This window comes from Rhinoderma darwinii, chromosome 1, assembly GCF_050947455.1.
Source record: "Rhinoderma darwinii isolate aRhiDar2 chromosome 1, aRhiDar2.hap1, whole genome shotgun sequence".
NCBI classification, from domain to species: domain Eukaryota; kingdom Metazoa; phylum Chordata; class Amphibia; order Anura; family Rhinodermatidae; genus Rhinoderma; species Rhinoderma darwinii.
In genome coordinates this window covers 416844667-416988845 of record NC_134687.1, presented here as the reverse complement: position 1 = coordinate 416988845, position 144179 = coordinate 416844667, and the positions used below count along the sequence as shown (strand labels likewise).

The window sequence follows — 144179 nt, the reverse complement described above, 5'->3', positions numbered from 1 at the left end:
TGAAAGATTGCAGTTGCATACATGATCTTGAGTTGTTGTTGAAGATGTGTAAATCTTGAATTGTTGATATGAAAGACATGAGAGAATTTTTGCTGGCAATTACATTGTTAACCAGAAAAAGTTGTCAGAACTGATGACCTCCCCCTTTGGAATGCGGTGACGTAGCGCGTGAGGTTGAGAGAAGTTGTAACTTACAAGTGAAGTTTTTGAAATTAAAGGATTGCAGCTTGGACAGTGAAAAAAAAAACAACTTGTGCTGCTCTGTTGTAGTGTGACATTTGTTATTTAGTTGTGTAAAATTGTTAAGGATCAATAGTTATCCTGTTACCCGTTTGCTCTGAGATAATGGTTGGGAGGTACCCACTGTTTGTAGGTGACAGAAAAATTGGATATTTGTGAGTAATATCCTGTAGTACCACAAGGGCTTCTATGGTTAAGTCCTGATAATGGAGAACTCAGTGCAATAGGGAAAATTTGAATGTTGTTTTGAATAACCATTTGACACGCTACTAGCTTGTAATACTGTGTATAAGGGTCCTTAACCCCTTCCCGACATTTGACGTATCCATAAGCCAAAGTCGTGTAGGGGAAGTATGGAGTGAGCTGGCTCCATACGATGACGGTGTCGGCTGTATGTTACAGCCGACACTTCAGAGTAACTAGCGGCATCGCGCTTGAGTGCAATCCCGCTAGTTTAACTTGTTAAATGCTTCGGTCAATACTGAAATTTAAATCGTCAGAAAGAGGGGGGACGACCCCTTCTAACAGCTCATCGCGCCCCCCGCAACGCAATCGTGGGGGGGCGATGGTTGCTATGGCTGCCTGGAGGCTTAATGAACGCCCCCAGGTCCGCCATCTTTGTACACCTATTAAGCCTTGCCTCCGGCAGGGATTAATAGGTGCCTGTCAGAATCACGATATACTGCAATACATTAGTATTGCAGTATATCGTACAAGCGATCTAATGATCGCTGGTTGAAGTCCCCTAGGGGGACTAATAAAAAAAGTAAAAATGAGTTAAATAAAGTTTTTTTTGGTGTAAAAAAAAGTTAAAAAAACCCCCATTTTCCCATTTTCCCCCTAGAGCATAGTAAAGAAATAAAATAAACATAATTGGTATTGCCGCTTCCACAAAAGTCTGAACTATTACAATATATCATTATTTAACCCGCACGGTGAACACTGTAAAAAAAAAAAATTGTAAACGCCAGAATGTCTATTTTTTGGTCACCTAATCTCCCACAAAAAATGAAATAAAAAGTGATCAAACCGTCGCATGTACACCAAAATGGTATTATTAAAAACTACAGCTTATGCCACAAATAATAAGCCCTCATACCACTTAATCAACGGAAAAATAAAAAAATTGTGGCTCTCGGAATTTGGCGGCGCAGAATAAATTTTCTTTTTTACACTTAGGTTTTTACATGTAAAAGTAGTAAAATATAGAAAAAACTATATATATTTGGTATCGCCGTAATCGCATTGACCCACAGAATAAAGTTAACACGTTGTTTTAATTGCACAGTGAATTCTGTAAAAACAACGCGCAAAAAAACATGGAGGAATCGCTGTTTTTTTTCATTTTCTACCCCACAAATAATTTTTTTCCCGTTTCCTAGTACATTATACGGAAAAATAAATGGTGCTACGAAAAACTACAACTCGTCCCGCAAAAATCAAGCCCTCATAGTACTATATTGACGGAAAAATAAAGACGTTATGGCTTCTGGAATGTGGGGAGGAAAAAACGAAAATGAAAATCTGAAAGTTGTTTACGACGGGAAGGGGTTAAAAAACCATCAGTTGTATGCATTGTCTGACTGGCATAAGGTAGGAATCAGTAGAGACTGATTTCTATCACGCATTTGATAATCCGGCATGGACTTTTGATGTAGCATAACATCCAAAGTAAGTCTGTAGTAGTATAACATCAGACTGCCGGATTGAATACCGTTGTAAAATAACCTGTGTTCAATGGAGACCTATCTGTGTCGTAGTAGTATAACTGCCTACACAAATTACAGTGAAGAACATTGGTATTGGCGCACACCCAGGGCCCCTAAAGAAATTATCACGAAAAAACACATCACTGGCTGTATGAACCAAAAGCTATACCCCAGCAGCGAGGGGTTTGAAATTAATGTGACTAACTCCTGCTTGATTCAATGGAGGTTCACGAATGTCGATTGTGTTGAAGAATTTGCTCTTGCAATTTGTTAATTGGCAGCATTTTTTCTGTTCTTGATGTTCAAAACAGTGAGGGATCAGAGAAAAGGATACCCCACTGCTAGAACGTCTGGAGGAACGACTTTTGATATCATATTGGTAAGACAGTCTAGTCTGAAACTAGGTAGATAGACTGGTCTGAGATATCTGTCGGCAGACGAGGCCAGTTTGCCTGGAGGTGGGGGATTTACCGGAGATCACCCTACTGTTTTCCGACCATGGGGTCAGGAAAAGTGAGACAAAAATGAGGGACAGTCTTGGGGCATGGGTCCTGGACATCATTTTAGTAGAATGAGCAAAAGGAGCTGAGGCTGTAATTGGAAAGAATGATAAAGAGTGATGGGAATTGGATCATGTGACGTTGGAAGAATGTGAAGACAAAATAACACACTGTAAAAATCATTGTTGAAAAGGCTGGCAGCAGTAAGATGGTTCTTTGCATGTGATAAATAGAATGGGAGCTCCGGAACAACGGCACGTCAGGGGAGGAGTGTCTTGACCATGTGGGGGACGTAGCGTCTGACGTCATGGGGCGGAGTTTGGCAGAAGTGGCAAACGAGCTGAAGAAGGAGGACGTGTTTGCTGTAGGCTTGCGCTTTTCCAAGATGGAGGAACTTTTAAACAGTGCTCGGGCCTTAGCCACGGATAGGGAGCGGCCTGGTTGGCGGAACAGGTGTCAGAGATGCAGTCGGTGGCAGAGTGAGGTGCGCGGCCGGTGCCCATTTCTAGGCCACCAGCTCGACTAAGCCCCAGTCCGGCGCGGCCTGGTCGGAGACGGAGGGGTCCAAGCCCCGTTCGTCGAGTGAGTGGGCGGAAGAGGGGAGCACTCAACCGAGACAGGAGGAGGACGCAGAACCGCTCAAAGGTGTCGGATGGAGAGAGGATGGAACCGGGATCAGCGCCTGGCAGGCAAGTCGAGGGTAACACTGGGATGAATGCCTCAGAGCTGCTTATGGTGCTTCCTGGTGTGGGTCGGCTTGCAGGAGTATCGGGGGAGTGCAGCCTCCCAGATGGTGCCTTGTGACACGAGTCTGGTCAGAGAGTTGGGCCCCTGAAGCTACAGCCGGGGCCCCCATAGGGGGGTTAGCGGTGGAAGAGAGGAGTATGCAGTTAGTTCCTGTGGACTGCGTTCGTTTGGTTGATGTGGTGTCCTTTTCTCACAGGATCCGAGGACGGTGATAGCCGTCGCGTCACATTGCTGCCGGTGGGAAGTGGTTTCAGGGGGTCCAGGACACGGACTCTGAGTCGGGATCGGAGGCCAGTTCTTGATGTAAGACATGGGTCCGGATTTCAAGAGAATACAATCTCGGAATGCTGCCGCGACACCAAGGTATACCGTGTTCATTTGGCAGACGAGGAGCGGTTAGGAGAGACCTGGAGGTCTTGTCACCTGTGTGGAGTGCGGGACGATCCTCATGAATGGAAGGGGCAACTGGGGTTTCGCCCTTGAACCGGGGTGCAGTGGAGCAAGCCGAGGAGGCCCGCCCAATTTTGCAGAGGAGCAGTGCCGCAGCCGGGTCGTCTTCAAGATGGGGAGGTGAATCTGTTTTTTCTGCGGGTGATTTGTTACGGGTCTTGGTAGATGTTAAGAAGTTGTCTGCAAAGGTGGGCCGTGAGGTGGATCCGGTCGATGTCGGGGTAGCGGGGGCTTGGGGGGAAGTTCGGAAGTCAGTAGGTTCTTCCCCTCTGGGGAGTATGGCTGGAGTGGAAGAAGCAACGGGTTCAGCGTTAGGCGGCTGCCAGGTGGGGATTCAGGAGCCCCATGTTGCGGGTTTGGGACCCGTGCTGGATATGGCTCACAGGGGCTCTTATTTAGCCTTTTCGGGCCCTCTGGGTGCGCATTTGAAGGAGGAGGCTCGGCACAAAATTGAGAATGGTGAGGATGTGGACGATTTTTCCCTGCTGCCGCTTGAAGATTTTCCTGAAATGAAGGAAATGGAATCGGACGAGAAGTTGAAGAAACGGGAAGAGGAAGAACGCACACGTAGGTACAGGAGGATTCAGAAGACATTTGGGAATTGGTTAAGGGCTTTTTGTATTTATGCGAGCATTTGGGGGACGAAATTCCCGGAACGTTGTGCATCTTTGTTTTGTTACATTGAGGGTATTTGGGATGCATGTAAGACCTATGGCGGTCTGGTGTGGTGGCGTTATGACGAGCAGTTTTTCGTCAGCGCCTGGCGGTGTGCCCTGTTATGCGGTGGGATCAATAGGACCTGCCATTGTGGATGAGGCTGATGATGTGTCAGCGACCTGCGCCCTTTTTACGGCGGGGCAGGGGAGCAAGTTCCTTAATAATAGAAACGGTGTGTGTCGGCCCTTTAATGAGGGACAATGCACAGCGGGTCTGTCGTGTAAATTCCGGCATGAGTGCTCGGGGTGTTTGGGGTTCACACCTCTATTCCCGCTTTTTCAAACGTCTTGGAAAACGCCCAGGGGATGCCACTGGCAAAGACCCCAGTTAAGCTAGGCGCGATGCTGCCATGGCTCGATCGTTATGCCAATAAGGCTCACGCGAGCTTATTGAGGGACTGTTTTGGGAACGGTTTTCCTATTCCGGTTTCCTTTTGTAGGGGTAGTTCCGGTGTCCCGACGAATTTGAAATCAGCGATTCAATTATCGGATGTGGTTCGGGTTAAACTTGTGGCGCAGGGCCGGATTTCGGGCCCTTTTTCGTTCCCACCCCTTTCGGACTTTCATGTTTCTCCGTTCGGGGTGGTTCCAAAGAAGGAGCCAGGAATGTTTCAGATGATCCATCATCTGTTCTTTCCGAAAGGATTCTCGGTGAATGATAGTATAGACAAGGAACTTTTTTCTGTGTCGTATGCTTCTGTCGATAGGGGGGGGTGGAACTAGTGAGAGAGGTGGGTCCGGGGGCCTTGTTGGCAAAAGCGGATGTGGACCCAGCTTTCAAGCTGCTTCCTATTCACCCAGATAGTCATCATCTTCTCGGCTGCTTCTTTGTTTACCCATGGGTTTGTCTCTGTCATGTTCTTACTTTGAGGCTTTTAGCTGTTTTGTGGAGTGGGTAGTTAGGTAGTCGTCTGTCTTTGGTAGTATCATCCACTACCTGGACGACTTCCTGTGCATGGGCCCGGCTGGGTCTCCTGTTTGCCGGCAAATACTGAAGACTTTGTTGAACGTGGCGAAGGAGTTTGGTATTCCTATGGCAACAGACAAAACGGTGGTTTAGAAATTGACTCAAGTAAGGGGATCTGTCGCTTACCAGCAGAGAAGTTGGAAGACCTGCAGTCGGCGATTGGTCGCCTCGGAAGTTTGAAGAAAGTCAGACTTCAGGATTTGCAATAAGTATTAGGGAAGTTAAATATTGCATGCAGGGTTATTCCTATGGGGAGGATCTTCAGCAGGCGCCTGTGCAGTGCCATGGCAGGTATTTCCAAACCTCACCATGGGATAGCTCCTCGTTATTGCGGAATTTGACGTTTCAAGAGTTGTTCCCCATATTAGTGGCAGTTCACATTTGGGGGGAGGAGTTTTGCAACCGGAGGGTGGTTTTTCTGTCGAATATGGGAGTGGTCCACGCGATTAACAAGTTGTCTGCTGGGTCGGATCCTGTAGTCCGGCTTCTGAGGGTGTTGGTGCTGCAATGTCTTCACTTGATTCTGCTGTTTCGGGCAGCACATGTACCCGGGGTATCGAATGTTGCTGTTGATGCTCTCTGCCATTTTCAGTGAGCGCGGTTTCGGAAGGAGGCTCCGGAAGCCATGGATATGGTGGGTGCCTGCCCAGCTCATCTGTGGACCATTGTCAACCCGTGATAAGTAATTTGGTCCGGAGGTCGTTGGCCCCGTCTACTTTGAAGTGCTATGAAAAGACTTGGCGAGAGTTTGAGGCGATGTCTACTGAAGGGAGGCCTACATATTCCGGCCTGAGTCATTTGTCGGGCTGCTCGAGGCCTATGTTGTTCAATTGGTGGACCTTGGATTGTCGGCAGCAGTCGTTGGAAAGCGGCTGGCTGCTTTGGCCTTTTATTTTAAGTTGTCCGGGAGGCCGGATGTGTCCAAGGACTTTAGAATATGGCAGGCCCTGAAAGGGTTGAAACGCCGGAAGAGGTCAGTGCATTCCAGACGGCCGATACAGTGGCGCTGCTTACGAATTTGTTGGTGGTGTTGGACGAGGTCTGTTCGTCCAGTTATGAATCGTTGATGTTTTATTAGTTTTTTTCTTTGGACTTCTTCGGGGCTTTTAGGGTGGGGGAATTGGTGAGCTTGAGTAAGATTTGGCCTGGGGGTGTGTTGTTTGAGGATGTGAATTGGGATTCTGTTTCTGTGAACATTTGGCTCCGGGTATCCAAGACGGATCAAGAGGGGAAGAGAGTGTCAGTTTCGTTTTCCGCCATTGTGGATAAACGGATCTGTCCAGTTTTTCTTTTTCATTCCTTTCGTAAGGCCAGGATTCCTGTTGGTTTGGGCCCAGTTTTTGTTGATTCTGATGGGTCCATTCTGTCCCGCTTTAAATTTTTGCCAATTCTTCGGAAGGCCATTAGTCTTCTAGGAGGTGCGGCGGGGGAGTACGGCACCCATTCATTTTGAGTGTGTGCCGCCACCGAAGCATCCCATTTTGGTTTGGGTGCGGATAAAGTGAAGGAAATTGGTCGTGGAAGTCGGGTGCCTATAAGAGGTATGTACGCCCAGGGCGAGTGTGGGAGCCTGAAGTGTGAATGGGATCTGTGCCTGATGGTGTGTAGGGAGTATAGGGTGTTCTGTGGGGCTGATGGTTTGGTGTTGGTACATCTCTCCACAGCCTCATGTCCTGTAGTGGCATGGATCGTTGGACACTCGTACATATCCTGGGCACATCGGAGGGCTGGAGTGAGGAGGAATGGCGAACGGCTCGGTTTCTCAAGGGACCAGTTGGAGCTGCGGTGGTTCGGCTACAGAGGTCTTCGGTGGGACACTCTGGTATCGGAAGTGGTCCGCATGTCCCGGTTGGTTGGAGCCCGAAGATACTGGTGCTGCACGTGGGAGGTAACGACCTCAGAAAATGGTCTCAGGGAGACGGTTGGTCTGGTCGGAGATGGTGCCGAGGTTGTTCTGGCTACACGCCGCGGACGCGTTGGCATAGGTCCCGGGGCAAAGTCAACAAGGAAATGGCGGCCTGTATTTGTCTCGGTGGTGCGTCACCACCTGTTGGAAGGCGTGGTGACCGGTTTGTTACGTCCAGATGGGGTTCATCTGACAGAAATTGGGTTGGATATTTTCAATGTAGGACTGCAAGACGGCCTGGAAGAGGCCTTGGCTGTCGGTGGGGTAGCGCAGTCGGCATGAGGTGTCATACGACTGGCTCTTGGCGGGGGTAGTCAGCCTGGGGGGTGCTTTTAGACTGGAAATGGGGGGAGTCTGAGCGCATGCTCACTCGGTTGGTAAAAACTGGATGGGGCATGATGACGAACACCTTTCGGTATGTTATTAATTTACATGTTTATTTATGTTAACAAATGTTATACGCAGGTACAATTGGTTTACAATTAATAAATAGCCTTGGCCAAAGTTTTATACCACATTCAGGTGTCTGTGTATTATTAATAAAGTGGTTATTAGATGTTATGTATTGAGCAAGGTATTACGTACATTGGTCATGGTTTGTGGAGAGTTGACTAAGAGGTGGTGGATGGCCAGGAGTTAACTCTGTTAAATAGGTATAATTTAAAATGACAAAGTAAGTGATTACAGGTGGCTACAAGTAAGTTGATGTGAGAAAGAACAATTTGAATACATGTGTAAATTTTGAGTGAAGAATACGGAGCAGCCAGGTACATTGCAGTGAATAATGCTGGTCAGAACGGGGGGGAGTGTAATGTGAACGGGTGTAATGTCACATGTGTGAAGTTTGAAACTAGTGGCCACAAAATAGCAGATCTTTATTGTATGCTCTTATTTTTAACAGCGGGGTTAAATAATTAGAGTTATAAATGTAATAAGTTCCTCTCACCTGTGTAAGGCCGGATTCACACGAGTGTGTTTGGTCCGTGATATACGGTCCGTATGTCGGCCGCATTTCCCGGACCGAACACACTGCAGGGAGCCGGGCTCCTAGCATCATAGTTATCTATGACGCCAGGTGTCACTGCCTCTTCGCGGAACTACTGTCCTGTACTGAATAAATGATTACAGTACGGGACAGTTGTCCCGCAGCGATGCAGTGACACCCATCGTCATAGATAACTATGATGCTAGGAGCCCGGCTCCCTGCAGTGTGTTCGGTCCGGGAAATGCGGCCGACATATGGACCGTATGTCACGGACCAAACACGCTCGTGTGTGGGAGGCCTAGAGGAATGTTTCTTATCTCTGCCCATGCGCTGTTGTTCCTAAGTACACAGAGTGAGTTAATTATTACAGCAAGCTGAATTTGTCTGCATAAAAGATAAAAGCTATGTTGCATATTTATGTGTTATAATATGATAAGATTTAACCCCTTCAGGACTGAGCCTGTTTTAGCCTTGAGGACAAAGACGATTTTTTCAAATCTGACGTGTCACTTTATGTGGTAATAACTCTGGAATGCTTTAACCTATCCAAGTAATTCTGAGATTGTTTTCTTGTGACATATTGTACTTTATGTTACTGAAAAAATGTGGTCGATAAATTCAATATTTACTTGTCCAAAACACCCAAATTTTGAGAAAATTTGCAAAAATTTGCATTTTTCTAAATTTAAATGTATCTGCTTGTAAAACAGATAGTAATACCACACAAAATAGTTACTATTTGTCATGGTCTGTGGGTATGTGGACCCACTAGACCGCACCGCCGTAGCGGGGATGCAGCTGGCCAAACAACAGAGTACCCCAGCAATACAACGTCCCGCACTAGGGTACCTGAATAGTTCAGACAGTGGCCGAGGCTTTGGCACAGATGGAGATGGCTGCAGCAGGTTACGCCAGATGTGGTGGATGACAGCAGGTGCAGCAGGTTGCGCCAGACGTGGCAGATCACACTGGACGTGGCAAACGGCACTGGACGTGGCAGGCGACAGCAGGTGCTGAGGGACACGACTCCAATACTAACAGGCTCTGGAACAAGGACACAGCACAGGATACAGGGCACGGGTAACAACAGGAACAGGATGACACTAAGGGACCATTTGCAAGACTGACATGGGAACACTAACAATGCTCAGGCAAGGATCAGAAGGGCAGCGCCCTTTTTAAAGTCCAGGGAATGATGGGCAGTTGATGAATCTACGGGACACAATGGACCAGAGCGGAAATGAGGAGGCCGGGGGGGTGAGTAAAGCCGGGGGGTGAGTAAACCCGGCGGTCCGCGGCCATGGATGCTACACTATTTCACATATCCCATATGTCTACTTTATGTTTGCATAATTTTTTGAATGTCCTTTTATTTTTCTACGACGTTACAAGGCTTAGAACTTTCACAGCAATTTCTCAAATTTTCAATAAAATTTCAAAACGTTATTTTTTCAGGACCAGTTCAGTTGTGAAGTGGCTTTGAGGGCCTTATATATTAGAAAGTTCCCATAAATCACCCCATTTTGAAAACTGCACCCCTCAAAGTATTCAAAACAGCATTCAGAAAGTGTTTTAACCCTTTAGGCGTTCCACAAGAATTAAAGCAATGTAGAGCTGAAATGTACAAATTTAAAGTTTTTTTGCCAAAATGAATTTGTAATAAAAAAACATTCTGTAACACAGAAGGTTTTACCCGAGAAATGCAACTCAATATTTATTGCTCAGATTCTGCAGTTTTCAAAAATATCCCACATGTGGCCCTATTGTGCTAAGAGACTGAAGCACCGACCTCAGAAGCAAAGGAGCACCTAGTTGTTTTTTCGGCCTCCTTTTTTTTAGAATATATTATAGGCACCATGTCAGGTTTGAAGAGGTCTTGTGGTGCCAAAACAGGGGAAAACCCTCAAAAGTGACCCCATTTTGCAAACTACACCCCTCAAAGAATTTACTAAGGGGTATAGTTAGCATTTTGACCCCACAGTTTATTTGCTGAATTCATTGGAATTAGTCTGTGAAGATGAAAATCTACTTTTTTTCTCAGAAAAAAACATAAAAAAGTAGTTCATTTTACTAGGAGTAAAGGAGAAAAAACAACCCAAAATTTGTAAAGCAATTTCTCCCGATTACGGCAATACCCCTTATGTAGTAATAAACTGCTGTTTGGACCCACAGCAGGGCTCAGAAGCGTAATTTGGATTTTGGAGCGCTGATTTTTCTGGAATAGTTTTCAGTGCCATATCGCATTTGCAATGCACTGGAGGGACAAAAACAGTGGAAACCCCCCAAAAGTGACCCCATTTTGGAAACTACACCCCTCAAGGAATTTTTCTAGGGGTAAAGTTAACATTTTGACTATGCCATATGTGGTAATAAACTGCTGTTTGGACCCACAGCGGGGCTTAGAAGAGAAGGATTTGGCTTTTGGAGCTCAAATTTAGCTGGAATAGTTTTCGGGTGTCATGTTGCATTTGCAAAGCCCCTGAGAGACCAAAACAGTGGAAACCCCCCAAAAAGTGACCCCATTTAGGAAAGTACACCACTTAAGGAATCTATCTAGAGGTATAGTGAGCATTTAGACCCCACAGGTCTTTTACAGAATTTATTAGAATTAGGCCGTGAAAATGAATATCAACATTATTCCCACTAAAATGTTGAATTTTTTCATTTTCACAAAGGAGAAAAAGCACCCCAACATTTGTAAAGCAATTTCTCCCGAGTACGGCTATACCCCACATTTGGTTGAAATGTTTCTTATTAGAAATTAATTAACCCTTTTCGGACTGATTCATTTTTTGCTTTTGCTTTTTCGTTTTTCCCTCCCCGCTTTCCAAGATCCATAACTTTTTTAAGAAAGAGTATAGATTGGTGTGAGGGCTTATTTCTTGCGGGACTAGTTGTAGTTTCTATTGACACCAAACTTTCGCAAAAAAAAACCAAAACTGCTATTATGTCCCTCTATGTGAATACATGACTCGTAGCAATTTTTTTCACTTCAAAGTACCTTTTTTGCAGCTTTTTTTCTTGTGAAACCGTCCACATCTATTTTCTCACACTTCCTGATTCTGGCCGGTTGCTAGGGGCGTGTCTTACTGTGTGTGATGTTACGATCTGTCTGTATCTTTCATGGGCAGTGAACTGTGAGGTATAACTAAAGTACTGTGAGCGTGCACTGAGCTATGTACAGCAGAAAGCATTATATACAGAGATGGAAATATAATAGAAAGAATGCAATCAGAGTTTTTCACTTTCCCTGGCAAGTGCAGGGAAGATAAGACAGGACGTCAGGTTGCTTGGAGGGGAGGGCGGGGGACGGACGGAGCAGTCCTAGTCTTATCTGATGCTAATTAGCAGTTCAGATTACAGTGTCCTGAGACAGGGGGAGAATCACAGAGACCAGTGCACACAGTCTCTTCCATGAACTGTGTAGTGTATAGAGGCCGAGAGACCTTCCTGACGTCACAATGGGGGCATGCACATCTGACGTCAGGATGGAGCCACCACCCACGCGTACTCCTAGGCAGCAGAATCCGAACACTGATACATTCAAACGGTGTACGGATTTCTGCTAGCAACAGGAGAAATACAAGAAATAAAATGTAGTAGAAAAGTGTCAGAGTGGCCATTTAAAACACATATAACACAAAAAGGATCCCAAATTCATTAATAAAGTATATTACAAAATATATTTATATTACACATGCTGCTAGAAAATAAAAACTTGATTGAACGTTTAGTTACGCTAGTACCATTTAATATACTGGGAATCTGAAAATGAAATTCTGACTTCCGGTTCCGGCGCTGCCAAGTGAGGAGGGAGAAAAGAGCTCTCCAGACCTACGCTGCAAAATAACACCGACTAACATAGCCAGCAATCCCTAAAATCACACCGAGAGCGTCAATAGTGACACTACACCGCGCGGCAGGCAGACAAACGAAATTCTGAAATTCCGACATCAACAGACGACTCCCCGCGTTTACCGGAGGTTGTAGTTGCCGAGGGGCCCGAGAAGCTTTAGACCGGACTACGGGGAAGCCGAGAAGTGCCGCCCTTAAGACACCGGGCAGAGAAAAGACAAGGCAATCGACTGCACAGGTATAGTGCAACTGATATATACGACCACATATTAAAACGGGGAGCACATTTTGGCGCCAAACACCACAGCCGCATATCAGGAGATAAGGAGAGCCATCTTCCACTGAGCTCAGAGATAGTCCCATGCTGGATCAGTCTCGGCCCCTTGCAACACACATATCCTGACAAAAATAAGACTTATCCCTAAAGAAAGCAACCACAAACTTGAAAAAGGGCACGATGCCACCGGTCACCCGGAAAGAGAAACAGGAGATGAGCCGTCCATCCTCAGATCAGGAGGACATAATGTCAGACGAAGAAGAGGGGGAGGGGACCTCGGCAAAGATAAACTACAAGAAGCTGGCCATTGAAGTAGCCAAACGTATTACACCTGACATCCAAGACACCCTGGCTAATACTGTATCAGACTCATTGAAAACACTACAAAACGAAGTGTCACAACATGGCACACGTTTAGATGAAATCGAACAGAGAGTATCTCTGCTAGAAGATGATGCAGCAGACGCACATGGCACACTACAGGAACTATTGGCGGAGAAGCAAAAGATGCTATCCAAGATTGATGACCTAGAAAACAGGTCAAGGCGAAATAATATTCGGATAGTGGGAATACCGGAAACAATACCTGCCACACACCTAAAACGCCTCTGCGAATACGACCTACCGAGAACGCTAAACATGGAGGGGCCATGCAAAGTCGAAAGAGCACATAGAGTGGGCCCCGACAGACAAAATTTGCCGCAGCATCTCAGCCAGATGAAGAGAGCGCGACAAGTTATAGTGCGCTATTTAGATTACTCCGATAAAGAAACGCTGCTCCGCTTGTACAAATCCAGACAAGGACCGACGAAAATAAATGGTGGCACGGTCATGCTGTTTGGCGACTATTCCGCGGAAGTCTCAAAAAAAAGGAAATTATTCAGCAAAATCTGCACAGCATTCCATAACCAGGGAATGAAGTTCCAGCTACAATACCCGGCGACACTAAAAGTCACAACTCCAAGCGGTACCATGCAAACATACACGGATCACCAGGAGGCGGAAGCAGTGTATAAAGATTTACTTAAAGACTCTGAAACGTCGACAGCAGAAAACAAAGTTCCCAGAGGACGCTCACAGCAGAGAACATCGCATTCACAGGGACCACCGCCAAAAGAAAAAAGACCGCCGCAGACCCCAAGGCACGGGTAGCAGACACCCAGAATTACAAGCGAGTCGGCTCCTAGGTTGACGGGAGTCGTGAGTACCAGAGACTAATGAAATTGGAAATAATTAGTCTGTTATTTGATATATATGATATATATAACACTAGTCGAGGCTAAATGATATGGGATAATAGTGAGATAAAGTTAAATCAGAAAAATGCATAACCATATTGATGACAGATGTATTGTAAATTGTGGATTGTTGATTAGGCCACAAATAGATGTAGGTTAGAGAACATCACATGTCAGAAAAAAGAGAAGTCCTGAGAAGAAATGAGGGGGGGAGTTGGGAATCTCCGAAGAACGTGGAGAAAGTTGAATTGTTATCTAATAGTTGTGTTCTATGGTTAATTGGTGGTCACATTAATTCAATTGAGTTATACTACACCAAATTCAAAACTCTCAGCCACTCCTTATTGACATGTAACAATCACTATATGTCACAGACACAGGGTCAGACAACAAAATCACTAAATAGAAATACCCTCTATGAAAGTAGTGACATGGAATGTTAAGGGGCTCTTATCCCCACACAAAAGATCGATGATAATACGCCATCTTGGTAAAATGAAAGCTGACTTAGCCTTGCTCCAGGAAACACACCTGGAAGAAAAATATTTTTTTAGAATGCGTAAATTTTGGGTGGGAACGGTATACGGATCCCCAGCAATTCAAAAAAAAAATGGGGTGATGATCTTAATACACAAGAACTTTGCCGCCACTTTGCGAGCGAAAAATGTAGACACCGAAGGACGAGTACTGCAAGTACTGCTAGACACACCACTGGGAGAAATTAGCGTATACAATATATATGCACCTAACACAAACAATCGGGCCTACATTCAGAACCTCCAAACATTGATTATAGCTGACACGTGTACGATGAAGTTGATAGGGGGAGATTTTAATTCAGTACTATGCGCGGATGAGGATAGGAGACGAAATAACCACGCACCGGCGTTAGCCACAGATGGCATATTGCCTGACTTTACACACGATACACAACTAACTGATAGCTGGAGATATAGTCATCCGGATGACAGGGAATACACCTACTTCTCTTCATACCACAAATCCTGGCCTAGAATAGATTACATTTTTTTAAGCCATCAGCTACTACAACGCGTAAAACAGGTAGACATCACTGAGATGATTATATCAGACCACGCACCAGTACGGCTAGTGCTGGCAGACACACACCCCAGGGGGGATTTTATCCCATGGAGATTCCCTTCAAATCTAGCAGAAGATGGAGACTTTCAACAGCGGATAAGGGGATGGTGGTTGGAATATGCCAGTGATAATGCGGAACATGCTACTGATCAGGCGCTATTCTGGGAGACGGCTAAAGCGGTATTACGAGGGAGGCTCATATCATACATCATATTCAGGAAAAAACAGACACAACAGAAATACAGAGAAAGTAGTGACAGTCTGAGAGCGGCATACTCCTCCTTCCTAGCTGATCCTAAACCTGAAAAAAAACATAAATGGATAGAGGCTAGAAGACAGTTTGAAATATGGCTAGATAAAAAGGAGAAGTTTGGGAGGTCAATCTACGAAGCCAAGCTTTTTAGATTTGGCAACAAGGCAGGTAAGATGCTGGCGGGATTGTCTAGAGGCTTCCGTCCACACACACATATTACCAAACTGAAAGATAGTGAAGGCCATATTCGAGCTAAGCCCAGAGAAATGAACGACATATTTCATGCCTTTTATCAACAGCTTTACGCGACCTCTGACGAGCCCGGAGATAAACGGGGTAGTCAGTTCTTATCCAAGCTGACCCTGCCTACTCTGGATCAGGGACAGTTGGATGATCTGAATGCACCAATAACAGTAGAAGAATTACAGCTAACGATAAAATCATTACCAAATGGGAAAGCCCCGGGACCTGATGGGTACCCGGCTGAATTCTACAAAATCCTTCAGGAACAAATCACCCCGACGCTACTGTCCTATTGTAACTCCCTGATGAGGGGTGGATCCATCCCGACTGCAGCGAACATGGCCCATATTAGGGTACTACCCAAACCGGGAAAAGACTTGTTATTACCGAGCTCATACAGGCCCATATCATTAATAAACCAAGATCTCAAGCTGGTATCCAAGATTATGGCAGCCAGGCTAGCTCACTTAATGCCTCTCTTGATAGGTCCATTGCAAGTGGGTTTTATAAAGGGTAGATCAGCAGTCACTAACATCAGGAAAGTGTTGGGAGTCATGGATGGGACGATGGCTTGGCCAGCGTCGCACAACCAATCGGCACTTGTGTTACTAGATGCTGAGAAGGCATTTGATAATGTTGAGTGGCGGTGGCTGGACATGGTCCTGGACAAATTTAACATACAAGGGGAATTTAGAGTCTATTTAAAAGCATTATACAATAATCCCACAGCGGCGGTTTGTACACCAGGATTTAGGTCAGCAGTGTTTAGATTACACAAAGGAACACGGCAGGGCTGTCCCTTATCACCGCTTTTATTTGACCTGGCATTGGAACCATTGATACAGGTCTTAGAACATGGGCAGATATATTCTGGCATACAAGTGGGCAAGGCAGAAGTCAAATCTGCAGTATTTGCAGATGATATTCTGCTGTTTCTTTCTCAACCATCTAAACATCTGCCAAAAATTTTTGAGGTGATACGGGAATACGGGTCATTTGCAGGTTTCAAAATAAACCCAACCAAAAGCGAGCTTTTAGGATTAACAACACACAATCATACTACAGATACCAACCTCCAACACCTGGGGATTAAGATTGCGAAAGCGCAGATAACATATTTGGGGATCCGGATTGGGCGAACCCCAGGAACCTTATACCACCTGAATTATGAACATATCTTCCGAAAAATAAAGCTAGAACTGCAAAAGTGGAATGCAATGCCGCTCTCCACTTTTGGCAGATGTCATCTGGTCAAGATGATATAATTTTCTAGACTATTGTATCCACTGCAAACATTACCTATTCTACTGAAACATAAGGATGTTAAAGACTTTAACTCTGTTATAACAAAATTTATATGGTCAAATAAGCGACCCAGAATAGCGCTAGTTAAATTACAGGGATATCATTGGCAGGGGGGAGTTAACATTCCAAATCTGAGAGGTTATAATATTGCTAGCCTTTTCCGTCATGTTCTAGACTGGATACACAAAACGAACCACTATTCCAACCAAAGACTGGAGTCAGCACTAGCAGGAGAGTGTGACCTCCGAGCTTTACTACACACAAAACTTGGGAGCCTCCCACAACATGTTAAATCTTCCGTCATATTACGAGACACAATAATGTGCTGGAAGGAGGTGAGGAAGAAGCAGGGATTATCTTTCCAATTGTCAAAGTATTTGCCTTTATGGTCGCACATACAGTTCCCGGCCGGGAGGACCAGTAGTTTGTTTACCACCTGGAAGCAAAAGGGGATAAACACAGTAAAACACATACTACATGCAACAGAACCAAGACTAAAGAAGTTGCCAGAACTAGTGAGTGAATTTGGGATCCAGCCAAAACACACTTTCTTCAATACATGCAAGTTAGATCCTTCTGTACGCAAATAGTAGATAACTTGGAGAGAGAAATTGTAGAAAACAAATTCGATGAACTAATAGGTGAAGAACCACATAGGAAATCCCTATCAGATTTATATAGGGCAATGAAAGATATTTATGTACAAATAGAACCAAGAAATCAATTCCCTTACTGGAGTCGCATTTTCAAAACAGCAGATGTTAATGCGCAGATACTAGAGGGATGGAAAGCAGTGAGGAAGCATGTTATTAATGAAGTGTGGAGGGAGACGCAGTTTAAATTGATGCATGCGGCCATATACGCTTTTAACATTCCGCCTAGTAGTGGAGATCTAGACCGAAAACATGCATGCCCGAAATGTGCTCAACCACATACTGATTTATATCATGGCATTTGGTTATGCCCAGTGACACAAAGATACTGGACAGAGATACTAGCATATGTTACGAAAATATGGGACAGATCCATGCCACTGACACCAACACTTCTTATATTTCAATCCACAGCGTCAATGCACGCTGATGAGGAAGGGATCTTTACACAGATACCCCCACTAGTACACATAATACTACTTGTTGCAAAAAGATGTATACTGAAAAACTGGCTGGAAGCTACCGCACCGACACTAGATCAACTGGTTCAGCAACTGAAAATATGTCTACACTCAGACAGGATTGAAGCATTAACACATAAAGAAAGAAAAACTGCAAGCTTTTTCAAAAAATGGAAACCGTTCTTGTTACAAATGTGTGATCTAGATATTGCGGCAGTGATGGAAGGGTTTCAACAAACAAAATGGTATCTCACAGAGGACCTTAAAGGGACCTTGGGTAAGCTGAAGGTCAGAGTAACAAGACACTAGGTAGAAAGACATAGGAAGTGGAGAATCACGATATGACAGGAAGGGAGAACAATGAGAAGTTGAAAAACCCCCAAAAAAATTAATAAATAAAAATAAAATAAGGACTGCCAATGTTTTTTATGTTAATTGTTAACAAAGTTTATTGGAAAACATGCGAAACATCAGAAACTAGTATGTAAAAGTCATTGTACCGGGATGATATTTCAACAAATACAAAGTTATGTATATCATTGTACTTCCACCAAGATATGGGCAATGTCATACTTGGTTTCCTGTAACTGTAAAGGAAAGAAAAAAATTAACAAAACTCAATAAAAACTGTTTTAAAATAAAAAAAGAAAATTACATTCTTTGCAGGCTGAAATTGGAAAAAACTGCAATTCCTCCATGCTTTTTTTGTTTCGTTTTTATGGCTTTCCCCATGCAGTAAAAAAAATTTCTGTGACTCAAAACAATTATGGTGATACCAAATTTATATGTTTTTTTTATATATTTTACTACTTTTACAAAGTTAAAAACTAGGTGTTGAAAAAAAAAATTGTTTTGTTTCACCATGCGCCGAGAGGCGTAACTTTTATTTATTTTTTGGTCGATTGACAGATGTGAGGGCTTATTTTTTGGGGGATGAGCTGTAGTTTTTATTGGAACCAATGTTTGGTACACAACTTTTTGAGCACTTTTTATTATTTTTTTTTCGAGAGCTGACCAAAAAACAGCGATTTTGGCGTTTTACATTTTTTATTTTTTACGCCGTTCACCATGCGAGTTAAATAATTTTATATTGTTATAGTTCGGACTTTTACAGATGCAGCGATACCAATTTTGTATATTTTTTTTATTTTACATGACTTTAGAGAAAAAATGGGAAAAGGTTTTTTTTTTTTTACTTGAAATATTTATAATTTTTTTTTCACTAATAATAACTTTATTTAAACATTTTTTTACACATTTTATTTGTCCCCCTCTGGGACTTGAACCAGCGATCTTTAGATCGCTGGTAAAATATACTGCAATGCTAATGTGTTTCAGTATATTGTAATTTTTATAGGCTCCTGTAACAGCACGATTGCTGTTCCTGTCCGTGTCAGCTGTAATACACAGCTGACACCCGAAGCCTATGCCGTGGGCTCAGTGCGTGAGCCCACTCCATACGTCACCCCTTGCATCACGACATGCTATTAAGTTGTGGTGCGCCAAGGGGTTAATGCGCAGCGGATGGTTCGGAGTGAAAATTTACATTTTAAACTGGTATGCCATTTTAGTGCACAATATGTTGTGCCCAGTTTGTGCCACTAATGACAAATACCTCATAAAATCTTAATCGGGTTCTCCCGGGCATGGCAATGCCGTATCTGTGGACGTAAACTGCTGTTTGGGCACGCTGTAGGGATCAGAATAAAGGGAGTGTCATTTGGCTTTTGGAGCGCAGATTTTGCTTGGTAGGATTTCTGTTTGGGATTTTGCTGGTATTTCATTTTATAATGTGGGGGCATATGTAAGCTGTGCGGAGTATATCAGGGCATAATAAGAGGGTATAATAATGGGGTAAATAAATAATAATTCATAGATATGTGGCCAGTGTCGCACTGATAAATGGTGCCCAATCTTATCCGCTTTTGGAACACCCTGCACATTTTGCGTCACCATATTCTGAGAGCCAGAACTTTTCTATTTTTTCTCCAACAGAGCTGTGTGAGGGTTTATTTGTTGCGGGACAATCTGTAGTTTTCATTGATACCATTTACAGGTGCATGCGATTTTTTGGTCAGTTTTTATTCAAGTTTTTGGCAAGTAAAGTGACCAAAAACCATAAATTCTGACCATGTTTTTTCTTCTTGTTTTTTATGGCGTTCACACTGGGCTATAAAATTTTACTTTATTCTGCGGGTAGATACGATTACGGCGATACCATATGTATATAGTTTTTTTACATTTTGCAGCGTTTGCGCAATAAAATCAATTTTTTATAAAATAAAATATTTTTTGTGTCACCATATTCTAAAAGACATAACTTTTTTTATTTTTTAGTCAAAAAAGCTGTGTAAGGGCTAGTTTTTTGCACGACGGGTTGTAGTTTTTATTGGTACTATTTTGGGGCACATGAAACTTTTTGATCACTTTTTATTTTATATTTTGGGAAGGGTGGTGACCAAAAAGATAGCGATTCCGGCATTGTTTATTACTTTTTTTTTTTTGCGGTCACTAGGGGACTTGAGGACTTGCAGCTCTGATCGCTGCTGGAATACATTACACTACCTATGTAGTGTAATGTATTCCAACTGTCATTGTGACGTGACAGTCACTCTGACAGGAAGCATATGAGGACAAGCCTTCGGCAGGTTCGCATAGGCTTCTGTACATGGCAGTCCGGAGGCCATCGTCTGGCCTCCGGTTGCTATAACAGTCATCAGCAGCCCCCGAAATTGCATGTGGGGGCTGCCGATCTGCTCTAAACCCCTTAAATGCCGCAATCGCAGTCGAACGCCGCATCTAAGTGGTTAATTGCCAAAAACAGCGGCACCCAGCAGACACCCGCACAGTTAACCGCCGCTGCGGTGTAGCACCGCGCGGCAGTTAACTGTTAATGCGCGGACGTAAATGCACGCCCATGTGCGCAAAGATCCTGCTCACCTGGACGTGCATGTATGCCAAGGTGCGCGAAAGGGTTAATGTTGTAATGCTTTGAGGTTAATTCAAATGAATTAAAATACAGATATTGTGAGACATGAGGTCTTGAAAATGTATGTACCCCTATTTTTCCCTACTCCCACCTACAGTTTATTAGTTTGCAGTAATTAATATTAGCAGATATATCATTTTCTGTTTTATTGGATAAGGAATTATAATTGTTGTTTTTGTTTTTACATATGCAGGCAAGTGGTATAGTGCTGCCTAAATGTTTTTTTTGAAAATGTATGATGTTCTAGAATTAAATGGTTGCAAGTTATCTAAAGATAAAATGTAGTTTTGTCAAGAGAAAGTCACTTTTTTTCTGGGCTGTTGTATATTACCGGCGGGGGGGGGGGGGGGCAAACCAGCGCCCCCAGTTAGAGTGCCCAACCAAAATATGTTGAGATATGTAGTGTTGAACCCTGCTACATTACTTCCGCAGAGTCCAAAGAGGGGGAGTAGTGATAAGACTGATCAGGTACAATTTTGTTTTGTTTTGAATTAATGAATTTGGTTCTAGGAGGTCTACAAAATGTGTATGAGACCCCAATGAGTAATCCAGATTAAATGTGTATGAGACCCCAATGAGTAATCCAGATTAAATGTGTATGAGACCCCAATGAGTAATCCAGATTAAATGTATATGAGACCCCAATGAGTAATCCAGATTAAATGTGTATGAGACCCCAATGAGTAATCCAGATTAAATGTGTATGAGAGTAACCCAGATTTTGAGTTTTTCTGTGTAGATGGTTCCAGGTTTTTCCAGAACGGTAAATATGGCACCGGGTATGCTGTGCTGTAGTCTCCACCCAATATGAGGTATTGTCTAACAGACCATCCCCCGCAAGAAAATCTGCACAGGAGGCCGAGGTGACGTCACTCACAGATGAGTCTTTACAGATTTAGTAGGGAAGGAGGTGGAAATTGATTGAACATTATTATTTTTCTGCCAGATTTTAGTAAAAATTATTTTTGTTTGTTTTTGTATTAATCAGGTATTTACAGGACCTGGTGGGGTGGGATTTACAAGTGTTCTGGATCATCAGATGAATGTGGAAAAATAAAACTCCACCCTTTTGAAATAGTTTATCTATACGCAACATGGGTTTCCAATGTAAATTTGTAATGTATAAATACTTCATCATATACAGTATGTACAAGACAAGATACCACTCCCACCTTCTTGTTCATCTCAAGAAGCGGATCTGGAGGTGCTCGCTGAGGCTTGTACCCTGGTAAAAGGTTACATTTTCACTGGCTCTAGGTACGCCTTTGGCATCGCCAACTATTATGGGCACATTGGTAGTAGGACCTTTGTTGGATCATTGTGTAAGCCAGTTGGATCATTGTGTAAGCAAGAGATGACAGACCTGGCAAGAAGAGTATGTGCAGCCAGGTAACAGAAAATTGGCTTGTCCCTGGATTCAATAATGCCACCACTAGGTTTGTAGCAGCCGGCATGATATGCGCACGGCATGATATAGGTAAAACAGCAAAGGTACCGAAAAGTGCAGCCCGGTCAGATTACACGTTCCAGCGACTGCAAAACATACGACTACCCGAGGTACAGGTAGGTCCAGATTTATTTGGACAGTGACACAATCTTCATGATTTGGGCTCTGCATGCCACCACATTGGATTTGAAAGGAAACAACTGAGATGCAATTGAAGTGTAGACTTCCAGGTTTAATTCAAGGGATTGAACAAATATATTCTGTAAAACGTTTAGGAATTGCAAAATTGCAACAATTTTTCTACACAGCCTCCTTATTTCAGGGGCTCAAAAGTAATTGGACAAATTAACATTACCATAAATACATTTTTTTAATACTTTGTAGAGATTCCTTTGCAGGCAATGACTGCCTGAAGTCCGGAACCCATGGACATCACCAAACACTGGGTTTCCCCCTTTGTGATGCTTTGCCAGGCCTTTACTGCAGCGGTTTTCAGTTGTTGCTTGTTTGTGGGTCTTTCTGCCTTAAGTTTTGTCTTTTGTTATTCCCAAGTTAATAAATGTAGCTAGGAAGCTCCCCCATGGAAAGTTAGTATTTTTTCTAATTACCTGTCTAATTACCCCTCTTTGTATCTTGCGCGTTGTTTAGGTTCCCGGCCACCGCTATTTACCTTTAGCGGTGGCCGCGCATGCGTAATGACATCCTCTCCGTCCTGAGCAGAGGATGTCATTGATCGCGTGAACGCGCCCCTCGGCGCATATCGGCGCATGCGCAGTAGATGCAGGGCGAGGCAGCAGTCGCGAGGAGAAACTGTATATATATATATATATATATATATATATATATATATATATGTTTGTGTATGTGTGTGTTTCTGTATATATGTGTGTTTGGGTATGTGTTGTTTTGTTTTTAAATGTGTGTTTGTGTATATGTGTGTATATGTATGTGTGTTTATGTGTGTGTTTGTTTGTGTATATATGGGTGTCTTTGTGTATAGGTTTGTGTATGTTTGTAAAGTGTGTGTGTGTGTGTGTGCATTTGTGTATATATGGGTGTGTTTGTGTATATGTGTTTGTGTGTATATGTTTGTTTGTGTGTGTGTGTAAAGGATCTGCCAGACACAGCTTCTGTGTCGACGCCCGTGGGTAATCAGTCTGCACCTGCTCCTAAGTCTGAGAGAGTGACACGATCTTCTACCAGTCAGGCTTGGAGGCTGAGGAGTGGGAGAGCCTATCACAGCCTGGCCAGACGGAGCTAGCTCCCGCCCTCTGTCTATTTATACCTGCATTTCCTGCTCCTCCTTTGCCTGTGATTCTTTTCTGTTTCCTGGCTCTGGTGCTCCTGCTATGATTATTGACCTTGCTTCATTTTTTACCCTGGCTTTACTGACTACGCTCCTGCTCTGCGATTTGTACCTCGTGCACTCCTTGTTTGACTCGGCTCGTTCACTACTCTTGTTGCTCACTGTGTTGCCGTGGGCAACTGCCCCATTTCCCTTAGCTTCTGTGTACCCTTGTCTGTTTGTCTGTTGTGCACTTATTGAGCGTAGGGACCGTCACCCAGTTGTACGCCGTCGCCTAGGACGGGCCGTTGCAAGTAGGCAGGGACTGAGTGGCGGGTAGATTAGGGCTCACCTGTCTGTCTCCCTACACCATTACAGTGTGTTTGTGTAACTGTGTGTATATGTGTGTTTGTGTGCGTTTGTGTATATATGGGTATGTTTGTGTGTATATGTTTGTGTGTGTTTGTGTATATGTGTGTATATGTGTGTGTGTTTATGTGTGCCTTTGTGTATATATGGGTGTGTTTGTGTATATGTGTTTGTGTATATGTGTTTGTGTATATGTTTCTGTGTGTGTTTGTGTATATGTGTGTGTGTTTATGTGTGCCTTTGTGTATATATGGGTGTGTTTGTGTATATGTGTTTGTGTGTATATGTTTGTTTGTGTGTGTGTGTAAAGGATCTGCCAGACACAGCTTCTGTGTCGACGCCCGTGGGTAATCAGTCTGCACCTGCTCCTAAGTCTGAAAGAGTGACACGATCTTCTACCAGTCAGGCTTGGAGGCTGAGGAGTGGGAGAGCCTATCACAGCCTGGCCAGACGGAGCTAGCTCCCGCCCTCTGTCTATTTATACCTGCATTTCCTGCTCCTCCTTTGCCTGTGATTCTTTTCTGTTTCCTGGCTCTGGTGCTTCTGCTATGATTATTGACCTTGCTTCATTTTTTACCCTGGCTTTACTGACTACGCTCCTGCTCTGCGATTTGTACCTCGTGCACTCCTGGTTTGACTCGGCTCGTTCACTACTCTTGTTGCTCACTGTGTTGCCGTGGGCAACTGCCCCATTTCCCTTAGCTTCTGTGTACCCTTGTCTGTTTGTCTGTTGTGCACTTATTGAGCGTAGGGACCGTCACCCAGTTGTACGCCGTCGCCTAGGACGGGCCGTTGCAAGTAGGCAGGGACTGAGTGGCGGGTAGATTAGGGCTCACCTGTCTGTCTCCCTACACCATTACAGTGTGTTTGTGTAACTGTGTGTATATGTGTGTTTGTGTGCGTTTGTGTATATATGGGTATGTTTGTGTGTATATGTTTGTGTATATGTGTGTATATGTGTGTGTGTTTATGTGTGCCTTTGTGTATATATGGGTGTGTTTGTGTATATGTGTTTGTGTATATGTTTCTGTGTGTGTTTGTGTATATGTGTGTGTGTTTATGTGTGCCTTTGTGTATATATGGGTGTGTTTGTGTATATGTGTTTGTGTATATGTTTCTGTGTGTGTTTGTGTATATATGGGTGTATATATCTTTGTGCGTGTGTGTTTTTGTGTATGGGAGTGTGTGTTTATGTGTGTGTGTTTGTGTATATATGGGTGTGTTTGTGTATATGTGTTTGTGTATATGTTTGTGTATTTGTGTGTTTTTCTGTATATGTGTGTTTGTGTGTTTATGTGTGTTCGTTTGTGTATATATGGGTGTGTATATGTGTTTGTGTATGTTTGTGTGTGTATGTGTGTGTTTGAGTATGTGTTTGTGTGTTTATGTGTGTGTATGTGTATATTTGGTTGTTTTTGTGCATATGTGTATGTGTATATGTTTGTGTGTATATTTTTGTGTGTGTCTGTTTGTGTGTGTGTTTGTGTATATGTGTGTGCGTTTGTGTATATATATATATATGTGTTTGTGTGTTTGTGTATATATGTGTGTAGCTGAGTATAAGTATTGGGATTGTTCACATGGATAACTTATTTTTGATTTTGTTGCAGATTTTGCTGTACCTACCGATTGAAGAAGTCTGCGGTCCACTGAAGGTACTACCTGCAATAGTGTATATATTATGTGTAAAGATTACAGACAGTGGACATTTTGAGAAACATCATCTGTTCAGTGTATGTAATCATAAAAAATTTCATGCTTAGATACAATTGCCAATGTCTGAAATATTATCAAGGCAATTGTCTCTAAGTATGAAAACTTATTTGCTTGCATACTCACCGTTTGTTTTTTTTTTGTTTTTTTCACTGTGTGTGTGTGTGTGTGTGTGTGTGTGTAAGTGTGTTTGTGTTTATCTGTGTGTTTCAGTGTATGTGTTTGTGTGTATATGTATGTGTGTGTGTGTGTGTGTGTGTGTGTGTGTGTGTGTGTGTGTGTGTGTGTGTGTGTGTGTGTGTTTGTGTGTTTATGTGTGTTTGTGTAAATTTGTGTCTGTGGGGGATTGTTTGTGTGTTTGTGTATATATGTGTGTAGCTGCGTATAAGTTTTGGGATTGTTCACATTGTGTTAGCCGTTGCAGAGGCTAGCACTAACCACCCTTTATTACCCCGGTACCCACCACCACCAGGGGTGCCGGGAAGAGCTGGGTACGATCCAGTACCCGACCATCTGTTGTGATGGTCGGGCACTGGGGTGGCCGCAGGCTGGTATAATGAGGCTGGGAAGGGCCAAAAACAGTGGACCTTCCCACCCTTGTAATGCTAGGCTGCTGCTGCTGTGTTGTATCTGGCTGGTTATAAAAATACAACACAGCCAGATACAGTCCCCCCTGTAGATAACGCCACACAGTCTCCCCTGTAGGGAACGCCACACAGTCCCCCTTGTAGATAACACCATACAGTCCCCTCTGTAGATAACGCCACACAGTCCCCCCTGTAGATAACGCCACACAGTCCCCCCCTGTGGATAACGCCACACAGTCCCCCCCCTGTGGATAACGCCACACAGTCCCCCCTGTGGATAACGCCACACAGTCCCCCCTGTAGATAACGCCACACAGTCCCCCCTGTAGATAACGCCACACAGTCCCCCCTGTAGATAACGCCTCACAGTCCCCCCTGTAGATAACGCCACACAGTCCCCCCTGTAGATAACGCCACACAGTCCCCCCTGTAGATAACGCCACACAGTCCCCCCTGTAGATAACGCCACAGTCCCCCCTGTAGATAACGCCACACAGTCCCCCCTGTAGATAATGCCACACAGTCCCCCCTGTAGATAACGCCACACAGTCCCCCTCTGTAGATAACGCCACACAGTCCCCCTCTGTAGATAACGCCATACAGTCCCCCCTGTAGATAACGCCATACAGTCCCCTTCTGTAGATAACGCCATACAGTCTACAGGGGGGGCTGTATGGCGTTATCTACAGGGGGGGCTGTATGGCGTTATCTACAGGGGGGGCGCTGTATGGCGTTATCTACAGGGGGGACTGTATGGCGTTATCTACAGGGGGGGGGGGCTGTAAAAAGGCACTATCTACAAGGGGGAGAGGGTTGTGTGACACCCAGGGGAGGGGGGGCCCCAGTCAAAAGTTTGCTATGGGGCCCAGTCTTTCCTAGTTACGCCCCTGATGCCAACATACATGCAAACATACATACATACATACATGACAACATACATACATACATGACAACATACATACATGCAAACATACATACAGGCAAACATACATGCACATATACACATACATACATGACAACATACATGCAAACATACATGCACATATACACATACAGTGAAGGAAATAAGTATTTGATCCCTTGCTGATTTTGTAAGTTTGACCACTGTCAAAGATATGAACAGTCTAGAATTTTTAGGCTAGGTTAATTTTACCAGTGAGAGATAGATTATATTAAAAAAAGAAAAGAAAATCACATTGTCAAAATTATATATATTTATTTGCATTGTGCACAGAGAAATAAGTATTTGATCCCCTACCAACCATTAAGAGTTCAGCCTCCTCCAGACCAGTTACACGCTCCAAATCAACTTGGTGCCTGTATTAAAGACAGCTGTCTTACATGGTCACCTGTATAAAAGATTCCTGTCCACAGACTCAATTAATCAGTCTGACTCTAACCTCTACAACATGGGCAAGACCAAAGAGCTTTCTAAGGATGTCAGGGACAAGATCATAGACCTGCACAAGGCTGGAATGGGCTACAAAACCATAAGTAAGACGCTGGGTGAGAAGGAGACAACTGTTGGTGCAATAGTAAGAAAATGGAAGACATACAAAATGACTGTCAATCGACATCGATCTGGGGCTCCATGCAAAATCTCACCTCGTGGGGTATCCTTGATCCTGAGGAAGGTGAGAGCTCAGCCGAAAACTACACGGGGGGAACTTGTTAATGATCTCAAGGCAGCTGGGACCACAGTCACCAAGAAAACCATTGGTAACACATTACGCAGTAATGGATTAAAATCCTGCAGTGCCCGCAAGGTCCCTCTGCTCAAGAAGGCACATGTACAGGCCCGTCTGAAGTTTGCAAATGAACATCTGGATGATTCTGAGAGTGATTGGGAGAAGGTGCTGTGTGCAGATGAGAGTAAAATTGAGCTCTTTGGCATTAACTCAACTCGCCGTTTTTGGAGGAAGAGAAATGCTGCCTATGACCCAAAGAACACCGTCCCCACTGTCAAGCATGGAGGTGGAAACATTATGTTTTGGGGGTGTTTCTCTGCTAAGGGCACAGGACTACTTCACCGCATCAATGGGAGAATGGATGGAGCCATGTACCGTCAAATCCTGAGTGACAACCTCCTTCCCTCCACCAGGACATTAAAAATGGCTCGTGGCTGGGTCTTCCAGCACGACAATGACCCGAACCATACAGCTAAGGCAACAAAGGAGTGGCTCAAAAAGAAGCACATTAAGGTCATGGAGTGGCCTAGCCAGTCTCCAGACCTTAATCCCATCGAAAACTTATGGAGGGAGCTGAAGATCCGAGTTGCCAAGCGACAGCCTCGAAATCTTAATGATTTACATATGATCTGCAAAGAGGAGTGGGCCAAAATTCCATCTAACATGTGTGCAAACCTCATCATCAACTACAAAAAACGTCTGACTGCTGTGCTTGCCAACAAGGGTTTTGGCACCAAGTATTAAGTCTTGTTTGCCAAAGGGATCAAATACTTATTTCCTTCACTGTACATACATGACAACATACATACATGCAAACATACATACATAAATAAACTCACCTAAGACGTTCCCACGAAGAGCTGAACGGTCCCGTCACGTTTCTTCTTACTGCTCCCATTCACAATAACAGAGCGGTGGGCGCAGATGACGTAATCAAGTGGGCCTGATATGATTACGTCATCTGCGCCACAACGCATTGTAACTATGAATGCGAGCGGCGCCAAGTAGAAGGAAGATGGCAAGTGATGGGACCGTTCAGAGCTCCGTAGGAACGTCTTAGGTGAGTTTATTTTTTTAATATATTTTTAGTTGTTCGCCGGGTGCTGATGCAGCACCGGTGCGGCGGCTACAAAAATTACATGTAGTGACAGGGTGGAGGAGGGAAAAGTTGGTTACCGAAACGGGGTGAATGTAGTGTAGTGTAGTGTAGTGTAGTGTAGTGTTGACATTCACGGTAAGTTCGTCTGAACCGGGCTTACCATGCCCGCTTGAGACGAACATTCTCCCGATGTTGCTAGAACTACAGTAAAAAAAAGGTACTTAGGGAATTAATTTTTAAGACATTTTAACAGCAAATGTTTTAAAATCAATTTCCTGCTTAGAATGTCTAAAAAAAAACAACTTTTGAGTCAACTTGGGAATAACCCTTTAAGCAAGTGAAATCATGCTCGATCGGGTGAGATCTGGTGATTGACTTGGCCATTGCAGAATATTCCACTTCTTTGCCTTAAAAAAACTCCTGGGTTGCTTTCGCAGTATGTTTTGGGTCATTGTCCATCTGTACTGTGAAGTGACGTCAAATCAACCGTGCTGCATTTGGTTGAATCTGAGCAGAAAGTATATCCCTGAACACTTCAGAATTCATCCGACTGCTTCTGTCTTCAGTCACATCATCAATAAACACTAGTGACCCAGTGCCGTTGGCAGCCATGCATGTCCATGCCATCACACTGCCTCCACCATGTCTTACAGAGGATGTGGTGTGCTTTGGATCATGAGCCGTTCCAAGCCTTCTCCATACTTTCTTCCTCCCATCATTCTGGTACAGGTTGATCTTAGTTTCATGCTGTTCCAGAACTGGGCTGGCTTCTTTAGATGTTGTTTGGCAAAGTCTAATCTGGCCTTTCTATTCTTGAGGCTGATTAATGGTTTGCACCTTGTGGTGAACCCTCTGTATTTGCTCTCATGAAGTCTTCTCTTTATGGTAGACTTAGATACTGATACATCTACTTCCAGGAAAGTGTTCATCACTTGGGTAGTTGTTGTGAAGGGGTTTTTCTTCACCATGGAAAGGATTCTGTGATCATCCACCGCTGTTGTCTTCCGTGGACGTCCAGGCCTTTTGGAGTTCACAAGATCACCAGTGCGCTCTTTTTAAAAAAAATAAAAATGTACTAAACTATTGATTTGGCCACTCCTAAGATTTGTGCTATCTCTCTGATGGATTTCTTCATTTTTTTCCGAATAACGATGCTCTGTTTCACTTGCATTGACAGCTCCTTCGACCTCATGTTGTGGGTTCACAGCAACAGCTTTCAAATGCAAATGTCACACCTGGAATCAACTCCAGACCTTTTACCTGTTTAATTGATGATGGATTAATGAGGGAATAGCCCATGCAGCCCATTAAATAGCTTTTGAGATAATTGTCCAATTATTTTTGGTCCCTTGAAAAAAAAGGCAGCTACATATTAAAGAGCTGTAATTCCTAAACCCTTCCTCAAATTAGGATGTGAATACCCTCAAATTAAAGCCGAGAGTCTGCACTTTAAGCCCATATTGATTATACAACTGTATATTCAATATGTTTTGGTAAACAGCTAAAATGCCAAAACTTGTGTCACTGTCCAAATAATTCTGGACCTAACTGTAGGTGTGTATGAAAATGTGCTCGTATGTGTAGACCTGTTCTCAGGGTGGCCTGAAGCCTGGCCAGTATTTTCCCCACTGCAGAAGTTGTGTATAGTGACAGGGGAACAGTTTTTATCCCAAGTATTGAACTGGTATTTGTACAATGAGGCCTTATTTACACAAACGTGTGCGTTTTGCGCGCGCAAAAAACGCTGCGTTTTTTGCGCGTTGCAGTTCAGTGTTTGGTACGTGGATGCATGATTTTCGCGCATATGGCATCCTTATGACACGCGGTTTTGATGTTTAGAAAATGAAATGAAGGAGGTGGTTTTATTTTTCCCTTCATTTCGTGAACTGTTGCGCAAATCACGCGCAGCACACGGAAGTGCATCCGTGTGCTGCGCGTGATGCGCAAAAAACGGTGAAGTATAGGACATGCAGTGAGTTTCACGCAGCTGACACACCTCCCTGCTCTGTCATAGTGTTCAATAGCATTGAATGTGGCGTTGCTACCGCTGTAGGCCTCATGCACACATCCGTTGCTCGTCGTACGGTCGCTAATGACGGATCCGTGAAACACGGGCGCCACACGGATGGCTTCCGTATGCAGTCCAATGTTTCAAAAGACCAAATGAATGGAATGGCCGAGACTGTTCCGCAAAAAAACAACAGGAAAAGGACCTGCATACCAAAAATGGGTGCTTGCATAAAAAGAGCGTAGTATGTACTAAGGGCTCGTTTTCTCATTGATGTAAGTGGGAAGCTTAGTCAAACGTTTGACGCTTTATTCGCGTATTTTTTTTAAGCATTTTGTGCGCGCTTTTTGTTAGTTTTTTGGTGCATAATTAGGACTCCCATTGACTATGGGAAAATTTGGCGCGTTTTATGTGCCAAAGAATTGACCTAACACTTCTTTATTTACGCAACGCGTTTTTTAAAAAAGGGCGTTGTATGCACTAACGGTGTGCTGTCACATTTATGTAAATAAAAAGTGTAATCAAGCGTTTTTTTACGCGTTTTTCGGCATGTAAAATGTGCCATAAAACGCGTCAAATATACGCCGAGTGAACCTGTCAACTGAAAAATCATTCACCACAGAGTCTCCCTCTTGACTTTCATCAGTCCTAGGGCTTGTCCACACGTAGCGGAATTGCTGCGTATTTTCTGTCTGGAATTGCGCATCCACACGCTGTGTAAAAATTCCGACCAGAAATTCACCTGCAGTGCGTATTATTCGGACTGCAGCATGTCAATTCCTGCTGCAGAAAGTGGACTGAATTGCTTTTCAGAGGAGATGTCACCATCTCCCAGCATTGAGAAAAACGCAGCAAAATCCGCAAGTCTGCTACTTTCAACGGAATTGCTGCAGAAATCTTCTGCAGCAATTCCGTTATGTGCCTTTTCATGTGTCCAATAGCTTCTTCCAGCTACCATTTGTACAATCTCTTCAAAAATGGAGTTTGACAATGCTTAGCAATTTGAAGACACTTTTTACTGGCTTGTAGCCAAAAATAGGGAGGGGGTGAGTCTCCCTCCCACATTTACAGCAGCTGTAAGTCGGGTTACTTTGCCTTATTCACCTTGCTGTAATTCTTGGAAGTGCTCCCTCTGGTGGCCAACATAGGAAAACCATGCCAAATTATCATTTCGTTTTGAATATTTCCTACATTGTGGAAGAAGAAAAAATACACAAAAAAACCTGAAAAAATATAATAAAAATAAGTAACTCACTTTAAAAAAAAAAATCATTTGCGACACATTCCCTTTAAGTTCCGTTGCTGGTACTGGCTTAAAAAAATACATGCAAAATTCCCACATAGCGATGTGTTGCGGATTTTTAAGCCAAAGCGAAAAGTGGATCCAGGAGGAAGGAGAATGGGGGCATTATACTGTGTGATGAGCACTATGGGGGTGTTATATTGTGTGGGGAGGCACTATGGGGGACCTATACTGTGTGGGGGAGCCAATATGTGGGCATTATACTGTGTAATGGGCACGATGGGGGCATTATACTGTGTGATGAGCACTATGTGGGCATTATGTTGTGTGATGAGCACTATGGGGACATTATACTGTGCAATGGGCACTATGGGGGCATTATACTATGTGGAGACAGCTATGGGAGCATTATACTGTATGATGGGCACTATGGGGGCATTATACTGTGTGGGAAGCACTATTGGGCATTATACTGTGTGATGGGCACTATGGGGCATTGTACTGTGTGTGTGTGTAAGGCACTATAGGGGCATAAAGCATTGTTCACACGGCGCTAAAAAAAACGACGCGTAAACGTGTAAAAAATGCTAGCGTTTTCGTAAAGCGCTTTTTAAAATACAGCCGTTTTTTACCTGTTTTCGTCATGTGTTTTGTACGTGCTTTCTGTGCTTTTTTGGCGCGTAATTAGGACTCCCATTGACTATGCTAATTAAGAGCGTTTTCGCCATGTTTTACGTGCCAAAGAATTACCCTGATACTTTTTTTTTATACAATGCGCTTTTTCAGTACGTTTGCGTAAAAAAACGAGTAGTATGCACTTACGGCGTGCTTTCCCATTGATTTCAATATGAAGCTTAAATCATGCATTTTTGACGGTTTTCTTCGGCCGGTTAAACACGCCAAAAAACGCGTCAAATACACGCCGTGTGAACAGGGCCTTATGACGTGTGGAGGCACTATGGGGAAAAATACTGCGTGTGGGAAGCACTTTGGGGGTATAATACTGTGTGTGTGAGGCACTCTGGGGCATTATACTGTGTGGAAGGCACTATAGGGCCATTAAAGAGGCTCTGTCACCACATTATAAGTGGCCTATCTCCTACATAATGTGATCGGCGCTGTAATGTAGATGACAGCAGTGCTTTTTATTTAGAAAAACAATCTATTTTTACCACTTTATGAGCGATTTTTTGCTTTAAGCTAATTAATTTCTTAATGCCCAAGTGGGCGTGTTTTTACTTTATACCAAGTGGGCGTTGGTCAGCGTCATACACTTCTCTCCATTCATTTACACTGCCCTAGCGATGTAGTTATATCGCTATGTGCAGCCACATACACAAACCCTAACATTACTACAGTGTCCTGATAATGAATATACATTACCTCCAGCCAGGACATGATGTTTATTCAGAATCCTGACACTTCTGAATCTTTTCTGTGAGATTCCAGCAAGGCACGCGTAATCTCGTTTTAAATGACAGGTTACATCGTAATCTCGCAAGATTACGCTTGCCTTGCTGGAATCTCACAGAAAAGATTCAGAAGTGTCAGGATTCTGAATAAACATCATGTCCTGGCTGGAGGTAATGTATATTCATTATCAGGACACTGTAGTAATGTTAAAGTTTGTGTATGTGGCTGCACATAACGATATAACTATATCACTAGTGCAGTGTAAATGAATGGAGAGAAGTGTATGACGCTGATTGGTCACTGATTGGTCAGCGTCATATACTCCTCTGTACAACGCCCACTTGGTCTAAAGTAAAACACGCCCACTTGGGCATTAAGAAACTCATTAGATTAAAGCTAAAAATCGCTCATAAAGTGGTAAAAATAGATTGTTTTTCTAAATAAAAAGCATTACTGTCACCTACATTATAGCGCCGATCACATTATGTAGGAGACAGGGCACTTATAATGTGGTGACAGAGTCCCTTTAAACTGTTTGGAGGCAGCTATGGGGGCAATATACTGTGTGGAGGCCACTATGGAGGCATTATACTGTGTGGGATGAACTGAGTGTGTATGGGTGGGGTTAGAGGCGTGGCTTAACGGATCAAAATAAATTGACGTAACTTCAAGCTTTGCATCACTTGTCCTTCTTTACAATACTTGAAAGATTCAAGGTATAAATCTGCAACAAAATCTGCAACAAATTGCAAAGTGTGAACATAGTTTAGGGGTGCAGTGACATGCAGCAGATTTTGTTGCAGAAATTTTCTGCAACTGAAAATCCGTTCCATTCATCAAAAACAAAACGTTCATACCCCCTCCCTCTTGTCTGCACGTAGTCCAGACTCCCTGGATGACATTGCAGGCCATGTGACGCTGCATCCTGTAATTGGCTGTAGCAGTCACATGGGATAAAACGTCATCCCAGAAGGCCGGACTGCAGGAAGAAGGAGGGCGTTCTGGGTAAGCATGATTTTTCTTTTTTTCTGAGTTACGATTTTTGTGGCGGAATTGCTGCGATTCCGCCGCAAAAGTCGCAATACTGGCTTTCTCTTGCGGATTTTGCACCTCCATTGATTTCAATGGGGAAAACCAGCAACAGAAAAGCAACAAAAACGTGGCATAAATTGACCTGCTGTGGAATTAAATTCCGCACCGCAGGTCAATTTATTAACGTTTACGTAGTGGAGTTTCTTCCGCGGTGTGGTCATGGGAATTTTAAATCTTATCCACTTTGCTGCTACTGTAAATGCTGCGGAATTTCCACACAGAATTCTGTTGCAGAAATTCTGCAGCGATTACGCTATGTGGGAACCCGGCCTATAGGTAGGTACACACTAGGCACAAAACAATGCAGATTTTTGCAGATTTCATTGCGGAAAATCCGCAGCGAATTACAATAGCATCAGTGTGGGTGAGATTTCAACAAATCTCATCCTAAGGCCCCATGCACACGAACGTAAAAACGCCCGTAATTACGGCACGTTTTTACGTGCCCATAGACTTCTATTGGCCACGCGTACCTCCCCGTATGCTTACGGGAAGGTGCCCGTGCCGTTGAAAAATATAGAACATGTCCTATTTCAGGCCGTAATTACAGCACGGGCAGGCCCATAGAAGTCTATGGGGCTCCCATAATTACGGGTGACTACGTGTGTGCACCCGTAATTACGGGAGCGTTGCTAGGCGAAGTCAGTAAATAGTCACTGTCCAGAGTGCTGAAAGAGTTAAACGATCGGCAGTATCTGTTTCAGCACCCTGGACAGTGACTACCGATCACAATATAGATCAACCTGTAAAAAAAAAAAATAAGTTCATACTTACCCAGAACTCCCTGCTTCTTCCTCCAGTCCGGCCTCCTGGGATGACGTTTCAGCCCATGTGACCGCTGCAGCCAATCACAGGCCAATCACAGGCTGCAGCGGTCACATGGACTGCCGCGTCATCCAGGGAGCTCGGACTGGATGTCCAGAGAGGGACGCGTCCCCAAGACAACGGCCGGGTAAGTATGAATTTCTTTTGCTTTTATTACGGAAAGGGCTGCCCCTTCTCTCTATCCTGCACTGATAGAGAGAAGGGGCTGCTGATTAGTGCAGTGTAATTTTGCAGCGAAAACGTGCCCGTAAATACGGGTGGAATACGGGTGACAATCATGTCCAAACCCTTTAAAAGGGTCACATGATCGCTCAGACGCCATTTTCTCTGCTTCTCTTTATTCAATAATTGAAATCCGCAGCATGTGTATTTATGCTGTGTTTTCGTTGCTTTTCTGTTGCGGGTTTTGCATCCCCATTGAATTCAATAGAGAAAACCCGTAACAGAAAAGCAACGAAAACACAGCATAAATTGACGTGCTGCGGATTTCAATTCCGCACCGCAGGTCAATTTATGAACGTTTTCACTGTGGCTTTTTTCCGCAGCGTGGGCAGGAGATTTTCTTAATCTCATCTATTTTGTTGCTACTGTAAATGCTGAGGAATCTCCGCACAGAATTCCGTTGCGGAAATTCTGGAGCGTTTACGCTACGTGGGAACCCGGCCTGAATGCAGTGAGTTTCCCCAGGTGGCAGCTGCAACATCCAGCATTTGGAGACATAGAGCTCTATTCCAGCGAAAGGAATTTAGGCCAGGGCTACGCTGCGGCTCTGGTCGCGCAACAAAATAAATTTGTGTGATTTGTCTGCAACTTGCTGTCGCGCAACTATTTTAGATTTGCGATTTGGCTGTACAAAAAAAACAATTAAATCGAGAGACAGATTACAAGTTAGACCTGATTTACAGTGAGGTCTATGAGGGCAAAGCCGCGTGCAACCTGCGACCCAAAATCCAGCAGATTTGGATTTTTTGTGACTGACGGTCGCACTATGCCGCAATGTGACCAAATTGACAATCGTTAGTTGTGCTGTTGCAATGTCTCACAAAGACAACCCTCTTTTTGAAAAGAAGTGATACATGGATACAGCGTGTCAGAATGAGTGGAGGACATCCTCTGTGGTACATATGCCCTAGGGCATACATACAGAGGTTGTTACTTTGAGACAACCCCTTTAAAGAGGCTCTGTCACCAGATTTTGCAGCCCCTATCTGCTATTGCAGCAGATCGGCGCTGCAATGTAGATTACAGTAACGTTTTTATTTTTAAAAAACGAGCATTTTTGGCCAAGTTATGACCATTTTTGTATTTATGCAAATGAGGCTTGCAAAAGTCCAAGTGAGCGTGTTTAACTCCTTAATGACCGGGCATGTTTGTACCTTAATGACCAAGCCAGATTTGTCAAATCTGGTATGTCTGACTTTATCAGAGAATAACTCTGTGAAAGTTTTGAATATCCAAGTAATTCTGACATTGTTTTTTCGTCACATGTTGTACTTTATTTTAGTGGTAAAAGTAGACTGATACGATTTGCGGAAATTAATTAAAAAATAGAGAAATTGAAGAAATTTTGTAAAAATTATCATTTTTCCCTATTTTTAACTGCAATATGTCACATATGTACATACATACTGCACAATTTTTTTAATTAAATATATATTTCCATCTCTTTACTCTATTTTGGCAGCACTTTTGAAAAAAAAAATTTTTTTTTTCAGCAATTTGGAAGACTTACAAGTTTAGTAATCATTTTATACATTTTGAAGTACATTTTGTTTTCCTGCACCAAGCCAGGTTTTCAGAGGCTCATAGGTGTCAGAATGGTGGAAACCCCCACAAGTGACCCCATTTTGAAAACTACACCCCTTAAGGTATTTATTAAGGGGTGTTGTAAGTATTTTGACCCCACAGTTTTTTTGTAAGAATTCATGCAAAGCAGGCGTAAAAAAATATAATTTCACTTTTTTCATAAAAGTATCACTTTGAAGACCGATTTCTGTGTAAAGTGACCATGAGAATGAAGAAACACACCCCAAAATATATCACCCTGTTTCTCCTGTTTTCAAAAATGCCCCCATTGTGACCCTAATGCATTGCTTGGACACACGACAGGGCCTGAAAGGGAGGGAGCACCCGGAGGCTTTCAGGACTGATATTTTGCTTGAAAATGTTTTAGGCCCTACTGTATATTTGGAGAGGTTTTGAGCTACCAGAGCGATAGAAACTCCCCATAAACGACCCCATTTAGAAAACTACACCCTTTAAGGTATTTATCTAGGGGTGTAGTGCGTACTTTGACCCCACAGTTTTTTGCTAAATTTAATGCATAGCAGGTGAAAAAAAAAAACACTTTTTTCATAAAAGTATCACTTTGAAGACCGATTTCTGTGTAAAGCGACCATGAGAATGAAGAAACACACCCCAAAATATATCACCCTGTTTCTCCTGTTTTCAAAAATGCCCCCATTGTGACCCTAATGCATTGCTTGGACACACGACAGGGCCCGAAAGGAAGGGAGCACCCGGAGGCTTTCAGGACTCATATTTTGCTTGAAAATGTTTTAGGCCCCACTGTACATTTGGAGAGGCTTTGAGCTGCCAGAACGATAGAAACTCCCCATAAACGACCCCATTTAGAAAACTAGACCCCATAACGTAATTATTTAGGTATATAGTAATTATTTTGACCCCACAGTTCTTTGCTAAATTTAATGCATATCAGGTGAAAAAAAAAAGAATTTCACTTTTTTCATAAAAGTATTTGTTTGAAGACCGATTTCTTTGTAAAGCGAACATGAAAATGAAGAAACACACCCCAAAATCTATCACCCTCTTTCTCCTGTTTTCAAAAATACCCACATTGTGGCCCTAATGCGTTGTTTGGACACACGGCAGGGCCCCAAAGGAAGGGAGCACCCGGAGGCTTTCAGGACTCATATTTTGCTTGAAAATGTTTTAGGCCCCACTGTACATTTGGAGAAGCTTTGAGCTGCCAGAACGATAGAAACTGCCCATAAACGACCCCATTTCGAAAACTAGACCCCTTAAGGTATTTATCTAGGGGTATAGTTAGCATTTTGACCACACAGGTTTTTCGCTAAATATATTGGAATTACTCTGTAAAAATTAAAATGTACTTTTTTTCTGAAACAACATAGAAATTTTTATTATTTACAAGGAATAACGAAGAAAATGCACCCCAACATTTGTAAAGCAATGTCTCCCGATTACGACAATACCCCATATGTGGTAATAAACTGCTGTTTGGACCCACAGCAGGGCTCAGCAGGGAAGGAGCGCCATTTGGATTTATGATTTTGCTGGAATGGTTTTCGGTGCCATGTCGCATTTGCAATGCACTGGAGGGACCAAAACAGTGGAAACTCCCCCAAAAGTGACCCCATTTTGGAAAAACCTTCAAGGAATTTTTCTAGGGGTATAGTTAGCATTTACACCCCACGGGTCTTTTGCAGAGTTTATTAGAATTAGGGCGCGAAAATTAATATCAAAATTTTTTCCACTAAAATGTTGCATTTTCTCATTTTCACAAGGGATAAAGGAGGAAAAAAACAACCATTTTTTATAAAGCAATTTCTCCCGAGTACGGAAATACCGCACATGTGGTCATACGTTTTTTCATTAGAAATGAATTAACCCTTTCAGGACTGATCCATTTTTTGCTTTCATATTTTAGATTTTCACTCCCCGCTTTCCAAGAGCCATAACTTTTTTATTTTTCCATCAATAGAGTGGTGTGGGGCTTATTTGTTGCGGGAGGAGCTGCAGTTTTTATTGGTACCATTTTGGGGTACATGCGATTTATTTTTTTTTATCACTTTTTGTTCCATTTTTTTGCAATCCTGAGCAAAAAACAGGAATTCTGACACTGTTTTTTAGGTTTTCTTTTTGCGGCGCTCACCGTACGCTATAAATTACATTTTTACTTTATTCTGCGGGTTGGTACGATTACGGCGATACCATATATTTATAGGTTTGGTCCTTTTTTTTAGCGTTTGCACAATAAAATGACTTATTTATAAACAAAAAAAATTCTGTGTCACCATATTCTGAGAGCCATAATTTTTTTATTTTTTAGTCAAAAAAGCTGTGTAAGGGCTTGTTTTTTGCGGGACGGATAGAAGTTTTTATCGGTACTATTTTTGGGAACATCCGACTTTTTGATCACTTTTTATTCTTTATTTTGGGAGGGGTGGTGACCAAAAAAATTGTGATACTGTCGTCGTTTTTTATTGATTTTTTTGGGGGTGTTCATCGTGCGGGGAAAATAATATTATAGTTTTATAGTTGGGGTCGTTACGAACGCGGTGATACCAGATATGTGTACTTTTTTAACGTGTTCATTTTTTTTCTATAATAAAAGTTTTATTATAGGAAAAAAAGCATGTTCATGTTTATATCACTTCTAACTTTTATTTTTACACTTTTTTTAAAACATTTTTATTACTTTTTTTTACTTTTTTAACTTGTCCCACTAGGGGACACTTAGTCTTGCAGCTTTGATCGCTGCTAGAGTACATTACACTACACACGTAGTGTGATGTACTCTAACTGTCATTGTGACGTGACTGTCACACTGACAGGAAGCAGAGGAGGAACGGCCGGAGGCTGTTCCTCCGAGGCTTCCGTACATGGCAACCCGGAGGTCATTATCTGACCTCCGATTGCCGTGACAAGCATCGGTAGCCCCCACGATCACTTTGTGGGGGCTGCCGATGTGCTTCAAACCACTTAAATGCGGCGACGGCAATCCGTCGCCGCACTTAAGGGGTTAACTGCCGAAAGCAGCGGCGATGGTCCGCTGTCCGGCGAGACTGATGTCTCAGCTGTCTAGGACAGCTGTCAGCACGCGTCTGTCACTCTGTGTTTACACAGAGTGACAGTTTGAAATGCGGACGAAAATGCACGTCCTGGTGCGGGAACTAGCAGCCGACCAGGACGTGCATTTTCGTCCTTGGTCGTGAAAGGGTTAAAGTAAAAGTCCAAGTGGGCGTGTATTATGTGCGTACATCGGGGCGTTTTTACTACTTTTACTAGCTGGGCGCTCTGACGAGAAGTATCATCCACTTCTCTTCACAACGCCCAGCTTCTGGCAGTGCAGATCACGCTGTGACGTCACTCACTTCCTGCCCCAGGTCCTGCATCGTGTCAGACGAGCGAGGACACATCGGCACCAGAGGCTACAGATGATTCTGCAGCAGCATCGGCGTTTGCAGGTAAGTCGATGTAGCTACTTACCTGCAAACGCTGATGCTGCTGCAGAATCAACTGTAGCCTCTGGTGCCGATGTGGCGACACGATGCAGGACCTGTGAGTGACGTCACAGCGTGATCTCTCGAGAACACGGCTGTGTCTGCACTGCCAGAAGCTGGGCGTTCTGAAGAGAAGTCCCTGCTCTGCCGGGTGAGATCGATATTAGTATCGATCTCACCCGTTTAACCCTTCAGATGCGGTGCACAATAGCGTGCACCGCATCTGAGTGGTTTTGGAGAGAGGGAGGGAGCTCCCTCTCATCCCACCGACACCCGGCGATAAAATCGCCGAGTGTCCGTGTCTTCTATGGCAGTCGGGGGTCTAATAAAGTCCCCCAGGTCTGCCTGGAGCGAATGCCTGCTAGATCATGCCGCAGGCATGACCTAGCAGATGCCTGTCCGTTTTAAACGGACAGGCAGTAATACACTGCAATACAAAAGTATTGCAGTGTATTATAATAGCGATCGGAGGATAGTGAAGTCCCCTAGTGGGACTAGTATAAAAGTAAAAAAAGTTTAATAAAGTTAATTTAAAAAAAAAGTGAAAAAATAAATAAATGAAAAACCCACTTTTTCCCCTTACAAAATGCTTTACTATTAAAAAAAAACTACAATAAAGCAAATAAGTTACACATATTTGGTATCGCCGCGTCCGTAACGACCCCGACTATAAAGCTGTTACATTATTTAACCCGCACTGTAAACGCCGTAAAAAATAAAATAAAAAACAATGGAAAAATTGCTGTTTTCTGTTAATCCTGACTTTAAAAAAATGTGATAAAAAGTGATCAAAAAGTCGCATCTACTCTCAAATGGTACCAATAAAAACTACAAGTCGTCCCGCAAAAAACAAGACCTTATACAGCTATGCCGACGCAAAAATAAAAAAGTTACAGCTCTTCGAATGTGACAATGGAAAAATTTAAAAAATGGCTTGGACATTAGGGCCCAGAATGCAAGCAGGGGGAAGGGGTTAAAAACAAAATAAAAGAATTTATAAAAAAATAAAAATAAAATACGGCTGGAAATATGGAGCTGTTTTCAAGAGAAAACAGCTCCTGATTTTCAGCCGCTTTTTAATCAAACTAACGTTTTTCACAACGTTTTTAACGGCCGTTTTTGGAGCTGTTTTTCTATTGAGTCAATGAAAAACGGCTCCAAAAATGGCTCAAGTAGTGACATGCACTTCTTTTTACGAGGGCATCTTTTTATGCGCCGTTTTTTAAAATGAGGTGTAAAAAAACGCCCCGTCGGAACAGAAAACTGTATTTCCCATTGAAATCAACGAGCAGATGTTTGTAGGCGTTCTGCTTCCGATTTACAGCCCGAAATACGGCTGAAAATAGGTGGTGTGAACATACCCTAAGGGTATGTTCACACGGCCAAATTTCAGACGTATACGTATTATGCCTCGTTTTACGTCTGAAAATACGGCTCCAATACGTCGGCAAACATCTGCCCATTCATTTGAATGGGTTTGCCGACGTACTGTGCAGACGACCTGTTATTTACGCGTCGTCGTTTGACAGCTGTCAAACGACGACGCGTAAAAATACAGCCTCGTCAAAAGAAGTGCAGGACACTTCTTTGGACGTTTTTGGAGCTGTTTTCTCATAGACTCCAATGAAAACAGCTCCAAAAACGGACGTAAAAAACGCAGCGAAAACGGCGCGAAAAACGCAGCGAAAAATGCGAGTTGGTAAAAAACGTCTGAAAAGCAGGGTCTGTTTTCCCTTGAAAACAGCTCTGGATTTTCAGACGTTTTTGTTGACTATGTGTGAACATACCCTAAGGGTATGTTCACACGGCCAAATTTCAGACGTATACGAGGCGTATTTTGCCTCGTTTTACGTATGGAAATACGTCTCAAATACGTCGTCAAACATCTGCCCATTACTATCTATGGGTATAACGCTGTATTGTCCACACGACGCGTAATTTTACGCGTCGTACGGCAATTACGACGCGTAAAATTACGCCTCGTAAAAAGAAGTGCAGGACACTTCTTTGGACGTTTTTGGAGCTGTTTTCTCATAGACTCCAATGTAAACAGCTCCAAAAACGGACGTAAAAAACGCTGCGAAAACGGCGTGAAAACGCCGCGAAAAATGCGAGTTGGTAAAAAAACGTCTGAAAAGCAGGGTCTGTTTTCCCTTGAAAACAGCTCTGGATTTTCAGACGTTTTTGTTGACTACGTGTGAACATACCCTAAGGCCTTATTCACACGAGCGTATTTCACGTTCATGTTACGCGCGTTAAAACAACGGACGTCACACAGAACAATGCAATTCAATGGGGCCATTCAGTGTTTCTCACGCAGCGTGTGTCCGCTGCGTGAAACTCACTGCATGTCCTATACTTGTGCGTTTTTTGAGCATCACGCACCCATTTAAGTCAATGGGTGCGTGAACAAAACGGACAGCACACGGACGTCATCCGTGTCTGTCCGTGTTTTTCACGCACCAGTTGCTAAAGAAGTGATGAGGAAAAAATAAAACAGCTCTTTGTTTTTTTTTGCTGATGTATAAAACGCGTGACATACGGATGACATACGCACGTAAAAAAACGCGTGACATGTGGATGACATACGCACGTAAAAAAAACGCAGACATGCACTGTACACGGATACCACACGGAGCTGCAACGCAGGAAAAACGCTGCATTTTCCGCTCGTGTGAATTAGGCCTGTCTAGTAGTGGGGGTGGCTGTCCTCCCCATTGCTGCCCTCAAACTGGGCCAAAGTTGGAGAAGGCTGGCATTTCTGCCACACACATACACTTTCCGTATTGCCCATAAACTTGTAAGGACCAGTTGACCACCACGAACGTTACCATTAACCCCTTCACCTCTATTTCTGTAGGTGCTATATTGCCTTTATTACTTGGTGTGCATATAAATAAAACCACAACCACTTTGTAATGACCATAATAGACAGTGTCAAGACATCTCTGTTCCTACCATGCAGTCCTTCTCCCTAAAATAATTTATTAAAAGTAGAGAAGTATGATGAAAGATTGTTCTGATAATGTGGTTATAGCCAACTAAAGGCATCAATCTATGTACAAATGCCACTGTTCTATGCTACATGCTAACCTCCGGTGACATTTATTTTACACAGTGCACCTGGAGATCCCTCATCCCTCCCTTATGGCACACAGCATAATACATCTACGCTAAGAACCATTGATCCGATTACACATAAGGACACGACACTTTAGATTAGATCCCCGAGACCTGCCGGAACAGGGATAATCATGCACGGGCTTCAGCAAAATGGCTGCCGCGGCAGCTCTGAGGCCAACGCGTTCCACCTAGTGTTAGGAGCGTCACTTACAAACGATTGGACGGTTTCCAGACGTCACTAACAAGCGTCTTCCGACACGGTTGCTACCCGCGGAAAACACTCACGGTAATGAACCGGATATTGTTACACGATGAAACGAGATGTATTGTAACTTGTTGTGTAGCTGCACTTGTTAATCTTCTATGATGATAGCTGTTTGTTTTTTTAACCTTATGGTCGTTATTCTTTTAAGTGATCGTTATATTTTGTACTTATTTAGGCGATTTTTGGTAAGGAAAAAGTGTGCCACCCGTGCAAACCCATAACAGGATCCAGAGTGTGCCACCCGTGCAAACCCATAACAGGATCCAGAGTGTGCCACCCGTGCAAACCCATAACAGGATCCAGAGTGTGCCACCCGTGCAAACCCATAACAGGATCCAGAGTGTGCCACCCGTGCAAACCCATAACAGGATCCAGTGTGCCACCTGTGCCAACCCATAACAGGATCCAGTGTGTGCCACCTGTGCCAACCCATAACAGGATCCAGAGTGTGCCACCCGTGCCAACCCATAACAGGATCCAGAGTGTGCTACCCGTGCCAACCCATAACAGGATCCAGAGTGTGCCACCCGTGCAAACCCATAACAGGATCCAGAGTGTGCCACCCGTGCAAACCCATAACAGGATCCAGAGTGTGCCACCCGAGCAAACCCATAACAGGATCCAGAGTGTGCCACCCGAGCAAACCCATAACAGGATCCAGAGTGTGCCACCCGTGCAAACCCATAACAGGATCCAGAGTGTGCCACCCGTGCAAACCCATAACAGGATCCAGAGTGTGCCACCCGTTCAAACCCATAACAGGATCCAGAGTGTGCCACCCGTGCCAACCCATAACAGGATCCAGTGTGCCACCCGTGCCAACCCATAACAGGATCCAGTGTGTGCCACCCGTGCAAACCCATAACAGGATCCAGAGTGTGCCACCCGTACAAACCCATAACAGGATCCAGAGTGTGCCACCCGTGCAAACCCATAACAGGATCCAGAGTGTGCCACCCGTGCAAACCCATAACAGGATCCAGAGTGTGCCACCCGTGCAAACCCATAACAGGATCCAGTGTGTGCCACCTGTGCCAACCCATAACAGGATCCAGAGTGTGCCACCCGTGCCAACCCATAACAGGATCCAGAGTGTGCTACCCGTGCAAACCCATAACAGGATCCAGAGTGTGCCACCCGTGCAAACCCATAACAGGATCCAGAGTGTGCCACCCGAGCAAACCTATAACAGGATCCAGAGTGTGCCACCCGAGCAAACCCATAACAGGATCCAGAGTGTGCCACCCGTGCAAACCCATAACAGGATCCAGAGTGTGCCACCCGTGCCAACCCATAACAGGATCCAGTGTGCCACCCGTGCCAACCCATAACAGGATCCAGTGTGTGCCACCCGTGCCAACCCATAACAGGATCCAGAGTGTGCCACCCGTGCCAACCCATAACAGGATCCAGAGTGTGCTACCCGTGCAAACCCATAACAGGATCCAGAGTGTGCCACCCGTGCCAACCCATAACAGGATCCAGAGTGTGCTACCCGTGCAAACCCATAACAGGATCCAGAGTGTGCCACCCGTGCAAACCCATAACAGGATCCAGAGTGTGCCACCCGTGCAAACCCATAACAGGATCCAGAGTGTGCCACCCGTGCCAACCCATAACAGGATCCAGAGTGTGCCACCCGTGCCAACCCATAACAGGATCCAGAGTGTGCCACCCGTGCCAACCCATAACAGGATCCAGAGTGTGCCACCCGTGCAAACCCATAACAGGATCCAGAGTGTGCCACCCGTGCAAACCCATAACAGGATCCAGAGTGTGCCACCCGTGCAAGCCCATAACAAGATCCAGAGTGTGCCACCCGTGCAAACCCATAACAGGATCCAGTGTGCCACCTGTGCCAACCCATAACAGGATCCAGTGTGTGCCACCTGTGCCAACCCATAACAGGATCCAGAGTGTGCCACCCGTGCCAACCCATAACAGGATCCAGAGTGTGCTACCCGTGCAAACCCATAACAGGATCCAGAGTGTGCCACCCGTGCAAACCCATAACAGGATCCAGAGTGTGCCACCCGAGCAAACCCATAACAGGATCCAGAGTGTGCCACCCGAGCAAACCCATAACAGGATCCAGAGTGTGCCACCCGTGCCAACCCATAACAGGATCCAGAGTGTGCCACCCGTGCCAACCCATAACAGGATCCAGAGTGTGCCACCCGTGCCAACCCATAACAGGATCCAGAGTGTGCCACCCGTGCCAACCCATAACAGGATCCAGAGTGTGCCACCCGTGCCAACCCATAACAGGATCCAGAGTGTGCCACCCGTGCAAACCCATAACAAGATCCAGAGTGTGCCACCCGTGCAAACCCATAACAGGATCCAGAGTGTGCCACCCGTGCAAACCCATAACAAGATCCAGAGTGTGCCACCCGTGCCAACCCATAACAGGATCCAGTGTGCCACCTGTGCCAACCCATAACAGGATCCAGTGTGTGCCACCTGTGCCAACCCATAACAGGATCCAGAGTGTGCCACCCGTGCCAACCCATAACAGGATCCAGAGTGTGCTACCCGTGCAAACCCATAACAGGATGCAGAGTGTGCCACCCGTGCAAACCCATAACAGGATCCAGAGTGTGCCACCCGAGCAAACCTATAACAGGATCCAGAGTGTGCCACCCGAGCAAACCCATAACAGGATCCAGAGTGTGCCACCCGTGCAAACCCATTACAGGATCCAGAGTGTGCCACCCGTGCCAACCCATAACAGGATCCAGTGTGCCACCCGTGCCAACCCATAACAGGATCCAGTGTGTGCCACCCGTGCCAACCCATAACAGGATCCAGTGTGTGCCACCCGTGCCAACCCATAACAGGATCCAGAGTGTGCTACCCGTGCCAACCCATAACAGGATCCAGAGTGTGCCACCTGTGCCAACCCATAACAGGATCCAGAGTGTGCTACCCGTGCAAACCCATAACAGGATCCAGAGTGTGCCACCCGTGCAAACCCATAACAGGATCCAGAGTGTGCCACCCGAGCAAACCCATAACAGGATCCAGAGTGTGCCACCCGAGCAAACCCATAACAGGATCCAGAGTGTGCCACCCGTGCCAACCCATAACAGGATCCAGAGTGTGCCACCCGTGCCAACCCATAACAGGATCCAGAGTGTGCCACCCGTGCCAACCCATAACAGGATCCAGAGTGTGCCACCCGTGCCAACCCATAACAGGATCCAGAGTGTGCCACCCGTGCCAACCCATAACAGGATCCAGAGTGTGCCACCCGTGCAAACCCATAACAAGATCCAGAGTGTGCCACCCGTGCAAACCCATAACAGGATCCAGAGTGTGCCACCCGTGCAAACCCATAACAAGATCCAGAGTGTGCCACCTGTGCCAACCCATAACAGGATCGAGTGTGTGCCACCTGTGCCAACCCATAACAGGATCGAGTGTGTGCCACCTGTGCCAACCCATAACAGGATCCAGAGTGTGCTACCCGTGCAAACCCATAACAGGATCCAGAGTGTGCCACCCGTGCAAACCCATAACAGGATCCAGAGTGTGCCACCCGAGCAAACCCATAACAGGATCCAGAGTGTGCCACCCGTGCAAACCCATAACAGGATCCAGAGTGTGCCACCCGTGCAAACCCATAACAGGATCCAGAGTGTGCCACCCGTTCAAACCCATAACAGGATCCAGAGTGTGCCACCCGTGCCAACCCATAACAGGATCCAGGGATAAGAGCACCTAAAATCCTACTGTGAACATGTCCTTAAAGGGGTTTTCACACAATGATGTTGCCCTCCTGTCCGCTGGGTCAGTGATCAATGTTAAGCTGGCCATACACATTAGACGTATGGCAGCCAAACCAAGCTGATTTCGGCTGGGCCAACTATTAAATGTCCATGGCGGCACCCCAACTCTGCCATGACTGCAGATGCTTGGGGGGGGGGGGTCAAGCATGTTGAATTTCATTATTCTTTTGTTAGATAAGCTGCTGCCAGTGGAGTCTGGCAGCGGCTTTCTCCCTGAGGACTGGTGCACACGTGGACGAGCGTGCCTGTGTATGTGGAGTTGGAAGGAATTGCTGTCGGCTGAACGAGCGTTTGACTTGACGCCATCTAAAATGTATGGGCAGCTTTAGATGGCTGGGACCCTCACTGGTCACTTGTATGGGGTCCCCGGTTCCTCCTAACTAGCACTACTGAGTTTGTATGGAGCAGCGGTTGAGCATGCACATTGCCAATTCATCATCTCTACCCGTGTTAGGGAAGCGGACAAGTGAGAGCATCACTGGACCTCATTCACATGGCAGGATTTGTAATCCAAAACTAGAAGTGTAATTTCCACAGAGAAAAGGTATAATGGAAAGATTTGTACCTCTTCCGTGTTATGGATCCACTCCTGGTTTTGCTTTAGAAATACTGCCGTGTGAATGAGGTGAAATTGAACATGGGGCCTCCACCACAGCACTTTACCAGCAGGACAACTGCTTCACATTCAAATTTACCCCCAAAAAACTCCTGACATGTCATCATTTTTATTGGTGGGGGTCTGCGTGCTGAGATATCCACTGATGGCTGGAATGAATGTGCTGTGCCCTTTTTCTGTCTCTCTTTGAAAAGCTGTGCATGGTCTACAGCCCACACACGGGTTACTCGGCCTAACCCAGGATAGGCACAAAAAGCCGCCTATGTGTATGTTTAGACATGTTACATGCTGATTTGCTGTGACTTTCACCGTTTGTGTTGTAAATCAGCAATAGGGCACACTAGTCCTTCTCAACTAATTAGAATACCATCAAAAAGTACGTTTATTTCACTAATTCAAAAAGTGAAACTCATATTACATAGATTCTTTGCACACAGAGCGATCTATTTCCAGCGTTTTTTTCTTCTAATGTTGATGATTATGACTAAGGTCCTATTCACACGACAGGGATTCTCGGACGTTCTTTGAACAGCTGTCACACGGTCGCAGTAGGAACAATAGACCCCAAATGGGGCTATTCACACGTGCGATTTTTGTTTTGACTGGCGGTCAAAAAATGGGACATCTCCTATTTTGGGCTGTTCTCCCGGCCGCACGGCTCCCATAGAAGTCTATGGGGCTGTGTACAGCACGACTGTCACTTGGATGTGATCCGAGTGACGGCCGTGCATTCTGCCGCTCGCTCGCTCGCTCGCTCTCTTCTCCTCACAGTGCGAAGTGCATGTGAGGAGGAGGGTATTTTGTTGCTCCCTGTAGGAGCTGAATCCCTGATCTGGGGATTCCGCTCCAGGAGAAGTCCCTGACTTCACTGTCCATATGTGGACAGTGAAGTCAGGGACTTCTCCTGGAGCTGTCCACTAAAGGAAGGTAGGGGGGGGGGGGTGACTGTAGAAGGGTGCTGTGTAACACTACCTACGAGGTGGTCTCTGGCATTATCTACAGAGGGCAGTGTGTGGCATTATCTACAGAGGGCAGTGTGTGGCATTATCTACAGAGGGCAGTGTGTGGCATTATCTACAGAGGGCAGTGTGTGGCAAATAATTTACAAATGAAATTCATCAGTTTTTAAAACGGACAGGGAAATAAACTGATGCAAAACGGGTCAAAATCAGCCGTTAAAAAACAAAAACACGGAAAGGATGCAAAACGGCCGAGAAAAACTGCCGTTTTTATCGGCCGCCACTCAGGCTCTATTCACACGACAGGGTCCAACAGTTAATGAAAACCCAAAATTTAGTCTTTGAGAAAATTAGAATATTATATAAGCCGAATTTCAAAAATGATTTTTAATACGGAAATGTCGTCCTACTGAAAAGTATGTACAGTATATGCCCTCAATACTTGGTCGGGGCTCCTTTTGCATGAATTACTTCATCAGTGCGGCGTGGCATGGAGGCGATCAGCCTGTGGCACTGCTGAGGTGTTATCAATGTGGCGTGGCATGGAGGCGATCAGCCTGTGGCACTGTGAGGTGTTATCAATGTGGCGTGGCATGGAGGTGATCAGCCTGTGGCACTGCTGAGGTGTTATCAATGTGGCGTGGCATGGAGGCGATCAGCCTGTGGCACTGCTGAGGTGTTATGGAAGCTCAGGTTGCTTTGATAGCGGCCTTCAGCTCATCTGCATTGTTGGGTCTGGTGTCTCATCTTCCTCTTGACAATACCCTATAGATTCTCTATGGGGTTTAGGTCAGGTGAGTTTGCCGGCCAATCAAGCGCAGTGATACTGTGGTTATTACACCAGGTATTGGTACTTTTGGCAGTGTGGGCAGGTGCCAAGTCCTGCTGGAAAATTAGATCAGCATCTCCATTAAGCTTGTCAGCAGAGGGAAGCATGAAGTGCTGGGAAATGTCCTGCTAGACGGCTGCGTTGATTCTGGACTTCATGTAACACCGTGATTTTCATTAACTGTTAGGGTATGTGCACACACACTAATTACGTCCGTAATTGACGGACGTATTTCGGCCGCAAGTAGTGGACCGAACACACTGCAGGGAGCCGGGCTCCTAGCATCATACTTATGTACGATGCTAGGAGTCCCTGCCTCTCCGTGGAACTGCTGTCCCGTACTGAAAACATGATTACAGTACGGGATAGTTGTCCTGCAGAGAGGCAGGGACTCCTAGCGTCGTACATAACTATGATGCTAGGAGCCAGGCTCCCTGCACTGAGTTCGGTCCGGTACTTGCGGCCGAAATACGTCCGTCCATTACGGACGTAAATAGTGTGTGTGCACATACCCTTAGGGTATGTTCATACGCTTAACCAAAAACGTCTGAAAATACGGAGCTGTTTTCAAGGGAAAACAGCTCCTGCTTTTCAGAAGTTTCTTTAAGCCACTCTTTGCTTTTCGCTGTGTTTTTTAAGGCCGTTTTTGGAGCTGTTGTTCAATAGAGTCAATGAAAAACGGCTCCAAAAACGTCCCAAGAAGTGACATGCACTTATTTTTCGCAGCTGTTTTTTTACGCTGCCGTTTTTAAAAAAAACGGCCCAACAAATGGCCGAAAATAAGCCGTGTGAACATACCCTAAGGGTATGTTCACACGGCCTATTTACGGACGTAATTCAGGCGTTTTTGCCCAAAATTACGTCCGAAAATTGCGCCTCAATAGCGCTGACAAACATCTGCCCATTGAAAGCAATGGGCAGACGTTTGTCTGTTCACACGAGGCATAATTTACGCGCCGCTGTCAAAAGACGGCGCGTAAATAGACGCCCGCGTCAAAGAAGTGACCTGTCACTTCTTTGGCCGTTATTCATTGACTCCAATGAATAGCAGCGCCAATTACGCCCGTAATTGACGTGACGTTCAAGCGCCTGCACATGCCGTTACGGCTGATATTACGGGGATGTTTTCAGGCTGAAACATCCCCGTAATTTCAGCCGTAACGGACGCCCTCGTGTGAACATACCCTAAGTCATAATCATCAACATTAAAAGAAACAAATGCTGGGAATAGATCGCTCTGTGTGTAATGAATCTATATAATATGTGAGTTTCACTTTTTGAGTTGAATTACTGAAATCAATGAACTCTGTGATGATATTGTAATTCATTGAGAAGGACTAGTAATGCAGCCGCATGTCCAATCCCCTCTGCTCTACTTGAGAAATGACAGGCCAGCCTTCTTGGCTGTGCTGAATGGCTGCGGGCACAGATGGAATGCTTCACCACATCTTGGATTTATAATGTTCTGATTGAGACAAATATAATTTCTTTTCTCTTCAGGTTACAGCAATGGCAGCTCCATCAAATTTGGTTGCAAAAAGTGGACGGCGCTTTAAATGGGCCATTGAGTTTAGTACTGGTGGAACCAGGTACGTTTCATCTTATTTTATAAATGGTGATATACTTAAGAACACAGCAAACCTAGAGGATATTATTATTATTTCTATTCCGTGTAAGCTGCCATTTCAGGCTGTGGAGAGGCTGACTGTAGGGCCCCTATGATCACTACTTTATCTCACGTATCTGTTCTGATAACCTAAAGAAACTACAACACCCTTTCAAAATAAAGCCGCCCCAGAAATCAGCTGACCGGGGCCACAATATAGGAAATGTATAGTTGCATGGCGGCAATATAAGACTGGTCAACTGCGCAATACATGCTGTTGTTGAATCCGTTCTCATTCTAGCAGCTCTTTGCTTTAGCTCACATAGGGTGTCTTAAGTGGAGGACCCCTGTCTAGTAAGTCCATATTCCAGAACAGGGCATATGGAAAGCAGTTGTTCAAATAGGACGACTCTGAAGTGCAATAAACTGTGGTTGCGTGGCATGCGGCTTGGTTATTTTAGTTTTTTTTTTCACCTGAAAAATGGCAAAAACCTTATAAAATAGAGGTCTGCAAAGATGTCCTCTTTTACGGCACCTAGATGTTTTCTTGGAGGCCTACCCCTAGCCTTTCCTTTCTGTTGACATCGGTTGCAATGGCTGCTGTGGACACTGCCACTCCCCCTAACTCAGCTGTCCCACCATCTCTGCAACCTTGCTCTTCTACAGTACTCACAAGAGAATGCACAACTTCAAAGAATGGAAGGCTCGGTTCTTCTTCCCTTAAAGAGGCTCTGTCACCACATTATAAGTGCCCTGTCTCCTACATAAGGAGATGGGCGCTATAATGTAGGTGACAGCAGTGCTTTTTATTTAATAAAACTATCTATTTTCACCACTTTATTAGAGATTTTAGATTTATGCTGATGAGTTGCTTAACCCCTTCCCTCTTTGGCCACTTTTGACCTTCCTGACAGAGCCTCATTTATCAAATCTGACATGTTTCACTTTTATGTGGTAATAACTCCGGAATGCTTTTACCTATCCAAGTGATTCTGAGATTGTTTTCTCGTGACACATTGGACTTTATGTTACTGGCAAAATTTGCCCGATACATTCAGTATTTAATTGCGAAAAACACCAAAATTTAGCGAAAAATTGCAAAAATGTGCATTTTCCTCAATTTAAATGTATGTGCTTGTAAGACAGGCAGTTATACCACACAAAAATGTTGCTAACTAACATCCCCCATATGTCTACTTTAGATTGGCATCGTTTTTTGAACATCATTTTATTTTTCTAGGACGTTACAAGGCTTAGAACTTTAGCAGCAATTTCTCACATTTTCAAGAAAATTTAAAAATGCTATTTTTACAGGGGCCAGTTTGGTTGTGAAGTGGCTTTGAGGTCCTTAGATATTAGAAACCCCCAATAAGTCACCCCATTTTAAAAACTGCACCCCTCAAAGTATTCAAAACAGCATTTAGAAAGTTTCTTAACCCTTTAGACAATGCGCAGGAATTAAGGCAAAGTAGAGGTGAAATTTTCAAAGTTCATTTTTTTTTTCCAGAAATTCATTTCGAATCCATTTTTTTTGTACCACAGAATGTTTTACCCAAGAAATGCAACTCAATATTTATTGCCCAGGTTCTGCAGTTTTAGGAAATATCCCACATGTGGCCCTAGTGTGCTACTGGACTGAAGCACCGGCCTCAGAAGCAAAGGAGCACCTGGTGGATTTTGGGTCTCCTTTTTATTAGAATATATTTTAGGCACCATGTCAGATTTGAACAGGTCTTGTGGAACTAAAACAGTGGAAACCCCCCAAAAGTGACCCCATTTGGGAAACTACACCCCTCGAGGAATTTATCTAGGGTTGTAGCAAGCATTTTGACCGGCCAGTTGTTTTGCAAAAATTTTTGGAACTAGGCCATGAAATTGAAAGTCTACATTTTTTCAAAGAAAATGTAGGTTTAGCTAATTTTTTTTCATTTCCACAAGGACTAAAGGAGAAAAAGCACCATAAAATTTGTAAAGAAATTTCTCCCGAGTAAAACAATACCCCACATGTGGTAATAAACGGTTGTTTGGACACACGGCAGGGCTTAGAAGGGAAAGAGCGCCATTTGGCTCTTGGAGCTCAAATTTAGCAGGAATGGTTTGCGGAGGCCATGTCACATTTGCAAAGCCCCTAAGGTGACAAAACAGTGGAAACCCCCAACAAGTTACCCCATTTTGGAAACGATACCCCTTGAGGAAATTATCTAGGGGTATAGTGAGCATTTTGACCCCACAGGTTTTTTGCAGAAATTTTTGGAAGTAGGCTGTGAAAATTAAAATCTACATTTTTTTCAAATAAAATGTAGGTTTAGGTATTTTTTTTTCATTTCCACAAGGACTGAAGGAGAAAAAGCATCATAAAATTAGTAAAGCAACTTCTCCCGAGTAAAACAATACCCCACATGTGGTCACAAACATCTGTTTGGACACACGGTAGGGCTCAGAATGGAACTAGCACCATTTGGATTTTTGATAGTGTCTGGGCGCCATGTCACATTTGCTGAGCCCCTGTAGTACTAGTACAGTGGAAACACCCCAAAATTGACTCCATTTGGGAAACTGCACCCCCTGAGGAATCATCTAGGGGTATAGTGAAAATTTTGATCCCAAAGGTTTTTTGCTGAATTAATTAGAATTAAGCTATGAAAATGAAAAATAATTTTTTTTTCCAACAAGATGTAGTTTTAGATCAACATTTTTCATTTTTACAAGGAATAGAGAAGAAAAAGCACCCCAACATTTGTAAAGTAATTTCTCCCGAGTACGGTAACACCCCATATGTGGTTATAATCAGCTGTTTACATATATGGGAGCATTCAGAAGAAAAGGAGCGGTATTTATCTTCTTGAGCGTAGATTTTTCTGGAATGTTTTGCGGACGCCATGTTGCATTTGCAAAACCCCTGATGTACCAAACAAAAGTGACCCCATTTTAGAAACTACACCCCTAAAGGCATTTATCAAGGGGTGTAGTGAGAATTTAGACTCCACATGTGTTTTTCAGAAATGAATACGCAGTGGATTGTGCAAAGTGAAAATTGCAATTTTTCCACTGATCTGCCTATGCATCGCACAATATTTTGTGCCCCTAGAGAATCTTACCCCATAAATTGTTAAGCGGGTTCTCCCGGGTATGGTAATGCCTTACTTGTGGCCATAAATTACTGTTTGGGCACACTGTAGGGCTAAGAAGGAATAGACCGCCATTTTGAGCATGGATTTTGCTTGGTAGTTTTGTTTGAGTTTTGCTGGTATTTCAGTTTATAATGTGGTGGCATAAGTAATCTGTGCGGAGTACATCAGGGCATAATAAGAGGGTATAATAATGGGGTAAATAATACAATTATCCATAGATGTGTGCTACGCTGTGAAGCGATCCGTTATGCGCAGGCCGGTGTCACACTGATAAACGGTTTTCTTTCTTATCCCCCTTCTGTAACGCTCTGCACCTTTTGGGGACTTTTTCTCCTTCGTAGTTTGGGAAATATTGCTGGGAAAGTTTTGCGCTGGTATAATAAAGGTGCCCTCGCTTCCAGCGGATGTGCTGTGTCCATTCCCTTTCCTAGTTCCTAAATACTAGGGCCCTGAAACTGAAGGAATGTGCCCCTCCGGCCTGCGCATTGAGATGTTTTTTCATCACCGCATTACTAGTGCCATAACTTTTTTATTTTTCAGTTGATTGAGCGGTGTGCGGGCTTGTTTTTTGCGAGACGGGCTGTAGATTTTATTGGTACCATTTTAGAACACATACGACTTTTTGATCACTTTTTATTTCATTTTTTGGTAAAGGAAATTACCAAAAACAAGCAATTCTGGAATAGTTTTTTTATTGGTTTTTTTATCGGCATCCACAGTGTGCCCTAAATTACATGTTAGCTTTATTCTGCGGGTCGATACGATTACGGCGATACCAAATTTATATAGTTTTTTTTATGTATTGCGGCTTTTGCACAATAAAATCACTTTTTTTATAAAATCATTTGTTTTCTGTCGCCATATTCTAAGACCCATAACTTTATTATTTTTGCGTGTACAAAGCGGTGTCAGGGATTATTTTTTGCGGGACGGATTGCCGTTTTTATTCGTACTATTTTGGAGTAAATGTGACTTTTTGATCACTTTTTATAGCATTTTTTGGAAGGAGATGTGACCTAAAAACAAATATTCTGGCGTTGTTTTTCATGTTTTTTTTTTTTTACGGCGTTCACCGTGCGGGATAAATTACATAATTGTTTTGTAGTTTGGGTCGTTACGGACGCGGCGATACCAATTATGTATAGTTTTTTTTAATTTTTACGGTGTTTCCCATAATAAAAGACTTACTTTGGGAAAAAAGTCAGTTTAGCTTTATTTTTATTTGAAATGTGTGTGTTTTTATTGTTTTACCACATTTTTATTATCTTTTTTTAACTTTTCTGACTTGTCCCACTAGGTGACATGAGGGCCTGATGCCCCGATCGCTACTCTAATACACTGCACTACATACGTAGTGCAGTGTATTAGCGCTGTCAGTTATTCACTGACAGCAAGCCTATGAGGACACGCCGCAGGCGGGTCCTCATCGGCTCCCGTACAAGGCAGACTCGGACGCCATTTTCTGGCGTCCGATTACCACAGCAACCCAGCGATTGCATCACTGGGTTGCCGGTAGGGTGAAAACCTATCAGATGCTGCGCTCTATTGAGCGCAGCATCTGAGGGGTTAATCTGCCGGATCGGAGAGTAGCTCCGGTCCTGGCAGTTACAGGAGGGTGCCAGCTGTATAATACAGCTGTCACCCCGCGGTGATGGTGCCGGCTCTGCTTCTGAGCCCGCACCATCACTGCGCCGTACATATACGGCGCTTTGCGGGAAGCACCTCCCGACAGCGCCGTACATGTACGGCGCATGTCGGGAAGGGGTTAATGCCCAAGTGGGTGTATTTTTACTTTAGACCAAGTGGGCGTTGTACAGAGGAGTGTATGACGCTGACCAATCAGCATCATGCACTCCTCTCCATTCATTTCCTCAGCTCATAAGGATCCTTTTAGATCCTTATGTGCTGTCTTATACTAACACATTAACGATACTGAAGTGTTTAGACAGTGAATAGACATTCCACAGGATGTCTATTCACAATCTCTGCACTTCGTTACTCTGTCTGTGGTAGTTACAGCAGAGCAAGCATAATCTCGCGAGATTACGCGGTTACAACGAGATTACGTTTCCTCAGCTGTAACTACCACAGACAGAGTAACGAAGTGCAGAGATTGTGAATAGACATCCCGTGGAATGTCTATTCACTGTCTAAACACTTCAGTATTGTTAATGTGTTAGTATAAGACTGCACATACTGATCTAAAAGGATCCCTATGCGCTGAGGAAATGAATGGAGAGGAGTGCATGATGCTGATTGGCCAGCGTCATACACTCCTCTGTACAACGCCCACTTGGTCTAAAGTAAAAATACGCCCACTTGGGCATTAACCCCTTGAGTACCCAGCTCATTTTGGCCTTGAGGACCAGACCCATTTTTTCAAATCTGACATGTCACTTTATGTGGTAATAACTCCGGAATGCTTTTACCTATCCAAGCGATTCTGAGATTGTTTTCTCGTGACATATTGTACTTTAGGTTAGTGCAAAAATTTGGTCGATAAATTCATTGCTTATTTGTGAAAAACACCAACATTTAGCGAAAATATGAACAAATTATGATTTTTCCAATTTTAAATGTATCTGCTTGTAAAACAGATAGTAATACCACACAAAATAGTTACCAATTAACATCTCCCATATGTCTACTTTATGTTTGCATCGTTTTTTGAACATCCTTTTATTTTTCTATGACCTCACAAGGCTTAGAACTTGAGCAGCAATTTCTCATATTTTTAAGTAAATTTCAAAAAGCGATTTTTTCAGGGACGAGTTCAGTTCTGAAGTGGTTTTGAGTGCCCTATATATTAGAAACCCCCATAAAACACCCCATTTTGAAAACTGCACCCCTCAAAGTATCCAAAACAGCATTCAGAAAGTGTTTCAACCCTTTAGGCGTTTTACAGGAATTGAAGGAAAGTAGAGCTGAAATTTTCAAATTTCATTTTTTTTTACAAAATTCATATGTAATACATTTTCTTCTGTACCACAGAAGGTTTTACCTGAGAAACGCAACTCAATATTTATTGCCCAGATTCTGCAGTTTTTATAAATATCCCACATGTGGCCCTAGTGCGTTAATGGACTGAAACACAGACCTCAGAAGCAAAGGAGCACCTAGTGGATTTTGGGGCCTCCTTTTTTCAGAATATATTTTAGGCACCATGTCAGGTTTGAAGAGGTCTTGTGGTGCCAAAACAGTGGAAACCCCCAAAAGTGACCCCCATTTTTTAAACTACACCCCTCAGGGAATTTATCTAGGGGTATAGTTAGCATTTTGACCACACAGGTATTTTGCTATATTTTCTGGAGTTAGTCTGTGAAAATGAAAATCTACTTTTTTTCTGGAAAAACGTAAAAATTTCTAATTTTTGCGAGAAATAAAGGAGAGAAAGCACCCCAACATTTGTAAAGCAATTTCTCGCGATTACGGAAATACCCCATATGTGGTAATAAACTGCTGTTTGGACCCACAGCAGGGCTCAGAAGGGAAGAACCCCCATTTGGATTTTGGAGCTCTGATTTTACTGGAATGGTTTTCAGTGCCGTGTCACGTTTGCAACGCCCTGGAGGGACCTAAACAGTGGAATCCCCCCAAAAGTGACCCCATTTTGGAAACTATACCCCTCAAGGAATTTTTCTAGTGGTATAGTTATCATTTTGACCCCACAGGTTTTTTGCTGAATTTATTGGAATTAGTCTGCGAAGATGAAAAGAGACTTTTTTTGGGAAAAAACACAGAATTTTCTAATTTTTATAAGGAATAAAGGAGAAAAAGCACCTCAACATTTGTAAAGCAATTTCTCCTGATTACGGAAATACCCCATTATGTGGTAATAAACTGCTGTTTGGACCCATGGCAGGGCACAGAAGGGACGGAGCACCATTTGGATTTTGCAGCTCAGATTTTGCTGAATTGGTTTCTGGGGGCCATGTCGCATTTGCAGAGTCCCTGAAGTACCAGTACAGTAGAAATTCCCCAGATGTGATCCCAATTTGGAGACTATACCCCTGAAAGAATTAAATTAGAGGTTTAGTGAGCATTTTGAGCCCTCAGGTGTTTTATAGATTTTATTAGAATTGGTCCGTGAAAATGAAAACATTTTTTTTTTCCAATAACCTGTAGCTTTAGCTCAGAATTTTTCATTTCCACAAGGAATACAGGAGAAAAGACACCCCAAAATGTGTTACACAATTTCTCCTGATTACGGAAATACCCCATATGTGGTTGTAAACGGCTATTTGGACATACGGCAAGGGTCTAAACGGAAAAAGTGCAATTTCGTTTTTGGAGTGGAGATTTTACAAAATTTGTTTTTGACGCCATGTTGCATTGCGCTGATGTACGAGTACAGTGAAAACTCCCGAGAAGTGACCCCATTTAGGAAACTACACCCCTCAAGGAATTCATCTAGAAGTGTAGTGAGCATTTTGACCCCCAAAGGTTTTGCAGAAATTAGTGCACAGTGGATGTTGCAGATTGAAAATTGCTATTTTCCACATATATGCTATTTCAGTGCCCAATGCGTTGGGCCCAGCTTGTGCCACTGGAGACATACACCCCATAAATTGTTAAGCGGTTCTCCAGAGTACGGTAATACCCCATATGTGGTCATAAACCGCTGTTTGGGCACACTGCCAGGCCCAGAAGGAGCGCCATTTGGCTTTTGGAGCGCAGATTTTGCTTGGTAGTAGTTTTGTTTAGTGTTTTACTGGTGTTTCAGATTATAATGTGGGGGCATATGTAATCTGTGCGGAGTACATACATTTTTTGCGTGACACACTATCGTTTTTATTGGTACCATGTTTGGCTACGCGCGACTTTTTGATCACTTTTTATTCCATTTTTTGGAAACAACGTGACCAAAAAAGGAAATTCTGCCATTGTTTTTTATGGTATTTTTTTTACGGTGTTCACCGTGCGGGATAAATAATATGATATTTTTTTTAGGTCAGGCCGATACGAACGCGGCGATACCTATTATGTCTAGTTTTTGTCTTTTTTTTCATTTTTTTTCTAATTATAAAGGGCTTGATCAGGGCAACAAGGCGATTATTGTTTTTATTACGTAAAACTTGTATTTATTTATTTAAAACTTTTTTTTTTACTTTTTTTTTCACTTTTTATTTTACACATACTAGGGGACTGGAAGATCTGATCTTCTGATCCCCTGCACAATATATGTATATGTATGTACTGATGTAGTGCAGTGTATTGTAACTGTCACTTTACAACTGACAGTTGAGCCTATTATGTCCTGCCTTGGGCAGGACCTAATAGGCTCCCGTACCTGGCCGTTGCTAGGCTTCCTGGTTGCCATTGCAACCATCAGAACCCCGCGATTTTTCGCGGGGGGGCAATGGGGTGCAGAGGGAGCCCCCTCCCTCTGTATCAATCACTTAAATGCCGCTGTCGCTATTGACAGCGGCATTTAAGGGGTTAAACTACAGCGATCGGAGAGGACAGTGATCGCTGTAGTTGCAGTGGGATGTCGGCTGTATATTACAGCCGACATCCGATGAAGATGGAGCGAGCACAGCTCCTGTGCCCGCTTCATCCTCAGGGCGTTACTATACGCCCATTTTCGGGAAGGGGTTAATAAAAATAGTGTTTTTTTTTTTACACCGCTTTCTCTGATCTCCTCACGTATCTCACAGAAGTGAGGAGATCAGAGAAAGTGACAGGAGCTTTCTCCTGCAGACGACGTCACAGACGGCTGTGATTGGTCAGTCTTCAGAGACTGACCAATCGCAGCAATCGCCGGCATTGGGGACTGCTAATTGGTCCCCAGGCCGGTAGCAGAGACGGTTAGCTGTCAATGACAGCTGCCGCCGCTGTTCTGTCACTATGTGATTTCCCATAGTGACAGTTTATTCCTGCGCCGTAATAGTACGTCGAAGGTACGCTGGAATAAGCGGCCAGCGACGTACTATTACGTTGAAGGTACGCAAGGGGTTAAGACACTCATTAGCATAAATCAAAAATCGCTAATAATGTGGTGAAAATAGATAGTTTTATTAAATAAAAAGCACTGCTGTCACCTACATTATAGCGCCCATCTCCTTATGTAGGAGACAGGGCACTTATAATGTGGTGACAGAGTCTCTTTAACTCCCATTCCAGAAACACTATTGAATGCCTTGGTGCCACCCAAATCTCCTAAATCTTTTCAGGCTGCGGCCCGCTCTTTAGTTTTGGCGGATGACTCCCCTTACTCTCATAATCGGGACAACCTGGAGCTGAGGAAGCATTATGTTCTTTTATTACTACACCCAATATGGTAGATTCTCTTCTGAACCCACTGTCGCCTGAATTTTCCATCCCTACATTTTCACATTCCTCCCCACTAAACAGGGATGATCGGGATGCTTTTTCCAAAAGCTTTATTTACTGCTTCCCTCTAAGGGAGACCTGGAGTTATCTGGCCATCCTCTAGAGAATTCATGGCGCTCAGAACTTGCCACCCTCCATATGAAAGTGTGAACTCTTCAGGACAAGATCGCCTCAGTGGAGACCGTTACAACTAGGAACGTAGGCGCTCTGCGAGAGACTGTGCTTTCTCATACTACCATCCTGCAATCACGCTCTCTGATGGTGGAAAACTTGAGTCATAACTAAGGTGGAACAACCTTAAAGGGAATGTGTCGCTAGAAACTATTAGTATTTTTTTTTTTTCAGTTAAACAATTAGTATTTGAGTGATTACACATTGTTTTAATTTTTTACATTTTTTCACAAGTCAGGAAATATTATAAATTAGATTCTAATTAATAACATTTCCATGTGCTGGCCACTAGAGGGAGCAGTTCCCAAAATTGCATCATGGTCACTGTGGTAAAGTAACCTTATTGATTTATGTTGCAAATTTGGGGTGGACACACTCTCCTCTAGTGTCATCACACAATCCCCCCTCCCTTCTTCTGGCTAGTGCCAGGAGGAGGGGTTTGAAGGTCTTCAAACCTCCTACACTGTGTGCCGCCATTTTCTGAGCGACTGCACAGTGTAGGAGGAATAGATACAGGGCTCAGCAGACAGTATCACACGAACATAATACACACATCACATACACGAACATAAATGACCTGCTCCTGCCGCTGCCGTCTATGCTCCTTGCGCCTTCGCTTCGTTAAACATATGGCTGGAAATCTTCATCTTATTGTCCAGCAGCGGCTTCCGGTGCACATGAAAAGGCCGCTGGATTTTGCTCTACGAACGAGCTTCGTTTTGGTCTCTGTTGGAGCGGCGCATGCGCCGTTCCCACACAGACGCGTACGCTTCTGAAAATGGAACGGCTCCCGTTCGCATTCTCTATTGGGGTTGTATGTGCAGTATTCCATCTCTGTATGTGTCGTTAATCGACCCATACAGAGATGGGAAAAAAATGGCAGCCCCCATAGAAAAGTAAAAGTAAGAACACAGTAAAAAGTTTAAAGTTACAACACTACTAAATAACATTTTTGTTTATATTTTATTAAAAGCGATATAATAAAAAAAATAAAAAATCATGACACCTTCCCTTTAAAGTGAGAGAGCTTTCAGATTCTATAAATACTGCATCTCTGTCCTGTTACAGACGCGGTCATGGACCCGCGACCTCCATTTACCTGCCTCCTGCAGATCTTCCTCTTCCTGCCGGCGTCTCCCTCTCTGGAGACGCCAGCACATGCGTCCACTCTGCCGTAGCGCTGGTTCCCAGCCTTAAAGGGCTAGTGCGCACATATGTAAATAATTTTATAAATTATTCCCAGATCACCCTGGACTATAAAAAGGGCCCTGCCCTTCTGATCTTTGCCTGAGCGTTGTTAGTAATTCCCATGTTAGTCTTTGCAAATGGTCCCTTAGTGTTTACCCAGTTCCCAGTGTTCTTGTGCCCTGCTACCTGTATCCCGTGCTGTGTTATTGTTCCTGATCCTGTTCGTGATTTGAGTCGTACCCTGCTGCTCCTGTTGTGATCCGCCACGTCTGGCGCAACCTACTGCAGCTGTTGTGGTCCGCCACGTTTGGCGCAACCTACTGCACCTGTTGTGGTCCCCCATGTCTGGCGCAACCTGCTGCACCCACCTCCATCCGTGCTAAAGCCTCTGCCACTGTCTGGACTATTCAGGTACCCTTGTGCTGAACTTTGTATGTATTGCTTGGGGGTGCTCTGTTTGGACAGCTGCCTCCCCACTACGGCAGTGACACATGAGTAGCGTTATAGTGTGTGTATGAGGCTGCACATAGCGATATAGCTATATCGCTATGTGCAGTGTAAATTAATGGAGAGAAGTGTATGACGCTAATTGGTCCCTGATTGTACAACACCCACTTGGTCATATAGTAAAACACGCCCAGTTGTCCATTGAGAAACTCATTAGCATAAAGCTAATATAGGTTATAACTCCGTCAAAAATGATTGTTTTTCTAAATAAAAAACACTGCTGTAATCTACATTACAGTGCCGATCACATCATGTACAAGATAGGCCACTTATAATGTGGTGACAGAGCCTCTTTAAGCCTTTGCTTGCCAAGCTAAAGAAGAAGGGAATCTCATATCAGGGAGTGACCCATTTTGCAGCATTCGAGAACAGACCTTTTGTTTTACACAACCTCTCTGACCTCTCACATTTTTACAATGCTTTGGAAATTGCTCCTCCAGATCTGTCATCATGGTGTGCCCTTATAGATGGTCTTAGCCTCCTTTCCTTCCAAGCCCACCTTTGAGACGCAACAAAGAGGCCACTTTTTATCCGCCTGTTGGGCTTTCCCACTAAAGAAACGTCCACACTTGGACCCCCAACTCTGTGGACTGATGTCATGATTCCAGGGTTTGTACAGACTTCAAAGGTCTATAGTTTCTAAGGACCATGAAGTCACCACTTGTTCTTTTTGCCCTAGGCTTTAGAAGAATATTTTGCAATGTAGCCCTTTCAAGTTTTTCTGACAGTGTTTATTGTCTCTGGAACCGCCATCCACTACCCCCAATAGGGTCTGGGAGTGTAAACGCCCAGAAGGTATAACCACCAAGATTAGTATTCTGCTTTTTTTTCAAGGCTTTAGTTAGCTCAAAGTTTTTGGTCTAGGCTTTCTTTCGGTTCATGTCACCAGATAAGCTGAATATTTGACTTTACCACCGGCTTTTGCATATTATATTGCACGTAGTATGCCTTGTTTTCTTTTGTTATAGTTACGGATGACGTGTTTTGGCCATATGCTAGCGTGGACTTTATACTTCATATAATGTTTGCTTTTGTATGTTTTTTTTTTTTCTTCTTTCCTCTTATATGTGACAAAGTATTTCGCTAATTCTCTGTTATGCTTGAAAAACCTGAATAAAAATATAAGTAAAGTGTGAAGCTTGTAATACTCATTTCTGATTTTTGCTTATAATTCCATCTGACAAATTATCATGCATTCAGAAAACGTTTTCAATTATACTCTTGAATCTACAATGCTGTGTATCTCTCCACATGTCTTCTTTTAACTCCTTCTTTGCATGTTGTCAGAGGTCGAGGTGAAAGGAGTGCTCCACAAGACAGTATGTATCCAGTAGGGTATTCTGACAAACAAGTCCCAGACACCAGTGTACAGGAGTCTGACCACATCCTAGTAGAGAAGGTAAGGAGATTGATGGGGCTTATAATGAACAGTCAGTACAATACATAGGTCAGGGAGTCCTCTTTTAAAGACTAACTACACTCACCTCAAACTTTTGAAACTAAGGTGCAGAAGTGCCCTGCACCTTCGGCTGAGATCGACGATCCGTCAAGCTGAAGATGGCTCTCATAGAATGTCAATGTGAACAGTCTTCAGCCTGTCGATGAGCGCTGATCCCAGCTGAGGAGGCGGAGCGCTTCCACCCCTTCTTTTCAGCAACGGTGGGGATCTCCGTACCCGGACCCCACTAATCCAAAGTTTTGATAAGTGTAGTTCCTATTCAACTTTGCTATGACTGTTTGCTAACCGTTGTATTTTATGTACAGCGCTGCTGGGACATCGCCTTGGGACCGCTGAAGCAGATCCCCATGAATCTGTTTATTATGTATATGGCTGGGAACACAATTTCCATCTTCCCCATTATGATGGCGTGTATGATGGCATGGCGACCAATACAAGCACTGCTTGCTACACCTGCCAGTAAGTGTTCCTTCTGTTTTTATTATTTGAACTGGGATGAGCTGGAGATTTAGGGTATGTTCACACGCAGAGTCAAAAACGGCTCAAAATACGGAGCTGTTTTCAATGGAAAACAACTCTTGATTTTCAGACGTTTTTTTTGTGCCACTTGCGATTTTCACTGCGTTTTTTACGGCCGTTTTTGGAGCTTTTTTCAATAGTCTATGAAAAACAGCTCCAAAAACGTCCCAAGAAGAGTCCTGCACTTTTTTAGTGGCCGTTTTTTTACGCGTAAAAAAACACCGCGAAAAACGCTCCATCGGAACAGAACGCCGTTTTCCCATTGAAATCAATGGGCAGATGTTTGGGGGCGTTCTACTTCCGATTTTTCGGCCGTTTTTCTGGAGTTTACGGCCCGTAAAATAGGCCGTGTGAACATACCCTAACAATCTGTGTGTTTGTAACCTGCATTATTTCTCAATGGCCATAATTCAAATGTTCTGTCTGGTGATTGTTATAAACCCATAAGAGAAGCATTCATACAAATTTGCCCTAATGTAGGTTCACCCTGTGTTGATCCTCCACATATATTAGCTAGTTCACAGTCTTTATGGAAATCATTGACTACTATAGAGGACAGGTGCCTACTTCCATGTTTGCAGAATAGTGCAACCTAGGCGGTATGGACACTGCTCCATAGAGGTCGTGTTGCCTGGCCCAACATTGCACAAAGCAAAGGCAGCAACAAACACTTCATATTCCATGTGTGTAAAACCAAAGTCAAATCTTTTCCCTCTTTTCTTAAGCCTTCAAGCTCTTGGAGAGCTCTGGTCAGCGTTTCCTTCAAGGGCTGGTTTATCTCATTGGAAACCTTCTGGGCCTTGCATTGGCTGTTTATAAGTGTCAGTCTATGGGACTTCTACCCACACATGCTTCTGATTGGCTGGCCTTCATTGAACCACCTGAGGTTAGTCTACACTATTTTATATTAGTCCCGTTATCATTATATCTATAGCTGCAGTCAGTTCATGGATCCTGTAAAAATGGAAATCACTACACCAATTTGTACAGAGCCTTATTGTTTCAATTCTTCGCTGTGCAACATCCCTGCTTACTTTCATTGTATGGAAACGTTTTTGATTACACCCAGAGGCTGAAAACCTGTGCTGATCAAGTCCAACTGACAGATGACTGGCTTGTTACAAGAAGGCCCTATTATCTAGCCTTAGACCTGTGTTAGGCCGGATTCACACGAGCATGTGCGTTTTGCGCTCGCAAAAGGTCCACAAAAGCTCCGTGTGTCACCACCATATGATGCGTGGCTGCGTGATTTTCGCGCAGCCGCCATCATTATGACACTCTGTTTTTATGTTGTGGTGCTTTTCTGTTTTCATTCATAGTTTTAACTACTGTAGCACGCATCACACGGAAGTGCGTCCGTGTGCCGTTTTCACGCACCCATTGACTTCAATGAGTGCATGATGCGCGAAAAACGGGCAAATATAGGACATGTCGTGAGTTTTAAGCAGCGGACATACGCTGCGTGAAAAATCACTGACCGTCTGAACTGTCCCATTGACTAACATAGGTCCGTGTGAGGCGCGTGAAAATCACTCGCGTAGCACGAATGTATTACACGTTCGTCTGAATAAGCCCTTACTTTGACGTGATCCACACCTTTAGGCCGGGTTCCCAAGTCGCATAAACATGGTGGAATTTCCTTAATGGAATTTTGTGTGGAAAGTTTTCAGCATTTACAGTAGCAGAAAAGTGAATGAGATTTAGAAAATCTAATGCCCACACTGTAGAAAAGTCACGTGGAAATAGACTTCACTGGGGAGTTTAACCCCTTAATGACCGCCGATACGTCTTTTTACGGCGGTCATTAGTGGGCTTTATTCTAGAGCGCCGCCAAACTACGTCGCTGCATTAGAATAAAGTAAACAGAGCAGGGAGCCGTGAAATCTCCCTGCTCTCAGCTGCCAGAAGCAGCTGAGGGCTGGGGGCGTCCCTGCTCTGCCGGGTGAGATCGATATTAGTATCGATCTCACCCGTTTAACCCTTCAGATGCGGTGCACAATAGCGAGCACCGCATCTGAATGGTTTTGCAGAGAGGGAGGGAGCTCCCTCTCATCTCACTGACACCCGGCGATAAAATCGCCGAGTGTCTGTGTCTTCTATGGCAGCCGGGGGTCTAATAAAGACCCCCAGGTCTGCCTGCAGCGAATGCCTGCTAGATCATGCCGCAGGCATGACCTAGCAGATGCCTGTCCGTTTTAAACGGACAGGCAGTAATACACTGCAATACAAAAGTATTGCAGTGTATTATAATAGCGATCGGAGGATAGGGAAGTCCCCTAGTGGGACTAGTAAAAAAGTAAAAAAAAGTTTAATAAAGTTAATTAAAAAAAAAGTGAAAAAAAAAAAATGAAAAACCCAGCTTTTCCCCTTACAAAATGCTTTACTATTAAAAAAAACTACAATAAAGCAAAAAAGTTACACATATTTGGTATCGCCGCGTCCGTAACGACCCCGACTATAAAGCTGTTACATTATTTAACCCGCACGGTGAACGTCGTAAAAAATAAAATAAAAAACGATGGAAAAATTGCTGTTTTCTGTTAATCCTGACTTAAAAAAAATGTGATAGAAAGTGATCAAAAAGTCGCATCTACTCTCAAATGGTACCAATAAAAACTGCAAGTCGTCCCGCAAAAAACAAGACCTTATACAGCTATGCCGACGCAAAAATAAAAAAGTTACAGCTCTTCGAATGTGACAATGGAAAAATGTAAAAAATCGCTTGGACATTAGGGCCCAGAATGCCAGCAGGGGGAAGGGGTTAAATTCTGCAACAGATTTTTGTTTTGAATTTTACAGCGTTTACAAAGCAGAATCAGGCTGGGTTCACACGACCTATTTTCAGACGTAAACGAGGCGTATTATGCCTCGTTTTATTTCTGCAAATAGGGCTGCAATACGTCGGCAAACATCTGCCCATTCATTTGAATGGGTTTGCCGACGTACTGTGCAGACGACCTGTCAAACGACGACGCGTAATTGGACTGCCTCGGCAAAGAAGTGCAGGGCACTTCTTTGCCACGTAATTTGAGCTGTTCTTCATTGAACTCAATGAAGCACAGCTCAAGATTACAGGCGTCTCAGACGCCTCGTAAATTACGAGGAGGAGCATTTACGTGTGAAACGAGGCAGCTGTAAACAGTCTGTCTTTTCACACGTAAATGCCTCTCATCGTGTGAGCATACCCTCACAGTAAAAACCCATGGAAATCTGCAGATGCACATATACTTTGCTATAATCAAAGTATAACACTTAGGCTGGGTTCACATGAGCATGTTCGGTCCGTAATGGACGGACGTATTTCGGCCGCAAGTCCCGGACGGAACACAGTGCAGGGAGCCGGGCTCCTAGCATCATAGTTATGTACGATGCCAGGAGTCCCTGCCTCGCTGCGGGACAACTGTCCCGTACTGTAATCATGTTTTCAGTACGGGACAGTAGTTCCATGGAGAGGCAGGGACTCCTGGCATCGTACATAACTATGATGCTAGGAGCCCGGCTCCCTGCACTGTGTTCCGTCCGGGATTTGCGGCCGAAATACGTTCCGTCCTTTACGGACCGAACATGCTCATGTGAACCCAGCTTTAGGTTATGTGCACATGACCTATTTACGGACGTAATTCAGGCGTTTTACGCCTGAAAAGACAGTTCCATTATGTCTGCAAACATCTGGCCATAGCTTACAATGGGTCTTACGATGTCCTGTTCAGACGAGGTGTAATTTTACGCGTCGCTGTCAAAAGACGGCGCGTAAAAAGACGCCCGCCCCAAAGACGTGCATGTCACTTCTTGGGACGTAATTGGAGAAGTTTTTCGTTGACTCCATTGAAAAATAGCTCCAATTACGTCCGTAATGGACGCCGCGAAAAACGCAAGTACTTGCAAAAACTGCTGAAATTCAGTTAATTTAAGACGTATTTGGCGTTGCCATGTGAACATACCCTAAGGCTGGATTCACACGAGTGTGGCGTTTTTGCGCGCGCAAAAACCACTTGACAGCTCCGTGTGTCATCAGTGTATGATGCGCGGCTGCGTGATTTTCGCGCAGCCGCCATCATAGAGATGAGGCTAGTCGAGGTCAGTAAATAGTCACTGTCCAGGGTGCTGAAGGAGTTAACTGATCGGCAGTAACTCTTTCAGCACCCTCGACAGTGAATTCCGATCACAATATCGAGCAACCTGTTTAAAAAAAAAAAAAAAGACGTTCGTACTTACCGAGAACTTCCCTCCCGTTACCTTGGTGACGCGTCCCTCTCTTGACATCCGGCCCCACCTCCCTGGATGACGCGGCAGTCCATGTGACCGCTGCAGTTTGTGCTTGGCCTGTGATTGGCTGCAGCTGTCACTTGGACTGAATTGTCATCCCGGGAGGTCAGACTGGAGGAAGAAGCCGGGAGTTATCGGTAAGTCAGAACTTTTTTTTTTTTTTACACGTTCATGTATATTGGGATCGGAAGTCACTGTCCAGGGTGCTGAAACATTTTAACTCTTTCAGCACCCTGGACAGTGATTATCTCCTGACGTCGCGTACCGGAATTTTTTTTGCCGGGTTCGCTCATCTCAAAGACACTCCGTTTGGATGTTTGTAAACAGAAAAGCACAGGGTGCTTTTCTGTTTACATTCAGAGTTTGACAGCTCTTGCGCGAATCACGCAGTTCGCACGGAAGTGCTTCCGTGCGGCATGCGTGGTTTTCACGCACCTATTGACTTCAATGGGTGCGTGATGCGCGAAAAACGCTGAAAGAACGGACATGTCGTGACTTTTTTTTCAGCGGACTCACGCTGAGGAAAAATCACGGACATGTCAGCACGGCCCCATAGACAAATATAGGTCCGTGCAACGGATGTTTTTCCCGTTCGTCTGAATAAAGCCTTAGGCTGAGTTCACACAGAGTTTTTTGCAGGAGAAAAATTCTGCATCAAAATTCCGTTTGGGATTTTGAGGCAGATTTTGACCTTCCTGCACACAGTTTGCAGCGATTTTGGCTGCGTTTTTCGCTCACGCCCATTGAGTGCTACGGGCAAAAAACTCAAGAGAAATACGCTTTCTCTGCCTCCTATTGATGTCAATGGGAGGTCAGAGACGTAAAAGCCCGAAGATAGGGCATGTGCCTTCTTTCTCCCACGAGGCGGTTTTACCGCTCGGGGAGAAAACCGCCTCCGCCTCCCATTGAAATCAATGGGGGGCATTTTCGGACGGATTTTGACTTGTTTTGCGGCGCGGTTTCCCCTAAATCCGCAGGAAAAACTGCAGCAATATGCTCAGCAAAGTTTATTTTAGATTCCACTGCAGAAAATGTGCAGCATATCCTGTGTGTGAGAACATAACCCTTAAGGCCAGTATCACTGTTTTGATTTAGTTTTTGAGCCAAACAGGAGTGAACACAAAAGAAAGGAAATGCATCACTCTATTCTTCATAACTTTCCTTCCTTTTGCAGGAGAAATAAATTTGTCTTCTCTAAATATGAAAATGTGACCTTTATCCTACACTTTTGTTGCTACCCGTTGACTGTTTGCCTATTTCTTCTTGTAGAGAATAGAGTACACCGGAGGAGGCCTCTTACTATGATCTTTCCATAAAGGAACACACGCAATGCAGAAGTGGACAACTACTTTTCAGACTCTGTGTCATTTTTGTTCTTTACTCTTCTAATAAATTATTCTACCCAAAGCAACGTGTGAATTGTGACTACTCCCAGTAGTATATCAGCCAACTATGTAAAAAAAACTTTTTATTCCAGTTTTTGTTTGGAACATCCCATAACAATGAACAAAATGGCTAACACAAACAATATTTGCTGTAGAGGGTAAAAGCCGCTGCGTCCTTCAGTCCTATCGTAATACCATTGACAACTGCGGCTTCCCGCAAAATAATGTACACAAAACATTTAGCACATGGAATGACTTCTACCAATAAATTAAAACTGGGTGAATTGTTCTATCCCACTAGACATAAAAACTGTGCAATACAAATGAAAACATGAAACGTTTTCTTTGTTCCTTGTGTCTTCTGCTCATCTTGAAGAATAATTTTTTTTTCCAGGTTGGAGAAAAGACTTTAAATAATTTTTTTTTTTTAAAAGACAACGTTTTGTAAAGTTCTAAACCATAGAAAACTCCTTTTTAGAATGTTACAGTCCCACGGGACGATGACAAAATATTTTGATGCACAATTTGTAAAAGGAGTTTTAAAAAAACAAACCATTGAATAGGGTTCTATGAATTGGCATGTTCCTAGCCATGTAAGGGGTTAAGGCGCGCACTCATTGTACCCTTAAGTGAATGAACCCCTGTTTTCTTCCAGATCCCTTACAAAAAACAGACCATTCCGAATGAGTGGGTTTTTTCTGATATATTCAAGCTTTTCATGTTTGCTGCTGCATAGATTTCAATAAGGGATCGCTGTACAAGCTAAGAAAATACTGTTGTATTCATCCCTTTCGTTACCTACCATGTGCTTTCAAATCGAAAACAATAATTTTTTGGCTTAGAAATGGTTAAAAGGGTTTAGGGTTACTCCATTGAAACTTTTGGGAGTTTCCTAATTTCCTGTTGCTCACAGAAAAACTTGAATGGTCTGTATGTTTAGTAAAAGTTTCTCCTTCACACATACAAGTTTCCATTGTCTTCTGCTACAGTTGAGCAATACGCATGGGTTCCAAGGTGCATGTGTATTAGGAGTAAATGGTAATGACCTCTGTTCCACCACCTCGCACTAGCAAAACACGCTCCAGGCCTTCAGTCAAGACTTCTAGAAACTCCATATCTGGGGACATTTTTGGTTAAGGAAAAATTAGCATTGGGTGTTATATGGAATGGGAATGGTTTTACAATGTGCATGTGTTAGGCTGGGTTCACACGAGCATGTTCGGTCCGTAATGGACGGAACGTATTTCGGCCGCAAGTACCGGACCAAACACAGTGCAGGGAGCCGGGCTCCTAGCATCATAGTTATGTACGATGCCAGGAGTCCCTGCCTCTCCATGGAACTACTGTCCTGTACTGAAAACATGATTACAGTACGGGACAGTTGTCCTGCAGCGAGGCAGGGACTCCTAGTGTCATACATAACTATGATGCTAGGAGCCCGGCTCCCTGCAGTGTGTTCGGTCCGGGACTTGCGGCCGAAATACGTCCGTCAATTACGGACCGAACATGCTCGTGTGAATCCAGCCTTAATGTTAAAAGATTGAAAACGACAAGTCTATGCAAGGCCCGGCTGGTGTAAACCCTGTCTCTCGCCTGTTGACCGATGTCTACCTCCAGCCCTGCTGCCGTTTAATCTGGTTTCCAATGCCACGCCTGCGTGTTGAATGCCTTCTCTGCATGGCAGCTGGACCGTCAGAACTAAAGCCTGACGCAGGCGTAGATGAACTTGGCTGCCAGCGGGGAGGGGATAGAAATATTCGGTGCTAGACAATGCGCAGACACAAGATTTTATCTGTGGCTAGGACATGGTGATGGTAGTCATTCAAACCAGTGAGGGGTGATAAAGCAGAAAACAAATGCATAAGCTAGACCCCGCTGCAGAACGTGCATCAGACTCATCTTACCTCATTACAGTGCGGGAAACGTTGGATAAATAGTTTAGGTACAGAGAGTCTAACAATTTTTAAACACTACGTAAACGTGTTGTTTTTTTGGGGATCAAATAATGATGATAGACTCCCTTAGAGTAACAGACAGACTAAAAATGCAATACTCAAAGGCTACATCCACACGAGCGTGACAGATTTACGTGCGTCCGTGTGCGGTGCGTGGTTTTCACGCACCCATTGACTTCAAATCGGCGCATAGGTGCGTGAAAACTCACCAATATAGGATACGCAGTGCGTTTCAAGAAAGAGACTCCCGCATGTGTGATGCGCCCCTTTTAAATCAATGGGGATATGCGTTATTTCAATGCACAGCGCACGGCTAAAAATCACTGTAATCAATGTTGCTCTTGCTGCGTCACAACATTCACAAGAAATCCTTGTAATTTGATTTCTTGCAGTAACCTCCACATTGCAACGCAGCCACATTCACTTTCATTACTGCGATGCAGCAAGCCTGACATCACCATTCGCACGGCCAAAGATGGCTTTTTGGCCAAAGTCGCCATTTAGCCCTAGCCTAAATCGCATCAGTGGGTGCAAATTGGGATGCTATTTGGCCTAGTTAGATAAGGGGCACCAAGTGGTCATAGCTGGAACCACATGCTAATGTGATTTAGAAATAGAGCATCAAATTACCTATAAAGAAGCTGCCACAAGAACAAAAAGATGGTGATTATGCAATTAGCTCAGAGAAGAAAGAAGACCCACCTATCTGCGACAGACACCAGGCAGTACTCCTTTAGATTTACCCCACCCTCTTCCATCCTCTAGCCCCACATAGAGAAATCCAGGTGGTGCAAGCCAATATCTTCTTTTTTTATTTCTATGAAGGCCCCACTGTACAGGCTCAATCGGGCAATGTAGTTACAAAGCTATGGAAAATAGCTTTGTACATGATAGAGCATGCCATAAGAAAAAAATCTGTGTGCATGATTTGCAGAATTTATCACACTTAAACTTGTTGCACCTTAATCCATAACTAGGAAAACCCTAGCTGTCGTCTGTTCAAAGAAGCCACACAATCCCTATGGCATAATCCGGTCCTGTGGGAATTATACCAATTAGAGGGCATGCAAAAATGGGAGTTGGCAGGGGTTAGACGAATACAACACTTGTATGATGATAACGGGTTGAGATCATTTCAGCAGTTGAAAGACCTATTCCCACTAGAGCACAATATGTTCTATCAATATTTGCAGATCCGTCATGCCCTACAGGCGCAGGTAGTGGACCTGACGGTCTGTGCTCTTGGGGTCCTGGAGTATGTGGGAAGGGCTGACACGACCAAAGGCCTGATCTCAATGGCGTACAGGAGCTTACTGTCCAAACACCTGGGAAACCCAATGGTGCTGGTAAAAGCGAAATGGGAACAGGATGTTGGTCCATTGACTGAGGAGGAGTGGGAGGAGATATTAGCATCCACATGTCACTTATCACTCAGTCTGGCGCAGAGGAGATCCCAACTTTTTCTGATACATAGAGTGTATCGCACCCCGTGGGTATTAAAACAGATGGGTATTAGAGCAGATGCTAAATGTCCTAGGTGCACGGAGGAGAAGGCGGATATACTGCATATGTTTTGGTCGTGTGAGGCCCTGAGGACCCTATGGGGGGAAATATTGGATCTGATAAAGCAGGTGTATGGTCGGGAATTGGCGGCAGACCCTAAAGTTATGTTGTTGGGAGCGGTGGGAGAATTGGAGAGTGACAGAATGGCAAACCTGGCAATTGCTAAGATATTATATCAGACAAGGAAATGCATTGCTAAACACTGGCTGGATGAGGAGCCACCAGGGATGAGGGAAATTGTAGGAATGTTGAACTATAATATCCTGATGGAGCATAAGATATTTTCTAAAAGGGGCACGGAAAAAAAAATTGAGAAACAATGGAGCAGATGGATGGCATGTCCTGAGGTGCTGACACCTGAACTGAGCAGAATAAGGGCGAGAGTCGTCTGAGGAACTGGGGGTGATAGAGTCTGGAGCAAAAAGGGGTGGTGGGGAAAACTTGATAAGAGAAATGTGCTCTGACCAGGAATGGTACTAGAAACAAAGGGCAGAGATATAGTGGGGGGCCGTGCGGGGAGGGGGGAAAGGGGGGAAGTTGGGGATTTCCTGATATGCTGTCATTATTGTATACGATGTTGGAAAATTGAAATGTGAATGTTACTATGTTATTTCTTTTCAGTGTTCGTATCAATAAAATTGGTTTGATTTAAAAAAGAAGCCACACAATACTTGGGAACTCTTACCACCCATGGTTTTAGAAATGATCTTGTCCAGGTGGGCGGCAAAACGATCAGAACCCTCTTAAATGCCTCATTCATGGACCAGCATTTCAGCCAGAGCATTTTGCCCTAAGTCAACCCAGGGACGTACCAGCAATCTAGCCATGTCAAGCAGATGTGGCCTGTTTACGGGGTCTGCCACACACTAGGTCAGCAGGGAAAGGTTGAGGCCCCTGTAATCACCGGGTGAGGAGGTTAACGGTCAGGCTGTCTTGCTCCCAGAAAGGTAGTGCAGAGGGGTTGACTGACCGCACTGAAATGTAGTACTACAGCTATAGCAGGCAAAATAGGTAGCCAAAGATGGTACTTACCAGGCTGCTGCACCTTTGTTTTGTGACATAGTGGGGAAAAAAAAACACTATTAGGGCGGATTTACACGAACATGTGCGTTTTGCGCACGCAAAAAACGTGGCGTTTTGTGTGTGCAAAAGGCACTTGACCGCTCCATGTATCATGTATCATGTTCGTATGGTGCGCTGCTGCGTGCATTTCACGCAGCCGCCATCATTATGACACTCCGGTTGGATGTTTGTTTACATTCATTCTTTTACTGCTGTTGCGCGAATAACGCGCGTCCCACGGAAGTGCTTCCGTGTGGCGCGCGTGATTTTCACGCACCCATCGACTTCAAGGGGTGCGTGATGCGCGAAAAACGCTGAAATATAGGACCTGTCGTGAGTTTTACGCTGCGCAAAAATCACGGACAGTCTGCAGTGCCCCATAGACTTGCATAGGTCCGTGCGACCCGCGTGAAAATCATGCGGGTTGCACGGACGTATAGCACGTACGTGTAAATCCGCCCTTAGACTACAGTATGCAGAAGGGAAACTCTGCTGCTTAGTGAGGCTAAGAACTGTAGGGGCAGCTCAGCTAAAAACGGTGGCCAAGGACTGCAGGAGAAGCGCTGGAAAGGAGAACCACCAAGGACAGCACCCATTCGGAGGTGGATGTAGGAGAGCAGGATGCTCAAAAGTGGACCTCTCCTCACAGGTGTCTGTGCTGGCTGCTGCTGCAAGGAAGTAGGGAGAAGAGCAGATGGAAAGCTATTGAAATGAGGAGGAAGAAGGAAAAATAAAAAACCACACTACCCTCTGGAACCTTAGGCTAAACACGTCCTCCAATCTGCGGATGAGTGGAGAAGACCAGAAGAGGCCCAAAAATGTGGCAGGTGGAATAAAAACATCGACTTGCCATCAGAGCAGGAAAAAGGATGGGGTCCTTTTCCGATGGTAATTCGCTGTTTTCCTTCCACCTGCCACATTTTTTGGGCCTTTCCTGGTCTTCTCCACGTTGCATTCCGGAAAGAGGGCGAGCCGAGGAGGGCTGGCCACAAGAAGTGGGCAAGAGCTATTGCCAGAGCAAGCAAGTAGAGGCAGTAATAGGGCCATAGGAAGAATCCCTGCTGTGAGTAACCTCAGCCCCAAGGAAAAATAATAAGATAGGAGACCCCATAAAGCGGGTGGGGATACTACCTACACACACACACACACACACACACACACACACACACACACACACACACACACATATATATATATTTGGCTCCCAGGAATCCAGCAGGGTCACCCCTTATGTGCCTCTCCTTGTAAAGAGAGGGGGTGTTGGAAGGAAGCCAACTGGAAATTTGGGTGACCTAATTGCTGGTGGGTAAAAGGGTAGTAGGAGCTCCACTGTGCCCCCTTTTCTTGAAGGTAAGGCAGACAGCAGTGAATTAAGGCGGCACTGTTCTCCTTCCTTATATTGGGGTAACCGGGAGAAAGAGAAGAAAAAAAAAGGGAGGAGGAGTAGTTGGACTGGCCAAGCAGGTACTGTAGGTTTGGCTCCTACGGACACCGAGCTAAAACTGGTTAGCTCAGTATCTGCAGGAAGAATATAGCCTCGTTGGAGGAGCTTACTTTTCTTACTTAGTGTCCACCTCTCAGTAGCAGCAGCTATGCCCAAGGTCACCTGTGTACCGCAATAACACGGACAAAAAAAACAAAAAGTTTAATGGCTTAGCACTTAAATATTTGTGAACTAGAAGTGTTCTGCAAGGAAAAAGGTAGGGGAAAAAAAAAATCCTAAAGCAACAATACAAAGGCTGTTAGCCAGCTGCAAGAAACATGTATTGGCTGTCATTTTTACCAAAAGGGTTGTTACCTAAAATTAACTGATAGTACACCCAAACTTTTTAATACTCCAAATTTCTTAATTTTTTTCCCACTTTGTAAATTTAAGCAAATAAACAAAAAGTAGGGGTACATTGACATTTTGCTCTTTACAGTTCTCAACATAATGAATTTCACAAGGGGCGCCTGAACTTTTGCATAATAGAGAAATCCAGAAATAATTGGATTTTTGTACTCACTTTGCACTTGCCACTAGGAGGTGAAAAGCGTTCTGGCTCCACCCAGGCAGTCCATAGCTTTCCCACAGACACTGGCTTAAATCGGTTTGTACAGAAACAGGAAAAAAAACTAAAAATAAAAACAAAGTCTACGATCCTGGGAGAAAAAAAAAACAAAACCCCAGAACAAAAGGTCCCGGGCTGAAAAAAAACAAGAGGACGGTCTCTGTGTCCCCCAACAAAAAAGGATTTTACGATGAGTACAAAAATCCAATACTTATATCAATATGCACAGAACCATGGGATGTCCTAAAACCGTGCCGGAAGATGGGGGGAAAAAAATTAAAAATGAAGAAAACAGCCAAGTGATCTGCATAACACACAGCTGCCTGCACTGGGATCAGGGCTGCAGAGCTTGCTAACCTGAGCAACTGAATCTTGGTACCTTACCGCCCAGTAGGGACCAGCAGCCCTTGTGGAACGAGCAGTGACCCGAAGGGGGAGAAACTTTAACCTGGGAGCGATAGGCTTCCGAAATCAAAAAACGGATTCAACAAGCAATAGTGGCCTTCGACACCACCATTCACCTTGCATGGCCCTTCTGGAAGAACAAAAAGAATCGGAGCGTTGAAACGTCACAGCCAGATAGATGTGGAGTGTTCTTACTACTTTGAGACAGTGCAGAACCCGCTCCCTCAGATGAGAAGGGGAGAGACTAAGGGAATTAAGTACTCTCTAGTCATTAACGTGAAAGGCAGAGACCACTTTTTTAAAAAAAATAAAATAAAAACAACCACTTTATCCTTATTGACAATTAGAAAAGGTGATATTCAGTACCGAGCGGCAAATTCCGAAACCCATCTGATTAACGTAACGGCCACAAGGAAAACAACTTTCCAGAAAAGGAGACACCGCAAATTTGTCTCCAAAAGGGTCAAAGGGGATAACTGAAGAGCCACTAGAACTTAGTTAAGATCCCAAGGCACAGTGGGATATCTGAAGGGAGGAACAGCATGAACCACCCCTTGCAGAAAAGTCTTTACCCGAGAACGAAAAGCCAGCGGTCACTGAAAAAGCATAGACAGAGCAGAGACCTGACCTTAAAAGAAGATAATACAAGTTTCTGCTCAAGACCTGATTGCCGGAAGGACAGGATTCTAGGTGTAGAACATACCATAAGATGGAAACTGCGATGTTCACACTTGTGGAAATAAGCCTTGCACTTACCGTAGTATACCATGGCAGATTGAGGTTTCCTGGCCTTTATATATTTTTTGTAACTAACTTCAAGAGACCCCGGGCTCTCCAAACCTTGGCTTCAACAGCCACGTGGTTAAACACATCAGAGGTAAGGGGAGGTGTAACAGGGGACCTTGGAGAGAAAAAAAAAAAAAGCCAGTCCAGTGCCACCGGGATCGTTGATCCTTTTTAATGAAGTGGAGGGTGGAGATACAGAAGAAAGCCCTCCCCAGGTGTGACCCTTGAGAATTGGAGTCCAATAGTAGAGGGCCAGGAAGCTTGCATCCCTTCTAGATATCCAGTCATTGGAGGGGAATAAAGGACCGGCACTCAAGAATGTCTGGTGAAGTTTCCCACCAAATCCAACCTGTCCAGTGTGCCCTGAAATGTCCCGGCTCGTGAGAATGGCGCTCTAGGGAGGTCTTGTGTGGAACTGCAAATTAGAAACGGCATAATAGGTACAAACTATTTTTCCCAGCATCAAGCTACCCTAGCTCAGATGGCCTTGACCTTGTCCACTGGGAGATGAACTTTGGCTGTCCTGGTGTTGAAAATCATTCCCAGAAACTCCATGCGCCGAGCTGGAACTAAGGAGGAATTCTCTCTGTTGATAGAGCTCCTCCACTCCATGGGAGTCCCTGTTATGAGATTCACCAGGACCTTGGTGAAGGTCCATGGAAACGTGTTAAGACCAAAGCGAAGGGCGACAAATTGGAAATGCTGAGAACCAAGAGAGAAACGGTGGGCCCTTGCAATATGAATGTGGAAGTAGACATTGCAAATGTCAATGGAGGAAAATAATTTGCATTGTTCCAGCAATGCTGCCATTGACCACAGGATCCAGGATGGGTCTTACTAATCCATCCTTTTTGGGCACTGTGAAGAGATTTGAGTAGAATCTTTAAAATAGTTCTGAGAAACTGGGCCAATCACTTCCCAGAGGAGATGAGAATGAACAGTTTAGAAAAAAGCAGAAGCGCAATCCGATGCCAGAGGTAGAATTGACAGAAAGAACCGATTAGGAGGAAGGATCGAGGATTTTATTTTGTACCCTGTGGACACCACGTCCCGAACCTAGGTGTTTCCTAAGTGAGCAAGTCATATGTCCAGAACAGAAATAAGACACCCCCCCCCCCCACACACACACACACACACACACACACACACACACTTAAAGCAGAAGACTCCAGTGGGAAGATACCTCCAGACTAAAGAGCTCTTGGAATATCCAGACTAGGCTGCTGAAAAGCATGTGACTACATTTAAGAGGCCCAGGTGCATTGCTCCATAAGAGTTTGTGGGAAGGTATGACAAGTCTGTACGGCGCCAAGACTCTTTCCTACCTAGTGTCAGCCTCCTGGTGGGGCAAGGGCCTTTACCCATGGTGCGGTGTCCCTGATTGATTTTAAATAAAACAGCTATTTTCTGCAGTGTTCCATATGGAAAGAGCAGAGGCACTCTATAGATGACAGAATCCCTCCAGCTCCACTCAGTGATTTCTGTCATTATTTTCAGCGGCGCTTTACTAAGATCACTGTGTGCAAGACTTACTGTGGCAGAAGTCGGAACAGCCATTTCTTTAAAAAAAAAATTTGTTTCTAACGCAGAAATAGCGGTACCCAGCTCTACAATACCAGACAGATGTTTTTTTTACAGAATGCATAAAAGTAGTTATTTAAAAAAAAAAAAAAAAAAAAAGTGCTTCAAATATGCTCGGAATAATTTAAAAGTGTTTTTTTGGTTGCTATGGGCAACACTAACTTTTCTGCATTAGTTTTTATGCTTAACTGTGAATGAACTCTAAGGCCAGGACTACACACAGACTGCAGAAAGATTTCCTATTTTAACTATCAAGCTACAACTGCAATCCAGAGGAATGCATTAAAGAGTAACTTTTGTTTCAGAAAAGGTGACAGTTTTGACATGTCATAGTGATTGGTGCGAGTCCGGATGCGGAGACCCCCACCGATAGCTGAAATGAACAGACAGGATCACTCCCCCGAACGCTTCTGCCTCTTCTGCCGTGATCGGCAATGTTAGTATGCCTGAAGATGGGCTCACGTTATGCGCCATGCTGGAGCAACCTGATGACGCGCTCATTAGACTTTCTAAGTGAGCCCATCTTCAGGCATACTAACATTGCCGATCACAGCCGAAGAGGCAGAAGTGCTATGGTGGCACTGCCTGATCGTTTCAGCGATCATTGGGGGTCTCGGCACCCGGACCACACTAATCAGAACTTCTGACATGTCACTATGACATTTGAAACGTTTCCTGAAACGACAGTTATTCCTAAAGTTACACTCCTGTGAACTGCAGCTGTAAAAAAAAACTAAAAACACACGCTAGGAAAATCTTAATACATAAAGCGTGTCTGTAGTACCAGCCTTCAAATAATTTGCATTGACATCTCATTCATACAGACTACCATGTGGGAAAGGATACAATTTTCATCCCCCTGAGAGTTGCGTGGTGGTCCTGGCATATTCAGCAATACCAGTTTAGCATCATGAGATTTGTTGACAATGACCTCATTTAATTTCACAGCAGTATGCATGCGCCGGACATTTGATTGATCCCTGGGAAAAACAAGAAGAGAGGTCAATACAAAGTGCAAATCAGACAATCCACAAGTGCATAAGCATATGGAGAGTCTTACGGGCGCATGCTGAGCAAGTCTTGGAAACTTGGCATTAGCTTGCTTTGGGCTACACGCACAGATTGGTGTTTATCCTTGGTCCACGTCATTTGTACTCTGTCTGGAATAGCATCTGTTTCATCATCGTCATCAGAGCCCACACTAGTCAGATGTAGCATGGAATTCCTATCCTTCACTAACTGGGCCTAAAAGGATGAGAAGTCGGAGTATATTTGTGTGTTACACAGCCCTGTATTAGTGTATTAGACTGTATTCGTAAATTCCTAACAGACCATGCATAAGCATTTTTGGCCACAGTCAAGCAATTTGCCAACATGCATTTTACTGGACCCGCAGCCTGTAGCCCATCGATGCAGTAAATGAGTGTGGTAAAACAGCCCCTGCCTTTTGACAGATCTGGAGAGTAGCTGTAGGTACTTTGAAATTCTGCGTACTCATTTTAAAATAATGTATACATGGATTTTGACTGAATACCATACACATTAAAAAAAAAATAAAAAAGTTTTATTTTTATTTTTTATTATTATATTCTTGCTACATTTATATTTGTACATTTGGTTAGTAACAATACTAAACACACACCAACAATGCTCAATGCTTCCTTTTTTTTTTTTACACTCCACAATAGCCATTTGCAGTCGATCATAAATGCTACATTAGCTTCAATGGAATCACATTACTCTTATAATTTCACTCTCTTTACGCTTATCTTTCTTTCTCTCCACCGGATCGCAGTGTTGGCTGCCGATCCTGCAGGTCTAAATTGAACACACTGTGGATATTCTACTTCATCCTAATTTCACATTTCCTTATCTGAATTTATATGTGATTAGGAGGTATCATTTTCTATTGCATTACACAAATCTGACTGGGGATTCTATAGAAGCTGAGGACATGACATGGCTAAATAAATATATTCCTACCTCTCGTTCTCTATCAGTTTTCGAAAGTCGCATTTGTCGTAGCATCTGAGATCTTTGTTCCATCATAAGTGTCCGCTCATACGTGTATGCTGAAATATCACTGTCATGCTGTAGAACGCAAAGGGTTGAGTTAGATTAGACACTTTTAGATTTCCTATTTGTAATTTTATTTTTTTCTTACTCACCATCTCCACCACCTCTACTTCGGCCTGGATACGTAGGTGGTAGAGGAAGGTGGCCAAGTCTTTCTTCATTTGAATGCTGTTATCTTCCATTTGGGCTACAGTGAAAATACGCATCTTGCATTTGCGCCACACCTGGTCAGGTGATACCATATGAATACAAAAGGTGAGAATTATTATAGGTAAATACATTTGATAGTATGACATAATCTTCATACATGCATGTATTAGGCTCGGCTTACATATGCGTTATGGTTTCAGTTTATAACAGAAACAAGGACACCGTGCTGGATCAGTCATACAATGGAAACCACCAGCGTCTGACAGACCCCAATGACTTCTAATGGGGTCTATCAGGTTCCATTGTGGTGTCAGTCATGCGAAGATATTTTTCCCATCAAATTTAACGGAATCTGTGATGAAGGCGCCAAACAGGGCCTCTGATGAAGATGTCAACAGTCTTATACAGGTCATTATTATTATTATTTTTTTTAACTGTAAGCCACGTGGGGCTTGTTTATAGTGCAAATACAAAACACAGGTGGACAAGTTGTATTGCTCGAAGGTGCTGAGGGAAATGCTAAAAGCAGGAACATAGTCCCAATTTTACCTTGTGTTGTTTCAAGAGGAAAGGTAGCAGCATCAGCATTCCTCCATCATGTACAACCCACCACACATCGATGTTACCCTCTGCTAGAGTCTCCCGTGATCCGGGGAATAAAGAGATGTTCTTCGCCACAAGCAGAGCCTGGCGAGCAGCTGTACAGATACGCACGGTGGCTAGAAGCAAAAGTAGGAGGATTTCACAGTAGTGATCGCACACAAAATTTACAGATACATAAAATAGATCAAAAATTGTCATTAATTGTTAACAATTACCACTTCAATAATATTTGATAACGGTAAATTAAAAGCAGAATGCAAATGGAATTCTTACTAATGAATGTTTTCCAGGCCCGAGAGTCATCACTTTGCCTCCACCCACTTGGCCAGCCCATGATTACGGTGTTGTGTCTCATTCCTCCAAGACCACAAGACTGGATGAGGTGGGACAGACCTTCTCTTTTCTTTTGTGCGACCACCACCTGGCAGAAGCCTTTCACTCGTTCCTGCTCCATTAGCTGCTTCAGTGCCTGTAATAAAATACAATTAGATATTATATGCTATAATTATATATGTGCAAACTGGGTCTAAGGTAAAGTATTTCCAATCTTCCCCAATAACCTCACCGTTTTGTATAAAGGAAAAATTCCAAGAATTATAAATTTTACATTGATAAGCTTGCCCCTAAGATGCCAGTGACAATTGTACATGAAAATAGTTCTATGGAAACCTATAATTATATCAGACCACGCCTGCCTTCACAGTAAATAAAAAATATGCCAACGTAAACCTGCCGGGTGGATGCCAAACAGACACTCTTGGCATCCGCCGCTTCCATAGGCCTCTATGGGTACGCTTAGTGTATGCGTCAGGAGTATCACATGGCGTGTGAATAGAGCAGAAGATAAACATTAGGTTTAGTACACTTGTGCGTGAGAAAGTAATCGATATTCAATGGCATTCAAAAACAAAAAAAATTAGGTTCATTCTTAACTGCAGTTAACCACAATCGGCTGCCATTAGGGGAGTTCGGCTAGTACTGCCATCAGGGGCCCAGCCAAAAAGATTTAAAAAAGGGACCCACTGCCACGCGTTACTTTGTTCCTTCTACAAAGTGACTGGGGGCAAGTTTCAGAGAGTGCAATATAATGTGTGGTGTCAGGACCTGGTATGCACCGCTGCACACAACGTCCTGATGCTGACCAGCGTCAGGACCATCTGAGTAGGGCCCCAGTGTCAGGAGCATGTGGCAGGATCTGGGAGTAAGTACATGGGGGATTGGTCTGGGGTCTGAATTCTATTTTCTTGGGTCTGGTCTGCGGTCAGATTTAATTTAGGGGTCTAGTCTTGAGTCTGTATTCATTTTTGGGTCTGGAGTCTGAAATAATGTATGGGTCTTGTTGGGGATCTGAATTAAATTTGGGGTCTGGTCTGGGGCCTACGCAGGTGACGTTGGTGCTGCATGTGAGGAGGCAGAGACTTTGTTCAGGCATTCCATGGCGGTGGGAAGTCTCAGAGCCCGCAGGAACCAGCACTACATGTTTGTGAGTGACTTTGTGTATAGGCAGCAGCTTCAGCACCATGATTTATTTTTATTATGTTGCCCCCCCTTGCACTCCTAGGGACTATCCTCTTGGTCCCCCAACAGAGCCTCTGCCTCCTAATCTCTCCCCCTTGTCTCCTGCTGAAATGCCCCTCAACAGAGCCCCTGCCAGTTTGCATCTTACCCAGACTTCTTGGCTGTACGGGCCCAGGGCTTTTTGGGACTCTGACCACAATATCCCGGTATGTGCAGCCAAAGAAAACAAAAAATCTAAGTGATAGCCAATTTGCTTATTTATTTTTTTAGCTGGAGTTTTCCTTCAAAGGAGTTTTTTTATCATCTAATATTGTGACATATCGCTAGGATCCCGAGAATAGACCGGTTTCTTTTCAGCTGCTTTTGCTGTTGATAGAGCACATCACAAAATGTTAAAACCGCTCCCTTTCTATTTTAAAGATCCAGGTAATGTAACAGATACCAATCAAGCCTCTACTTACCAATTTCTTTAATTGTAGAGATGAAGTCTCATAGGCTCCCAAGTCTTGAAGTGAAGGCATATGAATAGAACCCCCTGAACAGCCTTGGCATTTTATCTGCACTGCGCCGCACTCGTCGACGTGCTGTACTAAGAACTGCAACTAGGCCTTATTCAAGTTAATCGGAAGCAAGTGGTAACGGAGAAACATTTTGTGCAGCCTCTTGGAAACGGCGCCAGGCTAGTAAGTATAATTGCAATGTGTATAAAAAAAAAATGTCTTTCTTCGTGCAGACTATGCGTTTCAGGACCGAAACGGTCCCTTCGTCAAGTCAGGTATAATCATCATTATACCCGATGAAGGGATCGGTTCGGTCCTGAAACGCGTAGTCTGCAGGAAGAAAGAACATTTTATACACATTGCAATTGTACTTACTAGCCTGGCACCGGTTCCAAGAGACTGCACAAACTTTTTCTCCGCTACCACTTGCTTCCGATTTCATCCCCACGACAAGGATTCATACTTTCAGGGATCGCAGTAGGAGGCTGCCGGCATACACGTTTACCATTCAGATTCACGATTGCTGGTTCTTCTGGTGGAGCGCCCACTACCAGAGAATAGGTTTATTGCTGAGTCTTTTTGCATAAGGAGACTTTCTTAAAGGTACAAACTGTACTAGAGACGACATCGCCTGAGGAACACCACCGTCTCCCATTTTTTCTTCACTATTTCGTATCATTCAAATTAATGGCACAGAGTTGGGACAGAAGTGCTGTCAGTCCCCCACTGATAAGCAATTTTCACTTGCTTAGGTGGGAATGCCCTTTAAATGTACCCAGTGTTAAATGATTTTCTTGTGAGGGTCAATATAAAATATAAAAAGGCTGATGTCTGTAAAGCAGAAGAAAGTTCTGAATGAATGTAAACAGGTTGAAATGTACTCATACGTGATTCAGATAATCTGCCTGGTGTGTTGGTACAATCTATCCTGTCAAATCGCATGGGTAACTGAATTGGAGAATTTTATATTTTCCCAGTACTAGCGAATAATTTTCTTGAGAATTTTACAGCGAGTTTCCTACACATATAAACAAGCTATAAAACTGGTTATCATACCTGCTCGGCTGCCATTGCTTCAGCATAGCTCTCCAAGTAATCTCCAAGCAAAACCGATCCAACAATGGTTAAACCTTTCCCAGCCTTCAACTGATAGGCAAAAGAGAGCAGACGTGGCTGCGACACATGGAGATCAGAGTCTAGCTTAACCAAAACAAGGAGCTGAGGTCTAGATTAAGAAAAAACAAGTAGTTTAAATAAAAAGTAAAATACATATATGCACACTTTACTTCTATATCGTCAAACTGATGTTTTGCCTCCAGTTTTTAGTGTGTGGTGGTCCTTCCTCCAGTCGCAGTAAAGCAAAACGTGCTGCGCTCAGAGAAAGTCCTCGTATCCCATCTCCCCATTCTTTTTCAGCTCTATACACAAGACATAAGAGGTATTCAGTGTAGGAATGTAAACACCAAAGTTTTACAGCAGCAGAGATGAAACTGGCAAATCTACCTACCCATGATACTCTATGTACTTGTAGATCATTCCTGCAATCACCATGGAGATGATAGCATAATACCAGGAGGAGATGAACATCAGAGCCAGACAAAGTGCCATACCCAAGAAAGATAAAGTCCTACAAAAAGGCAAAAAGATAATGCAAGCATAAGAATTTCAAAAAATAGTTCAAATGAACTGTAAAACATTAGGAAGGTTACATTAAGAGCTCAAAATATATGGCCAATGTTTACCAGAAGGAAAATGGACAGCAATAAAGTGTTGGCATATACGGATATGCAAATCTGTGTGAGATTTGTATAATATGAGGACAAAAAGCTCTAAGTGGTACATGAAGATTTACAATAAGTTGGTAGTAAGACCTACCAGTGGTAATACTGAAAGCGGGGACGCCAGTTAGGAGATCGAAGCAGGGTCTGTAATCCACAAGCCAGGTTTACAAAAAGATAACACATGAGGAAAAACCTATGACAAAAGTCGGGGACAATGATTTGGTTAGTATCATTTTGCAGATATACAGGCGCTTCTCAATGAATTAGAATATCAAAAAGTTACATTTCAGCAATTCAAAACGTTAAACTCATATATTCTATAGATTCATTACACAGTGTGATCTATTTCCAGCATTTTTCTTTTAATGTTGATGATTTTGACAAAGTTAATGAAAACCCAAAATTTTGTTTCTCAGAAAATCTAAAATTATTTTTTATACGGAAATATTGGCCTACTGAAAAGCATGTGCAGTATATGCCCTCAATACTTGGTCAGGGCTCCTTTTTCATGAATTACTGCATCAATGCGGCGTGGCATGAAGGCGATCAGCCTGTGGCACTGCTGAGGTGTTATCAATGTGGCGTGGCATGGAGGTGATCAGCCTGTGGCACTGCTGAGGTGTTATGGAAGCCCAGGTTGCTTTGATAGCGGACTTCAGCTCGTCTGCATTGTTGGGTCTGGTGTCCCATCCTCCTTTTGACAATACCCTATAGATTCCTTGTGGGGTTTAGGTCAGGCGAGTTTGCCGGCCAATCAAGCGCAGTGATACTGTGGTTATTAAACCAGGTATTGGTACATTTGGCGGTGTGGGCAGGTGCCAAGTCCTGCTGGAAAATGAAATCAGCATCTCCATAAAGCTTGTCAGCAGAGGGAAGCATGAAGTGCTCGAAAATTTCCTGCTAGACGGCTGCGTTGACTCTGGACTTGATATAACACAGTGGACCAACACCAGCAGATGAGATGGCTCCCCAAACCATCACTGACTGTGGAAACTTCACACTGGACCACAAGCAACTTGGATTGATGCCTCACCACTCTCCCTCCAGACTCTGGGACTGAGATTTCCCAATGAAATACAAAATTTACACTCATCTGAAAACAGGACTTTGGACCACTGAGCAGCAGACCAGTCCTTTTTCTCCTTAGCCCAGGTAAGATGCTTCTGACGTTGTCTCAAGGAATGCGACAGTTGTAGCCCATGTCCTGGATACGTCTGTGTGTGGTGGCTCTTGATGCACTGACTCCAGCCGCCGTCCACTCCTTGTGATTTTCCCCCAGATTCTTGAATGGTCTTTTCTTGACAATCCTTTCAGGGCTGTGGTTATCCCTGTTGCTTGTGCACCTTTTTCTACCACACCTTTTCCTTCCTCACAACTTTCCATTAATATGCTTGGATACAGCGCTCTGAACAGCCATCTTCTTTAGCAATGTCGTTTTGTGACTTACCCTCCTTGTGGAGGGTGTCAATGACAGTCTTCTGGACAACTGTTAAATAGGCTCTGTCACCACATTATAAAAGTGGCCTATATTGTACATGATATGATCGGAGCTGTAATGTAGATTACAGCAGTGTTTTTTATTTAGAAAAATTATCATTTTTGACGGAGTTATGACCTATATTAGTTTTATGCTAATGAGTTTCTCAATGAACAACTGGGCGTGTTTTACTTTTTGGCCAAGTGGGCGGTTTACAGAGGAGTGTATGACGCTGACCAATCAGCGTCATACACTTCTCCCCATTCATTTACACAGCACATAGCGATATAACTATATCGCTATGTGCAGCCACATAAACACACTAGAACATTACTGCAGTGTCCTGACAATGAATATATATTACCTCCAGCCAGGAGGTGATGTTTATTCAAAATCCTGACCACTTCTCTGCGATTTACAGCATAGCAGGCGTAGTCTCGCGAGATTACGCTGTAAGCTGTCATTTACAGCGAGATCTCGCTGTGCTGTGCTGTAAATCACAGAGACGTGCAGAGAAGTGGTCAGGATTCTGAATACACATCACGTCCTGGCTGGAGGTAATGTATATTCACTGTCAGGACACTGCACTAATGTTATAGTGTGTTTATGTGGCTGCACATAGCGATATAGCTAGATCGCTATGTGCTGTGTAAATGAATGGGGAGAAGTGTATGACGCTGATTGGTCACTGATTGGTCAGCGTCATACACTCCTCTGTACAACGCCCACTTGGCCAAAAAGTAAAACACGTCCAGTTGTTCATTAAGAAATTCTTTAGCATAAAGCTAATATAGGTCATAACTCCGACAAAAATGATCGTTTTTCTAAATAAAAAACACTGCTGTGATCTACATTACAGCGCCGATCACATCATGTACAATATAGACCACTTATAATGTGGTGACAGAGCCTCTTTAAGTCAGCAGTCTTCCCCATTATTGTGTAGCCTACTGAACCAGACTGTTGGACCATTTAAAGGCTTATGAAACCTTTGCAGGTGTTTTGTGTCGATTAGCTGATTAGAGTGTGACACCAGGTGTCTACAATCCTCAACTTTTACCCAATATTCTAATTTTCTGAGAGACTACATTTTGGGTTTTCGTTAACTGTTAGCCCTAATCTTCAACATTAAAAGAAAAAAATGCTGGAATAGATCACTCTGTAATGAATCTATATAATATATGAGTTTCACTTTTTGAATTTAATTACTGAAATAAATTAACTTTTTGATGATATTCTAATTCATTGAAAAGGACCTGTAGGTTGTATGGATTATGTTACATTGCATTTGAAAGTTAAATGGGTTGTCCTGTCTTGTTTTATTGTGTATAAGTTCTGCAACAAATATACTTTGTATTTTTATTCTTTACCATTTTCAAGATCTCTACCTGTGCAGTTTGATAGAATCAATGAAGGTAATCCTCTGTGAGCTAACCTCAGCAGCGAGACAAAACTCTCCCCTGGAGTCCACAGCGATCACGTAGGGTATGTGCACACGAGGGCATTACATCCGTAATTGACGGACGTATTTCGGCCGCAAGTCCCGGACCGAACACTCTGCAGGGAGCCGGGCTCCTAGCATCATAGTTTTGTACGACGCTAGGATTCCCTGCCTCTCCGTGGAACTACTGTCCCGTACTGTAATCATGTTTTCAGTACGGGACAGTTGTCCGGCAGCGAGGCAGGGACTCCTAGCGTCGTACATAAGTATGATGCTAGGAGCCCAGCTCCCTGCACTGTGTTCGGTCCGGTACTTGCGGCCGAAATACGTCCGTCAATTACGGACGTAATGCCCTCGTGTGTACATACCCTTAGGCTGATGCATTGCAACAAAGAAAGAAAGGGCAGGATGTTTTGGGTTCTTTTTTTAAAGGGGATTTCCGAGATCATTTTATCTGCTAGCAGTGAGCTTAGCTTGGGCGCAAGATAAATGCTGTAAATTACTATTTTTGAGTTCTTATTCAGACGACCCATGCAAGTTAATGGGGCTATTTACACATCAGTGTTTTTTCACGCAGTGTGTGTCCGTTGCGTGAAACTCGCTGCATGTCCTATTTTGGTCCGATGAAAAACGTGGACAGCATACGGACAACATCCATGTGCTGTCCGTTTTTCACGCATTATTTGCTAATGAAATAAAAAAAAACAAATTAAAAAAACAAAACAAAAAATACACAGGAAGTGCAGAAACATGGCCGTGAAGAACGGATACCACACGAAACAAATGATTGAAATATGCGCCGTTTCTTTTACAGATGCAAAACGGACACGCTCGTCTGAATAAGGCCCTAGAATAGTGCCCGCGTTTTCAGATGCGGCCGTGCATCACGTGACCTGTGAAGTAATCTTAAGTTCCTGCTGTAGTGACAACCTGTATGCCTTCCTATGGTGAAGGAGCCGCTAGTCACTCCCCAGTATACTAGTGACGTGTCATACAGGAGAATAGAACATGCATGCGCGGTCCCCGCTGTACTCTGCAGCTCTAATAGACAGAACAGCTCACGAATTTACATAAGTGGCAACGGAATCAGCTGGATGAATATTCATGGCTTTTCAGCACCCAATGGAGAAGAGATTTGTTTTATAATCTTGCGGAGCTCCCTGGGACTTCAGAACTGCGAACAAGTAAGTGGAAGGGCAGAGCGTGATACAGAGCAATGCATGCCCAGAAATGTAGTTTTAGCATCAAGCTGAAACTACTGGCATGCCCCCACAACTGCAGCCCCGCAATGTAAATAAACAAGGCACAATGGGGGATGCAGATAGCGGGCTAAATTTAATTAGAATGCTGAAAGGGTAGGAAAATGTTTATCATCAGGTACAAATGTAATTTCAGTGTTTTTCTTTTCTTTCATGAACTTGGAAAATGCCTTTAACGACTAGCCTATTTTAAACCTTAAAAGGTGTTGACACCTTCTGACAACTGATGACCGATCCACCAGATAGGCCATCAGTATGTCATCGGTGCGGGTCCGACACCCAGACCCCGCACCGATAAGCCGCTCCGGTGTCCTGTGGGCACCGGATGTTGTGGTACATAATGCTATGTACGGAGTCCGGAAGCAGTTATACATAGCATAGCGGCCGTGCTGCAAAACTGCTTCTATTGACTTGAATAGGAGCGGAGCTGCAGTACTGCTGCTCGGCCGCTATTTCGTGGCCGGAGCTAACGGATTCCGGCATGTACGTCTGGTGCACAGAGGCACCGGACCAGCTGATCTGTGCGGGGCCCGGGTGTCGGACCCCCACAGATCATGTACTGATGACCCATCCACCGGATAGGTCATCAGTTGTAAGAAGCTGGAAAACCCCTTAAATAACCAAGCTATTTTTTACGTTTTTCCATCGTCGCATTCAAAGAGCTATAACTTTTTTATTTTTGCATCGACATAGCTGTATAAGGACTTGTTTTTTGTGGGACAAGCTGTGCACCATTTTGGGGTACATATAATTTATTGATGAACTTTTATTAACTTTTATTTGGGGGGGGGGGGGGGTAGAAAAAAAACCTGCAATTTCATCACAATTTTTTTGCATCCTAAATTTAGGCCGTTTAAAGTGTGGTATAAATAACACAATAACTTTTATTTAGTGGGTTGTTACGATTGCAACGATATCAAATTTATGTAGATTTTGTATGTTTTACTGCTTTTTACACAGCAAACACTTTTTTTTCAAATTATTTTTTTTTGTGTCTCCGTATTTGAAGAGTGATAACTTTTTTACTTTTTTGCCGATGCAGCTGTATGAGGGCTTTTTTTTTGCGGGACGACTTGTAGTTTTTAGTGGTACCATCTTGGAGTACATGCGACTTTTTGATCACTTCACCACTTTTTTTTTTTAAGGCGGGATTCACAGAAAACAGCAATTTTTGCGTTGTTTTTTTACGGCACTCACCGAGCGGGTTAAATAAGGTAAAAACTTTATAGTTGGGGTCGTACGGACGTGGCAATACCAAATATATGTAACTTTTAACTTTTTTTTTTTTCTTTAATAAAGCAGTTTGTAAGGGGAAAAAGTGGGGTTTATTTTTTTTTTAATATTAACTTCAAGAAACTTGAAGGGGACTTCAGTATGCGATCGTCCGATCGCTATTATAATACACTGCAATACTTCTGTATTGCAGTGTATTAGTGCCTGTCCGTGTAAGCAGGCATTAACTGGGGCAGACCTGGGGGCCTTTGTTAGGCCCCCCGGCTGCTATAAAAGACACTGAAACCCTGCGATCACACGCAGGGTACCGGTGGGATGAGAGGGCGCTCCCTCCCTCTCTCCAAAACCAATCAGATGCTGCGCTCGCTATTGAGCACCGCATCTGAAGGGTTAAACGAGCGAGATCGATACCCATATCGGTCTCGCCCCTTCGAGCAGGGATGCTCTCAGCCCTCAGGTAGCTAAGAGCAGGGAGATTTAACGTCTCCCTGCTCTATTTATTTATTCTGATGCAGCGCTGTAAAAAGGCTACTGCATCAGCATAAAGCCTGTTAGTGGCCGCCGTAAAAACACTATGGGGCAGTCACTAACGGGTTAATCTGAATGTAAACAAGAATGTTTCACTGATGGTAAACTGTGGTCTTGAGAAACGGTGAAGATATAACGATTTTTTTTAAAAACCTGTCCCCTCATGGATACATCGGACACATAACTGAAAATTATTTTGTGCCGATTTGGCTAACAGGAGTACGCACTTGTAGTTGTAATATGTTGCCCTTAAATTCAATGGGGATGCAAAACCCACAACGGAAAGCTAAGTGTTGCAACTTTTGTGGTGGAATCGCAGCAATCACGCCGAAAAAAAAAAACGCAACTCTGGGAAAAAAAAAACAACAAACAAAAAAAACAAAACACTTATCCAGAATGCTCTCCTTCCTGCAGTCCGGCCTCCAGGGAGGACGTTTCATCCCATGTGACCGTTGCAGCCAATCAGAGGCTGCAGCGTCACATGGCCTGCAACGTCATCGTAGGAGGCCAGACAACGCGCAGGGAAGAGAGATGGGGTAAATATGGAAAGTACGGATGTTTTTTTTTTTCTCCCAGCGCTGCATTCCACAGCGGACATTCTGTTCGAAAAACTGCACCACAATGTGGTGGGGTTTTTCGGACGGAAGGTGCAGTGGGTTCCAGGTCGTATACGCTGCACAGTTTTTACGCAGCATATCAGACCTGTGGGAACGCGGCCTTAGAGAGACAGTTTTCCTCATTTTGTAGGAAATGTTTTATGCATAGTTAATTAAGTGATATAACTGCCACTTGGAAGATAATAATACATACATTGATAAGATTGGTGCTACCAGATCCAAAGAGGCAATGAGGATTCCCAACTCAGCAATCACAGCAGTGAGAAGCAATGCCCAAGTAGGTTCTCCGTTACTTTTTCCATGTCCAAACACCTTTTAAATTGAGGGAAAAATCAAAAAGCAAATCATATTAGCTATATTAACTGTTTCTTTGTTCTTGACCACTTTCCTAAGTCTTGCATTTATCTTTTATTACACCCACACTGAAAAAGAACAGATATAATTAAAGGCCATGTAAACCTTGGAAGGGCAAATTATTTTTTAATAAAAAGGTCAGTTGGTTTGATTAGTGCAACTTTATAATTCGTTTTTATTAAAAATTAGTTTTACTTTGAGATACACGCAAGACCCGCTGTCACTGAACCAGTCAGTCCCACGGATCTGATGGGAGGAGGATTTAGCGCTAGATACAGCGGATATGTATGGAGAATACAGAGCAGATGTATCTAAAAAAGTAAAACAAATTTTTAATAAAAATGATTTAGAAAGTTGCACAAAACACACTGACTGACATTTTAATAAATTTTTTTAATATATATATATATATATATATATATATATATATATATATATATCCTTTCAAAGGTTTACATATAGCTTTTAAACATATTTGAACTCCGATGCGGTCTCAATTCTCACCCGCAGAAAGGGGATAATTCCATCCTTAGCAATAGCCTGCAACAATCTAGGGGCCCCCGTCAGACTCTGCAGTCCAGCTCCACACGTCGAGAAAAAAGATCCAATCACAATGACCCATGGTGACGGCCAGGAGAGCGCACCTACCACAAGGGTTCCCTTTACTGCATCTCCAAACCTGTAAGAGACAAGAACAGACTGCCACTCTGTACAAACCAGTTTCCTGAGCCACTGAGCAAATCATACTTACTTATCTCGGAGTACCACTCCATCAATACAGGCTCCAAAGAAAAGGACATTACTCAAATCTGAAATCCTTGTAGTTAGGGGAAATAACAGAAAAGTGTATGTCTTACGTGAAGAGCAGAATTCCATTTTTAATGCAAAAATGTTACCATACTGTATCTTGGGTCTTTACATTTTCTTCACACAATTTTTCATGCACTCAGTATTGAAGATGTTCTATGTATCTTTTTAGTATTGAGGTTTCTTTAACCCCTTCACGACTGCCATACGGCTATATACGTTCCAACTGCCGATGCCTGGTGCAGTTGTCACGTATTTAAACGTTGGCCTGGAACGGGGTTTAATGAGTGCAGTACTGCTTCGGTGTGAGCAGAGCTGCACTCTCAAGGGGATTCCCCCCCGTAGAGGGAGCCCCCGACCACTCTCTATTCCTGCTGTATATAGTGCCACACCCCCAGTGGATAGCAACCCCCCCCACTGTAGATAGCGCCACCTAAACTCCCTCTAGGAGCGGAATCCCCGGTGTTAGGTCACACTGGCCAGGGATTCCGCTTCTAGAGAGAACCCCTGATGTCACTGTCCATTTGGACAATGACGTTAGGAGCTCTCTCTAGGAGCGTAATCCCCGGATGACTGGAGCAGAATCCCCGCTCTGGCAGGGGATTCCGCTTTTAGAGTTAACCCCTGACATCACTGTCCATATATGGACAGAGACATCAGGGGCTCCCTGTAGGAGCGGCATCCCTGGCCAAGGATTCCGCTACTGTAGAAGCCTCTGGCGTCACTATCCATATATGGACAGTGACGTCAGGGTCTACTCCTGGAGCGGAATCCCTTTCTCTGGCCGGGGATCCGCTTTTACAGTTAACCCAACGTCACTGCCATATATGGACAGAGACATCAGGGGCTCCCTGTAGGAGCGGAATCCCCGGCCAGAGGGATTCCGCTCTTACAGGGAGCTACAATGGTGCGATCTACAGGAAGGGGGTGCCATTTACAGGGATGGGGGGGGGTTGGTATGGTGGCGCTGTCTGCAGGGGGGGGATGTTGCGGTCTGCAGGGGGGGAATGTTGCTGTCTGCAGGGAGTGTGGTGCTATCTGCAAGGGGGTGCTATATTCAGGGGGTGTGGCACTATCTACATGAGCACTGTGGCATTATATGAGCACTACCTACAGGGAACACTGTGGCGCTAGCTACATGGGCACTGTGTGTGGCACTATTTACAGTGGGCACTATCTACAGTGGTATTGCGTCACTATCTACATGGCACAGGTGTTTTCAGAGGGTTTGGACAAAAAAAAAAAAAAGTGAAACAAACACGTTTGTCATTTGTCTGCTCACAATAAAAATTAAAATCACGGAATTAAACTAATCTAGGAAATGAAAGCTTCATAAGTCTTCTAAAAAATAAAATAAAAGTTGTTGTGATATTCAAAGTGGTTGCAAAGATATCTTTTAAAGAAGTGCATATCAGAAATGGAAAATTCGACCTGGACACAGGGGCATCAATGACCCTTAGTAATGAAAGTGTTAATTATTGCTAATGACATTGAGAAAGGTTGCATAGCGCTTATCTTACAAACAACTTATCAAATCTGCATAACAAACACCAACTTCTGTTTGGACATGTAGTCTACGCCTACAGATGAGAGATACTAGCCAGGATTCTAGACTATGTTCGCGTGCATGTTGCTCCCAACATGTACGCTGAGCGTATAAATAGGGTATTATGGGCCTGATATATTCCAGAAATGTGTCCTTTTGTATGGGGATGAGCGCTCATTACTACAATCGTTCATCCCCATGCATTACCATTACGTCGGCAGCACATCTCCATTTACATAGGGAGATGTGCTGCTGACAACGATACGATCAGCAGATGAATGAGCGTTTGCTTGTTCATTGGCTCTTCTTTTCCCGGTTAAGGAAAGGGCAATGATCGGGAACAAGCGTTCTGTGAACGCTCGTTCGCACGATAATGGGCCCGTGTAAAAGGCCCATTATCGTAAATTAATATACAAGTAAACAGTATGATGCGAACATGCAGCTTTTGTAATACAATCATTAAAGGAGTTTTACAGTCCAAAGAAATTGATGGCCTAGCCTCAGGATAGGCCATCAATATCTGATCGGTGGGTGTCCAGCCGATCAGCTGTTTTGAATGAGCCGCTACAAGTGTGTCAGTGAGTCACAGTGTGAGCAGTAAAGGAAGTGAAGCTTGTACGAGCGCTGCTGTCCATTCAAAAAACAGCTGATTGGCCGGGGTCCTGGGAGTTGGACCCCGAATGATCAGATATTGATGGCCTATCCTGAGAATGGGCAATTTCTTAGGACTGGAAAACCCCATTAAGTACAGGTTATGCTTATCAGCAGTTTATTGCCCAAAAAATTAAATAAAAAAATTGCATACTTAATATAATATTTTCAAACTTTAAAGGCACAACATATAGCTGCACATTATTTAATTCTCCTGTATATACATGGCTATAATGCAGTGTATGTATAAATGTTCACATTTATAAATATATCTTTTGCTGTTTTTATCACATTTATGTCATTTGCTTGTTGGTTTGTTTTTCTTTTACTTGTGTTGTCGGTATACCTATTGTAAACAGACTATAGGTCAGTCTTCTATTTTATTGCCATGTAAGCCCATAGAGGGTATGTGAACATCTTTGTTATGTTGTGATGGAATCGCTAACCATGATACAATTATTGTTAGGTACAAGTTTACATGAAAATGTAAATTCATCACCAGTACAGGATACAGACTAAAGAAGTTGTAAGTATTGCAAGGATGGTGCCAATGGGAATGGATTTTTGAGCATCCTTGAGGTCACCAGAGCGGTTAGAGCCGGCCATAATTCCTGCAATAAAGCAAAGTGCGGAGTTAAGCATCGTTGCATGCAGCATATGCACCTTTAATAGCAATAACAGATGTTTTTCAAAATAGAGTAATAAGAGCAGTTGTTATAAGTGAAAAATTCAGAGAAGGAAAATAATTGCTGAATGTAATTCAAGGATCCTTGTTGTGGGTTTCCCCACAAAAACACTGAACAATTCGTCACTTTAACAAGTAGGACTCTAGATATTCACCGCTCAGTTCTGGGAATCTGTAGGCACTGTGAGAAGTCATTACTATAGAGAAAGCATTAAGCTGGGACTATAGCAGACTTCAGTCACAAGACACGTATAGCTTGAGGGTAGCCTTTATGTTACTTCTGCAGAACTTTTTTTAATATAGTTGTCATGCGACTTTCACAAGCCTCCATTCTCATATAGACTGTAGCTGTCTGACACCATAAATAGACAGACATAAGAGACATCATAAATCAAGACGCCTTCACAGAGCATATGTATCATATTTGGATGGTGCTGTTTGATTCTGTATTTCTGATACAGCATCACTACATATTGCCTGCACAGCTATAAAACTATTTCCAAAAATATGTTTACGTGTGCGTGTTGTCACCACAGACCGGAATTTATTTTTTCCTCTGGGAAAAAAAACAAAAACTGTTGGTGGCTGTGCAGTGATTTATCACACCAGCTACATAAACACACAGCAGTACAAGCAAGATGCAGTGAAGGGACTAAAGGCCCTTTTACACCGGCCAATAAGCAGCCAGTGCAGCGAGCGCCGATCAACGAGACATCGTTGATCGGCACTCGTTTGCTCCGGTCACCCAGATCTATGAATGGGGACGAGTGGTTTTTACTCCGATCGTTCGTCCCCATCCATTATCATCATGTCGGCAGCGCGTCTCCCTGTTTACATATGATACGACCAGCAGATGATCGAGCGTTTGCTCTTTCATCTGCTGATCGTTCCACTGTTTACACAGGGCAATTATCGGCAACGAGCTTTATATCGTCTGCCCGATAATCGTCCTGTGTAAAACCCCCTTTAGAGGCCGAGCCTATATAAGAGAGTCAGTGGACCACTGTCCAATTAACATTCTATCTAAGCAGATCCGTCCATAGGCTGTAAGCAATAACGTGGCTTGTAAACCATTACAGGCTCCCTCCTCAGCTGAAGTCCAAGAAAGCCGTCTTCGGCTGCCAAATGTCAATAAGATTTATACTACAAAATATGAACACTAAATGTAGTGACACGATTTATTATCAAACTGAAGATTCTTCACAGTATAGGCTATAAAAACTTGTGCAAATGAGAACTGCTCTATTAAGAGTCGGAGTTATTTTTTCTGTGCTAGGCTTTACACAAATAGACGCAATACCTGTAACAGATGGGAAAAAGATGCCAACAAGGAGTGTGAAAGACGTTGTAATGTCAGCCAGAACATAACTGCTGGAAGGAGAGCCCACCGAATCTGATGAGGGTAAAGACCCTTTTTCTATAATATCTCCCTTCTGCAGATAATTGCTCCAAAGGTTTTCTGAAACAAGGGAAGAAGAAATAAGTCATACATAATAACAGTGAATTGCTACTGAAAGAAAAGCAAGAAAATAAAAAAGTAAATATATATTCTGGAGTACCAGCAATAATGCCACTGCTCAAGCCTGGAATTCCCTGAACTTCTGTGACATTATTGTGGGCAAAATATTCATCACATGTCCCGTTCAAGAACCCAGGCGGGTGACAGAAACGGTCCCACAAGTCAGATGGGGATGTTGTATTCTCCATCTCCTTAATCTTGGCACAAGTGCTAAACTCAAGCCTGGAGAGGGTTCTGTTTCCAAGCAAGCAAACACTAAAACAAAATAGAAAAGGTTAAAAGGCAATTGTTGCAGACAATCCCTGGACTGTACATGCATACAAAAAAAACACAGTAACGAACGTCGTACAATGAGACTAGCTAAACTGATGACTTGTTACAACACGTTTTCAGAAATTAGAATTCTCTAACTACTATTGTCAAAATTAGGAGAAAAAAAACGGTGAAATACAAAGAAGCTGAGTGAAGCTTGAAAACGACCTAATATTATAACTAGTATTACGTTATACTAAAGATATTTTGACAGTTGCCAAATTGGACTTTGTCTGGGAAGTCAGTGTCAACCTGAGGTCATGTACTCATGAACATCTGAAAAGCAGCCAATTTTTTCACCCTAGACTATAAATACAATGCTCACTTCTCTTTCCATTATTCATATACCCTCAATCCTAAACTCCTGCAGTACAGAATTTATCTGTCTTCAGCCGTAGGACTTACGGGAAATTAGGAGGTGCAAAGGCAGATTTCAGTGCCCCTGCATAGATAGCCAGTATAGACAGTATGACACAGGCCAGAAACACGGATGCCAGCTTGTTCACATAGCGTACACCCACGAAGACAATAATAGACATGAGAAGGAGAAATCCAGTGCCATAAACCCGCATGTTATTCAGCATAGCAGCCGAGTTCTCTACCACTCCTTCACTTTCGAAAATGACTGCCTGTGGAGCAATGTACACCTGTAGAAAAAAGATGGATTGTTAGAAACCGGAATAGTAAATGAAACATCTGAAAATACTTTAACATTTACTCCAGACTCCGCAAACACTAGTATTTAATAGTAAGTCAGATCTGTTGGTGCCGACTGAAAAAAAAAAGTAACTACTTTTTACTACAAGATATCAATACTTGTTTTCTATTGTTGTAATGCCAGCCTAATACTCGTTTCAACATTGGACTGTACAATTTGCATAGTATTTTCTTTGGTAAATGGCATGTTCTCTTACCAGGAATATCTCTATGGCTCCCAGTATATACATGGCTGTAGCAAAAGTTGTACCTAGATAGAAGCAAAGACCAACAGCTCCACCAAATTCTGGTCCAAGAGCCCGGGAAATCATAAAGTATGAACCTCCAGCTGAGAAAAAAAAATGGTACACTTGAGAATGGGGTGAAATAAGCAAAGGTGGGAAAGCGCAGGACAGAGAGAAAACACAGTATGACACAGGTCAGAGACGGTTATACCACCTTATCACATCAGCTTATATACACAGTCCAGTCACATTATTATGAGCACCAGCTGATATCCAGAGTAACCGCCGTGTGCAGCACGGACAGCAGCTATACAGGCTGGGGGTGACTCAATGAGGTGCTGGTAGGTTGTCTCCGGTATCTGGAGCCATGCTGACTGCAGTACATCCCACATTTGCTGGAGGGTGCGTGGGGGAGAATCCATAGGGCGAACAAGACGATCGAGGTGGTCCCACATATGCTCAATTGGGTTCAAGTCTGGCGAATTAGGGGGCCAGGGAAGTATTTGGAAGTCTTGGTCGTGCTCTTCCAACCACTGTCAGACATTTCTAGCCGTGTGACGCGTCGCTTCATCTTGCTGGAAGATTCCATTTGCCCCAGGGAAGACAAACAGCATGGATGGATGGACGAGATCTGCAATGATGGATTCATACCCAAATCGGTTCAGAGTGCCTTCCACATGGATGAGTGGACCCAGAGAATGCCATGAAGAAATTCCCCAGACAACAACGCTGCCGCCACCAGCTTGTGTTATTTTAGTAACGGTCGCTGGGTATTTGTTCTCTGATGTTTCTCGCCTGACATGCCAACGTCCAGCAGTTCGATGAAGCAGAAAACTTGACTAACCGTCTGCTTCAGAGCCCCATACGCAGCAGGGTTTGCTGAACTTTTGTTTTAGACACACGTCTGGTAGCTCCCTTGATTTTCACGGTGAGCTACTCCACTGTAGCGAGTCATTCAGCCCTCGCACACCTTCGTAGCCGACATATAAATCTCATATCAATGGCACGTGATGCTCCGCAGTTTCCACGTTGGTTTTTCCCAATGGCGCCATTTGTCCTCTCACAATACACTTTCACCACAGCAGCACGCGAACAGTTCACAAACTGCGCTGTTTGAGAAATACCGCCACCCTTGGCCCGAAAGCCAATAACCATCCCTTTTTGAAACTCTGATAAATCGTCCCTCTTTCCCATGGCAACAATGAGTGATGTGTTCAGACAGCCTATCGCACACCTTATATACCCACCAAGCCAGCCCACGACAAATCACTTCCTTCATGGACTAACAGCGGCCAACGTCGAAAGTAGGAGGGGTCATAATAATGTGACTTGACATATATATATACACACACACACACGAATATATTTATTTTACATACAAGGATGAAATGAAAGGATTTATTATGTTGCTTATAAAGCGCCAACATATTCTGCAGCACTATACAAAAGTTACCATCACTCACTTACTGACCGCTGAGCTGCCTATTACAATATACTACATGGACCATGCAACAAACTGTATATCGTTTAGATTGTGTAAGTACTGTATGAGGCAGGAAGAAACTAACATTTAGAGAGTACAGTAGGTGAAGTCAAGACTTCTTACCTGGTACTACCCCATTTGTTGCAATTGCACTCATAGAGATAGCTGTGAGCATTGTCTGAAAGGAGAAAACAGAAGTATTGTTTTATATGCTGAAATAAGTGACCACTCCTAATTGATAAGTGTTGCCCCTGTTCAGTAATACTTACACAGCAGCAGCAGGCAAACACAATAGAAAATGAATGTAGGATGCCAGCAGTACCCACTACCCATGGGAGACGAAGAAAAAGGATGACTCCAAATATGTTTTGCAGGCAAGGCAGGTAAACACCCATAATTGTGCCCATTCGAGGTGCCTATGGAAATAAAAATGGTGTAAGAAATAAAATCGTTTTAGCTGAAAGATGCACTTTCATGGTTTTCATCTCCTCACCTTCATTGGCTTCTTTTTGCCCTCACTCTCTTCTTCATGTTCTCTTGCACCCTGAGGGAGGTTGGTGTAATTGGCTAAGCGATTAAGCAGAGAGGAGACTTTGGGACGTGTGTCCATTTCCTCCTGTACACAACAGGGAATAAAGAGCCAGATTATTAAGTAAAGAAGGGCATAATATTTATATGTACACAAAAAGTAGGGAGACAAGTGTTCACGGTAATTTTGAGCTCTTCCAAGTGTTTGTTTACCAATGCTTTGAGGAGCTCAATTTAAGTTTCACCAGCTCGCAATTCCCTGGCCATTAGGAAGCATTGGGCAAACTGATCTGCTGGTTTTGACATTCGCTTTTGGTGAATTTAAAAGAATAGGCAAATCAATTTTCCCATTGTATTCGGTAACTGGTGAATCTGGCAAAATATTTTGCTTATCTCTTATTATAACAGTGAAACAATCAGTAAAGCAAGCCATAGACATGAGATTTTTTTCTGCAGAAGCCTGTAATGCCAGCAGGGAGTCCCGCGCCTGCCGGCGGTCCCCGCTGTCGGGTCTCATACCTCCTGCAGTGGCCCGCTTCTTTCCCAGGCCGCCAGCATCTTCTGTTGTCTTCCTCTCGTGGCTGCACTGTCCCTAGCGCGCCTGCACGCTTTGGCCACCTCTTAAACGGCCAATGCACGCAAAATTCAAAAGTCACCCAACTAACCCCCGTTGCCCCCAGGACTACTTAAGGCACCGCCACTATCCACATGGTGCCTGAGCAACATTGGACCAACCTAGTTGTATTCTTGCTGTCGGTCAGCCTGTATCCAGTCCGCTATTTTTATCTGTGGTCAGTCTGAATCCGGTTATCCATTACCAGCCTGTATCCAGTCCACTATTGCGATCTGTGGTCAACCTGTATCCGGTTATCCATTACCAGCCTGTATCCAGTCTGCTATTGTTTTCCTCTGTCAGCTGCCCGTTGCCTGCCTGTGTCCAGCTACCCGTTGCCTGCCTGTGTCCAGAGATCCGCTATCAGCTTCCATCCATCAAGGTATCTGCCAGTGCACGTTTCTAGTCTGTTTGGCCAGCAGCTACTCTGTCGGGACCACCTTAAGAGGTAGCGACCTGGCAGGCCTCCCCGCAGATCCCTGTAGGGGGGGGTTAAAGGGTGAAGACCGGGGAGGCTACTTAGATAACGCCCTTAGAGGTGGCCTTAAGCCAAACCGGTGGAATAGCCCAGTGGGTCCACAACCTGCTGGTCATGACAAAGCCACTGATTTTCGCAGTATCTGCTGACAATTTTAGGTCTATGGGAACAGACTGACAAAAAAGGATCAGACAGGTGTGTGACATTTCTGGACTTGATGTCTCACTGGCAGTCAGTAATGGTGGTTTTACACTGGAAGATTATCAGGTAGACGAGCGTTAATATAACGCTCGTTGCCGATAATTGCCCTGTGTAAACAGGGGAACGATCAGCAGATGAACGAGGATCTACTAGTCGTATAGTTTAAAAAAAAGTAAAAAAAATGATCCTTTTCGGCAGCACATCTTCCTGTGTAAACAGAGAGACGCGCTGCCGACATGATAATAATGTACGGGGACGAGCTATCGGAGTAACGACTGCTCGTCACCATCCATAGCTTCTTGTGACAGGAGCAAACGAGCGCTGATCAACGATGTCTCGTTGATCGGCGCTCGCTGCACTGGCTCTATATCGGCCGGTGTAAGAGGGCCTTTAGACATCTTCCTGACTGTGAACCCAAAAGTACAATTCTTCCCTTTTGGTCACAAAAATAAAAAGGATCATGTTCTTTGCAAAAAACATGTTCCAGCATGGAATAAATAAAATTAATGTCTGTGTAATATTAACCCCTTGACGCATTATCATGTATAGCACGTGATAAGGGTCATAGGGAAGTATGGAGGGCGCACACGGGCTGAGAGCCCTCCATACCCTGCGGCCGTTAGTCTGGGCTGTCAGCTGTAAAACACAGCTAACGGCCGGAAACAGCGATCGCACTGTTCCTGGCCGTTTAACCCCTCAAATGCTGCTATCAATCGCGACCGCAGAATCTGAGGCGTTATACAGAGGGGGGCGGCCCTCTCCGACAGCTCATCGGCGCCCCCACACCGCGATCGAAGGGAGCCAGTGGTTGTCATGGCAGCCCGGGGGCCTAATGAAGGCCCCCAGGGCTGCCTTTTGTCTGCCTCTGTTAAGCCGTGTCTCTGGCACGGCTTAACAGAAGCCTGTCAAAATAACGATATACTGCAATACATTAGTATTGTAGTATATTGTACCAGCGATCTAATGATCGCTGGTTTAAGTCCCCTAGGGGGACTAGTAAATGGTGTAAAAAAAAAGTTTAATAAAAGTTATTAGTAATGAACAAAATATATATTAAAAGTTCAAAAAACTCCCCTTTTTCCATTTTTCCTCTAAAGGGATGTAAAAAATAAACAAAATTGGTATCGCTGCGTCCGTAAAAGTCTGAACTATTACAATATACCATTATTTACCACACACGGTGAACGCAGTAAAAACAAAAAAATGTAAACCGCCAAAATCTCTTTTTTTGGTCACTTTAGCTCGCAAAATTTTTTTTCATAAAAAGTGATCAAAAAGTTGTACATACCAAAACATGGTACCAATAAAAACTACAGCTCGTCCCGCTCAATGTACGTAAAAATAAAAAAGTTTTGGCTCTGAGAATGTGGTGAAACAAAACTATTTTTTTTTTCAACAAATTTTTTTCTTTTTAAAAGTAGATAGATATATAAAAAAAACCTATATAAATTTCGAATCGCCGTAATTGTATTGACCCACAGAATAAAGTTCAGTTGTCGTTTTTACCGCACGGTGAAAGCCGTTAAAACGAAAACCAAAAAGACAACGTAGGAATCACAGTTTTTTCCCCAATTTCGGCCCACAAATATATATTTTTTTCAGTTTCCCAGTACATTACATGCTACTTTAAATGGTGCCATTAAAAACGACAACTCCTCCCGCAAATAATAAGCCCTCAAACCGCTCTATTGATGGAAAAATTGAAAAAAGTTATGGCTCTTGGAACGCGGGGAGTGAAAAACGGAAAAAAATTTAAAATGGCTCGGTCCTTAAGGAGTTAAACGATTCTTATCGTTGAAAGAGAGTTTGTTCTCTCTTCCCATACAGGGAGTGATATGAAGGGTCATGTATTTCTTGTTTCCCAGCTTATCAAAGCATTATTGCGAACACAAACATCTCTTCTCATGAAGACGGCTATTTTATTGCTAAACTTCCCGCAGCTCCTTCTCACCTCAAACAATGCCAGATTTCGGTCATACGAGTCTTCTCCCTCTTCACTGTGATTCTGATAAGGAGTGGAGTTCTTCCACCGATCAATCTCTGCAGAAAATACAGTCGTTACAAAATCTGTCCTGCACCTCACTAACACCATCATGTCTCTCCTGGTTAAACGGTACCTAGCAACTTGCTGTTCTCCTCTGTTACTGACGTTTGACTTCGATCTTAAAGAGAAAACATGATAGGATTAGCAACTCTAAATTAAGGATTTACGGAGAGTGCGGCTAGAGAGTCTTTAAAACACAGGAAATAATGTTTTTTTAATTTCCTGAACACATTGTCAACATTCAAGTCATGGCTATATCCTGGCAGAACTAAACCGTCTAAAACCGCCATTCATAAGAGTTGTACCTAAATATGGAAACGTTTCACGCGCAAATTTAGCCCATATAAGAGGTCCCGACCACAGCCTATACGCAAATCTAGTTGAATGCAGTGCTAGGGTGTAGAATAGGCGATGATTGATGGTGCGGATGAGAGATATATATACACATATATATATATATACTGCCTGAAAGCAGACAGCCCAGGTATACAGTTCTGCAAATGTTGCCACTAGCAGTTTAGGCTTATTGACAATTTAAAGTCCGCAGCTTATAAAAGTAAAGCTTATATAATGATATTGTAATGATATCCATGCATAGTTGGAAATGTCTGTGGCAGAAGATATTTTTCCGGACTTCCTGTATGCAATCCTATTTACAGCTTTAGATCGGATATACTTTAGGTTTAGTGCCGCTCAGTAATACCCTGTAACCGATTAGAATTACCATAAGGCAGTTCTGCTTTATAATAAAGTAATAGGAAGCCGGTATCCACTGCGTTCATCTAAACATCACAGGCCTTTTAGATCCTGTGGTCACCGTGAAGCTCCTTGTGAATTCGGTTACATAATTCACCTGCTTGTTTTTCTAAACCGCAGATTAGACAAAAATAGACACAGACTGGAAGAAAAAGTCCAGATAACTTACCAGCCCCCCAGAGCCCTCCTTCTCTGATGGACATTGAGCTCGCCGCTTCGGTCTCATCCTCCGGATCAGGCACTTTTGTGACGGTGAAATGTGGCATGTTTTATACCGCGCTTTCCTTTTTTCTGCTTCTTTGTACTCAGTCTGCTGCTCTCACACTGATGCTTTCTTGTAACATTGCACTTCTATATGTGAACAGCTAGGAATCCTTTGTAACTTATGGCTTCCCCCAGTGCACTAGTAACCGATTGCTGACTGCACGCCACACAATACTTCCACTTCCCCCACCCCTTATCTCTTTATTGTGGCTTCTCCTATTTTGGGAACTTGAGTAGTCTTTTTCCTCCCGTCCACTCTTCCAATCTTCCTCTTCTGGGACACGCTCATTATCAGTGCTTCCCTGTCACATGTTTCATCCATGTGGGAGGTGCCTCATCTTAAAGGCACAGCTACGTCAGTAGTACCTAGTCAAACCACACAGGTGTGTAACCTTGCCTCCCTGTGACACCTAACTCACATCTCAAGTTGTTGTGGATTGGGTGTTGGGCCGCTGTTGTCATTTGTTTCCCAGTACAATACAATAGGTGCCAAGCAGAGCGTCTGTGATTAAAACATTCTCATAAACTGCCTGGGGTGTGACTTAGAAATGTACAATAAATAAATACATCTGTTCTAACAGCAATCGACTGAAATTAGCAAGGGTGCGTCCTAACCCCGGGTTACCCTAATAAGAATGTAACCAGGGTAGTCAGGATCAGACAATAGTGGGCTTGTCCATCATTTACAGTGATGTCCCGAGTGTAAACCATTAGTATGGGTTAAATATGTTGTTATTTAGTACTACTACAGTCCTAGCACGAACCGACAGAGCTAGAATGCTATATTAGGACAGATGTCTTCAGTGCAATGTAATGGAGGACCACCTGGCTATATGTTATCTGTTTGACTACAGACGTTGCGGCGGTGGTACAAAGTGCATGGATTTTTACCGCAATTTGATGCGTTCTTCACCGCAATAAAAAACGCATTAAATTGCGGTAAAAACGCATGCATTTTTCAGATGCGTATTTTTATATGGTTTTTAACTGCACCTCAATCGCAACTTCTGAATACATCCTAACAGCAGTCTATATAGGCCAATTACTAGGACACCCAAGTTAACATCTAAAAGGTGGAGCACACACGGAGTGGCAGCCGCACGCTGCCAAAACCACGCTTACACGTTGGCAAATTGCTGCATGATTAATAATTAATTGTGTGGCCATTGTGGCTGGGTTTCAGCCATGTGCGTCTGCTGGGGCCTGTGTTCTCACTCTAATTATCAAGGATGCAAATGTCCTTTTAGGGTCCATTCACACGTTGTAGTTAAGATAACGTGAGAGCCGCAAAAATAAAATGCATCTAAAAACTGCATGCGGTTTTACCGCTGCTTGATGCGTTTTTCGATGTGATTGCGATGAAAATCACAACCGCACTGGAGAATGCATCAGATCGCCGTAAAAACGCATGCGGTTTTCATATGCAGTTTTTCAATGCGGTTCTAACAGCACCTCAACCACAACGTGTGAATGGACCCTTATAATTGTAGAGGATACCAAACTGCAACGTGAGTGAATATCTCCATTATAAGCTATAGATTTTTGAGAAGCCAATGACACTATATACTGGAGAATACGGTGACACTCTATACCAGGGTGAGACAACCTTTTTTGTAAGGCGTGCCGATAAAAAAGAAAAATCAATGATGAAGTACTTAGTGTGCCATGCAAACATGAAAGTCATAACACAAACTGTTACCACGTATGTGTCATAAACCAATTAATCTGTTAATTAAACTTACATTTCAGTGTAACCCTTGTCCCGGACTTCCTTTGCAAAGGTGATCCATCTGTGGTACGTACAAGGCTACTGAACACCAGCTGGGGGGGACTAGCACATAGGAGGGACCACGGCTACTGAACACAAGCTGGTGGGGTGCACATAGGAGATACTGCGGCTACTGAACACAAGCTGGGAGGGGTGGTGCACAGAGGAGAGACCACAGCTACTGTACACCAGCTAGGGGGAATTTCACATAGAAGAGACCGTGGCTACTGAATATCAGCTCGGGGGCGCTGCACACAGGAGAGAGCAACTACTGTACATCAGCTTGGGAGCTGCACATAGGAGGGACCACGGGCTACTGAACACAAGCTGGTGGGGTGCACATAGGAGAGACTGCGGCTACTGAACACAAGCTGGGAGGGGTGGGGGAACATAGGAGAGACTGTGGCTACTGAACACCAGCTTGGAGGGGGGGTGCACAGAGGAGAGACCACAGCTACTGTACATCAGCTAGGGGGAATTTCACATAGAAGAGACCGTGGCTACTGAATTTCAGCTCGGGGGCGCTGCACACAGGAGAGAGCAACTACTGTACATCAGCTTGGGACATCTGCACATAGGAAGGACCACGGGCTACTGAACACCAGCTGGGGGTTAACATAGAAAAGAACACGGCTACTGAACAACAGCTGGGGGGTGCACATAGGAGAGACCACGGCTACTGAACACCAGATTGGGACGGTGCACATAGGTGAGTAATCAGTATCGCCAAGCGCATAATGAAGCGCCGTTGTCTCTTTCTGTGTTCAGTGCCACAAAGCCCACAACTGCGTTAAAGCAACGGGAGGGGGAAGTGTGCCAGCGAACTACATGTGCTGGTTGTGGCACCAGTGCTGACCCCCTGCTCTATACTTTGCAAACACTGGAATGGCCAGATTCCACATGTAGCTCATTCAATATATTATTTTGTTTCGTTTTGTAATTATCAGCAAAAATTAATGACTGTATCTGCTGTTAGTCTTCATTTTTATTTTACCTCCGACAAGCTTTTGAAAATTGTATTTGCTGTATTTCTTTTTTGAGGGCATTTACTCGGCTGATATTTCTAATACAAAAAGCCATCTTTATTGCCTGAGACAGGTCTGGACAAAAAAATAAAACTCCTTTTTACTGGGCATTATCTAATTAGTTGTGAACCTAATGAGTGGATAAAATGTAGAACTAGAAGACCTTATTCACACGAGCGTGACCTATTTGTGTTCGCAAAAAATGGACAGTTTTTTTATCCATCCATATTAATGTTCGTGTCATACGGGTTTCTCTTCTACAAGCACTTCCTGGTTTTAGATTTCCTTTTTTTTTTTTTTTGCATTTCTATAGCAACTGATCCATGCAAAATGATAAGCACACAGATGTCGTGCGTGTGCTGTCCGTGTTTTTTCACACACTCATAAACTTCAATGGACAAGTCTGGTCTGCAAAAACGGACCAGAATAGTGAACGCTGTGAGGTTCTCGCAATAAACGGATGTGTGAATCCCCCCTTTGACTTGTTAAAACAGACATCAGACGGACAAGAAATACATTTGGGAATAAAGCGTAAATCAGTCAGTGAGCCAAATTTTATAAAATATAATGAGGGATATAAGGAATGAGGAAAATAATTATTCTTGCAAAACATGTGGTCAGGATTTCATGTACGTAAATATCACTGAAGAAAGACATGAACACATAACACTGCTCTGTCCATCATCACCCCTTTCTGTTCTGGTTCTTTCCTCCTTCATACTGGAGCTAAATAAAGTATATGCCGATCAGCAGCATTTTCTAGGGGACCCCCTTAGGGTATGTTCACACGACAGCGTCCGTAACGGCTGAAATTACGGGGATGTTTCCGCCTGAAAACATCCCCGTAATTTCAGCCGTAACGGCATGTGCAGGCGCTTGAACGCCGCGTCCTTTACAGACGTAATTGGCGCTGCTATTCATTGGAGTCAATGAATAACGGCTCCAATTACGGCCAAAGAAGTGACAGGTCACTTCTTTGACGCGGGCGTCTATTTACGCACCGTCATTTGACAGCGGCGCGTAAATATACGCCTCGTGTGAACAGACAAACGGCTGCCCATTGCTTTCAATGGGCAGATGTTTGTCAACGCTATTGAGGCGCTATTTTCGGACGTAATTCGGGGCAAAGACGCCCGAATTCCGTCCGTAATTAGTGCGTGTGAACATACCCTTACTGTTCTGGTCTGAACATGCTCCTAGGCTGCGTTTACACAAACATTTTCAAGCAAAATGACCATGAATGAACTTTCTCCACTATATGTGCAGGAAAAAGAAAATGATTCCAACCAACCTATGGAAATCTATTCTATGGGCGCATAAAGATCTGGACATCTAAAAAAAAATAATTGTATTAGTATCTGCTACTACAAAGCGCAAACTATCAGAAACTATATTAAATCTCCATATATTCTTGCAAAAGACAAATGAATCTTATCCGACTTACCCAAATACACATTTACCAGCCATATAACATCAGATGCTGACTGTTCTGATCTGCTTTTCGTATATATTGTACATATACACTGTGAGTAAAGATGGTGATGGTCAATCAATGATCGGTGGTTTAAAAAAATCCTCTGAACTGGAGTTAAAAAATGGCGGCATACAGCATGTATAATGATGGAAAGGTCTATCAGATACTCAGACGATTACGCTATTGATTCCGTCAAAACGACAGAACCCTTGCACAACTGAGACAAACGGAAACCATTTGCACCGGATCCGTCTGTTTCAGTCAGGGCTCCGTTCTGATGGAAAGCCCCGACGGAATGTCAAAACGGAGCCCTGACGCAGATGTGAACGAAGCCTTAGGCCTTATTCACACGACAGTGAAAAACGGCCTTGCGACGGCCGTTTTCAGAACAATGATGTTCTATGGGTGTATTCACACGGCCGTTTTCAGAACAATGATGTTCTATGGGTGTATTCACACGGGCGTTTTTAATGGCCCGAGAATAATGGGCGTCAAAAAATAGGACATGTCCTATTTTTGGCCATTTTCACGGCCAGATTGCCCCATAGAAGTCAATGGATCCGTTTTTAACAGCTGTTAATACATGTAACAACCATTAAAAATGGATCTGTGACATGGGGATTGGCAAGGGAATTACTAGTTTCCTTGCTGGCTATCGGTGGCATGCTCACCGGTGCAGCGCTGTCCACTTCACGTGTGGTCTCTCGTCTTCACGGGGTCAGACGAGAGACCACACATGAAGAAGACGAGAGACGGCGCTGCATCAGTGAGTGTGTAGGGCATTGTTGCGCTCACTACAAGGGTTGTGTGGCGCTAGTACAGGGGGCATTGTACATAGTGGTCAACTGTAGTGAATTTTCTGAGACTGTCCAGAATTTACAAAGACAGTCACTGAAAATTCCTACAGGAAGTGGGTGTGTGTGTGGCTGTGTGGCATCATCTACAGGGGGGCTGTGTGGCATCATCTACAGGGGGGCTGTGTGGCATCATCTACAGGGGGGCTGTGTGCCATCATCTACAGGGGGGCTGTGTGCCATCATCTACAGGGGGGCTGTGTGCCATCATCTACAGGGGGGCTGTGTGCCATCATCTACAGGGGGGCTGTGTGCCATCATCTACAGGGGGGCTGTGTGCCATCATCTACAGGGGGGCTGTGTGCCATCATCTACAGGGGGGCTGTGTGCCATCATCTACAGGGGGGCTGTGTGCCATCATCTACAGGGGGGCTGTGTGCCATCATCTACAGGGGGGCTGTGTGCCATCATCTACAGGGGGGCTGTGTGCCATCATCTACAGGGGGGCTGTGTGCCATCATCTACAGGGGGGCTGTGTGCCATCATCTACAGGGGGGCTGTGTGGCAACATCTACAGGGGGGCTGTGTGGCAACATCTACAGGGGGGCTGTGTGGCAACATCTACAGGGGGGCTGTGTGGCAACATCTACAGGGGAGCTGTGTTGAATCATATACAGGGGGGCTGTGGCATATCATATACAGGGGGGCTGTGAAACAATCATGACAATGAGCTTCCTTTGGGTGTTTTCAGGGGGTTGGGACAAAAAATCCTGACAAATGAAATTCATCAGTTTTTTTTAACGGCCATGAAAAACGGATCCAAAATGGATATCAAACGGCCATTAAAAACGGACAGACGGAGTGGAAATGGATAAAAAACTTGGAGAGACACTGATGCAAAATGGCCATGAAAAACTGACAGTTGATCAGTTTTTAATGGCCATTTTTTTTCACTGTCGTGTGAATATAGCCTCAGTTGGTAATGCTTGAGCAGGCAGCATAGCAAATGTCAATCCTTCCCTTTTCTGCGAGAAAAGGAACCAAATATTTACATGACTCCGATATTTACAACACATGAATCGTCAGAAGTGCTTGTTACCAGGCCTCATGTAGCCGTCTCTACTTATAGTGTATCACCTCTAATCCCCCATTGAAACACATGCTCAGCCGAACATGCAAGGTAATTTATTTTGAGCAGAGATATGCGTGGATACAGATGCCTTTGACATCCCTTATCTTGGGGAAAATAAATAGAATGAACAAACACAACAAATTCTGTCAGCTTCTGTACACATTCAGTCGTCAGCAGATCAGAATGACAGGATCTGCCAACATCAATCTAAAGCCTATAGATACTCATTATAGAAAACGTAAACACGGCGTGCCTGTCGCCTTAGGGACGATACACTCTGTAGCGTTTGCAGTGCGTATCCACTCAAATATCACAGTTAGTGTGGAATGTGCAGGTACACTGAGAATGTAATTGGCTGGTCTCTTCACAGCCAACATAATTCCTTAAAAATCAGAGACTGATAAGAACAGAAAATTTTAACACAACAGACTCTACAAGATGCGCATAGAGCAGGAGTGCACAAACCACGGTCCGCAATGCCATTATAACACAACAGACTCTACAAGTTACCCATAGAGCAGGAGTGCACAAACCACGGTCCGCAATGCCGTTATAAGACAACAGACTCTACAAGATGCCCATAGAGCAGGAGTGCACAAAACACGGTCCGCAATGCCATTATAACACAACAGACTCTACAAGATGCCCATAGAGCAGGAGTGCACAAACCACGGTCCGCAATGCCATTATAACACAACAGACTCTACAAGATGCGCATAGAGCAGGAGTGCACAAACCACGGTCCGCAATGCCATTATAACACAACAGACTCTACAAGTTGCGCATAGAGCAGGAGTGCACAAACCACGGTCCGCAATGCCATTATAACACAACAGACTCTACAAGATGCCCATAGAGCAGGAGTGCACAAACCACGGTCCGCAATGCCATTATAACACAACAGACTCTACAAGTTACCCATAGAGCAGGAGTGCACAAACCACGGTCCGGCAAGGCCATTATAACACAACAGACTCTACAAGATGCCCATAGAGCAGGAGTGTACAAACCACGGTCCGCAATGCCATTATAACACAACAGACTCTACAAGATGCGTATATTGCAGGAGTGCACAAACCACGGTCCGCAATGCCATTATAACACAACAGACTCTACAAGTTACCCATAGAGCAGGAGTGCACAAACCACGGTCCGCAATGCCGTTATAAGACAACAGACTCTACAAGATGCCCATAGAGCAGGAGTGCACAAAACACGGTCCGCAATGCCATTATAAACACAACAGACTCTACAAGATGCCCATAGAGCAGGAGTGCACAAACCACGGTCCGCAATGCCATTATAAACACAACAGACTCTACAAGATGCCCATAGAGCAGGAGTGCACAAAACACGGTCCGCAATGCCATTATAAACACAACAGACTCTACAAGATGCCCATAGAGCAGGAGTGCACAAACCACGGTCCGCAATGCCATTATAACACAACAGACTCTACAAGATGCGCATAGAGCAGGAGTGCACAAACCACGGTCCGCAATGCCATTATAACACAACAGACTCTACAAGATGCGCATAGAGCAGGAGTGCACAAACCACGGTCCGCAATGCCATTATAACACAACAGACTCTACAAGATGCCCATAGAGCAGGAGTGCACAAACCACGGTCCGCAATGCCATTATAACACAACAGACTCTACAAGATGCCCATAGAGCAGGAGTGCACAAACCACGGTCCGGCAAGGCCATTATAACACAACAGACTCTACAAGATGCCCATAGAGCAGGAGTGTACAAACCACGGTCCGCAATGCCATTATAACACAACAGACTCTACAAGATGCGTATATTGCAGGAGTGCACAAACCACGGTCCGCAATGCCGTTATAACACAACAGACTCTACAAGATGCCCATAGAGCAGGAGTGCACAAACCACGGTCCGCAATGCCATTATAACACAACAGACTCTACAAGATGCGCATAGAGCAGGAGTGCACAAACCACGGTCCGCAATGCCATTATAACACAACAGACTCTACAAGATGCGCATAGAGCAGGAGTGCACAAACCACGGTCCGCAATGCCATTATAACACAACAGACTCTACAAGTTACCCATAGAGCAGGAGTGCACAAACCACGGTCCGCAATGCCATTATAACACAACAGACTCTACAAGATGCCCATAGAGCAGGAGTGCACAAACCACGGTCCGCAATGCCGTTATAACACAACAGACTCTACAAGATGCGCATAGAGCAGGAGTGCACAAACCACGGTCCGCAATGCCGTTATAACACAACAGACTCTACAAGTTGCCCATAGAGCAGGAGTGCACAAACCACGGTCCGCAATGCCGTTATAACACAACAGACTCTACAAGATGCCCATAGAGCAGGAGTGCACAAACCACGGTCCGCAATGCCGTTATAACACAACAGACTCTACAAGATGCCCATAGAGCAGGAGTGCACAAACCACGGTCCGCAATGCCATTATAACACAACAGACTCTACAAGATGCCCATAGAGCAGGAGTGCACAAACCACGGTCCGCAATGCCATTATAACACAACAGACTCTACAAGATGCGTATATTGCAGGAGTGCACAAACCACGGTCCGCAATGCCGTTATAACACAACAGACTCTACAAGTTACCCATAGAGCAGGAGTGCACAAACCACGGTCCGCAATGCCATTATAACACAACAGACTCTACAAGATGCGCATAGAGCAGGAGTGCACAAACCACGGTCCGCAATGCCATTATAACACAACAGACTCTACAAGTTACCCATAGAGCAGGAGTGCACAAACCACGGTCCGCAATGCCATTATAACACAACAGACTCTACAAGATGCCCATAGAGCAGGAGTGCACAAACCACGGTCCGCAATGCCGTTATAACACAACAGACTCTACAAGATGCGCATAGAGCAGGAGTGCACAAACCACGGTCCGCAATGCCGTTATAACACAACAGACTCTACAAGTTACCCATAGAGCAGGAGTGCACAAACCACGGTCCGCAATGCCGTTATAACACAACAGACTCTACAAGATGCCCATAGAGCAGGAGTGCACAAACCACGGTCCGCAATGCCGTTATAAGACAACAGAATCTACAAGATGCCCATAGAGCAGGAGTGCACAAACCACGGTCCGCAATGCCGTTATAAGACAACAGAATCTACAAGATGCGCATAGAGCAGGAGTGTACAAACCACCGTCCGCAATGCCATTATAACACAACAGACTCTACAAGATGCCCATAGAGCAGGAGTGCACAAACCACGGTCCGCAATGCCATTAAAACACAACAGACTCTACAAGTTACCCATAGAGCAGGAGTGTACAAACCACGGTCCGCAATGCCGTTATAAGACAACAGAATCTACAAGATGCCCATAGAGCAGGAGTGCACAAACCACGGTCCACAATGCCATTATAACACAACAGACTCTACAAGATGCCCATAGAGCAGGAGTGCACAAACCACGGTCCACAATGCCATTATAACACAACAGACTCTACAAGATGCCCATAGAGCAGGAGTGCACAAACCACGGTCCGCAATGCCATTATAACACAACAGACTCTACAAGATGCCCATAGAGCAGGAGTGCACAAACCACAAATCACCCTCCAGCCTTCAGGGCATAGACTTTATAGGGAGCGTTATGGTGCTGGCATTGTTATAGGTGGAACTGTGCGGCTGGTACGGTTATGGGGGCATTATTTGTCTGCCACTGTTTTGGTGAGCCTGTGGGATCGGCACGGTTATAGGGAGCATTGTGTGGGGGACGCTATGTGGCTGGCATGGTTATAGGGGGTATTGTGTGGCTGGTACTGTTATGAGGGGTACTGTGTGGTTGGCATCGTATGGTGGGCAACTGTATAAGGTGAATTGTGTTGCTGCCATGTTAGGGGGACATTGTGTGACTACCACCTGTATGGATGCACTGTGTGGCTAATACTATTATGGGGGCAAAGTTTAAAATGGTCGATTACAGATAACAGATTTATAATGACATACATTAAGTGACAAAGTTAAACATTAAGTGGAATTTTTTTTTATCCAATACACAGGGAGTTAGGTGTTTGTTAAAAATATTCCTCTATTTTTGAGTTAATAGGCCTTTAAGTGACCTTGTACTATTGTAATATGGGAGGAATTGTGAGAATATTGTATTAGTACCTTGCTCACTCAGAGATCTGTACATTGTTTGACTTTCCTTATAGAACATCAGTAATACTTTAAGCGCTGTGCTCGGGGAAGCCCTGATGTCACTGTCCATATATGTCACTATCGACTCTGGCCAGGAATTCTGCTCCAGGCGGAGCCCCTGACGGCAGTTATTTTTCATATGGCACCGTCTGCAGGCGTGGGGCCTGTATGGCACCGTCTGCAGGCGTGGGGCCTGTATGGCACCGCCTGCAGGCGGGGGCCTGTATGGCACCGCCTGCAGGCGGGGGCCTGTATGGCACCGCCTGCAGGCGGGGGCCTGTATGGCACCGCCTGCAGGCGGGGGCCTGTATGGCACCGCCTGCTGGCGGAGGCCTGTATGGCACCGCCTGCAGGCGGGGGCCTGTATGGCACCGTCTGCAGACGGGGGCCTGTATGGCACCGCCTGCAGGGGGGGGCCTGTATGGCACCGCCTGCAGGGGGGCCTGTATGGCAGTCTACGGCGGGGCCTGTATGGCACAGTCTACGGCGGGGCCTGTATGGCACAATCTACAGAAGGAGGCTGTAGGGCACTAAAGTTTGCTATGAGGCCCAGTGTTTCCTAGTTACTCCCCTGGTTACCAAGGACATTGACAAATGAGATAAGTGTGTGTCAGCAGCAGCAAAGACCCAGGACTATCTCAACAAAAAGACCTATAGGGACATTTCTATCTAGGCGTGTCAATCAAAACCTTCGCTAAAAATAATGCCTGTGAATAAGGTGCAGTATAAAAATTCCCATGTTCCATATTTACATCCATACAACAAGCATTATGAGCCTCCTGCACCTGAGAAAGAAAACATCAGTATTACCACCTACATGACCATCATCGAGTCATCAGGCAAAAACAAAACCAAAAGGCAACCCACAATAAACAACTACAGAAACTGTCCTAACCCAAAAGGACGATTGCTGAGGCCCTGAGCCTACTGGAAAACAAGAATTGGGAAAAGAAGATCAAAGGAATTTACATAATCTTTTCCCCGATATCCTTGAATCCTGAAGCTGCTCTACTAACAATCTGAGAACTGAGGTCTGCAGACATGAAAAAGTGACCGACCTGGGATCTGCAGTGTCCCTAGCAGCTATCAAGTGCCTTAAAGAGACTCTGTCACCACATTATAAGTGCCCTATCTTGTACATAATCTGATCAGCGCTGTAATGTAGATAACAGCAGTGTTTTTTATTTAATTTAGAAAAACTATCTATTTTCACCAAGTTATGACCTATTTTAGCTTTATGCTAATGACTTTCTTAATAGACAACTGGGCGTGTTTTACTTTTAACCAAGTGGGCGTTGTGGAGAGAAGTGTATGACGCTGACCAATCAGTGACCAATTAGCGTCATACACTTCTCTCCATTCATGTACTCATCCTGCGTTGTTCACTATGTGCTGTCACATACTCACACATTAACGTTACTGAAGTGTCTTGACAGTAAATAGACATCTCTTCCAGCCAGGACGGGATGTCTATTCACAATCCCGACACTTCAGTAATGTTTGTGTGGGACTTACAGCACAGAAAGCATGATCTCGCTGTAAGCTGTCATTTACAGCGAGAGCTCGTGAGATTACGCTTGTTGTGCTGTAAGTCACACACAAACGTTAGCGAAGTGTCGGGATTGTGAATAGACATCCCGTCCTGGCTGAAGGCGATGTCTATTCACTCTCAAGACACTTCAGTAACGTTAATGTGTGTGTATGTGACTGCACATAGTGAACAACGCAGGATCACTATGTGCTGTGTAAATGAATATGGAGAAGTGTATGACGCTGATTGGTCACTGATTGGTCAGCGTCATACACTTCTCTCCACAACGCCCACTTGGTCAAAAGTAAAAACACGCCCAGTTGTCTATTAAGAAAGTCATTAGAATAAAGCTAAAATAGGTCTTAACTTGATGAAAATAGATCGTTTTTCGAAATAAAAAATACTGCTGTAATCTACATTACAGCGCCGATCACATCATGTACAATATAGAGCACTTATAATGTGGTGACAGAGCCTCTTTAAAGGGGTTTTCCAGCCGATAAAAATTGATGGCCTATCCTTAGGATAGGCCATCAATAGCTGATGGGTCGGGGTCAGATTTCCATTGAAGTGAATGGGAGAAGGCTGCAATACCTGTGAATCGCCACTTAATGTGTGTCGAATGCTCACACTGAGCCAGAAGAAATGAAAGGGTAACAGCGCTTGTAAAAGCACTGCGGCCCCTTCAACACAGCTGATCGGCGGGGGTCCCATGAGTCTATCCTGAGGATAGCCCATCAATTTTTATCTGCTGGAAAACCCCTTTAACATTATGTTCTCAACAATGAGGGCACACATGGACTACGACCTCCATCAAACTATCAGAGTGTTGTTGAACAAGGCTGGAGAATCCAACACCTTTATCCGAGAAGCAGTGAACAGCGCTCGGTCATTAATGGTGGATAATGTCGTCCCATGTCGTGCTCAGAATGGCCTCAGAGTTCTTTCTGTCTGGAAGAAAAGGCATCACAGATAGGGCATTACCAGCTGTAGCTAAATCTGTGTAAGATAGCTGCTCAAAAGCCAAAATGTATGGCAGGAAAATTCTCCACACCCTAGACAGGACAGCCACAGAGCTGAAGAAATATTCCAACTAATCACTTACCATTTTTAAAACATTATATTTAAGGAGGACCATTATTTTTTCCAATCTAAAGAAGAACATTACCCAAGAATGAGTCATCGGTGTTCATTGGGCATATGTACATGTGGAATAGGGACACAAGCTACAGTATCCTGTGTAACCCAAGCACAGCATCAATTCAACTGGCGGATCCAACTGACAAGGTATGTGGATGCTGGGAAAGATCTATGTGTCCCATTATGTAATCTTACATATATTTTGGAGAAACACATGTTGTTCTCTTTGCAGAGAATTCTACCCATGTATTAATCTCTAACATGAACAAATTCTTCATAGACGTGATTAGTTACCATGGTTGCCAAAAAATCTTATGCACAAATGTATAAGGATTTACAATACTTGCCCCATGGGGTTTGTGGGATTTCTTAATAAAGCTTGGATTAAGACAAAGGGTTTTTCTACTAATATGCTATTTATTATAGGTTGCGGATTTTACATGCTATCAAAATGCGAGTGGTGACTACTGGGATCTCTGCCAATCCCCACAATAAGGGAGTCTACCCCCCCCCCCCCCATTCACTCTGAAGAGGGGGCCACATGTAGACGGTCACTCTTTATTGCAAGGAATTGGACATACTGAACAACTCCCTTCCCCCATGGGGTCACTGTAGATCCCAGCACTCCAGAAATCATACCTTTACGGCATGTGTAAATGTTTTGTAAAGCGAAAATGTCAAAATCAAGATTGGTAATAAAATAAAGAACATTCTGTCTAAAATTCTGTACATAAATGCTTCTCTAAGCTACCTCTCTATCTGCAGATCCAGACGTATCTAAGAAGCCACATAATGTACCTCTTATCACAACCAAAGCCTTCCAGATGTCCTGGATGATATAACTGAGGAGCGTTCCCTTGGATCGGAATGTTGTGGGCAACAAATATATATATATATATATATATATATATATATATATATATTATATATGGAATTTTTCTATAAGACTGCAATATTTATGTGCAAATGGTACTTTACCCACGAGCCAGTTTGTTGCTAGAAGACATTGGTATATCCGAATACTCTTACATTAAAAGATAATCCAATTTTCCATAATCGTAAAATATGAATACTGCTATATCATAATCTGGCAATTTGACACCGCTAAAATATGCTGCAACCTGAAACCACCAGTCTATAAACCCTTTGATGGAATTTATTCACTTTTGTGTGCCAGTTGCAAACGGCACAAAAGTCGCGATTTTCAGGAAAAAAAAATGGACTTTTGTGCCACACATGGCACTTTAAAAAAATAAAATAAAATGGGTGGAGCTTAGAAGAAGGGGGCGGGACTACCAGCAACACATTTACTATAATTTATGCCAGTGAATTATAGCGGACAGCCGAGGACGCGACAAATTTATTAAGAAGCACAGGAGCCCAATACACAGCAGGACAAGGAGAACATAACTATTCACAATATTACGTAACAGTTGCATAACATAAAATACAATATTTACTGAACAATTGTTGTTGCGTGGATCCTGACCAGGGTTACCAAACATCCGTAAACTTCTGGACAGTCCATAAAAACATAGGACTTTTTTCTAGCAATTTTTTAAGCTGAAGAAGCTCGTACCGGTTTTTGTCATTGAAATGATCATTATTTTATAGTTCATGGCTAATGCAGCTGATGTGATCAGACTTGAATTCTGAACTATACACGTGTTACGTAGAATTTTTTACAATTCATTATAATTTTACAGTTTGTTTGTAAAAATATTCACTGTCTGTGATTTTTGGATAAGTTGTCCAACAAAAAAGAAAGTCATATTGGCCACCCTGTTCCTGCCGACAGTCTCCCCCCTTCTGGGAATCTCAGCAGTTACAGGTTATAAATCATAAGACAGATAACTGTAACAAACTCATTGATCCACATACGTCATTATATGGGACCACCAAGATTGTATGTCCCTCTTCTGCAGTTAGAAGAGCACTCTCATTCATTTAACCTAGGGCACACAGATGCCAAGAGGAGGAGAGTATACACGTAAAATGCGCATATATGCTGAGTGCATGGCAGGAGATAACAGACCCACGGTTGTCTCTGATCAGGTCACTGAGGAATCAGCGTGGAGGGGCTGGCAACGCTCACAAGTGCTGGCCGGCCCTACTGTATTTACAGGTATCAGCGAAACCGTTTTATCAGAGCCATCCACACTGTCCCCACTAGTATCATTGTGTCCACAAGTGCCAGACTGTGTCAGGCCCTGCACTAGGCATAACACAGTGCATCAATTTTACCCAGATTTCTCCTATAAAGGGGTATTCCCATTTAAGACATGTCCACAGAATTTGCCAGAAATGTCTGATTGGTGGGTGTTCCACCTCTAGTTTATGAGAGTTGCAATTCACACCTGCGGTCACCTCATCTCCTTCCTAAAGTGGCAAATAATAAAACAGGCGATCCCAATTCTACTGTACTGCCAAAATGCCATAAATGTCTCAGATGTAACTACCCTTTTAACTTTTATTGCAGCCCTTGGGAGTAGAAAAGTCTTACCCAGTGCGGCCCTCGAAGAAGAAAAGGTTGTGCAAACCGGTCATAGAGGTTGAAAGCAGTGGGCACTAGGAACATCCACTAAGCAGCCCTCCCAACACGGTACTGAGCCAGGCACGCCAACCATAGCCGGACAACAAGAACTTCCATAGATATTAGTATAAAAAAACAACCCAAGGCACCAGCATCACATTGGCCACCTGCCTCCAGGGATTTGTCCAGCCGTGTACCAACATGGCACTTTTGGAGGCCTCCCAATTTCTTATTTCTAGGACATCTCTAAAGAGTCCAGACAGAAGGTCTGCCCTGCTGATAGATATCCTTTAAAAATAGGAACGTCATACAGTACACTAAGATCTCCACCGTTAACCAGGTTAGTTAGCGAAAGAGTGCGGTTGTTGAAGAGATTCTCTAATAACGGAGACAACTCCAGACCTGTCAAAAACACAACGACTACAGAGGAGACTAAATATTCTATGCCGCTTTTTGACCACAGGCGATCTATGTCACGATATGATTTTACTATGTGTGTTGGTGACTGATCAATAATTTATTGTTCTGCTAAAAAAACAGATCCAAAAACCCCAAAACCTGTGCGGCAGCGTGTTCTGCTACATGCAATATACCAAACGACGGCGGCAAAATAGGGCTGTACGAAGAACTACGACAAACATTCACGTCATTTTTAGCCATCTTCATGTGTAAAACGATCCCATCACTTCTGCCAGCTTTACCCATTTCTCCAAATTCACTTACAAAGACATGCCCTACCTTCGCCACTGTCCATTGGATTGGTGGTCCTGTCGCTAGTCGGATCCACAGCGGTGGTTGCCAACGAGCTGTCGCTGTAAGCGTCACTTCGACTGGCATCCCTGACGCTTTCTCTTGAGCTAAACCGCACACGTGATGAAGAGCTGAGGTCTGGGCTGGTGTCCGATATCGTCCCCAAATCATCTATCTTGGTTGGTGTAACTGTAAATCGCACGGATGCCATTTTGGGAGGCATTGGTGCCGGCTCCTCGCTTTTCGCGGACACCTTCCCACCTAGAAAAGAAATGAAGACCAGTTTCAAATAACATAAACAAATGAGTTTTCCAAACAAGCTACAAAACAAATAAAAACTGAAAATAAAAGGCTTCAATATTATTAAAACAAGACAAAGACAGAACAGATCTAGAACGGTCCCCGGAGTATCGCGCCATCCCACCTACCCCCATATATTCTCCAAATCACGTAATAACCCATTATACCAGCCTGTAATATGGACGCGGTTTCCGTTACCAGCATCTATACATAGATAAAGGAAGTAAACACACTCAACGTATCCGCCATACCCCACAAGATGATAAAAAAGGAAAGATACGGAGCACAGAAAATAACAAATGACAATGACAAATATTGTATTACCACCGGAGAGACGAAACACGCAAAAGGGAAGTTACGAGACAGGAATCACAAAACCACAGTTTTATCCCGGAATTAAAATAAAATAGTAAAGAAACCTTCTGCGCCGCTGTCACAATCCAGCCTGGAGCTGAGGAGGTTGATGGAAGAAAATAGAGAAAAGTCACAGTGGCTAGTGGCTGGCAGCAACCATCAGGAGGCTAACATGGCACAATAATACAAAGTGATAAGGGGGAGGGCATGGCAGCCGGCAAGGAGCTCGTCTGTATGCTGAATATGAGAGGAGAATGCCTATCATTTGGGGGAGGAGAGCTCAGTATATGAGGGGGCGTGTAAAGGACAATATACTAGGACTAGGGAGAATGGGAGATGTAGTAGTGTGAGGGCTCAGAGGTTAGTAATAGGGCGAGCGGGGCACAAGGTGACAGGAGGGACAAGAACAAATGAATAAGAGGACGGACGCAGGAAGGAAAGAAAGAAAGATGAGAGCAACGGCAGCCTCGAGGACGCGCAGAGCCGTTATTTTGCATAGGGCCGTGGACGCGCAGTCGCGCGCCTGGCTAGGCAGTGCATTAGGCCTGCGTGTGCGCGCCTTCAGAAATAAATATGGCGGGGACGCGCGTAACCGACAGTCGTATTGTATAAATGAGCGTCCAGCAAGCTGGGTTGTATACGGATAATGTCGATGCGTGCACCCATAGGGAGAAGGTCATGATTATCACAGACTAATGTACTGCGCGGTCACTGTGCTCTGACAGGATTGTTTTACCTGAGGGGAAGATTAGGAATAAGTGAAGTGGGAAATTGAATACAGTAATTAATGTGGTCACATACCTCCTAACTTTCAACCGTTATAAAGAAAAACAACTCCAAGGCAAATTTTTTACGTTAAGCCACGCCTCTAACCACGCCCAATCCATGTCCAGTGTCAACCTAGCTCATAACATGAAACCAGAACCAAACTCTAAATAAATACAGCCCCAGAACCAAGCTGACTACATAAATACAGCCCCAGAACCAAGCTCAGTACACAAATAGGGTATGTTCACACGGCCAAATTTCAGACGTATACGAGGCGTATTTTGCCTCGTTTTACGTCTGGAAATACGTCTCAAATACGTCGGCAAACATCTGCCCATTCATTTGAATGGGTTTGCCGACGTACTGTGCAGACGACCTGTTATTTACGCGTCGTCGTTTGACAGCTGTCAAACGACGACGCGTAAAAATACAGCCTCGTCAAAAGAAGTGCAGGACACTTCTTTGGACGTTTTTGGAGCTGTTTTCTCATAGACTCCAATGAAAACAGCTCCAAAAACGGCGTGAAAACGCCGCAAAAAATGCGAGTTGGTAAAAAAACGTCTGAAAAGCAGGGTCTGTTTTCCCTTGAAAACAGCTCTGGATTTTCAGACGTTTTTGTTGACTACGTGTGAACATACCCTTACAGCACCAGAACAAAGCTCAGTACATATATACAGCACTAGAACCAACCTCACTACATAAATACAGCCCCAGAACCAACCTCACTACATAAATACAGCCCCAGAACCAAGCTCACTACATACAGCCCCAGAACCAAGCTCAGTACACAAATACAACACCAGAACAAAGCTCACTACATAAATGCAGCCCCAGAACCAAGCTCAGTACACAAATACAACACCAGAACCAAGCTCAGTACACAAATACAACACCAGAACAAAGCTCACTACATAAATACAGCCCCAGAACCAACCTCACTACATAAACAGCACCAGAACCAAGCTCACTACATAAATACAGCCCCAGAACCAAGCTCACTACATACAGCCCCAGAACCAAGCTCAGTACACAAATACAACACCAGAACAAAGCTCACTACATAAATGCAGCCCCAGAACCAAGCTCAGTACACAAATACAACACCAGAACCAAGCTCAGTACACAAATACAACACCAGAACAAAGCTCACTACATAAATGCAGCCCCAGAACCAAGCTCAGTACACAAATACAACACCAGAACCAAGCTCAGTACACAAATACAGCACCAGAACAAAGCTCACTACATAAATGCAGACCCAGAACCAAGCTCACTACATAAATACAGCCCCAGAACCAAGCTCAGTACACAAATACAACACCAGAACCAAGCTCAGTACACAAATACAGCACCAGAACAAAGCTCACTACATAAATACAGCCCCAGAACCAAGTTTATAATATAAATACAGTACTGGAACCAACCAGTACAGGTTGTGCACCGTGTAAAAACAGGAGAGTTACGTGGCACACCACCCCAAATCGAAGGTTGTAAGTACAAAATGAAAAAAAATCAAATTTCTGATACTGAATGTGAAAAACTGAAAGGCAAGTTAAAGTGTATGTTTACAAATGCCAGAACTCTAGCAAGCAAAATGGGGAAGCTGGAGGCCTTGGTACTGGAAGAAAATATAGATATAGTTGGTGTTGCTGAAACATGGCTAGAGTCTTCACATGTCTGAGCTGTAAATCTACAGGGTTTTACACTGTTTCAGAAAGAAAGGCGGTGGAGTATGTCTGTATGCAGGGCCAGACTGACCATCTGTCAGTTCTGACAAATGCCAGATGGGCCGGTGAACAGTGGGCCGCCTGCTGGCTGCCAAAACAATCAGTGTCGGACAATGTCAGCGCCCTGCTGCCTCTCTGAGGGGGCGGTGGCACCACTGAAACCAGCCACCGCCACCCCCTCCTGCACTAATTGTACCTGCGTCTATATGACCAGGAGAGTTCCGCGCCCGACCATTCAACGCCTTACAATGACGCTGATTGGCAGGGCAGAAAGACTTGCCAATCAGCTCCTTCCAAAGATACTAGCGGCGCGATGACGTCATCGCTCCGCTTCCGTTGTTAAAAGGCGCTGATTGACGGGACAAGTCATTCTGCCTTGCCAATCGGCACGGTCGTTCAGCCCCAGCAGACCTGCTTAAAAGAGAGCAAAAGTGAAAAGGGGGTCGGATAAGGTGGTAAGATTCATCTCAGGCTATAATAAACAATGGAATGGAAGGTATATTTCAGATACACTGGGCCCTATTAAAAACTGATAAACATCTGGCTAAAATTCTAACCCCTCATCCAGCTATGAGACCTAGACGTAGCCCGAATCTGCGGAACATGTTGGTTCGTATCCACTATACCCCACCTCCTAGAAACCCCCATATTTTTGGATCAAAGGGACCGAAATGGGGCAATGTATCATGTGGCAACTGTGGGGCATGTGCAGTTATGGAAAGGACTGATTGCTTTTTTGATTTACACGACACAAAGAGATATAAGATAGTCCACTATATAAATTTTAATGTCAGAAATGTGGTTTACCACACCAGTTGCCCACGTAATAAAATCTACATTGGTATGACCACTAGGGAGTTGAAAACTCGTGTGATGGAACACATTCGGGACATGAAGGGGTTATTACCCAAAGATCATGTGGACGAATTTGGGGATAGGAGTAAACCCCAAGCAAGACACTTCAGGGATTTCCATAAGAGCAATTGGAGACTTTTGAAAGTAAAAGTTATCAACAGGTTATACAAGGGAAAAAGAGGGGAGATGTATTTAGACCGCTATTGCGTAGAGAACTTAAGTAGATTGTAACATTAGACACAATGTCATCAAAGGGCCTGAACGAGTCTCTTAGCCTTGCATCATATCTGTAAATATATCTACATGTTTTTTAATTTCTAATTAAAAATTCTTTATATTGACAGTGTATGGAATTGAATGTACATCTATGATCTACTCTAGTTTCGAGAAACTGAATGAAATTATCTGACTGACGGAGGACCCATTCAGCGGCATGAACTCAGAATATGACTTTATATATATATATATATATATATATATATATATATATATATATATATATATATGTAAAAAATATTTTGGGAAAAATTTCATATTTGCTTGAAGTGGTTGATAGTAATTTGTGGTGGGCTTTTGGGATAACTATCACATGTATTGGGGAACTTTGATGGTTCACGCCTATATATTTGTTTTTTGACACTAATAATGCAGTTTTTTGTTTTATTATTATTATGATATGTTATATATAAATGTTGTTATATATGTTTTTTTTATATATATTTGGTAATTGTACAAAGGTCTTTTGTGTACTCTTGTTCCCCGGATCAGCTTAGATGATTAAGTCTGTGCTGCTTTGGGGCAGAATTGACGGGCATGTATCACTATTGGTCAATTTATTATCACTTTTATGGAGAGAGTGGGTGTTCCCACATTTTGCATATTCTTAAAACATAGTTTTAAAAAAAGATGCTCCGTATTCTTTTTTTTTTAAACAAAGGTTTTTATTGAGAAAGTAAGAAAACATCTGATGTACATATATTACACTTTACAAGAGTATATCGGGACAACCCCCGCTGACAGTCATATATGAAGATCATACTTATAAAGGTCAAGGATGTTCAGAGCATACATAAATATACATCTTAGGCCCATATAAAGTTGTAACATGAACAGTCAATGTTATATGAAGGACAAAACACATATGTACTCCTTTAGTAATATATTTGTTTTACTCGGTTTTTGATAAAAAAAAAAAAGAAGATGCTCCGTATTCTTAAGGAAAATGGCATATATGTTTATCACTTTACACTATATCACTACCTATCAGCTAATGGGGATTTTTTTTATATTAATCCCTATATGTATTTCATCTTGAAATATAATTATTTGATATTTGTTGGTTGGGGTTTGTGTGGGGGATTTCCACCATCCGTGCGGGGCGCGGGTGGGGGTCTTCCCCGCATACTCCTCGATGCCACGCATAATTATTTGTGTGTGTGTGTATCTGTTCACATTTATGCAGTGGTTCCATATGACGGATTTATGCAGTGGATTGTGTGTGATACGTGGGGGGTCCAGAGGAAGAACTTCCACCACCGGTGCGGGGCTGTGGTGGTGGTGGTCTTCTCCATGTGGTCCTCTCCACGGGTGCATATATATGTATAAGGATATGTTTGCACTATTATATATTTGGAGCACTTATATCTTTATTGCCTACGTGGTCCTAATAATGATGTATGCAATTGATTTATATAATGTGTCCGGGTGGAGGGATTCCACCACTGGTGCGGTGCAGTAGTGTGGGGAGGGTCTTTCTCCATATGGTCCTCTCCATGGGAGCATATATATATGTGTACAATGATGTATGTACACAGTTATATATTTAGGGCACTTTAGCCTTGCTCCGAAAGTATTAATATCCACACATTTAACTCTGAAAGTATTGATATCCACCCATTTAACTAATGTATGAGGTTTAGAGCTTGAATATAAGTACACTACCGTTCAAAAGTTTAGGGTCACTTAGAAATTTCCTTCTTTTTGAAAGAAAAGCACAGTTTTTTTCAATGAAGATAACATTAAATTAATCAGAAATACACTCTATATATTGTTAATGTGCTAAATGACTATTCCAGCTGCAAACGTCTGTTTTTTAATGCAATATCTACATAGGTGTATAGAGGCCCATTTCCAGCAACCATCACTCCAGTGTTCTAATGGTACATTGTGTTTGCTAACTGTGTTAGAAGGCTAATGGATGATTAGAAAACACTTGAAAACCCTTGTGCAATTATGTTAGCACCGCTGTAAACAGTTTTTCTGTTTAGAGGAGATATAAAACTGACCTTCCTTTTGAGCTAGTTGAGAATCTGGAGCATTACATTTGTGGGTTCGATTAAACTCTCAAAATGGCTAGAAAAAGAGAGCTTTTATGTGAAACTCGACAGTCTATTCTTGTTCTTAGAAATTAAGGCTATTCCATGCGAGAAATTGACAAGAAACTGAAGATTTCCTACAACGGTGTGTACTACTCCCGTCAGAGGACAGCACAAACAGGCTCTAACCAGAGTAGAAGGAGAAGTGGGAGGCCCCGCTGCACAACTGAGCAACAAGACAAGTACATTAGAGTCTCTAGTTTGAGAAATAGACGCACAGGTCCTCAACTGGCAGCTTCATTAAATAGTACCCGCAAAACGCCAGTGTCAACGTCTACAGTGAAGAGGCGACTCCGGGATGCTGGCCTTCAGGGCAGAGTGGCAAAGAAAAAGCCATATCTGAGACTGGCTAATAAAAGGAAAAGATTAATATGGGCAAAAACACACAGACATTGGATAGAGGAAGATTGGAAAAAAGTGTTATGGACAGACGAATCGAAGTTTGAGGTGTTTGGATCACACAGAAGAACATTTGTGAGACGCAGAACAACTGAAAAGATGCTGGAAGAGTGCTTGACGCCATCTGTCAAGCATGGTGGAGGTAATGTGGTCTGGGGTTGCTTTGGTGCTGGTAAAGTGGGAGATTTGTACAAGGTAAAAGGGATTTTGAATAAGGAAGGCTATCACTCCATTTTGCAATGCCATGCCATACCCTGTGGACAGCGCTTGATTGGAGCCAATTTCATCCTACAACAGGACAATGACCCAAAGCACACATCCAAATTATGCAAGAACTATTTAGGGAAGAAGCAGGCAGCTGGTATTCTATCTGTAATGGAGTGGCCAGCGCAGTCACCAGATCTCAACCCCATAGAGCTGTTGTGGGAGCAGCTTGACCGTACGCAAGAAGTGCCCATCAAGCCAATCCAACTTGTGGGAGGGGCTTCTGGAAGCATGGGGTGAAATTTCTCCCGATTACCTCAGCAAATTAACAGCTAGGATGCCAAAGGTCTGCAATGCTGTAATTGCTGCAAATGGAGCATTCTTTGACGAAAGCAAAGTTTGAAGGAGAAAATTATTATTTCAAATAAAAATCATTATTTCTAACCTTGTCAATGTCTTGACTATATTTTCTAGTCATTTTGCAACTCATTTGATAAATATAAGTGTGAGTTTTCATGGAAAACACAAAATTGTCTTGGTGACCCCAAACTTTTGAACGGTAGTGTACATAGGTTTACTGCTTAGAAAAGAGCAAGCCTGCAATGACACAGGACGGCGTGGTAACAGGATCAAGGTGAGTATGTAAAGTTGCTTTTTTTTTTTCCACTTAAAAGTGTGAGTGGCATTATCTAAAGGGGGGAGCTATGTGTGGGACCCTATCCATAGGGGAGGCTATATGTGGGGCACAGTCTACAGGGGAGGCTATATGTGGGACACTAAGGGGGGCTATATGTGGGGCACTATATACAGGGGGAGCTACATGTGGGGCGCAATCTACAGGGGAGGCTATATGTGGGGCACAGTCTAAAGGGGAGGCTATATGTGTGGCACAGTCTACAGGGGTCACTATATGTGGGGCACAATCTACAGGGGAGGCTATATGTGGGTCACTATCTGCAGTGGGGGTTATATGTGGGAAACCATAAACAGGGGGGCTGTATGTAGGGCACCATCTACAGGGGAGCTATACGTGGGGCACAATATACAGGGGGTGCTATATGTGGGGCACTATCTACAGGGGGCTCTATGAGTGCACTATCTACAGAGAGCACCGTGTGTGTGGGACACAATGTATGGTGCTATTATAATCAGGGACACAGTGTATGGTGCTATTATAATCAGGGTTACAGTGTATGGTGCTATTATAATTAGAGGTGCAGTGTATGAAACTATTATATTTATGTGTACAGTGTGTGGCACCATGAGAATTTTATCTTCGTTAATAGGTGCAGAAATGTTTGAATAGTGAGTAGCTGAAGACATCTGAGCGGCAAACTGCAGAAATGGGCTGTGGCCGGGAGAAGTCGTTATAGAGGCCTGGACCAGATGGAGAAGAAATGAAAAACAACAACTAGAATCTGAGATCGTCACCCGTGAGTCACTTAAAGAGAACCTTTCACCAGCCCATACATGTGCAGCTGAGTGCAGCTTGTAATAGGCAGGGCTGCACAAACCCTGGGGCACTTTAAACATTTTCCTATCCTCCTCCGTTATTTAGATATCGGTGCCGTTATATTTGGCGCCCGATGTTTAAATAACCCCCTGAACTGTCAATGGGGCATGTATAACGGTTATAAGCGGTGTACCCCAGGGTTCAGTGCTGGGACCACTATTATTCAATTTATTTATTAATGATATAGAGGATGGGATTAACCCCTTCAGGACGAAGCTCATTTTGGCCTTCAGGACCAGCCCCATTTTTTCAAGTCTGACATGTGTCACTTTATGTGGTAATAACTTGGGAATACTTTTACCTATCCAAGCGATTCTGAGACTGTTTTCTCGTGACATATTGTACTTTATGTTAGTGGAAAAATGTGGTCGATAAATTCATTGCTTATATGTGAAAAATACCCAAATTTTGAGAAAATTTGCAAAATTTCTAATTTTTAATGTATCTGCATGCAAAACAGATAGTAATACCACACACAAAATAGTTACTATTTCACATATTCCATATGTCTACTTTATGTTGGCATCATTTTTTTGAACATCCTTTCATTTTTCTAGGACGTTACAAGGCTTAGAAATTTAGCAGCAATTTCTCACTGTCACAGGGGGTACGTGGACCCACTGGGCCGTACCGCCTTGATGGGTATGGCAGCTGGCCAGGCAGCAGGCAGATGCCAGGCGTGGTGTAGCAGGACAGGCGTGGAACACAGCACAGCACGACTTCAGCTCAACATGCCACTTGAGCAGGATAGCACGGGATACAGGTTACAGGTAGCAGGAACGGGGAACACTGGGAACTGGAAAACACTAGGAGATCATTTGCATAGACATACTAGGATAACGACAACAAGGCTCAGGCAAGATAGGGAGGGGCAGAGCCCTTCTTATAGTCCAGGGTGCTCTGGAAGCAATCAGCTCAATCTCAGACCAGTGTGCGCTCCAATGCTGACTGAGGTCGCGAGCGCACCCTGGTGGTCACTGTGGAACAGGACGGCCGCATGTGCAGACATCTCTGGAGAGAAGGGCGTCGACCGGATGGAAGGAGTTCGTGGTCAGCGACCACAGACGTTACACTCACATGATCAAAAAAAATTCAAAAGGCTATATTTTCAGGGACAAAAATCACCCCATTTTGAAAACTCCACCCCCAAAGTATTCAAAACAGCATTCAGAAAGTGTTTTAACCCTTTAGGCGTTTCACAGGAATTGAAGCAAATTAGAGGTGAAATTTACACATTTAATTTTTTTTGCCAAAATAAATTTATAATACATTTTTATCTGTAACACAGAAGGTTTTACCCGAGAAATGCATCTCAATATTTGTTGCCCAGATTCTGCAGTTTTTAGAAATATCCCACATGTGGCCCTAGTGTGCTTGTAAAACAGATAGTAATACCACACAAAATAGTTACTATTTCACATATCTCATATGGCCTTATCCATGTGGCCCTAATGTGCTAATGGATTGAAACACAGGCCTCAGAAGCAAAGGAGCACCTAGTGGATTTTGGGGCCTCCTTTTTATTAGAATATATTTTGGGCACCATTTCCGCTTTGAAGAGGTCTTGTGGTGCCAAAACAGTGGAAACCCCTCCAAAAGTGACCCCATTTTGGAAACTAAACTCCTCAGGGAATTTATTTAAAGGTATAGTTAGCATTTTGACCCCACAGTTGTTTTGCTAAATTTGTTTGAATTAGTCTGTAAAAATTAAAATCTACTTTTTTTTCTGGAAAAACATAGAACTTTCAAATTTTTGCAAGAAATAAAGAAGAAAAAGTACCCCAACATTTGTAAAGCAATTTCTCCTGATTACGGCAATACCCCATATGTGGCAATTAACTACTGTTTGAATCCACGGCAGAGCTCAGAATGGAATTTGGATTTTGCATCACAGATTATGCTGAATTAGTTTCTGGGGGCCATGTCGCATTTGCCCCTGAAGTACCAGTACAGTAGAAATTCTCCAGGTGTGATCCCATTTTGGAGACTATAACCCTCATAAAATTAAATTAGAGGTGTAGTGAGCATTTTTATCCCTCAGGTGTTTTATAGATTTTATTAAAATTGGGCCGGGAAAATGGAAAAATATGTTTTTTCCAGGAAATTTGTAGTTTTAGCTCATAATTTTTCATTTCCACAAGGAATACGGGAGAAAAGACACCCCAAAATTTGTTACACAATTTCTCCTGAGTAGGGAAATACCCCATATGTGGTTGTTAACTGGTATTTGGACACACGGCAAGGGTCTAAAGGGAAAAAGCGCAATTTTGTTTTCGGAGTGGAGATTTTACAAAATAGTTTTTTGACGCTGTATTACATTGCGCTGAGGTACCAGTACAGTGAAAACCTCTGAGAAGTGACCCCATTCGGGAAACTACATCCCTTTAAGGAATTTACCATGATGTGTAGTGAGCATTTTTACCCCACAGGTTTTGCACAAATTAGTACACAATAGATGCTGCAGATTGAAAATTGCCATTTTTCCACAGATATGCTATTTCAGTGCCCAATGTGGTGTGCGAGCTTGTACCACTGGAGATACATATCCCATAAATTGTTAAGCGGGTTCTCCAGAGTACAGTAATACCCCATATGTGGTCATAAACTGCTGTTTGGGCACACTGCCAGGCCCAGAAGGACCGCCATTTGGCTTTTGGAGAGCAGATTTTGCTTGGTAGAAGTTTTGTTTAGTGTTTTACTGGTGTTTCATTTTATAATTGGGGGGGGGGGGGGCATATGTAAGCTGGGCGGAGTGCATCAGGGTATGTGTTAGCTGGGCAGAGTACATCAGGGTACATATAAGCTGTGCGGAGTACATCAGGGTATATGTAAGCTGTGCAGAGTACATCAGGGTATATGTAAGCTGTGCAGAGTACATCAGGGTATATGTAAGCTGTGCAGAGTACATCAGGGTATATGTAAGCTGTGCAGAGTACATCAGGGTATATGGTAACTGGGCGGAGTACATCAGGGTATATGTAAGCTGTGCGGAGTACATCAGGGTATATGGAAACTGTGCGGAGTACATCAGGGTATATGTAAGCTGTGCGGAGTACATCAGGGTATATGTAAGCTGTGAGGGGTACATCAGGGTACATATAAGCTGTGCGGAGTACATCAGGGTATATGTAAGCTGTGCAGAGTACATCAGGGTATATGTAAGCTGTGCAGAGTACATCAGGGTATATGGTAACTGGGCGGAGTACATCAGGGTATATGTAAGCTGTGCGGAGTACATCAGGGTATATGGAAACTGTGCGGAGTACATCAGGGTATATGTAAGCTGTGCGGAGTACATCAGGGTATATGTAAGCTGTGCGGAGTACATCAGGGTATATGTAAGCTGTGCGGAGTACATCAGGGTATATGTAAGCTGTGCGGAGTACATCAGGATATATGTAAGCTGTGCGGAGTACATCAGGGTATATGTAATCTGTGCGGAGTACATCAGGGAATATGTAAACTGTGCGAAGAACATCAGGGCATATGTAAACTGTGCGGAGTACATCAAAGTATATGGAAGCTGGGCGGAGTGCATCAGGTCATAATAGGATGATGTAATAATGGGGTAAATGAATAATAAAATGAATTATCCATGGATAGTGATGCACAGGCCGTTTTTTGGGTGCAGGAGGCGCACTTCTAAAGGGTGTCCGTGGTATTGTACGAAATATCCGCACTCCAGCATCGCCTAATCTTTGACTTTGTCAGGGTAACTTACTTCTCCCTGTTATCTCACACCGAATAACTACCTGTACTATCTGTAAATTGAAAACTGAACCCATGCATGCATGGAAAATGTACACCACACAGACAAATGTTGGTAGACATCTTTCCCTCAGTTCAGTAGGAAGTGAACTAACTTTATTTGAACAAAGAACACAAAGAAACCTTCTCTGTAGGAAGGTGGGACGTGCTTAAGCCCCATTGGCTCCATTCAGCTGTAAGTCCATCTGTGCACTCCTCTTGCATTCCAGGGGCGGTGTCTTCCATAGGCGTGTTTCTCATACATTCTATATCTTGTTTCATTTACAAATCTTTGTGTAATATACTGATTTTTAGTTTATATAAAGTAATAATGTTTTTGCAAACAATATACATGGTAATGATCCCTGACAACCTCATCACTAGCCCCATATGTAGCACAGACCCCAAAATATCATCGTTTCCACTGCATTTACAGGGTTCACAATTGGGAGCTGCAAATGATGATGTGGGGTTTTAGGTGAAGAACTGCTGCACATATAAATTAGTCTGGGCCATTTTGCATTATTACCTACCGAGAGTCATAGCTATTTATTTTTCCGCTGACGAGCTGTGTGAGTGCTTGATTTTCATGGGACGAGGTAGGTAAAGAGACAAAAAAACTGAAATTCTCTTACTGTTTTTTATAAATTTTTAACGCCGTTCTCTGTGCAGTATAAACAACATGTTTACTTTATTCTGCGGTTCGATACGATTCTGGCAATACCAAATTTATGTAGTTTTTAAATGTGTTACTACTTTTACACAATAAAAATACTTTTTTCTAAATAAAATAATCCTGATAATTATTTTATGATCCTTTTCCCCCCGACGAAGCCTGGTGGCGAAACGCGTTTGGTGTAAGTGGGCTCCTGGCACATCGCTACTCTTTACCCCATTGTATATCTGCATGGTCGGTCAACTCCTATTCTATTATTTTTTTGGCTACCTTGCCAGTTCTGTCTATCGATTCTGATGGTGTATTTCACAGTGCTTTATTTTTGTTATGTGACTCACCATGGATGTTTATTTACAATGTATTTCTGTATGGTATAGATCAGGGGTCTCAAACTCGGCAGGGTAAGTGGGCCGCATATAGAAAAAATGGGAAGTTGACGGGCCACATTACTTTCAAATTTGATACAATACAAAATTATTGTTAATAAATTACTTATTTGAACTACTATAACACTATATTACTATAATAATAATAATAATAATAATAATACTACATTACTATAAAATTAATACTACATTAATATAATAATCCAGTTTTCCAGTTTAAGTGTCGCTAAATGCAGTCCGGCAGGTCAGTTTGCAGCATTTGGTAGACACACATGTCAAGATTGGGCAGCCCCTTTTTAGATAGTGCCGCAGTGCCCTCTGTGGATGCTGCCGCAGTGTCCTCTGTGGATGCCGCCGCAGTGTCCTCTGTGGATGCCGCAACACACCCCTAGATAATGCCACAGTGCCCTCTGTAGATGCTGCCACAGTGCCCTCCGCAGATGCTGCCACAGTGCCCTTCGCAGATGCTGCCACAGTGCCCTTCGCAGATGCTGTCACAGTCCCCTCCGTAGATGCTGCCACAGTGCCCTCCGTAGATGCTGCCACAGTGATGTCAGAGGCTTGCCCAGAGCTGGAGTCCCGGAGCAGAGCCGCTTCTAGCACTCTGCCTAGGATTCCAGCTCTGCTTCTGACATCACTGTCCATATATTAACAGAGATGTCAGGGGCCATCCCAGAGCTGGAGTCCCGGGCAGAGCACTAGTAGGCTCTTCCTGGGACTCCAGCTGTGATCCTGACATTACTGGGACTCCTGCTCTGGTGAAGCCCCTGGACAGCGATGTCAGGGATTTCCACAGAGTCCCGGAGCAGAGCCGATACTAGCGTTCTGCTCGGGACTCCGCTCTGGGGAAGACCCTGACACACTGTCTATATATGGACAGCGATGTCAGGGAATTCCACAGAGTCCTGGAGCAGAGCCTGTACTAGCGCTCTGCCCGGGACTCCGCTCTAGGGAAGACCCTGACAAACTGTCCATATATGGAAAGCGATGTCAGGGAATTCCACAGAGTCCCGGAGCAGAGCCGATACTAGCGCTCTGCTCGGGACTCCGCTCTGGGGAAGACCCTGACACACTGTCCATATATGGACAGCGATGTCAGGGAATTCCACAGAGTCCCGGAGCAAAGCCTGTACTAGCGCTCTGCCTGGGACTCTGCTCTGGGGAAGACCCTGACACACTGTCCATATATGGACAGCGATGTCAGGGAATTCCACAGAGTCCCGGAGCAGAGCCGATACTAGCGCTCTGCTCGGGACTTCGCTCTGGGGAAGACCCTGACACACTGTCCATATATGGACAGCGATGTCAGGGAATTCCACAGAGTCCCGGAGCAAAGCCTGTACTAGTGCTCTGCCTGGGACTCTGCTCTGGGGAAGACCCTGACACACTGTCCATATATGGACAGCGATGTCAGGGAATTCCACAGAGTCCCGGAGCAAAGCCTGTACTAGTGCTCTGCCTGGGACTCTGCTCTGGGGAAGACCCTGACACACTGTCCATATATGGACAGCGATGTCAGGGAATTCCACAGAGTCCCGGAGCAGAGCCTGTACTAGAGCTCTGCACTGGACTCCGGCTCTGGGGAAGCCCCAGACATCGCGTGTCCAAACATGGACACCGATGTCAGGGAATTCGACAGAGCCCCGGAGCAGAGTCGATAGTAGCGCTCTGCCCAGGTCTCCGCTCTGGGGAAGACCCTGACACACTGTCCATATATGGACAGCGATGTCAGGGAATTCCACAGAGTCCCGGAGCAGAGCCGATACTAGCGCTCTGCTCGGGACTCCGCTCTGGGGAAGACCCTGACACACTGTCCATATATGGACAGCGATGTCAGGGAATTCCACAGAGTCCCGGAGCAAAGCCTGTACTAGCGCTCTGCCTGGGACTCTGCTCTGGGGAAGACCCTGACACACTGTCCATATATGGACAGCGATGTCAGGGAATTCCACAGAGTCCCGGAGCAGAGCCGATACTAGCGCTCTGCTCGGGACTCCGCTCTGGGGAAGACCCTGACACACTGTCCATATATGGACAGCGATGTCAGGGAATTCCACAGAGTCCCGGAGCAAAGCCTGTACTAGCGCTCTGCCTGGGACTCTGCTCTGGGGAAGACCCTGACACACTGTCCATATATGGACAGCGATGTCAGGGAATTCCACAGAGTCCCGGAGCAGAGCCGATACTAGCGCTCTGCTCGGGACTTCGCTCTGGGGAAGACCCTGACACACTGTCCATATATGGACAGCGATGTCAGGGAATTCCACAGAGTCCCGGAGCAAAGCCTGTACTAGTGCTCTGCCTGGGACTCTGCTCTGGGGAAGACCCTGACACACTGTCCATATATGGACAGCGATGTCAGGGAATTCCACAGAGTCACGGAGCAGAGCCTGTACTAGCGCTCTGCTCGGGACTCCGCTCTATGGAAGACCCTGACACACTGTCCATATATGGACAGCGATGTCAGGGAATTCCACAGAGTCCCGGAGCAGAGCCTGTACTAGCGCTCTGCTCGGGACTCCGCTCTGGTGAAGACCCTGACACACTGTCCATATATGGACAGCGTTGTCAAGGAATTACACAGAGTCCCGGAGCAGAGCCTGTACTAGCGCTCTGCTCGGGACTCCGCTCTATGGAAGACCCTGACACACTGTCCATATATGGACAGCGATGTCAGGGAATTCCACAGAGTCCCGGAGCAGAGCCTGTACTAGCGCTCTGCTCGGGACTCCGCTCTGGTGAAGACCCTGACACACTGTCCATATATGGACAGCGATGTCAGGGAATTCCACAGAGTCCCGGAGCAGAGCCGATACTAGCGCTCTGCACGGGACTCCGGCTCTGGGGAAGCCCCAGACATCGCTGTTCATATGTGGACAGCGATGTCAGGGAATTCCAGAGTCTCGGAGCAGAGCCTGTACCAGCGGCTCTGTGTCCCGCGGGTCGCAGATGACAGCCACAGGGGCCGCATGCGGCCCGCGGGCCGAGTGCTTGAGACCCCTGGTATAGATGTTATGGCCAGTAGCCCACTCAGTATTTTCTTTACTGTGAGGACTTATATTTTAATCCATTTTTGATGCTATTAACTGTATTTAGTTTTTTTATCATGTCTCAATAAAAACGATTTTATTTTGAAAATGTTTGGGTCATTTAACGCTGATTTTCTGCCTATCTGTTTAAATAATATAATGTTTTAGTGTCACCATATCCTGAGAGCCATAACTTTTAAATTTTTTTGTCCACGGAGCAAAGTGATGGCTTGTTTTTTGTGTGACAAACTAGTTTTATTTGTACCATTTTGGAAACAACAAACAACGTGACCAAAAAAAGGAATTTCTGCCATTGTTTTTTATTTTATTTTTGTATGGTCTTCACCTTGCGTATTGCAGTGTATTATAAAGTGATCGGATAATCGCATAGTGAAGTCCCCTAGTGGGACTTGTAAAAAAGTTTAATAAAAAGTGAAAAAAAAAAAGTGAAAAACCCACTTTTCCCCCTTCCAAAAAGTGATCAAAAAGTCGCATCTACTCCAAAATAATACCAATAAAAACTACAAGTCGTCCCGCAAAGAAAAAGTCCTCATACAATTGCATCGGCGAAAAAATAAAAGAGTTATGGCTCTTCAAATATGGACACACAAAAACAAATAATTTTGAAAAAAAAGTGTTTTCACTGTGTGAAAGTAGTAAAACATACAAAAACTATACGAATTTAAAGTTATTGTGTTATTTATACAACACGGTAAACGGCGTAAATTTAGCACGCAGAAAAGTGTGGTGAAAGTACAGTTTTTTTTCTATTCCCCCCCCCAAAAAAAGTTAATCAATAAATTCTATGTACCCCAAAATGGTGCTATTAAAAATTAAAACTCTTCCCGCAAAAAACAAGACCTTATACAGCTATGTCGACGCAAAAATAAAAATAAAAACGTTATAGCTCTTTGAACGAGACGATGGAAAAACTTAAAAAATGGCTTGGTCATTAAAGGGAAGGTGTCACAAAAAAATTATTTTTATATGTTATTGCTTTTATTATGTCATTAAAGTAAATTTTATTTATTTGTGTTTTTGTGTTGTACTTTTTTCTTTCTTTTACTTCTCTATGGGGGCTGGCATTTTTTTTTCATCTCTGTATGTGTCGATTAACGACACATACAGAGATGGAATACGGCACATACATCCCCATAGAGAATGCGAACGGGAGCTGTTCCATTCACTATAGTGTACGCTGTCTGTGTGGGAACGGCGCAAAAGGAAGGTCTTCGGCAGAGCGACATCCGGCGCCATTTTCATGTGGACCAGAAGCCGCGGCCGGACAGTAAGATGACTACTTCCGGTCGCGGCTTCCGTCCATATGTTCAGAAGCAAGGACTAGGAGCGGAGGGAGCGGAGGCAGCGGCAGGGACAGCGGCGGCGGCAGGAGCAGGTAAATTATGTTTGAGTATGTATGTTCGCGTTATACTGTGTGATTACCACTGTATCTAATCCTCCTACACTGTGCATTCGCTCAAAAAATGGCGGCACACAGTGTAGGAGGTTTGAACATACAACCCCCTTCTTTCTCCTGGCACTAGCCAGGAGAAAGGAGGGGGGTTGTTTGAGTACACTAGAGCGAGTGCGTCTTCTCCAATTTTGCAGCATATAGCAATGAGGTTGCTTTACCACATGCCAATGCTGCAATTTTGGGATTTGCTCCCCCTAGTGACCAGCACATGGAAATGTTATAAATTAGAATCTAATTTATAATATTTCCTGACTTTTGAAAAAATTAAAAAAATTAGAACAATGTGTAATCCTTTATATACTAACAGTTCAACAAAAAAAATATATATTTTTTTTTCTAGTGACACATTCCCTTTAGGGTCTAAAATAGGCTGGTCATTAAGGGGTTATAAAGGACTTGATCAGGGAAACTATTATTTTTATTAGATAAAACGTATTTATTTATTTTTCTAAAAAATTTTTTTTACACTTACTTGGGGACTTGAAGATCTGATCTTCCGATCCCCTGTAAACTGCACTACTTATGTATGTACTTATGTAATTCAGTGTATTGTAACTGTCATTTTACAACAGACAGTCAGTCTATTAGGTCCTGCCTTTGGCAGGACCCAATAGGCTTCCATACCTGGCCAACCAGGAAGCCGTTGCTAGTCTTTCTGGTTGCCATAGCAAATATCGGCACCCCGCGATTTTTCGCGGGAGGCCAACGGGGTACAGAGAGAGCTCCCTCTGTCAATCACTTAAATTGCGCTGTCGCTATTGACAGCGGCATTTAAGGGGTTGAACAGCGGCGATCGGAGGTAACTGTGATCGCCACCGTTGCAGCGGGATGTCGCCTGTATATTACAGCCGATACCACTGAAGATGAAGCAAGCACAGCTTCTGTGCCTGCTTCATTCTCAGGGCGTTACTGTACGCCCATTTGTAGGAACGCACCGCTAAAAAGGACGTATAGTAAAGCCCATTTGCGGAAAAGAGTTAAGAGTACTGTTACTAGTTTTGCAGATGACACCAAGCAATGTAGTATAATTCAGTCTATGGAAGATGTTCATAAATTACTAGCCGATCTGGACACACTGAGTGTTTTGGCATCCATTTGGCAAATATATACATCTGGGCAGGGCCGGCCTTAGGGTAGATGGCGCCCCGTGTGAAATTATCTTTCGGCGCCCCATGCGAAATTATCTTTCGGTGCCCCATGCCCTCATAAAAAACGCCCCATAAAAAACGATAATGCCCCCCCACACTATAATGCCCTATATAGTGCCCCCACACAGTATAATGCCCGTTTAGTGCCCCACACACAGTATAATAATATTTAATGATATAATATATTATAACCAATTCAAGGACACAGTATTTTGTCCTCTAATTGTGCCCACACAGTATTATGCCCCCTAAGTGCCACACACATTATATTGCCCCCTGTGGTGCTCCTACACAGTATGATGTCTGGTTAGTGGCCTCCACACAGTATAATGCTCCCCACAGCCCCCCTTGTAGAAAGTGCCCCCTGTGGATTGTGCCATACAGTCTCCCTGTAGACAGTGCTATAATCCCCCACCTCCTTCTCGTAGACAGTGCCATACAGCCCCCACCTGCCCCTTGTACACAGTGCCCCCCACCTCCCCCTTGCAAACAGTGTCATGCAGCCCCCACCTGCCCCTTGTAGACAGTGTCATACAGTCCCACCCCCCTTGTAGAGTCATACAGCCTCCCACCTCCCCCTTGTAGAGAGTGCCATACAGCACCCCTGTCCTTGTAGACAGTGCCATACAGCCCCCCACCTCCCCCTTGTATGCAGTGTCATGCTGCCCCCGCCTCCTTGTAGACAGTGCCATACAGCCCCCACCTCCTTGTAGACAGTGCTCTACAGCCCCCACCTCTCTTTTGTAGACACTGCCCCCCAAATAAAAAATGTTTTACTCACCTAGGCCTCATTCCCATAACGAATGGAGCTGCTCCACAATGCCGATGACAGGATCCTTGCGTAGGCCGTCGTGATCCAGTGATGTCATCACGCCGACCTGCTCAGGGATCCTGTCCCTGCGCCTCATAGGCTGCAGGCGCCTCTGTAGCCTAGTACAGAGTTTCCCAACCGTTTCAACTTGAGACACCCCTGGAAAAAAAATATTTCCTCTGGGCACCCCTGCCAAAAATTGTTTAGAGAAACACAGAAAACTGCTAAAAATAAGAACTACACTCTTAAGGTATGTTCACACAGCGTTTTTTGTAAGGCAGAAAAAAAAATCTGCTTTTGAATTTTAATAGACAGCATAATTTGACGGGGGTTTTTTTTTGTTTTTTTTTAAGCCGTTGAAGCTAATGCAAAAGACACAGGCAAAAAAGCACCAAACGAGGTGGAGGTCAGAGGTGGAAACCACTTGAAGACCATCAGTCCCCCACTCACAGTAAAATGACCATCAGCCCCCCACTCATAGTAAAATAACCATGAGCCCCCCACTCACAGTAAAATAACCATCAGCCCCCTACTCACAGTAAAATGACCATCAGCCCCCCACTCACAGTAAAATGACCATCAGCCCCCACTCACAGTAAAATGACCATCAGCCTGCCACTCACAGATGCCCCCTGTAGATATTGCCACACAGTTCCCTTGTAGGAAGTGCCACTCACAGGTGCCCCCTGTACATAGTGCCACAGTCGCCTGTAGATAGTGCCACACAGCCCCCTTGTAGATAGCACCCCCACCTTCCTGTAGATAGCGCCACTGTAGCTCCGAGGCCCATTCCACTTGGAGGGGCCCACTCGGCCGCCGGATGCTGACGCTGCCTTCGTTAAGGCATCACTGTCCATATATGGACAGTGATGTAAGAAGGAGAGGAGTCCCGGAGCAGAGCGCTAGCGGCTCTGCTCCGGGACTCCATCTCTGGGAAAGCCCCTGACATTGCTGTCAGGACCAGAGCAGTGTCCCAGCCCGACCGCGCTGGTCCCGCCTCCAACTGAGCCTGTGTCCGTCGCAGATTCAGTTGGGTTAAATGCTGGAGCCTCGCTCCAGCATTCTCTGTGCCGTGAGCAGCTCGGCACAGGTAGGCGCGATGGAGTCTATAACGGCGGAGATCAAAGAAACCTCATCTCCTCAGCTATTCCCCTGAATGCTGCAATCAAAGCTGACTGCAGCATTCAGGAAAAAATGAGACGGGGGAAGCCCCTTGGATCGCATCACTGGAATCCCTGCGACGTGATTGAGGGACATGCCATATATGGGCAGACAGCCCAGGGTCTATTGAAGGAACCCAGGGCTGTCTTACCATATTTCCTGTTGTTAGGGTAAATACTTAGGTAGGTCCTAACAACTGCCTGAGTACTATCAGTACACAGGCTAATGTACTGGCATATAGATATATGCCAGTACATTAAAGTTTAAAAATAAAGTAAAAACATAAAGTAATATTAAATTTAAAAAAATACACATACACCTTTTTTTTACAATAAACATTAAAATAAGTCTCAATACCTAAAAT

The 144179-nt window shown here is 43.9% G+C and overlaps 2 protein-coding genes across 6 annotated transcripts; one reads left to right on the top strand and one right to left on the bottom strand.

The window, feature by feature from the left end:
- Positions 1-43938: 43938 nt before the first annotated feature.
- On the top strand, positions 43939-70801 carry EMC4 (ER membrane protein complex subunit 4). Of its 3 annotated transcripts, none has more exons than XM_075829074.1 (6): positions 43939-44040; positions 51715-51803; positions 64438-64549; positions 64915-65068; positions 65854-66014; positions 70664-70801. In XM_075829074.1, exons 2-6 carry the CDS (start codon positions 51724-51726, stop codon positions 70697-70699), a joined length of 543 nt encoding a protein of 180 aa, XP_075685189.1. In that variant the 5' UTR covers positions 43939-44040; positions 51715-51723; the 3' UTR covers positions 70700-70801. The 3 variants fall into 3 exon arrangements, with proteins under 3 accessions (XP_075685189.1, XP_075685180.1, XP_075685173.1); XM_075829065.1 differs by lacking the exon at positions 43939-44040 and adding an exon at positions 44049-44077; XM_075829058.1 differs by lacking the exon at positions 43939-44040 and adding an exon at positions 44133-44204.
- A 48-nt stretch (positions 70802-70849) lies between these two features.
- Positions 70850-124064, bottom strand: SLC12A6 (solute carrier family 12 member 6). Of its 3 annotated transcripts, XM_075829027.1 has the most exons (26): positions 123608-124064; positions 122877-123149; positions 105601-105645; positions 105435-105523; positions 102157-102279; positions 101933-102079; positions 101787-101841; positions 100154-100284; positions 99645-99886; positions 98968-99182; positions 98709-98867; positions 97236-97334; positions 94471-94528; positions 94224-94398; positions 93559-93677; positions 86905-87003; positions 86537-86656; positions 86343-86447; positions 86086-86254; positions 83285-83480; positions 82958-83127; positions 82351-82482; positions 82166-82273; positions 81243-81427; positions 81029-81162; positions 70850-71896 (listed from the first exon to the last, which is right to left on the bottom strand). In XM_075829027.1, exons 2-26 carry the CDS (start codon positions 123109-123111, stop codon positions 71805-71807), a joined length of 3402 nt encoding a protein of 1133 aa, XP_075685142.1. In that variant the 5' UTR covers positions 123112-123149; positions 123608-124064; the 3' UTR covers positions 70850-71804. The 3 variants fall into 3 exon arrangements, with proteins under 3 accessions (XP_075685142.1, XP_075685151.1, XP_075685161.1); XM_075829036.1 differs by lacking the exon at positions 86343-86447; XM_075829046.1 differs by lacking the exons at positions 122877-123149; positions 123608-124064 and adding an exon at positions 106453-106848.
- Positions 124065-144179: the final 20115 nt, after the last annotated feature.

Bases quoted from the DNA above. Each gene is read 5' to 3' on its own strand.
- EMC4 (XM_075829058.1), top strand. From the start codon at position 44,148: ATGGTCGTTATTCTTTTAAGTGATCGTTATATTTTGTACTTATTTAGG. The intron at 65,069-65,853 runs GTAAGTGTTCCT...TCTTTTCTTAAG, and splicing joins ACTGCTTGCTACACCTGCCA to CCTTCAAGCTCTTGGAGAGC. The intron at 66,015-70,663 runs GTTAGTCTACAC...TTCTTCTTGTAG, and splicing joins CCTTCATTGAACCACCTGAG to AGAATAGAGTACACCGGAGG.
- SLC12A6 (XM_075829027.1), bottom strand. From the start codon at position 123,111: ATGCCTCCCAAAATGGCATCCGTGCGATTTACAGTTACACCAACCAAG. The intron at 97,335-98,708 runs GTATTGCGTCTA...GCTTTATTGCAG, and splicing joins CTTTTTCCCATCTGTTACAG to GAATTATGGCCGGCTCTAAC. The intron at 71,897-81,028 runs GTATCCTTTCCC...AAATGTCCCCAG, and splicing joins CTCTCAGGGGGATGAAAATT to ATATGGAGTTTCTAGAAGTC.